A 144,179-nucleotide genomic window follows, 5' to 3' on the forward strand; every position below is an offset into this window, starting at 1 on the left:
TGTGTTTTTTTTTTTTTTTTTATTAGTAATGTTGGCAATCTGCAATTTTTTGCGGGACTGCGACATTGCGGCGGACAGATCGGACCCCTAACTGACATTTTTGAAACTTTTGGGGGGACCAGTGACATTAGTACAGTAATCAGTGCTAAAAATATGCACTGTCACTGTAATAATGACCCTGGTAGGGAAGGGGTTAACATTATGGGTGATTAAGGGGTTAAATGTGAGCCTAGGGGAGTGATTATAACTGTGGAGGGGCGTGGCTTCTGAAATGACCATAGGGACCTGTGATCCTATATAGAAGGATCACATGGGCTCTATGATCATCCTAAGGAGAAGAACGGTCGGCTGTGTTTGCAACATCCGACCGTCCTCCTCTCTCAGCGGGGAGCGATCGCAATGGGCGTCAATCGGAGCCACCTGCCCGCTGCATTGGCTTTCCTGCTGACGAGCGAGGACGGGAGTGCGCCGCCGGTGGCGCGAGCTCGCACCCTAGCCTTTTTATTTTTTGCACTATAAATGAAAAAAGACTGAAAATTTTGTAAACAAATGCATTTTTCTTCGTTTCGGTTTTAAAATTGCAAATTTAGTAATTTTTCTTCATAAATTTTGGCCAAAATTTATACTGCTATATATATTTGGTAAAAATAACCCAAATAAGTATACAGCATATTATTTGGTCTTTGCGAAGGTTATAGAGTCTACAAGCTATGGTGCCAATCATTGAAAATTGATCACAGCCGATGTACTGACGGCCGATCTCATTTATTAAGACATTACCAAGCCAGGACAGTACAAATACCCCCCAAATGACCCCTTTTTTGGAAAGTGGACATGCCAAGGTATTTAGTAAGAGGCATGGTAAGTTTATAGAAGCTGTAATTTTTTTCCCACAATTCTTTGCAAAATTAAGATTTTTTTTTTCACAAAATGTTCATATTACCAAGTTATTTCTCACACCCTGTATTGGCATACTTGCAACTACACCCCAAAATACATTCTGCTACTCCTCCTGAGTATGGCGATTCCACATGTGAGACTTTTACACTGCCTAGCCACATAAGGAGGCCCAACATCCAAGTAGCACCTCCAGGCAGGGCCGGCTCTCCCGCTAGGCGAACTAGGCAGCCGCCTAGGGTGCAGTCATGGCCACTATTTCTCTATCTTGCTGTGTGACAGTAGTAGTCCTTTCAGGGAGCAAGGTCCCATGCAGTCCTGTAGAGTAGGGGGAGGGGGAAGCACTGGGAGATTGTTAGAACCTCGATCCAACAGCTGTTAGATCAGTGGGTGGTTCCATGTGCTCCCCCCCCTTCTCCTTCGCTCTGCTGATCTCCTGCCATGTGCAGAGCCCAGATAATGGCCACTGGGGCTGAGCAGCTATCTGATCTCTCCAGCAGTGTTGCTCATCTTACTTTAAAAAAGTAATTAGTTACAGTTACAAATTACTTCTCCCAAAAAGTAATTGAGTTACTGACTCAGTTACCACATAGAAAAAGTAATTAGTTACTCAGAAAAGTAACTGCAACTTTTTTTTACTATTCTATAATGCAATTATGTTCTATGAGATCTTTAATAGTGGTGGCGGTGTGGCACAGTGTGGGGGTCTGTGTCCTCCTGACTGTGAGTAACTGTATTTTGTTTTGTTTTTTGGTACCTGCTGCCTGAAATGGTGGTAGCAGTGTGGTGGTGGTGTGGCACACTGGTGGTGGTGGCGGTGTGGAACACTGGTGTTGGCGGTGTGGCACACTGGTACTGGGACACTAGAGCAGGGTCCCCATAGATCCCACTTTAGAGCAGGCCAGGGTCATCATCAATCCCCCTTTAGAGCAGGGTCCCCATAGATCCCCCTTTAGAACAGACCAGGAACCCCATAGATCCCCCTTTAGAGCAGGGTCCCCAAAGATCCCCTTAAGAGCAGGCCATGCTCCCCATAGATCCCCCTTTAGGGAGGGGTCCCCATAGATCCCCCTTTAGAGCAGGGTCCCCATGGATCTATGGGGACCCTGCTCTAAAGGGGGATTTATGAGGACTCTTTTCTAAGGGTGGATCTATGGGAACCCTTCTCTAAAGTGGGATCTATGGGTTCCCTGCTCTAAAGGGGAATTTATGAGGACCCTGCTCTCAAGGGGGATCTATGAGGAACCCTTTCTAAGGGGGATTTATGAGGACCCTGCTCTAAAGGGGGATCTATAAGGACCCTGCTCCAAAGGGGGATCTATAGGGCCCCAGGGCCTGTTTTAAAGGGGATCTAGGGGGACCGAGTTCTAAAGGGGATCTATAAGGGACAGATCCCTCTTTAGAACAGGGTCGCCATAGATCAATCTTTAGAGCAGGCCAGCGTCCCCAAAGCTCCCCCATAGATTCCCCTTTAGAGCAGGCCAGGCAGGGTTCCCCATATATCCCACTTAATCATGGTATGGGGGGAGGGCACTGAGTCTGACTGCAGTGCAGAACATACATGGCATGGTGGGAGGGCAGGGCACTGTCTCTGACTGCAGCACATACATGATGTATGTGCTGCAGTCAGAGGCAGTCCCCATGCCATGTATGTGCTGGTGCTGCAGCCAGAGACAGTGCCCCCCCTCGCATGTCAAAGCCACCCCCCAAGCACACACCTGTTTTAAGCACTTGTTGCACGTCCTTCTCCTGTCTGGACTGCTGAACTGTCTGGAAAGCAGCTGCCTCCTCTCCTCTGAATAGCTGAGCCGGCTGTCAGCCTGTCACACTCACACAAGCAGCTTCATACTTGCAGTCTCTGTCTCTCATAGGATGAGTGGAGAGCAGAGCTGAGTGCCGGCCGTGGACGGAGGGAGGATAATAGATATTTTCGCCAGAGAAGGCATTCAAGGCAAAGTGCAGGCAGGTGGGCAGGACTTGAGCTGGACGGCGCCCTCAGTCGGCCCAGAAGAACGCGCTGCCGAAATAGAAAAAAATAGTCTCAGACACCGGTGTCCGTGTACGGACACATTGCCGATCGATCCCTGACCTTGTCCGAGTCTCCTCCTCTTCTCTTTCCTGTACCGCAGACAGCGGTCATAGAGGAGAGGGGGAATTACAATTACATCTACTGCCATCTAGTGGCGGTAGATGTAATTGCAGTAACGCAGCCGAAAGTAGCGGCAACAGCGTTACAGGGATAGAACGAGTAATCAAATAGATTACTCGTTACCCTCAAAAGTAACTACGTTAAGTAACGCTGTTTACTTAAACGCAGTTACTTACATCACTGCTCTCCAGGATGGACAGCCGTAGCAAAGGACCTGCCAGAGAAGGAGTAGCGATCATCAGGGAGACAGTCTGCCAGAGTCTCAAGGTACTGCATGATGGACCTTTTCCCCGACACTGACAGCATCCCATGATGTCACTCCATGACCGAGGGCGCCCTCACAGCCATGACAATATGTATGCCATCCAGCATATGATGCCATCTACTTTCCTCCTGTCATCATCATTATCCTCCTCATCATCCTCCTGTTCCTGGTATCCCACCACCCTACCTCTTGTCATCATACTTTTTATCTTCATCCCCCCTGTACCCCACTGTGAGCTTCCTACCATTCCACCCCCTGTCATCTTCATCTCCCCTGTCGGCTTTCTACCATCCCACCCCCTGTCACCTTCATTCCCCCTTGTCAGGTTCCTACCATCCCACCCCCTGTCGTCTTCACCATTCCACCCCCTGTCATCTTCATCCCCCCTGTACCCCACTGTGAGCTTCCTACCATCCCACCCCCTGTCATCTTCATAACCCTTGTCAGCTTTCTACCACCCCATCCCCTGTCATCTTCATGCCCCCTGTACCCCACTGTCAGCTTCCTACCATCCCACCCCCTGTCATCTTCATCCCCCCTGTACCCTACTGTCATCTTCCTACCATCCCACCCCCTGTCATCTTCATCCCCCCGTCATATTCCTACCATCCCACCACCTGTCATCCTCATCCCCCTGTCAGCTTCTTACCCTCCCACCCCCTGTCATCTTCATCACCCCTATCATCTTCCTACCATCCCAACCCCTATCATCTTCATCTCCCCTATACCCCACTGTCAGCTTCCCACCATCACACCCCCTGTCATCTTCATCACCCCTGTCAGCTTCCTACCATCCCACCCCCTGTCACCTTCATTCCCCCTGTCACCTTCATCACCCCTGTCACCTTCCTACCATCTTACCCCCTGTCATCTTCATTCCCTCTGTTACCTTCACCCCCCCCTCCCATCATCTGCATCCCCCCTGTCAGCTTCCTACCATCCCACCCCCTGTCATCCTCATCCCCCCTGTACCCCACTGCCAGCTTCCTACGACCCAAGCCCCTTAAATTTACTGGTGCACATCATATATGATGGATACAGAGACAATTTTTTTCTTCCAGTGACAACACGGACACAAGGACATTTCTCCTTCCAGTGAAACCACCAATGCAGGGAATTTTTTCTTTCAGTGACACCAAGGATGCAGGGACATGTTCTTTTTTCCAGTGACGCCACAGATGCAGGTGCATTTCTACCTAAGATCCTGCTCACCCATAGTGCAGCGACCGTGTTTTATAAATGTTGATGTTGTTTTTTTTTTGGGGGGGGGGGAGGGGTGCAAGCAGCTAGTCTTGCCTAGGACGCAAAATAATCTATTCCCCACCCTGCCTCCAGGTGTTCTAGGAGCAAAAATTACACATATAATTTCCAGACAACCTATCACAATTTTTAAGGCCCCAGAGCACCAGGACAATGGAAACGCCCATAAAATGACTCCATTTTGGAAAGAAAACACCCCAACACATAATCTAGGAGACATAATGAATCTTTTGAACCTGTCATTTTTTTCTCACAAGTTTTTGGAAAATGTGGAAAGAAAATGAAAACGCATTTTCTTTTTACACAAGGTTGTCCATTTATAAGATATTTCTAACACATAGCATGTACATAGCAAAAATGATGCCCCAAAATACATTCTTCTACTCCTCCTGAGTATGGCGATACCACATGTGTGAGACTTTTACACAGCCTAGCCACATACAGGGGCCCAACATGCAGGGAGCGCCGTCATTTCCTGACTTCCCATTACAATTTTGTGAGGCACTGTAGTGGCATGGCTGTGGCCCGGATGAGCACTGAGGTGGCATGGCTGTGGCCCGGATGAGCACTGAGGTGGCATGGCTGTGGCCCGGATGAGCACTGACGTGACATGGATGTGGCACGGATGAGCACTGATGTGGCATGGATGTGGCATGGATGAGCACTGACTTGGCATGGATGAGCACTGACTTGGCATGGATGAGCACTGATGTGGCACGGATGAGCACTGATGTGGCACGGATGAGCACTGATGTGGCACGGATGAGCACTGATGTGGCATGGGTGAGCACTGACATGGCATGGATGTGGCACGGATGAGCACTGACTTGGCATGGGTGGGCACAGATGAGGCATGGATGTGGCATGGATGAGCACTGACATGGTATGAATGTGGCTCGGATGAGCACTGATGTGGCATGGATGAGCACGGATGTGGCACGGGTGGGCCCGGATGAGCACTGACATGACATGGATGTGGCATGGATGAGCACTGACATGACATGGATGTGGCATGGATGAGCACTGACATGACATGGATGTGGCATGGATGAGCACTGAGTTGGCATGGGTGGGCACAGATGAGGCATGGATGAGGCATGGATGGGCATGACTGAGGTATGATTGAGGAATGGAGGAGGCAGGGGATGAGCGGTGCTGCAGCCTCCCTCCTCTCACGCTGTACCAATCGCTGTGTACAGCGTACGAGGAGAGGAGAGAACTGAACCGGACATGCGCTTGTTTGTTGACAACTGACTGCTTCATCATTGGACGGAGCGATCACGTGGTAAAGGGCCGCTGTCATTGGCCCTTTACCACGATCCGCGATGCTTGATGCACCATGATGAGGGGGCCCTCTGGGAAGTGCGATTCTGGGAGGACGTCATTGTACCATCATTTGACTAGGGCCCAGTCAGCAAGTGGGTAATTGCTGTGCATCCTCTTGCAGCAAGTGACTGACACTGTACTGAAATATCTCAGCTGACTCCTCCATGCCAATTTGTGGGGCAATGACAGGAGTATCTGTGGATGAGGAGGAAGAACATGGAGCTTTAGCAGCTACTGATGACTTCAAGCGTTTCTGCTTCTGGGAGACAGAGGAGGAGGAGGAGGATGAAGACTTGGTTAGACACTCCACCACCTTCTCTTCATCTCTGGGTGTATAACAGGCTTGCTGCTGGAAAAGAAAGGTCCATGTACCCTACATCTAGATGCTGCACCCCTGATGTGGTCTGTGGATATGAATGCTGGAAGAAAGGCATGTCATGCCACTCCACAATTAATTAAATTGATTTTTATCATTGTAAATGTACACAATCAAGGGGCTTGTCTTGTTCTGACATCAAAAGGTTTACTAACAAATCAACAGAGAGCTGAGCTCAGCCTCACCCTGTGCAGACGAGTTGTAACGAGTTCAATTGTATTTCTAGCTCCATACTTTCACTTTCATTTCTGCTGTCAGCGATGGCGTCTGCAGATCTGAGAGCTGAGCTGGAATGTTCCGTCTGTCTGAACATTTATACAGATCCTGTAACCCTGAGATGTGGACACAACTTCTGCCGGGTCTGTATTGATGGTGTGCTGGATACACAGGGGGGGTCTGGAGGATATTCCTGTCCTGAATGCAGAGAGAAGTTTGCAGATCGTCCTGCACTGCAGAAGAACATGAAACTACGTAACATAGCAGAGACTTTCCTGTCTGCTCAGCCAGATCAAGAGGAGTCTGGGGTCTTCTGTACTCATTGTGTGGACTCCCCTGTACCTGCTGTTAGATCCTGTCTACACTGTGAGGCCTATCTGTGTGAGAAACACCTAAGAGTCCACAAAAAGTCCCCAGAACATATCTTATGTGACCCCACCTTGTCCATGGAGAGCAGGAAATGCTCCGTCCATAAGAAGATCCTGGAGTATTACTGCACTGAGGATGAGACCTGTGTCTGTATATCTTGTTCTATGATTGGAGGACATAAAGGACATGAGATGGAGTCACTGGATGAGGCTTCTGAGAAGAAGAAGAAGACACTGAGGAATGTTCTGCAGAAACTTCTGACAAAGAGAGAGGAGACGGAGGAAAGAGTCCAGAGTCTGCAGGAACACCGGAGGAAAGTAGAAGAAGCAGCAGCTGGTGACACCGAGAGAGTCACTGCCCTGTTTAGAGATCTCAGGAGACGTCTGGAAGACCTGGAGAAGAGAGTCCTGAGGGAGATCTCCGGGAGGGCAGAGCGGATCTCCATCTCCATCCGGGATCTGGAAATAAAGAAGGAGGAGCTGTCCAGGAAGATGGTGGACATTGAGGAGCTGTGTAACATGACGGATCCACTGACTGTCTTACAGGAATCAGACACAGGTGACTTGTGTGATACTGAGGATGGAGATAATGAGGACAGAGAGAGACATGAGGAACTCCTCCATGATGGAGGGGGTCTGGGTGTGGCGGGGGTCTTACACACAGGTTTATCTGATATAATAAGAGAGGTAAATGTATACTTCTATATACAGGGAGCTGCAGACATATTACTGGATGGAAACACAGCTCATAATTATCTACAGATATCAGATGACAGGAAAACTGTATCCAGGTCAGATAGGAAGCAGAATCACCCAAAAACACCAGAGAGGTTCCAGGATTGTCCTCAGGTGATGAGCAGTCAGAGTTTCTCCTCAGGGAGACATTACTGGGATGTGGATGTCGGAGGGTCAAAGAGCTGGAGAGTCGGGATGTGTTACCCCAGTATAGACAGGAAAGGGGGGGAGTCACTGATTGGAATGAATAAGAAGTCCTGGGGATTGGACAGGTATAATAATCAGTATTGGGTGATGCATGACAGGAAAGTGACCCCCTTACCCACCAATTTCTCCAGTAACAGAGTCAGGATAGATCTGGATTATGAGGCCGGGCGGATCTCCTTTTATGATCTGTGTGACCCGATCCGACACCTCCACACCTTCAACACCACCTTCACTGAGCCCCTCCATGCTGGGTTATGTGTTTGGAGAAACTGTATAAAGATATGTGGGGGGAGGTGGGAGATGTGAGAACTCTGCCCACAGTCTGGTGACATCACAGGGATGGGTGGTGGGATTGGTTTATTGATCAGCCAATGGTTGAAGGAAGTGATGACTCCTGAGAGAAGCGTGAGGGTTGCCATTGCAGGCCTCCTTATGAAAATGCTAGTTCCCTGGCTGTGTGTAATGTAAGAACATATAAAGTGATAGTAAAGAGAAAATAAAAAAATGACAGATATGATGGCGTCTGTCACTGACATGAACACCGCAGTCTTTGTTTCTCGGAGTCCCCCTGTAACTTCCTTCTTTTACCTGTTGGTTATGCTGTTATTTCCCAACTTCCTATAACAGACCAGTCTGTCCAGCAGAAGTGTCAGTTAGAGGATTGAGACAAACCATTTACCACTGACAGGGGTGCTTACAATGATCAGCTTTTTATTCATTGATGGAAAACCTTTATCCCAAAAGGAGACACGAATGTTGGTGTAACGGCTAATAAAGTGTTGTCTGGAGTTCTCCTTTAATTTGTTAGTCACCCCCTCTCTCCAGACAATGCTGATGTCCAAGGGGGTCTCCACTGCCCCTCCATAGATAGAGGAGCCACCCTAAGACAGGAAGTGTGTTACTGGCAGGATCAACAGGGGAAAATAAAGGGGAAAAACAGAAGACTAATGCAGCCACCACATCTAAGGATTGGTAAGCTCCAATATATCTTATTTTTGTTTTTGTTTTTTTTTTTCCTCTTTGAGTCTCCAACCCAGAACAAGCATGCTGGGAATAAGAATCAGAGAAGTGTCAGAATTCCTTCTCTCTATACTTGTTCCGGGTCAGAGACTGAGACAGTATTAAAGGGAAAGCATCAGCATGACAGCCAGGGAACTAGCATTCTCACAAGGAGAGTTCATCAATGGCAGCCCCCATGATTCTCTCATGACGGATTCCCTTCAACCCTTTCTCTGCCAGAACCTTTTTTGCATTTTTTGCATTCATGTATAAAACATAATTTTAGTCTTGAAGATTAGATAAAACCCCCAAACATGATCTATTTTCTGAAAGCAGACACCCCAGAGAATAAAATAGTGTTAGTCCCAATTTTGTATGTCACACCATATTAGCACAACAATTTATTAAGCACTAAATTTCAGTAAATAAAACACTAAAAATAATTTTAGGGCACACCGACACAATAAATGACCCACATTTTTGGTAAAACATGAGGTTGTACCGAGTAAATAGATACCCAACATGGCAAACCTTAAAATTGTGTACGCCCGTGAAGTGGCAAAAAACGTTGGTGCCTTATATTTTCCATAGGAGACACTTTATAATCCCCTACAGGTCATCAGTTTAGAGATAACCGTGAGAAATGGGCGGAGAGTTATTGATCTGAGTCCGGTGTGTGTGGTGATATGTAATGTGTGGTGCAATCAATGGCCTTGTGTGTAGGTGTACCTGACATGCGCATTTACATTCATGCATGTATGGGGGGAGGGGCACCCAAAGATTTTTTTGGGGGCTGACTTTAGGTGCTTGGGTGTTTTTTACATTTCTCTTTGACTAAACTTTTTTTTTCATCACATGGGGACAATGTGATGCTTTTTGGGTGACAGGTTCTCTTTAATGAGACATCAGGGGTATAAAAGAGCCCTAATGTCCCACCTATCTTTCATTATAGCTTATGGAGCACAGATCGCACTCCGTTAGCTTCTTCCCTGCCGGCTGGTGAAAGTGACAGCGAGGATCAGAAGTGACATTTTATACATCACTTCCGGGTCATAAGCAGGAAGTGGAGATCAGAGAATGGACATTTGCTGATCTCCATTCCCTCTACTTGGTGGCCCCACCATGCCGGTCACAGGTCCACCGATGAGGCCAGGAAACATGGCAGGAGCACGCCCAGGGGGGAATGTGGAAGTGATTGGGCAGCTGTGCAGCCACCTGATTGCTTCCATCTGACAGTTGTACTATATATGGTGGTGGTGAAAGGATTAAATATAAGAAATGTAATTCAATAATTGACACAATGATAAGTGCCAGCTGTGTCTGCTTTCCAGGGACAGTCCCGGGATTTAGAGGTTTGTCCCTGGAAATGTTGCTGATTTGAATCCTATTTGTGTATATGTTTTCTATTATGATTTGTATTACAGAGTCAGTTCACCTTCGTGGTAATAATAATCGGTGACAGGTATTTTATTCCTCATTTTCCTGTTTCTATCATTATCGGCAGTTTTAAGTTCTAGAAATGCCCGTCTTCTTCATACAGGAGAGAATTCTGGAAAATCTCTGGAAGATAGATGAGGAATAATAAGGTCTTCTCACTTCCTGTTAAAGCTGAACTCCGGGCTGTTTTCATGTATACAGAGCTGCCTTCATTTCTCTCTTCTATCTCCCCGGAGTTCAGCTTTAAATCAGAGAAGACCCCCGACATTCTCCTCCTCATTGCTTTCCTGAGATTTTGTTACATTTTTTCTCTGAATGTTTTCTCCTAAAGTCTACAGAGAAATGTTCTTTTATCATATAGTGATAGGAAGTGATGAGGCATGGCACTGGTGTGAATGGCCTGCCCCCGAGGAGCCAACAGAATCTCAAGCTTAGTGTGACTCCCGCCCCCTAGGCATACTGGCTTAAATATTGTATGGCATTTTTTTTTTGTGTGTCATTGCATAGACTTTTGAAATGCTTTTCAAAGGACAGCTCACCTAAGGAAAGCATTGAGGAGGAAGAGATGAAGGTGACTGCACTGTTACCGTCATCAGCTGTAAGGATGCTGGGTGGCACAGTTACCTCCAATGGTGTGCCCCCATCTTGTATTCTTCCTGACTGCCAACAGAGTTATCCAGTGATCTGCGAACAATATATAGTGTCTCTGCCCATACTTGCTTTAGGTCATCCATATCCAACACATGCAAATGTGTAATAGTATCACTCCATGCACCTTACCAGATCGCTGCTCCTTAAATCACTTTCCACAAAAGTCATCCACTTCCAACTGTCCTCCTTCACTCCAGCATCTCTCCAGGGTTCCCATGCAAACATTATCATGCAGAGACCATAGTGCAGTACATCCTTATAATATAATTTATTTATTACAATCCATGCACTTTCAGTGAGACATTCAATGAAAAAACGCATTGTAACCACTTCTAAAATAGCCGCCGTGGCACTTCCAGTGGGCGTAATTGTGTCACTTCTAGTGTCTGACATCATTTCCAACCTGTTTTGTCATCAAAACTATTTATATCTCACTTCCACCCACAGTTGCCCTACATCCCTCCATTTAATTTAACCACTTGCTGACTGTGCTATAGAAGAATGATTGCTACAGCGTGGCCGGTAGTGATGAGCTTCGTGTTCGATTAGAACCTAAGTTCCACTCGAAAACTGCCTGTTCGCCCGTTAGCCGAATGGCGAACAAATGGGCTTCTTCATGAGAACTTTGAGTCCCCTCATCCATAATTAATTTAATAGGTTTTATTTAATATCCATAATCAATATCAATCATCCACTGGCCAGTGAATCAAACCCACAGCCTCTCATTTGCAAGCCTGTTATTCTAGCACCTACGCCACCGAGCCAGCTGTTTAACCCAAGACTCTCTCTGCCTAACTTCTATCTGAGTTTGACAGCTCTTTTATAGGGCTCTGATGTCAAGAGTGCCCCATAATCCACTGCTCAGGTGCAGTGAATAAATTACTGATGTCACGTCAGAAGGGGCGGGGACAATTAATAGGTTTCAATTAAAATCCATAATTAATATTGACCACCCCGCTGGACCAGCTACGCCACCGAGCCAGCTGATTAACCTAAGACTCTCTTTGCCTAACTAACTTCTATCTGAGTTTGACAGCTCTTTTATAGGGTTCTGATGTCACCAGTGCCCCATAATCAGTTGCTCAGGTACAGTGAGTAAATTACTGACGCCAGTAATTCACTGCATCTGAGAAGTGGATTATGGGGCACTGGTCATGTCAGAGCCCTATAAAAGAGCTGTCAAACTCAGTTAGAAGTTAGTTAGGCAGAGAGAGTCCTAAATTAATCAGCTGGTTCGATGGTGTAGCTGGTAGAATAAAGGGCTTGTAAGTGAGAGGCTGTGGGTTTGAATCTGGCCAGCGGGTGATTATTATTAATTATGGATTTTAATTAAAACCTATTAATTTTCCCCGCCCCTTCTGACGTGACATCAGTAATTTATTCACTGTACCTGAGCAGTGGATTATGGGGTGCTGGTGACGTCAGAGCCCTATAAAAGAGCTGTCAAACTCAGATAGAAGTTAGTTAAGCAGAGATAGTCTTAGGTTAATCAGCTGGCTTGGTGGCGTAGCTGGTAGAATAACGGGCTTACCAGTTAGAGGCTATGGATTTGAATCTCCCCTGGCCAGCGGGTGATTAATAGTCACTTACATTTAAGCCTTTAAAATGAGGACTTGTGATTGTTCATGTTCGTAAGTTCACTAGAACATTTCCTCTGTTTGAGATGTTCGGCTCATCACCAGTGGCCGGCTAGTTCTGGGATGCCACCATATGGTGATGTCCTGTAAATGCGTCTGCCGCACGTCCACAGCTGGGCGATGGTGGGGTGCTCTGCGATTGCAGTGTCCAGGGGACATTGCTGATCACAGATTGAGGTAAAGAGCCAATCAGTGGCTCATTACCATGTGATCAACAGTGTCCAATCACAGCTGATCACGGATGTAAACCGAAGCCGGTTATCGGCATTACTTTCCTCACACTGACAGTATGAGGAGAGGAGAAGAGAGCCGATACTGGCTTTTGTAAAAGGAACATCTACACTGAATTATCAGTGCAGTCCCACCAGTGCTACCAATAAGTGGCCACCAGTACTGCCAATCATTGCCTATCTGTGCTGTCTTATCAGTGCCACCTATTATTACCCATCAGTGCAGCCTAAACAGTGCATCCTATCAGTGCCCATTCATACCCACCAGTGTATCTCATCAGTGCCCTTCAATGCCCATCAGTGCTGCCTCATCATTGCCCAACAATTCCCATCAGTGCTGCCTCATTAGTGTTCATCAGTGCCGCCTCATCAGTGCCCATTAATGCCCATCAGTGCACCCTGAACAGTGCTTCCTCATCGGTGCCCACCAGTGCCATCTCATCAGTGCCCATCAGTGTCACCTCATCAGTGCCCATCAGTGCTGCCTCATCAGTACCTATCAATACCCATTAGTGCCCATCAATTCCCATCAGTGCTGCCTCATCAGTGCCCATCAATGCTCATCAGTGCTGCCTCATTCGTTCCCATCAATGCCATCTCATTAGTGCCCATCAGTGTACATTAATGCCCACCAGTGCTACCTCATCAGCACACATCAGTAAAGGAGAAAAATTACTTGTTTGCAAAATTTTGGAACAAACTTTTTCAAAATTTTTGGTCTTTATTCATTTATTTAGCAAAAATAAATAAATAAATAAAAACCCCAGTGGTAATTAAATACCACCAAATGAAAGCTCTATTTGTGTGCAAAAAATGATAAAAATGTCATATGGGTACAGTGTTACATGACCGTGTAAATGTCATTCAAAATGTTAGAGCGCTGAAAGCTGATAATTGGCCTGAGAGGTGAAAGTGTCCGGTATTGAAGGGGTTAAGGGAAAACATCCATTTCCTCTAAGAAGCTTGGATAATGCCAGTGGGCGGGATCAATTGTAGAGCTGCACCATTAGTTGATAAAAAATTGCAATCTCGATTCTACACCCCCCCCCCCCCCACAATCTTCCAACGGCATTTCCTCGATTCTTAGTGCCCATTCACACTAGGGCGACTTATGAGGCGACTTGTGTCGCCCCAGGTCGCTTGACATAACCAAAGCAATGTAACTCAATCAGTGCCGTCTTAATTGGCACTACTGAAGTTGCTCCGACTTCAGAAAAGGGTCCGGTACTACTTTGAGGTGACCAGTGATCCGACCTGTCCCATATACTTCAATGGGAGTCGCCTCCTTATCTTAATTGAAGCGACTTGTGATCTGACTTGTCATCCGACTTTTCATAAAAATAGTATTGAACAAGAAAAGAGCATAATTTTTATTAAAACATGAATATGTCTTCTGTCCACTTGGCCGTTTTTCTTGCAGGTATTTATCGGGCATTTTTGGAGGCAGGCATGACTTTTTTTGTATTTAGTGTCTGGGGGGGTCTAAAAAGTGTACCTGTCAAGTTTCAGCTCTGTAGCATGTCCAGAACCCCCCAAAAATAGAATTTTTCTTATAATTTTTAGTAGAAAACTAATGCGGTTTCTCTCCAGCTGGCTTTTTTTCTTGCAGGTATTTATCGAGCATTTTTGGAGGCAGGCATGACTTCTTTTGTATTTAGTGTCTGGGGCGTCTAAAAAGTGTACCTGTCAAGTTTCAGCTCTGTAGCATGTCCAGAACCCCCAAAAAATAGAATTTTTCTTATAATTTCAGGAATGCGGCTTCTCTCCAGCTGTCTTTTCTTCTTGCAGGCGTTTATCGGGCATTTTTGGAGGCAGGCATGACTTTTTTTGTATTTAATTTCTGGGGGGTCTAAAAAGTGTACCTGTCAAGTTTCAGCTCTGTAGCATGTCCAGAACCCCCCAAAAAATAGCATTTTTCTTATAATTTCAGGAATGCGGCTTCTCTCCAGCTGGCTTTTTTTCTTGCAGGCATTTATCGGGCATTTTTTGGGCGTCTTTGGAGGCATGTGCTTCTTAAAAATTATATGAAAAAAGCTCTTTTTTTTTTAAGTTTCTGGACAAACAGACAGACAAAAGATGTTTTTCCTTCAATGTGAGTCTCCTCAATTAGCATTCTTATCTACTTTCTAGCGTTGAGCTAGACATTCCAAAGTTCAGCCACTCCTACACCTCCCCCATAAAACGTTATCTGTACATTGATCTGCCATACTTTTTTTCTGATTCCACACTGGACTTGCAAGCTGTGAAATAATGTGCTCCACAAGACAGCATGATGTGGCTGCTAGGGAGTTGGTGGACAATGAAGTCCTGATCTGGCAGGTCAAGCTGCGGCCAGTTCTTAATGCCACGAACATCCCAACTACAAGGATCACAGCAAAAGAGATAAAGCGTGGCAGGAGATAGCCCCCGTTGTTATTGAGGACTGGGAGATGCTGTCCCATGAAGAGCATGTGGAAAAATGTAAGTTGAACTTCTTTTTTCATTTCTTCTTAAAATATGCACTTAATATGTACTTAATTGTCGGCACTGTAGGGCAGATAGGTTGCACTGGAAGTGACTGAAACTGATGTATAGTTGGCACTGGTAGTCACTAGCACTAAGATACACTGATAGGTTGCACTGGAAGTGACTGAAACTGATGGACACTTATAGTTGGCACTGGTAGTCACTAGCACTAAGATACACTGAAAGGTTGCACTGGAAGTGACTTAAACTGGTGGACACTGCTACGTGGCACTGCCACTAGTGGACACTTCAACGTGGCACTAGTGGACAATGCTACATGGCACTGGACAGCTATGTGGCACTGCCACTGCTGGACACTGCTACGTGGCACTGGACAGCTACGTGGCACTGCCACTGGTGGACACTGCTACGTGGCACTGGACTGCTACATGGCACTGCCACTAGTGGACACATCAACGTGGCACTAGTGGACAATGATATGTGGCACTGGACAGCTACTTGGCACTGCCACTATTGGACACTTCAACGTGGCACTAGTGGACAATGCTACGTGGCACTGGACAGCTATGTGGCACTGCCACTGGTGGACACTGCTACGTGGCACTGCCACTAGTGGACACTTCAACGTGGCACTGGACAGCTATGTGGCACTGCCACTGGTGGACACTGCTACCTGGCACTGGACTGCTACGTGGCACTGCCACTGGTGGACACTGCTATGTGGCACTGGACTGCTACGTGGCACTGCCACTAGTGGACACCTTAACGTGGCACTAGTGGACAATGCTATGTGGCACTGGACAGATATCTGGCACTGCCACTAGTGGACACTTCAACGTGGCACTAGTGGACAATGCTACGTGGCACTGGACAGCTACATGGCACTGCCACTAGTGGACACTTCAACGTGGCACTAGTGGACAATGCTACGTGGCACTGGACAGCTACGTGGCACTGCCACTGGTGGACACTGCTACGTGGCACTGGACTGCTACATGGCACTGCCACTAGTGGACACTTCAACGTGGCACTAGTGGACAATGCTACGTGGCACTGGACAGCTACATGGCACTGCCACTAGTGGACACTTCAACGTGGCACTAGTGGACAATGCTACGTGGCACTGGACAGCTACGTGGCACTGCCACTGGTGGACACTGCTACGCGGCACTGGACTGCTACGTGGCACTGCCACTAGTGGACACTTCAACGTGGCACTAGTGGACAATGCTACATGGCACTGGACAGCTACGTGGCACTGCCACTAGTGGACACTTCAACATGGCACTAGTGGACAATGCTACGTGGCACTGGACAGCTACGTGGCACTGCCACTGGTGGACACTGCTACGTGGCACTGGACTGCTACGTGGCACTGCCTCTAGTGGACACTTCAATGTGGCACTAGTGGACAATGCTACGTGGCACTGGACAGCTACGTGGCACTGCCACTAGTGGACACTTCAACGTGGCACTAGTGGACAATGCTACGTGGCACTGGACAGCTATGTGGCACTGAACACTACTGGACACTGCTACGTAGCACTAGTGGACACTGCTACGTGGCACTGGCACTAGTGGACACTGATACGTGGCACTTGCAGTGGTGGACACTGCTACGTGGTGCTGCCACTAGTGGACACTGTTATGTGGCACAGGATGACACTGTTACGTGGCCCTTTCACTGGTGGACACTGCTACGTGGCATTGCCACTGATGGACAATGATAGGAGATATATATAGACATTGATTTTATCAATCGGAATGGAATTTTTATTAAACAAAGAGAATAGCATAACATAAACAGTTATACACATGCAGTACAGGCCATATAACCTAAATCTATACACCCCAGCATCCAAAAATATTTTTACTTTAGGATCCAACAACCTCCATTTGCCATTCTACTGCACCAGCCGGTGACATGAAGAAAGAGGTAAATTTATTTCTAATTGTGGCACCATCAGTGGATCCATGAACAGGAGCTAATTGCGCAGTTTCCATATCATGTTCAAGAGAATCCTTAAAATTGTACCCATCTCCTTGTCTTACAAAATTGTGGAGCACGCAAGCTGCTTTCACTGCAGTTATTGCGCTCTCTACGTTTAAAGCAATAGGGGTGTGCAGAACGCGCCATTTATTGGCCAGAATGCCAAAAGTGCACTCCACCACCCTTCTTGCCCTGGATAGCCTATAATTGAAATTTTTTTTGGGTGTACTCAGATTACGGTTGGAATAAGGCCTCATTAGGTGTTCTCCTAAAGCAAACGCCTCATCTCCAACAAAGACAAAAGGTAGCGGGGGTTCATCAGTCCCAGGTAAGGGACAGTTACGAGGAATAAGTAGCTGATTTTCTTGTAGCATTTTTCCAAAAGTAGAATTGGCAAAAATACGGGAATCAGAGCTGCTTCCATCGGATCCAATGTCTATGTAGACGAAGCAATAGTTTGCGTCAGCCACTGCTAGCAAAACAAAGGAGAAAAACTTTTTGTAATTAAAGAAACGACTTCCACTACCAATTGGCTTAACAACCCGGATATGCTTCCCGTCTATAGCTCCAAGGCAATTTGGGAAATTGCACCGTTCCCAGAAACATTGGGCTATTTTCTTCCTGTCATCTTCATTTGGCTTTTTCATTACAATTCCATTCAGCACATCCCATAATACTTCACAGGTTTCACTGATAATGTAGCTGAGTGTCGACTTGCCCACCATGAATTGATAATGTAAACTCACAAGGGAATGTCCGGTTGCCAGGTACCTGCAAAGACAAAATACATTTATGTTTCTTGTTATGTTTTTCAGTGCACGTTATACAAACACGCTGGAAGGGGTTGAGGGATTGCTTCCAGCGATACCTAAGAAAATTAAGGGACCAGAGGAGTGGATCTGGAGCGAGGAAGGTGACCCCCCTATGTCCACGCGGAGGAATTGGATTTTTTGAGATGCTACATGGCATTGAGAGAGTGAGCTAACATCTGTAATGTTTGTAAGGTGTTGATTATAATTTGAATGGTGTGCCTGAAAGTATTCCATTTTTATTCAAGGACACAAGCCAGTTGGGAAGGTCCAAATCAGGAAGAGGGACAAAGAGAAGAAGCAGATACTGCAGCCAATGCACCTGCACCTCTTGGCGAAGTAGAGGGCAGCCAAGAGGTTGATGAAGAAGTGCCGCCCCCGCCCGAGGAGTCAGAGCTGATGGAGGAGCAAGCTGGGCAAAGCCAACTACCAACCACGGTGAGGAGGCGTGGAACCAGAAGAAGACCAGCAGGACCAAGTGGGGAGGAGTGCCTGAAAAGCTTCACTGAGGTAGTGGCTGGGCTGACGGACACTCTAAAAAAACTTCACACAGAGAATCAAGGATTTGGCATTATGGTCGGGGGTATGATTGACCGTGTCCCAGCGGAAAGAAGGCATCAGGCCAAAAAAGATATCATGGAGATATCATAGAATACCATGCCGCCCAGCATCCCCCAAATGCTCCCCAAAATGTAGCACCGTCTACCTCATATGGCCCACCACCACCATCTAGGCCATATTTTCAACATCCTACCCCTGCACCTCCTCGAAACAACTATCCCCCAATATACCAGCCCTACCGTGACGAATATGGAATGGTCACTCAAAGCCCACCCACGATTAGTTCACATGTAGGTACCCCAGTATCGGCCATGCCATATTTAAACCCATCCTTCTCTCCAATGCCACAAAATGAGGGCAGTGTGTCAGGCAGTGAGACCACCTATGTGTACCGCAATTTATAAAGTTCGAATTACCTTCTTCTTACAAAGTTAAAGTTATGTTTTTTCTTGTTATAAGTTATATTTCTTACTTTATTTAATAAACATTCTTTTTAAATGAAAAGGCCAGTATTGTGGTTCATTTATTAAATTAGTGTTTAGATGCTATATTGTGTTATATACGCTATTCTGAAATGGTAAAAAATGCATAGTCCATCTGGTGAAGCTAACTGGCCTGCACAGAGTCCTGACCTCAACCCAATAGGACACCTTTGGGTTAGGACACCTTTGGGTTTAATTTAGAGCTGAGACTGCTAGCCAGGCCTTCTCATCCAACATCAATTTTGCTTGAGAACCACTATTTTCAAACAAAAAGGTGTCATAACTTTTTCTTTTGTTGAGCAGCATTATTTTTACACCAAAAAAAAAAAAAAAAAATTATGTCACAATAGTTTACCTGAGTGTTATTATCAATCGATGAGTAGGTGAGATACTTCTACGAAAAGACGTGTTCTGCCGCTGCAAATGGATGCTAACCAGACCAAGTAATTCATCAAAACTAGGAAAATAAGGAAAAAAATAAATATGACACTTGCTAAAATAAAAATTGCAAATGTTAGACAATGTAAGCTGTACGCACATATACACATTAGACAATTTTACAAAGTTTAATTACCTTGCCATGGACATACGAGTAAAATTGAAAAACTTGTCCTCATGAGCACGCAAATTTGCATACATGGCCCAGAACTGCCCTCTGTTTTCCCGATTAGGAATTATAGGAGGGATCCAGTATCGCCTTCTTCTTCTTCTCATCCTCATCCTGCGTTTCCTCTCTGCGACTTCCAATAATACTGCCATACCGGCTGTTATAAAAGCTGAAATATGATATGCCAAGGCAAACATGGCTATCAAATAGTTGAGCTATGTGAGACACACACAGAGACAACACTGCACACATGGGAAAAAGGAAATATGTAAAAAAAAAAACAGGAAAAGGAAATTAGGTCACAACACATCATATTGTGATTGGCCAAATAAAAAGTCGCCTCGCGCTGAAGTCGCGCCAAAGTCGTGCTGGTAGTCGTCACTTCCGAGGCGACTTTAGTGGTCGCGGCAGAGTGAACCGGCACTTACAGAGCTTTTGCTGTCAGAAAAGAAAAAAGAGCCTCCAGTAAATGTTTCTCATCAATGTTGAGGCTGGGAGATAACTATAAACACAATGTGTTACAATGTATCATTTCCTTCTTTTACATCAAAGGAATGAACTTACCTCTGTAAGTGAGGGCAGTTTAACCTCTTAAAGACTAAACCTATTTCTGACAAGTTAAATCAGTATTTTTTGCTAGAAAATTACTCAGAACCCCCAAACATTATATATATATATATATTTAGCAGAGACCCTAGAGAATAAAATGGCGATCGTTGCAATCTTTTATGTCACACTGTATTTGCGCAGAAGTCTTTCAAACGCAGTTTTTTGAAAAAAATAAAAATACACTTTAATGAATTTAAAAAAACTAAACCGTAAAGTTAGCACAATTTTTGTATAATGTAAAAGATGATGTCACCCCGAGAATCGGGATCTTTATTCTAAGCAAAAAAATCCAGATTCTCATTTTTTTCCAGAATCGAGCAGCTCTAATCAATTGTATACACTCACTGCCCACCTTATTAAGTACACCTGTTCAATTGCTTGGTAACACAAATTGCTAATCAGCCAATCACATGGCAGCAACTTAATGCATTTGGGCATCTAGATGTGGGGAAGACAACTTGCTGAGGTTCAAACCGAGCATCAGAATGGGGAAGAAAGGGGATTGAAGTGACTGTGAACGTGGCATGGTTGTTAGTGGCAGACGGGCTGGTCTGAGTATCTCTGGGATTTTCACACACAACCATCTCTCGGGATTACTGAGAATGGCGGGAAAAAGAGAAAATATCCAGTGAGCGGCAGTTGTGTGGAGGAAAATGCCTTGTTGAGGTCCGAGGAGAATGGGCAGACTGGTTCCAGATGATAGAAAGGAAACAATAACTCAAATAACCACTCGTTACACCCAAGATATGCAGAATACCATCTCTAAATGCACAACGCATCTAACTTTGAAGCAGATGGGCTACAGCAGCAGAAGACCACACCGGGTGCCACTCCTGTCAGCTAAGAACAGGAAACTGAGGCTACAATTCACACAGAATCACCAAAATTGGGGAATAGAAGATTGGAAAAATGTTGCCTGGTCTGATGAGTCTGGAATTCAGCTGCGACATTCAGATGGTAGGGTCAGAATTTGGCGCATGAATCCATCCTGCCTTGTATCACCGGTTCAGGCCGGTGGTGGTGATGTAATGGTGTGGGGGAGGAGGGGGGATAATGGTTCAGGCTGGTGGTGTAATGGTGTGGGGGAGGAGGGGTAATGGTTCAGGCTGGTGGTGTAATGGTGTGGGGAAGGAGGGGGGATAATGGTTCAGGCTGGTGGTGTAATGGTGTGGGGGAGGAGGGGGGATAATGGTTCAGGCTGGTGGTGTAATGGTGTGGGGGAGGAGGGGGGGTAATGGTTCAGGCTGGTGGTGTAATGGTGTGGGGGAGGAGGGGGGATAATGGTTCAGGCTGGTGGTGTAATGGTGTGGGGAATGAGCATGACTTAAATGCAATGACCTACCTGAGTATTGTTGTTGACCATGTCCATCCCTTTATGACTACAGTGTCCCCATATTCTGATGGCTCCTTCCAGCAGGATAATGCACCATGTCACAAAGCTCCAATCATCTCACCACTGGTTTCTTCACCATGACAATGAGGTCACTGTCCTCCAATGGCCTCCACACTCACCACATCTCATCCAATACACAACCTTTGGGATGTGGTGGAACGGGAGATTGGCATCATGGATGTGCAGCCGGCAAATCTGCAGCATGCTATCATGTCACTATGGAGCAAAATCTCTGAGGAACGTTTCCAACACCGTGTTGTATCTATGTCACCAAGAATGAAGGCAAAAGGGGGTCCAACCCGCTACAAGCAAGGTGTACCTAATAAAGTGGCCGGTGAGTGTAGGGTAATCAACACATGGGCAAAATCAGGGGTCTTATGGCCCTCCAGTTGTTCTGGAACTACAATTCCCATCATGCCTAGTCCTGTCTGTGAATGTCAAGGTTTTACAATGCCTCATGGGATGTGTAGTTCTGCAACAGCTGGAGGGCCGTAGTTTAAGGATCCCTGGGTTAAATGGTCCAAGAGGGTAAAAAAAAGGGACACTCCCATATGCTAATCACTATACCGAGCTGGGGAAAGGATGCTGATGATTCCACAGTTATGAATACAATCCTCACATACAACTCTTATCTCCAAAGTACTATAAACTTGTATATTATATCCACCTATAATTCCTTACTATTCCCTCTAATAGGACATTTTCTATTACATTCCACCTTAAAGCGGAGTTCCGGCCACAAAATCGACATAATCAATTTTGTGGCCATCCGCTTGCTTTTCGTCACGTCAAAAGGAAATATATAGTTAGGATTTTTTTTTTTTTACTTACCTTGTTATTGTAGAAAGAAATACTCACCTTTCTTCCACTTCCTCCTTCGGCGGCCGCGGCCCGCGCCGTCACTTCCGGTTTGCAATGATTACTGGGAGCTGAACGTCATCGCTCCCAGGAATCAATGTGATGGCACCGGCCCCGCTCGTCACTACCGGTGCGACGCATTCCCCTCGCATCACCGGAAGTGACGAGCGGGGCGGTGCAGGCGCATTCTGGGAGAAGAAGACACGGAAGAGGACACAGAAGAGTATCGCGCTGGCTTCAGCTGCCCACAACAGAGATGGAAACGCTGGAGAAGAAATTTTAAAAGTAAGTATTTCTTCTTGCAGGTAAGTGCGAACCGGGACAGTTCAGAGGCTATCCATTATGGAATGTACTAGCCCTGACTGTCCCGGGGGTATGTTCATTGAATTTTTTTTTTTTGTGGCCGGAACTTCGCTTTAAACTTCTCTCAACTCCCTCATTATTCCTTATATAATGTCACCCCCTGGTGGTTGAAGCTAAAATTACCGTATCTTACAGCTAATAACCAAGTTCCCAACAACCATCCTCCCCCCTAGTGGTGAAAACGGAAAATTTATATCAAATACTTACCGTAATTTTCCTTTCCTGATGGACTCCATGGCAGCATACGTTTGGGTAGTCCCGCCTCCACTCCTACCCTATAGGACCCCACTCCCATAAATCCTTGCTCCCTTTCAGCATCCGTGTTCTGTAACTAGCCTACTCAGGAACTGGGAGGGGACTCCTGCTGCCATGGAGTCCATCAGGAAAGGAAAATTACGGTAAGTATTTGATATAAATTTTCCGTTTTCCTGACAGACTCCATGGCAGCATACGTTTGGGAAATAACTCGCCAAAACACAATTGGGTGGGCAGATGCTGATAAATTTAATTAACACCTGCAACAGATAATACTTGAGCACCAAAACCAACAGAAGAAAGAGCCGCCGGCTCAACACAATAATGTGACATAAATGTATGAATGGACGACCAAGACGCTGCTCTGCAGACCACATCCGGTGCGACGTGTCTTGAAGCTGCCCATGAAGTAGCAACACCACGTGTAGAATGTGCAGTCACCGCTTTAGGAGGAACCAGGCCCTTCTCTCTATAAGCCCACTGAATCGCCTCTACTATCCAGGAGGCCACTGATCTCGAAGAGGCACGCATACCTTTGTTCTTCCCAGACAATAGGACAAAGAGATAATCTGTCTTCCGGAAAGAGACTGTAGCTTCCAAGTACTGTCTGAGCGTGTTGCCCACATCCAGAGGATGGACTTCTGGAGGTTCGGCCGATGAATTGAAAGTAGGGAGAACAATTTCTTGGTTCTCATGGAAGACCGACGTGACTTTAGGCCTTGCTCCCAGCATTGGAATGAGGACAACTCTGTCCGGGAAAAACGTCAGAAAAGGTTCCTTACTTCCCAGACTTTGGATCTCTGACACCCTTTTAGCAGATGTGATGGCCACCAGAAAGACCGTTTTGAGGGTGAGATGTTTTATTGATATAGGATCTTCAAGACTTGAGCCAACCGATGATAAGAAATCAAGGACCAGAGGCATGTCCCACTTGGGGAATCTCAGCTTCTTCTGTGGCCTTAGCCTTACTGCCCCTTTGAAGAACTGCCTGATCAAAGGATGTGCAGCCCAGGAAATGCCTGTGAAAGCGGATATGGCTGAGACTTGGACTCGCAAGGCGCTCACTGAAAGAGGCAACTCCAATCCAGACTGAAGAAAAGAAAGAATATCTTGCACGGAAGGAGATGACCAGGACTTTCCTTTGGACTCTAGGAAAGAAGTAAACCTAGCCCAAATCCTTTCATAGGTCTTATTCGTGCTCTGTCTTCTAGCACTCAACAGAGTTGGTATGGCTACTTCCGGACATCCTAACGCTTCCAGCCTTCCCCTTTCAAAAACCAGACCCGAAGGTGCAGACGGGCTGGGCATGGGTGAAGGATGGAGCCCTGGGACAGCAGATCTGCCCTGAGAGGAAGAGGGACTGGATCGCGGTAGCTCAGCTGGAATAATAGGGGAAACCACGGTCTGTTGGGCCAGAACGGGATTACTGCAACCACTTTGACTGACTCCATCTGGACTCTTCGCAGAAATTGAAAGATGACTGGCACTGGGGGAAAGGCATAAGCCTTGTGAAACTTCCAGCAATCTGTCAGGGCATCCACCCCGAATGCTCTGGGATCTCTGTTCCTCGAGTAAAACTTCTGCAACTTCCTGTTGTTGAAGGAGGCAAATAGATCCACCTCTGGGATGAACTCCAAGGACAGGATCCAGTTGAACACATCCTCGTGGAGAGACCACTCGTTGTTGTTGAGTTGTGTTCTCGAGAGGAAATCCGCCTGTGTGTTCTGAGCCCCTGGTATGTAAACTGCCGACAGATTGACCAGGTTTTTCTGAGCCCAGGTCATTATTGGCTCTACTTCCCGAAGCAGGGATGCACTGCGAGTTCCACCTTGTCTCCTCACATAGGCTACTGCAGTCGTGTTGTCTAACCTCAGCATGACTGAGGTGCCCTGAATGAGGTGGCTGAAGGCTAGTAACACTTGAAAGGCCGCTCGTAGTTCTAAGATGTTGGACACAATCTGGCGAGACCGAAAGTCCCATTTCCCTTGGGCCATCTCTGTTCCGCAATGACCGCCCCAGCCGGTGTTGCTGGCGTCTGATGTCACTATCACCCAAGATATGGGGGCTATGGAGTGACAATTGTGCAAATTCTTCAGCTGTAGCCACCAAGGAAGCCAGCTCTTCATGGTTGCGGTTATTACTATTCTCTGAGAATTGCTGACTCCGTTCCATTGCTGAAGAAAACCCCTCTGAAAAGGCCTCATCTTCCAGAGAGCCCACTTCACCATAGGGGCTGTTGACACCATGGTGCCAATTACTCTTAGGCATTGTTTTGCTGTGAGACGGGATGCCGACAAAGCCATAGACACTCTGTCCCTGATTATCGGAATCTTTTCCTCTGGCAGCGAGATGGTACTGTTCTTGGTGTTGAACAGCGCGCCCAAAAAGACCAGGGACTGAGTGGGAATCAGATGGCTCTTTTCTCTGTTCAGGATCCAGCCGAACTTCTCCAGAGACGAGATGACCAGAGCTAGATGTTCCAGGATGACAGACTTGTCTTGGGCCAGAAGAAGGAGGTCGTCCAGATAATGAAAAAGACGGACCTCTCTCAGTCTTATCAAGGCTACCACCGCTAACAAGACCTTCGAAAAGGTACGAGGCGACGTGGAAAGCCCGAAGGGGAGACATACAAATTGCAGATGACGTTGGCCGACCGAGAACCTCAGATATTGCTGAAACTCTGTTGCCACTGGCACATGGAAGTATGCATCCTTCAGGTCTACTGAGACCATCCAATCTCCCGGTTGAACGGCTTGCTGAATGGAGAACAGAGTCTCCATCTTGAATTTTTCTCCTTTGATGAAGCGATTCAAGTGCGTCAGATCTATCACTGGTCTCCAGGCGCCGCTCTTTTTGCGCACCATGAAAAGAGGGGAGTACACTCCGAGTCTTCTTTCTGATTCTGGCACTGGAACCACTGCTCCTTGTGTGACTAGCGAGTCTACGTAGGATAAGAGAATCCCTCTCTTGTCTCCTGACCGCGGAAGGGAGGTAGGAACAAATCTGTCTCCGGGAATACTGATGAAGGTCCAAGAATGACCTGCAGAGACCGTGTTGACGACCCAAGCATCCCGGACTGAGGCCGCCCAGACCCGTCGAAAGTGAAAGAGACGACCCCCCACCTGACCGGCCTGAGCGGGCCCAATCTCAAAAGGACTTTGTGGTGTCTCTATCCCCAGATGTATTGCTCTTGGGGCCTTTCCGAAAGGAAGACTGCCTGGATTTCCAGTTTCTTCCAAACTCCCTTCCTGGCCTATAACTACGTGCCTCCCTGGCACGATCAGAATTTTGTCTTCTAAGAGGTGGCCTCTTCTGACCCAGAAGACGCCTATCCTGGGGGAGAAAGCCCGACTTACCGCCAGTAGCCTTGGAAATGGCGCTATCTAACTTATTCCCAAAGAGGGACGAACCCTCAAAGGGAATACGGCACCACACCTGCTTAGAAGCAGGATCAGCCAACCAAGGGCGTAACCAAAGTGCACGCTTCGCCGTCACGGACGATAGCATTCCCCGGGCTAACAGGCGAATAACATCAATAGACGCCTCCCCCAGAAAGGCTGAGGCCAGTTTCAACTCTTCGATAGGAGAGTCCTTAGCTGCATCTTCGGAGAAGCTTCTGAGGGAATCATCCACATTGTCCACCACACTTCCATGGCTTTGGACAAAGAAGCCAGGGCCAAAGCCGGTTTACAGGCAGCACCTACTGAAAGATAGACACGCTTCAAATCCGTGTCGATTTTCCTGTCAAGAGGATCCTTGAAGGAGACAGTATCCTCAAGAGGCAAAGTTACGTGCTTCACTAGCCTCATGACAGCCGCATCTACCAGAGGAGGAGTTTCCAGATGTCTGACTTCCTCTTCCTTGAATGGATAGAGCTTGGCCAATTTTGAGATCATAGAATTCTTTTTCTCCACCTTGCTCCATTCTTCCGTTATGATTTCTCCTAATTCAGGAATAAACGGGAAATTCAGCCGTTCCTTGCTCAGCTGTTTAAAGAGCTTTCTCTGCTTCGGGGCCGAAGCTACTGGATCTTCCCAGTTTAAAGTTTCTCTGACGGCCTTTACTAAAGGTGGAACCAAATTGAAAGAGAATCCTAAACTTGGTTCATCCTGATCCGAATCGCTACCAGACTCGAATACCGAGGGATGGCTAGGATCAGAGGATTCAAGGGCTCTTCCGCTAGTGGTCTCTCTAACTGGAGATACAGATGGCTCTGGCGCTGGAGATTGACGTTTATTAAAATCAGCCAGCGAATCCTTGACTATGCGTTTGACCATAGACTCAAGTTGTTGGTCAGATCTTCCCCTTTCATTCGATGCACGGGAATAACAGGAATCGCATAGTGATCCACCGTCCAGTAAACGGATACCACAGCCCCAGCACTTAGTCTCGCTGGATTGGCGTGAAGACCTGGGAGGTGACCGGTCTTTGCTACGGTATCTGGACTTGGATGAGCCATGTTTGGAGGAAGAGGAACGGAGATGCTGTGGATTAGCATGGCGGTCCTCCCGCGTGCCTTGCGGTTGTTCCGACCTAGAGGAGGAGCTGCAAAGGGAACACATAAAGCAATAAAGTAATGCGCCCACCCGTATGTCCCGCTCCCCCCTCACTGCAGCCCTGCACTTACCTAAGAGAGGGCTGGTCACAGGGGAGCGGTGACGGATCCATAGGGCAACAGAGATCACTAAAACAGACCAATGGGATGAAGCTAAGAACTAGCATAGAAATAGCATAATAAAGAACTGCCCAAAAAGGAGACCCACATACCTGAAGAATATGGAGTGTCAGCACTTGGGAACAGGAGCAGGGACTGGGCGCCGTGATATATAGTCAGTTCCACCGACTGTGGAACTGACAGCTGTTTAAATTTGGCGCCGGCCGTGACGTCACGGTCGCGGCGCACTGCGCATGCGCGAGTATCGGCACTCGCCGATACTGCGCATGTGCGAACCAAGCCTCGGTCTCGGTCAGTCGGCGCGCATGCGCAGAGCGACCGAGGACGCCGGGGATGGAACGCACAGCGTTCCACGGTGTCCACAGAGCCTCCCGGACCACCAGGAAGAATATGGACAGCGCGAGAAGTCCGTACACCGGACTACCAGGCAGCACTAGACCACCAGGTAAATAAGAGCAATAAAGAAATAAGGAAAAAAGCACTTACCCCTCCTCGCGCTAGACACCAGGGACACATTTAGAGCCAGACACCAGGACATCCAATCCAGCGTTGGGGCAATACAATGAGGCCCCCTACCGCAGCTGGGTCATCGGCCATGCCTTAATTAGCCTGCTTTGTCAGGCATTTTCTCGGCTCCTCTTCAACTTGCCCATCCCATACCCCGCAGCAGCAAGGGCTTATTGGGAAACCAGGTCCTGCCGACTCTCAATGACCCTGCGTCATTTAAAACGACCATACTTGTAGGAATTCGGCACCAAACAGGTGCATGGAGGAGGACAAAAAAAGAACACGGATGCTGAAAGGGAGCAAGGATTTATGGGAGTGGGGTCCTATAGGGTAGGAGTGGAGGCGGGACTACCCAAACGTATGCTGCCATGGAGTCTGTCAGGAAACTCAAAATACCATCAAACATCATTCTAAAATAAATATATTCAAAAATCAGCAATAAAACAATTTAGCCACTTGAAGATCCGACCTTTTATGGCACATTTTGTTTGCTAGTTTAAATCAATATTTTTTGCTAGAAAAGAACACAGAAACCCCAAACATTATATATATATATATATATATATATATATATATATATATATATATATATAATTTTTCTTTTTTTTTTTTTGGAGCAGAGACCCTAAAATGGGGATTGTTGGAAGTCACACAGTATTTGCACAGCGGCTTTTCAAACGCAAGTTTTTTTGGAACGGATACATTTTAATGAATTATATAAAAAAAAAAAAAAAAAAAAAAAAAATATATATATATATATATATATATATATATATATATATATATATAATATAAAAATATATATACCTACATTTTTTGATCAAATATGAAAGATGATGTTACATTGAGTAAATAGATACCTAGCATGTCACGCTTTAAAACTGCTCACACCCTTGGATAGGCGACAAACTACGGTATTTAGAAAATCTCATAGGTGGCGATTTAAACATCTTACAGGTTACCAGCTTAGAGTTACAGAGGAGGTCTAGCACTAGAATTATTGCTCTCGCTCTAAAGTTCGTGGCGATACCTCACATGGGTGGTACGAACACCTTTTACATATGCGTGCCCAAATTACGTATGCATTTGCTTCTGTACGTGAGCACAGGGGTGGGGCGCTTTCATTTTTTTTATTTATTTATTTTATTTTAGTTTTTTTACACTATCCCTTTATTTTTTTTTAATCACTTTAATCCTAATACAAGAAATGTAAACATCTATTGTAATAGAAATAAGGATGACAGATCCTCTTTATGGAGAGACCCCAAATCTCTTATTTACCTTTAAAAGCAAAAGATAAAAAAGAAATGTTTTTTTTTCGATTTTAAAAAAAAAAATTGTTTACTTCTGTCTTAGATTGGGAGTGATGTCATGATGTGGCTCCGGTCCTCCAAGGCCATAGAGGTGAGCAGAGATGATCCAGTCTCTCATTGCCTCTGTGAGCAGCCGGCCGCACCATTGGATTGTTTCTTGGGTGGGTCGGTGAAAATGGTGAGGCAAGCGGTGGGAAATAAAAACCTTTTATATCATTCCACTTTTCCTTTTGGGTGGAGACACTTCATTCTTTACAAGTTTAGTTTTCATTTTCCTAGCCTTACGATATATGAATTGTGGTTGGGAGGGAATGAGAGGTCCCAAATCCCTTTTACCACCTCCAGTCCCGGCCTTTTCTGCAACTTTTTGTTCACATATAAAAATCAGAATTTTTGCTTGAAAATTACTTAGACCCCCCAAAAATGTTATGTTTATTTTTAAAGCAGAGGCCCTAGAGAATAAATTGGCGTTTTTTGCAATTCTTTTTTTTTTGGGGGGGGACCACGCTGTTTTTTTTTTTTTTTAATTTATTTAATGCCATTCCAAACATACAACATAATGTTGAAGATATGAAACAAATTTTGGAATTAGTTTGGTATCTTCGACATTTATTTTGTATACTCACAAATTACAATAGATTGTTGTTAACGACCGGCCGGCCGGGGGGTTCTTAACAACCATGACTCACCTCCTGACAGCCGAATGTATACAAAACAATTGCTAACATTGAAAAAAAAAACTGCATAGGGGCCCCCCATTTTGGTTTTAAAATTTTAAAAAATATGGCATGGGGTCCCCCCAAAATCCATACCAGACCCTTATCTGAGCATGCAGGCCAGGAAAGGAGGGGTTGGGTGATTGCCCCCTCTCCTAAATTATACCAGGCCAACATGGGGGGATACTTTTGAGCAAGGGGGTTTCCCCCAAAGCAGCTTGTTCCCGTGTTTTTGGGGACAAGGGCCTCTTTCCCACAACCCTGGACCAGTGGTTGTGGGGGTCTGCAGGGGGGGGACTTATCAGAATCTGGAAGCCCCCTTTAACAAGGGGGGTAATGTGGCAGTAGGTCTCAGCTGCAGGAACATTTGTGCCAATTGGTTCATCTTGCCTTATTTTACCGCCCTATCAGCTCCCATTGCTCTCCTTCCCAACCTCTCAGTTCATTAACCACTTACCCACTGGGCACCTAAACCCCCTTCCTAACCAGACCAATTTTCAGCTTTCAGCGCTCTCACATTTTGAATGACAATTACTCAGTCATGTATCGCTGTACCCATATAAAATGTTTTTCCTTTTTTTCACACAAATAGAGCTTTCTTGTGGTGGTATTTAATCATCATTGGGTTTTTAATTTTTTGCACTATAAATGAAAAAAGACAGAAAATTTTGTAAAAAAAAAAATGCATTTTCTTTGTTTCAGTTTTAAAATTCTTCAAATTTAATAATTTTTATTCATAAATTTTGGCCAAAATTTATCCTGCTACATATCTTTGGTAAAAATAACCCAAATAAGTATATATTATTTGGTCTTTACGAAGGATATAGAGTCTACAAGCTATGGTGCCAATCATTGAAAATTGATCACACCTGATGTACTGACGGCCGATCTCATTTCTTGAGACCCTAACAAGCCAAGAAAGTACAAATACCCCCCACAAATCACCCCTTTTTGGAAAGTAGACATTCCAAGGTATTTAGTAGGAGGCATGGTGAGTTTTTTGAAGTTATAATTTTTTCCCAAAATTCTTTGCAAAATGAAGATTTTTTTCTTTTTTTTTTTTTTCACAAAATGGTCATATTACCAAGTTATTTCTCACACACTGTATAGGCATACTTGCAACTACACCCCAAAATACTTTCCGCTACTCCTTGGTATGGTTATACCACATGTGTGAGACTTTTACACAGCCTGGCCACATACAGAGGCCAAACATGCAGGGAGCACCGTCATTTCCTGATTACCCATTACAATTTTGTGAGGCACTGTGGGCAATGATAACCTCTGTAGTGGCACTGATGTGGTACAGATGAGCACTGATGTGGCATGGATGTGGCAGGGATGAGCACTGATGTGGCATGGATGTGGCACGGATGAGCACTGATGTGGCAAGGATGAGCACTGACGTGACATGGATGTGGCAAGGATGAGCACTGACGTGACATGGATGTGGCATGGATAAGCACTGACGTGGCATGGGTGTGGCATGAATAAGCACTGATGTGGCATGGATGTGGCACAGATGAGCACTGATGTGGCATGGATAAGCACTGACGTGGCATGGATGTGGCAAGGATGAGCACTGACGTGACATGGATGTGACATGGAGGAGCACTGATGTGGCATGGATGGGGCACAGATGAGCACTGACGTGGCATGGATAAGCACTGACGTGGCATGGATGTGGCAAGGATGAGCACTGACGTGACATGGATGTGGCATGGATAAGCACTGACGTGGCATGGGTGTGGCATGAATAAGCACTGATGTGGCATGGATGTGGCACAGACGAGCACTGATGTGGCATGGATAAGCACTGACGTGGCATGGATGTGGCAAGGATGAGCACTGACGTGACATGGATGTGGCATGGAGGAGCACTGATGTGGCACGGATGATTATTGATGTGGCATGGATGTGGAACAGATGAGCACTGATGGTGGCATGGATGAACATTGACATAGCATGGATGAGTCAACGAATGAGCACTGACGTGGCATGGATGTGGTACAGATGAGCACATACAGAGGCCCAACATCCAGGTAGCACCTCCAGGTGTTCTAGGAGCAAAAATTACACATATAATTTCCAGACAAACTATCACACTTTTGAAGGCCCTGGAGCACCAGGATAATGGAAACGTCTGCAAAATAACCCCATTTTGGAAAGAAAACACCCCAACACAAAATCTAGGAGGCATAATGAGTCATTTTTTCCAACAAGTTTTTGGAAAATGTGGATAGAAAATGAAAACGCATTTTCTTTTTACACAAAGTTGTCCATTTATAAGATATTTCAAACACATAGCATGTACATAGCAAAACATACACCCCAAAATACATTCTGCTACTCCTCCTGAGTATGGTGATACCACATATGTGACACCTTTCCACAGCCTGGCCACATACAGAGGCCCAACATTATTGAGGATGGGATAGGCATGTGTGAGGCATGGATGGGCATGACTGAGGTATGATTGAGGAGGCAGAGGTGTGGTTGGGGCATGGATGAGCACTGATGTGGCATGGAAGTGGCACGGATGAGCATGGATGTGGCACAGATGAGCACTGATGTGGCATGGATGTGGTAAGATTGAGCACTGATGTGGCATGGATATGGCACAGATGAGCACTGAGGTGGCATGGATGGGCATGACTGAGGTATGATTGAGGAATGGAGGAGGCAGGGGATGAGCGGTGCTGCAGCCTCCCCCTCTCCTCGCACGTTGTACCGATCGATGTGTACAATGTGCGAGAAGAGGAGAGAACTGAACTGGACATGCGCTGGTTTGTTGACAACTGAACACTCTGTCATTGGACGGAGTGATCACGTGGTAAAGGGCTGCTGTCATTGGCCCTTTACCACGATCCGTGATGCACTGTGATGTGTGATGCGCCAAGTTGCGGGGGTGCGCGGGAAGCGCGATTCTGGGAGGACGTCGTATGGCCTCCCAGAATAAGCTGACCGCACTGTCATTCGGCTATGGCCCGGTCAGCAAGTGGTTAATTGCTGTGCATCCTCATGCAGCAAGTGGCTGACACTGTGCTGAAATATCTCAGCTGACTCCTCTATGCCAATTGGTCGGGCAATGACAGGAGTATCTGTGGATGAGGAGGAAGAACATGGAGCTTTAGCAGCTACTGATGACTTCAATCATTTCTGCTTCTGGGAGACAGAGGAGGAGGAGGATGAAGACTTGGTTAGACACTCCACCACCTTCTCTTCATCTCTGGGTGTATAACAGGCTTGCTGCTGGAAAAGAAAGGTCCATGTACCCTACATCTAGATGCTGCACCCCTGATGTGGTCTGTGGATATGAATGTTGAAAGAAAGGCATGCCATGTCACTCCACAATTAATTAAATCGATTTTTATCATTGTAAATGAACGCAATCATGGGGCTTGTCTTATTCTGACATCAAAAGGTTAAATAACAAATCAACAGAGAGCTGAGCTCAGCCTCGCCCTGTGCAGAGGAGTTGTAACGAGTTCAATTGTATTTCTAGCTCCAGACTTTCACTTTCATTTCTGCTGTCAGCGATGGCGTCTGCTGGTCTGAGAGCTGAGCTGGAATGTTCCGTCTGTCTGAACATTTATACAGATCCTGTAACCCTGAGATGTGGTCACAACTTCTGCCGGGTCTGTATTGATGGTGTGCTGGATACACAGGGGGGGTCTGGAGGATATTCCTGTCCTGAATGCAGAAAGAAGTTTGCGAATCGTCCTGCACTGCAGAAGAACATGAAACTACGTAACATAGCAGAGACTTTCCTGTCTTCTCAGCCAGATAAGGAGGAGTCCGGGGTCTTCTGTACTTACTGTGTGGACTCTCCTGTACCTTCTGTTAGATCCTGTCTACACTGTGAGGTTTCTCTGTGTGAGAAACACCTGAAAGTCCACAAAAAGTCCCCAGAAAACATCTTATGTGACCCCACCTTGTCCATGGAGAGCAGGAAATGCTCCGTCCATAAGAAGATCCTGGAGTATTACTGCACTGAGGATGAGACCTGTGTCTGTAAGTTTTGTGTGACTGGAGAACATCGGGGACACCAGATGGATATAATGGATGAGGCTTCTGAGAAGAAGAAGAAGACACTGAGGAATGTTCTGCAGAAACTTCTGACAAAGAGAGAGGAGACGGAGGAAAGAGTCCAGAGTCTGGAGGAGCACAGGAGGAAAGTAGAAGAAGAAGCAGCTGGTGACACCGAGAGAGTCACTGCCCTGTTTATAGATCTCAGGAGACGTCTGGAAGACCTGGAGAAGAGAGTCCTGAGGGAGATCTCCGGGCGGGCAGAGCGGATCTCCATCTCCATCCGGGATCTGGAAATAAAGAAGGAGGAGCTGTCCAGGAAGATGGTGGACATTGAGGAGCTGTGTAACAAGACGGATCCACTGACTGTCTTACAGGAATCAGACACAGGTGACTTGTGTGATACTGAGGATGGAGATAATGAGGACAGAGAGAGACATGAGGAACTCCTCCATGATGGAGGGGGTCTGGATGTGGCGGGGGTCTTACACACAGGTTTATCTGATATAATAAGAGAGGTAAATGTATACTTCTATATACAGGAAGCTGCAGACATATTACTGGATGGAAACACAGCTAATAATTATCTACAGATATCAGATGACAGGAAAACTGTATCCGAGTCAGATATAAACCAGAATCACCCAGAAACACCAGAGAGATTCCGGAATTATTCTCAGGTGATGAGCAGTCAGAGTTTCTCCTCAGGGAGACATTACTGGGATGTGGATGTCGGGGGGTCAGATTGGTGGATGGTCGGGATGTGTTACCCCAGTATAGACAGAGAGGAGGAGTCAGGGATTGGAGATAATAAGAAGTCCTGGGGATTGGACAGGTATAGTATTCTGTGATGCATGACAGTGATTGGACCCTCTTACCCCCCAATCTCTCCAGTAACAGAGTCAGGATATATGTGGATTATGAGGCCGGGCGGATCTCCTTTTATGATCTGTGTGACCCGATCCAACACCTCCACACCTTCACCACGACCTTCACTGAGCCCCTCCATGCTGGGTTATGTGTATGGAGAGGTTGTATAAAGATATGTGGGGGGAGGCGGGAGATGTGAGAACTCCGCCCACAGTCTGGTGACATCACAGGGACGGGTGGTGGGATTGGTTCATTGATCAGCCAATGATTGGAGGAAGTGGTGACTCCTGGGAGAAGTTTGATGGCTGCCATTGCAGGCCTCCTTCTGAAAATGCTAGTTCCCTGGCTGTGTAATGTAAGAACTTATAAAGTGATAGTAAAGAGAAAATAAAAAATGACAGATATGATGGCGTCTGTCACTGACATGAACACCGCAGTCTTTGTTTTTCGGAGTCCCACTGTAACTTCCTTCTTTTACCTGTTGGTTCTGCTGTTATTTCCCAACTTCCTATAGCAGACCAATCTGTCCAGCAGAAGTGTCAGTTGGAGGATTGGGACAAACCATTTACCACTGACAGGGGTGCTTGCAATGATCAGATTTTTATTCATCGATGTAAAATCTTTATCCCAAAAGGAGACACGAATGTTGGTGTAACGGCTTATAAAGTGTTATCTGGAGTTCTGCTTTAATTTGTTAGTCACTTATGTAAAGTCCATCTAAATCTACTAATCCATCCAACACCCCCCTCTCCAGACAATGCTGATGTCCAAGGGGGTCTCCACTGCCCCTCCATAGATAGAGGAGCCACCCTTAGACAGGAGGTGTGTTACTGGCAGGATCACCAGGGGAAAATAAAGGGGAAAAACTGAAAACTAATGCAGCCACCACATCTAAACAATATATCCTATTTTTGTTTTTGGTTTTTATTCCACTTTGAGTCTCCAACCCGGAACAAGCATGCTGGGAATAAGAATCAGAGAAGTGTCAGAATTCCTTATCTCTATACTTGTTCCGGGTCAGAGACTGAGACAGTATTGAAGGGAATGTATCAGCATGACAGCCAGGGAACTAGCATTCTCACAAGAAGAGTTCATCAATGGCAGCCCCCATGACTCTCTCATGACAGATTCCCTTCAACCCTTTCTCTGCCAGAAACTTTTTTTTGTATTCTTTTACATTCATGTATAAAAAATCATTTTAGTCTTGAAGATTAGATAAAACCCCCAAACATGATCTATTTTCTGAAAGCAGACACCCCAGAGAATAAAATAGTGTTAGTCCCAATTTTGTATGTCACACCATATTAGCACAACAGTTTATTAAGCACTAAATTTCAGTAAATAAACACTAAAAATAATTTTAGGGCACACAGACACAATAAATGACCCACATTTTTGGTAAAAGAAAAAGATGAGGTTGTACCGAGTAAATAGATACCCAACATGGCAAACCTTAAAATTGTGTGCGCCCGTGAAATGGCGACCAACGTCGGTGCCTTATATTTTCCATAGGAGACACTTTATAATCCCCTACAGGTCATCAGTTTAGAGATAACCGTGAGAAATGGGCGGAGAGTTATTGATCTGAGTCCGGTGTGTGTGGTGATATGTAATCTGTGGTGCAATCAATGGCCTTGTGTGTAGGTGTCCCTGAAACGTGCATTTTCATTTATGCATGTATGGGGGAGGGGCACCCAAAGATTTCGGGGGGCTGACTTTAGGTGCTTAGGTGTAACTCATTTTTTACATTTCTCTTTTTCTAATTTTTTTTTTGTCATCACATTGGGACGATGTGATGTTTTTTAGGGTGACAGGTTCTCTTTAATGAGACATCAGGGGTATAAAAGAGCCCTAATGTCCCACCTATTTTCCATTATAGCTTATGGAGCACAGATCGCACTCCGTTAGCTTCTTCCCTGTCGGCTGGTGAAAGTGACAGCGGGGATCAGAAGTGACATTTTATACATCACTTCCGGGTCATTAGCAGGAAGCGGAGATCAGAGAATGGACATTTGCTGATCTCCATTCCCTCTACTTGGTGGCCCCACCATGCCGGTGTTCTAAAATTTTGTCGGACCCATGAAAATTCTAGACCTCGTCACTTCCGGTGACGTTACGTCATAACCCAGCATTGTATAGCAGATGACCAAGACGCTACCCTACAGCTGATAAAAATTTGGGGTCTCGAGGATGAAAGGGCACAGAGCAGTGACCCCGCCAAATTTTTATCAGCTGTAGGGGAGCGTCTTGGCTACCTACGATAATTTTTTGGGGTCTTCAGCACATATGGTTCGCCCTTGACAGCTCCCCAAAGGGACCGTGACCTAACCGCGAGGTGACCAGGTTTAACATTGGAGTCTATGGCGGGGGGAGGCCCGGTTCTCGGGGTCACTGCTTCGTGCCCTTTCATCCCCGAGACCCCAATTTTTTTTATCAGCCATAGGGAAGGGTCTTGGCCACCTGCTATACAATTTTGGGGTCTCCAGCACCTTTGGTTCGCCTGTGACAGCAATTTTCCCGCAGCGGTCTGTGCGTCCCACCTCAGCCCCTCCTCCTCTCAATCAGCTGTTAGCGAAGTCTTAGAATTTCATCGGACCTTGAAAATGTCTTGTGCGCATGCGCACCGGGGCTCGCACCAGCTGGGTTATGACATAGCGTCACCGGAAGTGACGAGGTCCGGAATTTTCACGGGTCTGACAAAATTTTAGAACACCGGTCACAGGTCCCACCGATGAGGCCAGGAAACATGGCGGGAGCACGCCCAGGGGGGAATGTGGAAGTGATTGGGCAGCTGTGCAGCCACCTGATTGCTTCCATCTGACAGTTGTACAATGTATGGTGGTGGTGAAAGGATTAAATATAAGAAATGTAATTCAAAAAGTGACACAATAAGTGCCAGCTGTGTCTGCATTCCAGGGACAGTCCCGGGATTTAGAGGTTTGTCCCTGGAAATGTTGCTGATTTGAATCATATTTGTGTATATGTTTTCTATTATGATTTGTATTACAGAGTCAGTTCACCTTCATGGTAATAATAATCGGTGACGGGTATTTTATTCCTCATTTTCCTTTTTCTATCAATGTCGGCAGTTTTCAGTCCTGGAAATACACGTCTCCTTCATACAGGAGAGAATTCTGGGAAATCTCTGGAAGCTAGATGAGGAATAATAAGGTCTTCTCACTTCCTGTTAAAGCTGAACTCCGGGCTGTATTCATGTATACAGAGCTGCCTTCATTTCTCTCTTCGATCTGCCCGGAGTTCAGCTTTAAATCAGAGAAGACCCCCGACATTCTCCTCCTCATTGCTTTCCTGAGATTTTCTTACATTTTTTCTCTGAATGTTTTCTCCTAAAGTCTCCATTTATTTAGAGAAATGTTCTTTTATCATATAGTGATAGGAAGTGATGAGGATTTAGGCCCCATTCACGCTTGTGCCACTTGTCATGCGACTTTGGACCCCAAGGTCGCATGACAAGTCGCACCCTATGTTTCCCTATGAGTACCGTTCATACCTGTGTGACTTCAAGTTGCAGCGACTTCAAAGTAGTTCCTGCACTACTTTGGTCCAACTTTCATGTGACTTGAGGTCCATAGATCTCAATGTAAACTCTAAAAAGTTGCATGGAAGTCACACCTGCATCATATGGATGCGATTTTAATGCAACTTTGGATGAGTGTGGCCGGTGCAGAACGGAAAATGTACTTAGGTTTCCTTATCCTCTAAAGACTTACAGATTTTCAGAATGATTGGAATTCAAATTCTGTGTGAAGAATAGCTGGTTGTTAAGGACCTGGCCTGCAAGTCAACCACTGCATCCTTAACAACTGATGACTCATCAGCTGTCAGCGGGTTTCACTACAGCTGAATGAAAAAAAAAGAATGCCAGCTGTAACAAAAAAAAACAGCTTGCGGTCCCCTCCCATGCATACCAGGCCCTTCAGATCTGGTATGGGTTTTAAGAGGAACCACATGCCAAAATGTTATTAAAAACGGCTTAGGGCCCCCCCAAAAATCCATACCAGACCCTTATCCGAGCACTCAGGCAGGTCAGGAAAAGAGGGGGATGACTAAGTGGCTGCTCCCCTCCTGCACCATACAAGGCTCTGCCCCATCCCCCTGCCCCAAAGCACCTTGTCTCCATGTTGATGTCAGTGGGGAAACCCGCTGACAGCTGATAAATCATCAGTTAAGGACGCCGCGGTTGGCTTCCCGACCCGCTCCTTAACAACCAGCTATTCTTCACTTTCTCATTGTTCTTAAACTCTATAATTCATTCGAAAATAAAGAAACCTAACACATTTTTCTGTTTGTCACACTCATCTAAAGTTGCATTAAAATCGATTTAAAGTCGCATCAATGTCTTATCAAGTGGCATAGTAAAGTCAAAATGGAAATGGAAGTTGCATAAGGGTGATTGGGGCCTTAGTGTTATAGGGGAACGGCTGGACTGAGGAGGTGATAGAACTAGTATTGTCCATGTCTAAAGGGGTCCTGGGGAATCTTTATTTCATAGAAAAGAATGCAGAAATAGATCTGCAGATCAGGATCTGGATTGTGCTTGGCAGAAGAGCTGACAATCCACATCAGATTTCCCCTATGATAACCCCAGAGACATCTATCATCTGTTATAGTCATCCTGCTGTCTGCCGTCCACCAGAGGACCTGATTAGGAATGTTCATGTTTCTATTGGTCATGTTCTATTTCTATCACTGGAGTCATGTGATCAGTTCTGTCAATCATATTTTGCATCTTTTATGTCCCAATCATGTCTGGTAATTAGAAGTGATTGTAAGGAATTGTATTGTATTGGAAGTGATTTCTTTATAATAAATGGAGATGAAGCATTTCCTCAGATTGGGTTGTGCTGTGCTCACTATGATATGAGAAGTTCTAGAACCCCAAAGACTCGTGACACCAGGCTTACTGTGTATATTCAGGACGAGCTCCGCCACTGCTCACTGCGTGATCTGAGCCAGAAGAAGCCCCGCCCACATCCACCAATGGGGATCAGTATAGAGGCTGTGGCCGGCAGCGGAACGTGGCGGACGGATGAGAGAGGAGCTCCGCCGATCGAAAACCTAATCCCTTGTAATCCTCCTCCATCCTGCGAGTTGGAAGACCATCTCTATCAGGATCGGCTTCCCGCAGCTGTGGGGGACCTTTCCCACCAACTATTGGGTGATTTTAAGCGCTGGGAGAGCATTCCGGATCGAGACCTAGGTAGGCCCAAAAGCCGCGGTCTCACCTGAAAAGCGGCATCCGACCGTGATCCGCGACCCGGACGCCGCAATCCTCCTCCATCCGGCTTTTAAACAGAACATCCACACCAGGCTCGGCTCCCAGCAGCTGTGGGGGACCCTCTCTACTAATTTTTTGCTGTTTTAAAGCGCCGGGAGAACGATCCAGATCGAGGCCGGGGTAGGCCCAAAAGCCGCGGTCTCGCCTGAAAAGCGGCATCCGGACATTGGTAAGACTACAGCCACAATTGCTTCTCCCATACTACCCTACCCTGCTGCACACATGAGGAAGTAAAACCCCTACAAAGCCATCCGACCCCCTTCTTATGTGAACAATCTGTGCCAAGTATTACCTCAGTAACAGATTCACATCAGCACTGTCTCCAGCTAAAAACATGAGTAAATCTGACCGGACCCCCTCCTCATCCTGCTCACGATCCCCGAGGGACCCAGGAGCTCACACTTCACCCCATGTACCTGAGATGTTCAAGAAGGGGTTAAATGACACAATCTCACAGGCTCACATGTCACCACAGGCTGCGTCATCTATAAAAGAAACCAGTGAACAGGCAAATCTAGCAGCACCCAGCCTACTAAGCTCTGACACCCCTCTCCAACCTCCTTCTGCTCCATCAGTGTCCTTAAAGGAATTAAAAGAAGTAGCGGATGATATAAAAAAAAACCCTGTCAGAGGCAATAGAGGATCTTAGAAAAGAAATGCACAGCGTGTCATCCAGGTTGGAGTAAGTTGAAGAGCTAACTGATAGGCATGACACTGAAATATTGGATGCCCAGAGAGAACTATCGTCTCACAATACCCAATTGAGAGACTTACAGAGACACGTGGAGGATCTTGAGAACAGAGGCCGCAGGCATAATATACGCATAAGAGGCCTGCCAGAATCTATTGAGCCGCCACAACTTACCCGATCCGCCCTAGCAATTTTTAATGATCTTTTGGGGCGACCCCTGGATACCCCAATTGAAATAGAGAGACTACACAGAGCATTGCGGCCGAAAGGCAGAGAGAATGATTCCCCCAGAGATATAATTGGATGCCTTGTAAACTTTAAACTGAAAGAAGAAATTTTACACAATGCAAGGATCAGGGGAAGAATTTTGTTTCAAGGTGTTGAGGTAAAGCTCTTCCAGGATCTCTCTCAAATAACATTGCAGAAACGGAAAGAACTTCGCCCATTACTATCAGTGCTAAGGGAGAGAGAGATCCCGTATAAATGGAAGTTCCCATTCTGTCTCTTTGCCGGCTCCAGGGGCCGTTTTGCCTCGCTTAGATACCCGGAAGACACAGCAGCGTTTTGTGATACCCTGGGCCTGCCGCCAATGGAAATCCCAGGCTGGTCTCACATTGATAGATCATCTCGTCCGCATCAAGTTGAAGAAATGGATGTACATCAATCAAGCAACTTTACGAGTCCAAAACGACGTAACTTATCTCCTTACTACCCCTCTACCTCACGTGAGGGACTTCCACCGAGACAAGGTAGTGCACCTACCTCCCCCGCTCACAGGAAACCCCGCATAGATTGAGATATAACGTCTAATATCTCATAAGACTGTGCTTTCCTATTGTTGTACCCTCCAAATAACGTTGACCTATCATAAGATCCACACGATACTTCTTACCACTATTCATCTCAAGAAAAGACAATTTATAGTACTCACTACATTGCATCCTATTAATCTGTATTTTTGCCCCTACTCTCCACAATTTCCATCTCAGATGGACGAGGAGTGATAGCATTCTAAGAGACAACTAGATGATTCATCTAGACATGATACATATATCAATGCTCTCTTGAATGGTGGTAAATTTAAGACGGAAGCCTTTCCACCACATCAGAATGAGGAAGACAACTGCCTGCGTTGAGCCACTCTTGATTTAAAACTTTGGCTAGATTACTTCTTATGGAAATAGGTTAGCTTTCCTCTGTTTAGCCACTAGATGGCGCTATATTCCTTCAAAGAGAGGAGGTGGAGAAAGGTAACAATTGAGAGAGTAGTGTGTTATAGAAAGTTCTGTTACAGATTTTCTTGTTATATAACAATTCCACATAAGTTTTTGATTGCTTACTCTTTTATATGTGGTTCCTCTGGTTCTGCGGCTTAGAGAAAAGTTGATATTATTCTTAAATGGTTTCTCTCTCATAAAGTTAGATATAAGACAGGCCTTACAGTCACATTTAATATACATTGGCCTGGTTGATTAGGTTTAATATATATTATAACTTGCACTTCATCTGAATATTCACGCATAGAGTTATTGCATGAGGTTCCTAATTAACTTTAGTGCATAGTAAGGGAGTGTCGGTTGGCGTTTTTCAATGACTCTAGTCATACCTTACTGTTTTTGTTCTACTATTCAGAACTAGGTTTTTTTTTTTTTTTACATTTTTGACCGCAGATACTTGCCACAAACCCACACAGTACAGTTCTTGTACTGACACTTACCAACGACTTCCCCCTAGATCAGTGGTGGCAGGTCCTTCACTGTAGTTGGTTACGCCTAACCTACCTATCCTCCCCCTCTTTTCTCCCCCTCCCCCCTCCTCCACTTATTACCCTAGTCAGAAAATAGATATATCTTAGAGAACAACACATACGGATTTTTTTTTTTTTTAGTGTCCCCAAAGAAATCACTCTCCTCAATATCACTACTGAGGGACATACTCTCACCATGCTACAAAACGCACAAATTTATGATTCCAAACGGTTAAAGATTGTCTCATTAAATGCCAAAGGTCTAAACCTACCCGAAAAGAGATCCAAACTAATATTGTATTTACACTCTCTCAAAGCAGATATTGCCTTTATACAGGAAACTCACTTCAAGACGGACCACGTTCCAACATGGAAAACCAAAGAATATCCAGTGATGTTCCACTCTTCCAACAGTCTGGCAAAAACAAAAGGTACCTCAATCCTTATCTCAAAACGCATTTCCCTTGACCTATCAGATTCTCTAACTGACGAAGATGGAAGGTTTGTGGCCCTCAAGGGTAAACTATGGAACACACCTTTCACATTCATTAACATTTATAGTCCAAACTCTGCCCAAGTCACTTTTTTCAGACACATTGCCTCAAAACTAGCAGCATTTCAAGAGGGTTGTACCATTTGTGGTGGAGACTTCAACGTCGCACTTAATCCCTTGGAGGACACCTCAACTGGTCATTCTTCTATGCCCTTTAAGGCATTAAAACAAATAAAAATCCAACTACAAGACCTATCATTACATGACACTTGGCGCCTCCTGCATCCAGACACGAGAGATTACACCTTTTTCTCAACACCACACAACCGCTACTCCAGAATAGATTATCTATTCATATCACAAAAAGATATCCCACTTCTAGAATCTGCCACAATTGAGCCGATGTGCTTATCTGATCACAATGCAATCTCATTATCTTTAAGTATCCCACACGAGGGCACACATGAAAAAATCTGGCGGTTGGATTTGTCATTGATTATGAACACTCAGAATGCGAAACAGCTAGACCAAGAACTTAAAGATTATTTCATGCTAAATAATACCCCAGAAATAGGACTTACCTCTATATGGGAAGCGCATAAATGAGTGATCAGGGGTTCATTGCTCAAGATGGCTGCTACCAGAAAACGACTAACCCAAAAAACCATTGCCGACCTTTACTCACGAGCCAAAAAATTGGAGCTCACTCACAAATCACCCCTTGCCCAAACACATTTAGCAGAGTTGGAGGAAATAAGAAGTGAAATTCGGGATATAATCGGTAAAAAAATTAAACGATATGTGCTTTCCAAAAAACTATTTTACGAGTTCAGTAATAAGAGCGGGAAGTTTCTGGCCAGAGCCCTTGCTACTCAAAAAAGTCAAAATACTATCCATAACATTACTGACTCAACTGGGAAAAAAAAACAGTCATATTCGGACATTGCTCATGAATTCACTACATATTATGAAAAATTATACAATCTCCCCCCTGAGCAGAACCCGTTCCCCAAATCCAGCTCTAGATCCAAAATTGTTGAAGATTATATCAGAAACAATGGTTTCAAACCCTTATCAAAACAACAATCAGACAAAATAGACAGCCCGCTTACAAAAGAAGAATTCCTCACTGCATTACAACAAATGAAACCCGGGAAAAGTCCAGGACCTGATGGTTTCTCACTAGCATACTACAGATTGTTCTCTACCATTTTGACGGAACCATTCTTACGAACATTTAACAATTTAAATAATAGCGATTCGTATCATGCAAGTCTATTGGAGGCTCACATTTCGGTGATACCGAAACCAGGGAAAGATCCCTCACTAGTACAAAATTATCACCCAATATCCTTACTTAATGTTGACCTGAAGATATTTGCTAAAATGTTGGCCAACAGAATAATTGACTTTATACCTTCCTTAATTAACAAGGACCAGGTGGGTTTTGTTCCGGGGCGGGAGGCCAGGGACAACACAATTAAAGCCTTGAACATACACCACCTTATCACATCGACAAAGCAGAAAGGCTTCATGCTCTCTCTTGATGCTGAAAAAGCCTTTGACAGGCTAGCCTGGGATTATTTAGGAGCAATCCTCGAGTCCATAGGCTTGGGACCCAGACTGGTTGGCCTTGTGTTGTCCCTGTACTCCCGCCCTTCTGCTAGGGTTAATGGTTCACTCTCTAAACCTTTCACAATCGGCAATGGAACTCGCCAGGGTTGCCCCCTCTCTCCCCTATTATTCATCCTCACACTAGAGCCACTTCTAAATTCTATAAGGAAAAACCCTGACATATCGGGCATCAAAACCCCTTCTCAGCACTTCAAATTAGCGGCATACGCTGATGATATTCTGGTATTTCTCTCCAGTCCGGCTATATCCCTCCCAAATTTACAAAAAGAACTTCAAATCTTCCAATATATTGCTAACTTCAAGATTAATAAATCGAAATGTGAAGCTCTGAATATTTCTCTTACTGACTCACAAGTTACCCAGTGCAAAAAGTCATTTCCCTTCACATGGAAACCAAATTCCATCACCTATTTAGGGATAGAAATCCCACACAAACGACAAGACCTGTATAAACTGAATCACTTAATCAAATCACAATTAATTCTTCAAGATCTCAAAAAGTGGCATCAAGCACATTTTTCTTGGTTTGGCAGGGCTGCCATAGTTAAAATGAATATTCTACCTCGCATACTTTATCTGTTCCAAACCATTCCCATCCAACTCCCCGCTAGTTTCTTCTTGTCCATCAAAAAAGCAACTAGAGCATTCATTTGGCAACATAAATCCCCACGCATAAAATATACCACTCTAACGAGACCCAAATCAAAAGGAGGTATGGGAATACCTGATTTCCTTCTTTACTACAGAGCATCGCACCTCCTTCGTGTAGTTGACTGGCACACACAAATACAAAACAAAGACTGGGTAGCATTAGAGAACTCCTTTTCTGACCTTCCGATACAGTGTCTACCGTGGATCCCATACCCCGATTTGACAAACTCATTAAAACGACACCCTCTCATCGGCCCTACCCTACGCTGCTTCCATTCCTCCAACTCTGACCAATCTCTAACTAGACAACTTGGTCCCTTGACCCCGATTTTACATAACCCTCTATTTCCTCCAGGCCAGACACGTCATTCTCTTTGCAATACTCCTTGTGAAATGGGTTTAAGGATATTTCATCTGTTACAAAATGGGAAATTGTTATCACACCCTGAGCTAAAAGAAAATCTCCACAATAACTCCTTATCATTCTGGGAATACGCCCAATTACATCACTTCATCACCCCCCCTTATCAACAAATCAAAATCCCTCCCATCAATCTTCACGAAGTTTGAAAAGTTGTGCACTGCAGCCTCTCCGCAACAGCACCTACTTTCCAAAATTCACGCCCTTTTGTGGGACTCGTGTCCTGCACACCTTGACAAGCTGAGTGATGATTGGAATAAAACATTAAACATAGAAATCCAAGAACACCATTGGGAAAAAATATACAGAAACGTCCTCAGAGGCTCAATTAATGTGTCCATTCAGGAAAATAATTACAAAATTCTCACAAAGTGGTACCGCACCCCCCATCTATTGAATAAGTTTGATAGCAAGGTGCCTGATTCTTGCTGGCGCTGTAAAACACATTTTGCAGATATGATCCACATTTGGTGGGAATGTCCGTCCATCAAACCATTCTGGAACGTGGTCCGTCAACACATTGAAAAAATTACGAAGCAAACAATAGATCTACTACCCGCTCATTTCCTCCTGCATCATTTTGCTACTCCGCCACCTAAATACTTTAGATCATTACCTATGATAATGATTAATGCAGCAAAGATGTGTATCCCAAGACTTTGGGGTACCTCTAAAATTCCCTCTTTGCAAAATTGGTTGCTCCAAATCGAGCGGATTTCTGAAATGGAAGAATTGATTGCCACCACCCATGATAATCCTACCCGCTATTCGAATATCTGGAAAGATTGGATCTCTTTTCGTAATTCTCCTGATTTTCAAAAATTGATTGAGGTATCTCTGCATTGATTAATCTTCTACTAAATGGATACTGTACTAACATAAATTGACTGCTTACCCTTATCAGTGTCTCATCATTTGAAATATTCAACTTTAGGAATATCAGATTTTGCACTGTTTTCCACCAACCTTCCCCCCCTCCCCCCCCCCCCTTGTGCTGGACACAAGGGAGTAACTTTGTTCCCCTCTACCCCCCCATCTTTACTTTATCTTAGTTTGGAAGCTGTAATCTGCAACTTTATTATTACCCTTTGACATGTTTCAAGTGTTTTTACCTGTACCTCCATGAACAATACCTACTGTACCTACTACAATGCTCACACTGTAATGTTTTAATATTGTTGTACCATGTTCCTTCAATAAACTTTTTTGAAAAAAAAAAAAAAAAAAGTATAGAGGCTGATAGGGGGAGGGGCTGGAGGGTGACACTTCTACATAGGGACCTCTGCATATCACAGATGGACATGACCTGAAACGATGGAGGTCTTCTGATGCCTTCATTATTTCAGGAAAGCAAAAAAATCTAGATATTGGAATGTAGTCATTCTGCTATGATGAAGCTGAAGTAATTTCCCATGATGCTCCGAGAGAGTATTACAGGAGATAGGTCAGGTACTCCGCTCCAGCAGAAATGATTACACCATGTTGGTCAGAATCTCCCAGTCACTGACCAAACCAGAACTAGGACATGAGAGCTGTAATATGATTGGTTACTAAGGGCTACAATCGATATCTATACAGGTAGAGTGCCCACTGGGTGGTACCATGACCAATCACAATCTTAATCAGTGCCAAATCCCAAAATTGTGCATAATTTAGAGAAATCAAAAGGATGGGCTTCAAAGGAACATACACCAATCAGCTCCTTAAAAAATCCATATTTTACTTTCAGACAATAATAAAAAAACCCATACAAAATATCCATTAGAATGACTATATATACTGTGTGTGTGTGTATATATATAACACCGTTAAAGCACTACTAAGCACTATATAATACACTATATAATACACTATATATTAATATTTTCTTACACCAGTGTGGTTAACTCTACATGTTTCGTGACATGGTCGCTTCTTCAGGAGCCAATAGTGTGTCTATTTAGAAAAAAATGTAAACTTAATAAATACAGACATATTAAATGCAAAATCATCACAAATACCTTATAATCGATACAATTTAAAGGAGAAGTATGGGATGGGTTAAATAACTAGCACAAATTACCATCATCCCAAATCAGCCGTTCTTTCCTTTTGTTTTTCTAGCATGTGTACTTCATCTTTCCTGTAGCTCCCAGTAACGGTCCATTTGGTGTTTGAAAGTTCAGAGGGGGTGTATACAACCTCAGCAACCCACCCCCTGTCTCTGTCCCTCCTCCCCTGGGAGATGTGGCCGTGCTTCCTGCACAGGCACACATACAAGCATCAAGCTAGGGCGAGCACGTTGGTCACATGGCTCTGTTATAAAAAAACAGAGTTGCGCTAGCAATGATGGTTAACCACTTAAGCCCCGGAAGATTTTACCCCCTTCCTGACCAGGGCCTATTTTGCGATTCGGCACTGCGTGAATTTAACGGACAATTGCGCGGTCGTGCGACACTGTACCCAAACAAATTTGACGTCCTTTTTTTTTCCCACAAACAGAGCTTTCTTTTAGTGGTATTTGATCACCTGTGTGATTTTTTTTTTTTTTTTTTTGATCATGCGGTATAACCAAAAAAAGAGCGACAATTTTGCAAAAATAACAATATTTTTCACATTTTTTTATATGAAATTCCCCCAAAAAAATGTAAAAATCGAAATTTTTTAACATTTTAGGCCAATTTGTTTTCTGCTACATATGTTTGGTAAAAAAAATCGCAAAAAGCGAAAAGAATTTTGATTGGTTTGCACAAAAGTTATTGTGTTTACTAACTAAGGGAAAGATTTTTGTCATTTTTATTGTTTTTTTTTTAACGAGTAATGGCGGCGATCTGCGTTTTTTTTTTTGCGGGACTGCGACATTTCAGCAGACAGATCGGACCCTTGACTGACATTTTTGACACTTTTGGGGGTACCAGTGACATTACTACAGTAATCAGTGCTATACATATGCACTGTTACTGTAAAAATGACACTGGGAGGGAAGGGGTTAACTTTATTGGAGAGGGAGGGGTTAAGTGTGTCCCTAGGGGCGTGCTTCTTACTGTGATTGGATGTGGCTGTGTGTGTAACAGCAGAGATCAACGGTCCTACATAGCAGGACCGTATGATCTGTGCTTTTACACAGGGGAGAATGACAGTCGGCTGTGTTTACATTAGCCGCCTGCCTTTCTCCCTCTCCACCGACGATCGCGAGTGACCGGCGGACATCGGGTCCACCGGCGGACATCGAGTCCACCGGTCACACGCGCGGGCTGCATAGGGAACGAGCGGGGTCGGGAGCGCGCCTCCGGCGGCACATGCTCGCCCCCTATTGGCTCCCAGGCTAGTGACGTACCGGTACGTCACTTTGCCTGGGAGGGGCTGACCGTCAGGTGGCGGTTGGCAAGTGGTTAAACATGCTGGATAATTAACCACTTTAAGACCGGAAGATTTGACCCCCTTCCTGACCAGGCCCTAATTTGCTATTCGGCACTGCGTTATTTTAACGGACAATTGTGCAGTCGTGCAACGCTGTATCCAAACAAAATTTACGTCCTTTTTTTTCCCACAAATAGAGCTTTCTTTTGGTGGTATTTGATCACCTGTTCGATTTTAAATTTTTGCGCTATAAACAAAAAAAGAGCCACAATTTTGAAAAAGAAAACAATATTTTTCGCATTCTGCTATATAACATTCCCAAAAAAAAAATTTAAAAATCTGATTTTTTTTTTAACATTTTAGGCCAATTTGTTTTCTGCTACATATTCGCAATAAGTGTATTTTGATTGGTTTGCGAAAAAGTTATCGTGTTTACTAACTACGGGAAAGATTTGTCATTTTTATTGTTTTTTTTTTTTACTATTAATGGCGGCGATCTGGGATTTTTTTTTTATTTTTTTTTATTTTGCGGGACTGCGACATTGTGGCGGACAGATAGGACCCCAAACTGACATTTTTTACACTTTTGGGGGGACCAGTGACCTTAATACAGTAATCAGTGCTATAAATATGCATTGTTACTGCAATAATGACACTGGCAGGGAAGGGGTTAACCCTATGGTTGATAAATGTATGCCTCATGCTTACTGACGTGTGTGGGGGGAGGGGGTTCTGTGACACAGACAGAGATCGCAGGTTCAGCTATGCTGAATCCTGTGATCTCTCCCTGTCTGTCACTGAGAAGATCCGCCTGCTTTGTTTACATAAGCAGGCGGGTCTTCTCACACTTTTCCCTGACGATCGGGGTAGAGAGGCGGCGATAGCCCCCTCTCCTCCTCCGGCCCGACTCCCGCTGTGTCTAAGTCTACGTCGCTGGACCCAGGGGAGCCGAACTGCCGCAGTAGAATTACTGTGAGTGGTCAGCAAGTGGTTAAAATATAAACATACAAATTATACATATAAAGGCCAAAGACTATCCCATGAATAAAAGTTCCCAATGGGTGTTGTGACAGAAAGTGAGAATTGAGCTGGAAGACACTTTGTCACATATGGTTCCCAGTCAGAATATCATGCAGCCTACATCTGTCACCGTGTGCAACTGACCACCAGAGACACCGACACCTTAGATGTAAAAAATGCCTGCTTACCAGCAGTACTGGACCTCTTTTTTACAGGAGGCCAGTAACGCTTTTCAACTTATACGGCTAAAATATGTTGATGAATGTCTGGGAACTAGATGAATTTTGATAATTTACTGTCCACTCATAGGTATCGTACCAGAGTACCACTAATCTAACTAACCTAGCCGACAACTAGGTCCACATTTTTCAGAGGTCACCTTTGCTTCTTCTGCAGCAGAACGAAGAGGTTCAGTCTATCTACAGGCTGTGTTTATACAGCTAAGAATGAATTACTGAATCCCAAGGTGTTATAATACCATTCATTGAATATATTAAAATTTAGTACAAAGAGGATATATACATACACACACATATATATATATATATATATATATATATATATACACACACACACACACATATGAATTTCTTTCAGAAGTAAGATGGAATTTTCAAAGTAAGGATAACATTATATTATACCCAGGAAGTTTTTGAAGCTAAGATAGGGCCCCTACATCCGGTAGGAACTTCAAAAAGGTAAATTGAGAATCTAAGACCGAGAGAGTGAGCTTTATGAAAAAGTATGGTGGATGTGATAAAGATGAATATGAAGCCCCCTTTTCTCTCTGAATTTTCAATTTTATTCCCAAAAATCCTATTAATTTGGGATCTGCCCAGAAGGTATAGTTTGGAATATTTACTTACCTCTGATTGTAAGTAAAACTACTGATTAACTAAGGGCTCTTTCACACGGGCGGTCCGATCAGATCCGCCTGTCAGTTTTTTTAGGCGGATCTGATCGGATCCTCCATGCAGCTCTATGGGGCAGCGGGTGTCAGCGGAGGTCACCTCCGCTGCCATCCGCATCCGATCCTGTGCTGAAATCTGGACGGATGGAAACCCTATTTTTCCATCCGTTCAGTAATGGGAGCGGAGCGGATCTGATGAGAGCGGACAAGCGGTCCGCTCTCCTCCGATCCCCCATAGAGGGCAGAGGGGGCTGAGACACCTCCCTCTCCGCTCTGCAAGCGGAGACGGAGCTGTCATCCGCCCGGCTCAGCGGGGATCGCGGATCGATTCCCCGCTGAGCAACACGGATCCGCCTGCGGAGGCGAACCGTGTGAAAGAAGCCTAAATGTTTTCACAGCCAATGGGTTAACATGTCCACCAGATGGCACTCTAAGACTAGAAATCCATTTATTAGGTCTCCTGGGAATAAAATTGGATTCATTTGATTCAATCTTATAGCATATAAAATATTTTTTATCCCTAGATTAATTATAATGGTATTTTGCTTAAGGGTATATAGTTATATTCTTGGGGTGTGTGGCATTATTTGTGATAGTAATCTTTTGGTGTATTGTCATCTTAATCATGTACAGTAACACTGGCTAAAGAAGTATTATTTTATCCAGTGATCCATATTAATGTATTAATTATTACTTCTTCAGAATCTTTAGATACATCTTGCATCATTTCCATCTTACTTCAGAAAACATAGATTATGAAACACACTTCTTATTATAAGGATTACAATAAAACATAGACATGGTAATATTCTTCTTATCATGACTGAGTCCTTTTAGATAGTATGATGTCTTGTATATACTGTACATACTTTAAAAAAGTGATTTAACCTTTTATAGTCTTTTCCAAAAGTTTCCCAAAAGTAGAAACTGTTGTGTCTTATGAAAATATGGAAATATATAAAATCACTTTTTTTCCCGGATTAACTTTCTTTAGAACACAGTCCCAGAATATTTGCCCGTTAAATGTCTCTTGTGTGTAATCTTCTCATTTTGTTACCATTATTGTCTTCAAGGAAACCTTACACAAAACTTGGACTATAGAAGAAGTCTTCAGAAAAAACCTTGATTACCCTGAAGCTCAAACAAACTTTCCTTTCATAGCCAATTCTCAGATTCTTTTGGTTTGCAAATTTGTATAAATGTGGAGATGGTGGGTTCATCAGAAGGTTATCTTGCCAACCCATTGAGAAAAATGTTATCTGCACAACTTTTATTTCATAATTTAAAATCAGAGCAACTCTGATAATTATAAGTGACTTCTTTATAATAAATGGAGATAAAGCATTTCCTCCAATTGGGTTGTGCTGTGCTCACTATGATATGAGAACTGAAGTTCTAGAACCCCAAAGACCCGTGACACCAGGGTTACTGTGTATATTCAGGATGAGCCCCGCCTCTGCACACTGCATGATCTGAGCAAGAAGAAGCCCCGCCCACGACCACCAATGGGGATCAGTATAGAGGCTGATGGAGGAGGGGCTTAAAGATGACATTTTTACATAGGGACCTCTGCAGCTCACATATGGACATGATCTGCAGTGATGGAGGTCTACTGATACCTTTATTATTTTAGGAAAGATATCTAGATACTGGAATGGAGAAATTCTGCTATGAGGGGCTGAAGTCATTTCCCATGATCCTCAGAGAGAGCATTATTTGAGATAGGTCAGATAGTTTGCTCCAGCATAAATGATTACACCATATTGGTCAGTAGGGATGGGCGAACGGTTCGGCCCAAGAAGGAGTTCAGGCTGAACATTTGCCTGTTCGGCCATTTGCGAAACACCTGAATTTGCAGGGTGTTCCCCCGGGTGTTCGCCCCAACGAACACCCTGTAATGCACAGTGCATGCAAAGGTTTGCCCAACCAAGGTGCAGTGTAAGCTGGTTGTTAAGGAGCGGAGCCAGGAAGCCGGCAGAGGTGACCTTAACAACCGATGAGTCATCAGCTGTCAATGGCTTCCCCGTTGACAGCTGAAAAAAATATAAAAAAAACGGTACGGGGTCCCCCCAGTCCATACCAGGCACTGTGGGTCTGGTATGGATTTGAGGAGGAACCCCATGCCAAAAAAAAAAAAAAAAGGCCCCTAAAATCCATACTAGACCATTGTCTGAGCATGCAGCCGGGCATGTCAGGAAAAGAGAGGGGACGAGTGAGCGCCCCCCTTCCTTAACCATACCATGGGGTGCTGGGTGCTTTGGGGCAGAGGGGGATTTGCTTCCACTTCGAAGCACCTTGTCTCCATGTTGATGTGGACAAGGGCATCTTCTTGACAACCCTGGGCTGTGGTTGTTGGGGTCTTATCTTTAACAAGGGGGCTCCCAGATCCCCCCCGCCTATGTGAATGGGTATCGGGTGAAAATGTCAAAAAGTAATAACCACAAGAAACAGTTTTTGATAAATCCTTTAATAACAAATAAAAAAAAAATAGTGCCCTTCGATGTAAATCCATAGTCAATCACGATACCCGATGGACCCCAAAAAAAAAAAAAAAATGCTCTCGCCTCCCGTTGGCCCCGCCTCATTCTGTTTCTATTGTTCTTTTACTTTTTGACACGTTTTTGGTGAATGGGTAGGGGTACGATGTACCCGATACCCATTCACAAAGGGTGGGGGGGGGAAGGAACAGGGGGCACCCCTGTTAAAGTGGGCTTCCAGATTTTAATAAGCCCCTGCCCACCGACCCCGACAACAACAGCCCAAGGTTGTTGGGAAGAGGCCTTTGTCCCCATCAACGTGAGGACAAGGGGTAGGGGGGCAGGGCCCCACTCCCCCATGTTATTGACTGGGGGGACCCCATGCCATTTTTTTCTTTATTTTTTCAATAGCCAGGTGCCAATAATTGTAACTGCGAGTCATTTTAATTGGCATTTGGCTCGTTCTTTTTTTTCTTTAGAAATGTCATTTTTGCTGTAGAATGTTTTTTTTTTTTTTGCGCTACTTTACAGGGACATTAAGGGGACCCCCCAGCACTATATTTTATGGAATTTTTAATTTTTATTGTTTTACTTTAAGCATAATTAGAATCACTGCTCCTGAAAAAACTATTGCTTTTTTTTTTTAATGATTTTTGATACATGTCCCCCAGGGCAGTACCCAGACCCCCATATTGCATATACTGTAAACCTTCAAAATTAGCACTTTTAATTTGTCCTGTTCAAATCCTATAGATTTCAATGAAATTTGCCATTTGGGTTAGAACATTTCCCCTGTTCGGAAGTTCTGCTGCGTACCAAACAGGAGGGTGTTCAGCCCATTCCTATTGGTCAGAATCTCCTGGTCATTGTCCAACCAGCACTAGGGCATATGAGCTGTAATATGATTGGTTACTAAGGGTGACACAGAAACTTTCCTGTGAGGACACATTTTAAGATTCAGTAATAATTTATATCAGTTTTGTTTGTAAAAAATGGAGTTCAGTAGATGATCTGCAATTGTTTACAGAACTGTTATCAAATCCCCAATTGTCTAATGAATGCTGCACTTCAAAGCCTGAACTGTTACTGAATGGAGTGGAATTGTGTTCTCTGTCCATGTGATAGGGTTATTTTTATTGTTCACCCCCTGTCATTTTCACCCCCCCCCCCATGTCATCTTCCTACCATCCCACTCCCTGTCATCTTCATCCCCCCTGTCAACTTCCTACCATCACATCCTTGTCATTTTCATCCCTCCCTGTCTGCTTTCTACCATCCCACCCCCTGTCAACTTCATCCCCCCTGTCATCTTCATCCCCCCTGTACCCCACTGTCAGCTTCTTACCATCCCACCCCCTGTCATCTTCATCCCCCCTGTACCCCACTGTCAGCTTCCCACCATCTCACCCCTGTCATCTTCATCCCCCCTGTACCCCACTGTCAGCTTTCTACCATCCCACCCCCTGTCATCTTCATCCCCCCTGTACCCCACTGTCAGCTTCCCACCATCCCACCCCCTGTCATCTTCATCCCCCCTGTACCCCACTGTCAGCTTCCCACCATCCCACCCCCTGTCATCTTCATCAGCCTGTACCCCACTGTCAGCTTCCCACAATCCCACCCCTTGTCATCTTCATCCCCCCCCTGTACCCCACTGTCAGCTTCCTACCATCCCACCCCTTGTCATCTTCATCCCCCCTGTCACCTTCATCCCCCCTGTCATCTTCATCCCCCCTGTCACCTTCACCCCTTGTCATCTTGTACCCCTGTACCCCCACTGGCAGCTTCCTACCACCCAAGCCCCTTAAATTTACTGGTGCACATCATATATGATGAACGCAGGGACAATTTTTTTCTTCCAGTGACAACATGGACACAAGGACATTTCTCCTTCCAGTGAAACCACCAATGCAGGGAATTTTTTCTTTCAGTGACACCAAGGATGCAGGGACATATTCTTTTTTCCAGTGAAGCCACAGATGCAGGTGCATTTCTACCTAAGACCCTGCTCACCCATAGTGCAGTGACTGGGCTTTACAAATGTTTATGTTTTTTTTTTTTTGGGGGGTGCAAGCAGCTGGTCTTGCCTAGGGCGCAAAATAGCTTACACATATAATTTTCAGACAACCTATCACTCTTTTGGAAAATGTGGAAAGAATTTCCCATTACAATTTTTTGAGGCACTGTAGGGCAATGATGAGCACTGACGTGGCATGGATGTGGCACGAATGAGCACTGAGGTGGCATGGGTGAGCACAGATGAGGCATGGATGTGGCACGGATGAGGCATGGATGAGCACTGATGTGGCATGAATGAGCACTGATGTGGCACGGATGAGCACTGACATGGCATGGATGTGGCACGGATGGGCACTGAGGTAGCATGGGTGGGCACATATGAGCCATGGATGAGGCATGATTGAGGAATGGAGGAGGCAGGTGGTGAACAGTGCTACAGGCTCCCTCCTCTCCTCGCTCGCTGTACCGATCGCAGTGTACAGAGTGCGAGGAGAGAACTGAACTGGACATGCGCCGATTTGCTGACAACTGATAACTCCGTCATTGAACGGAGCGATAACGTTGTAGAGAGCAGCTGTCATTGGCCCTTTTTCATGATCTGTGGTGCATAATGCCCCATGAGGCAGGGGTGCGTCAGGAAACGCAATTCTGGGAGGACGTAATTTTACGCCTTCCCAGAATAAGCCGACCGCGCTATCATTCGGCTATGTGTCGGCAAGTGGATAATTGCTGTGCATCCTCTTGCAGCAAGTGACTGACGCTGTCCTGAAATATCTCAGCTGACTCCTCCATGCCAATTGGTGGGGCAATGACAGGAGTATCTGTGGATGAGGAGGAAGAACATGGAGCTTTAGCAGCTACTGATGACTTCAAGCGTTTCTGCTTCTGGGAGACAGAGGAGGAGGAGGATGAAGACTTGGTTAGACACTCCACCACCTTCTCTTCATCTCTGGGTGTATAACAGGCTTGCTGCTGGAAAAGAAAGGCCCATGTACCCTACATCTAGATGCTGCACCCCTGATGTGGTCTGTGGATATGAATGCTGGAAGAAAGGCATGCCATGCCACTCCACAATTAATTAAATAGATTTTTATCATTGTAAATGTACACAATCATGGGGCTTGTCTTATTCTGACATCATTTAATAACAAATCAACAGAGAGCTGAGCTCAGCCTCGCCCTGTGCAGATGAGTTGTAACGAGTTCAATTGTATTTTTAGCTCCAGACTTTCACTTTCATTTCTGCTGTCAGCGATGGCGTCTGCTGATCTGAGAGCTGAGCTGGAATGTTCCGTCTGTCTGAACATTTATACAGATCCTGTAACCCTGAGATGTGGACACAACTTCTGCCGGGTCTGTATTGATGGTGTGCTGGATACACAGGAGGGGTCTGGAGGATATTGCTGTCCTGAATGCAGAAAGAAGTTTGCGAATCGTCCTGCACTGCAAAAGAACATGAAACTGCGTAACATAGCAGAGACTTTCCTGTCTGCTCAGCCAGGTCAGGAGCAGTCCGGGGTCTTCTGTACTCACTGTGTGGACTCTCCTGTATCTGCTGTTAGATCCTGTCTACACTGTGAGGTTTCTTTGTGTGAGAAACACCTGAGAGTCCACAAAAAGTCCCCAGAACACATCTTATGTGACCCCACCTTGTCCATGGAGAGCAGGAAATGCTCCGTCCATAAGAAGATCCTGGAGTATTACTGCACTGAGGATGAGACCTGTGTCTGTAAGTTTTGTGTGACTGGAGAACATCGGGGACACCAGATGGATATGATGGATGAGGCTTCTGAGAAGAAGAAGGAGACACTGAGGAATGTTCTGCAGAAACTTCTGACAAAGAGAGAGGAGACGGAGGAAAGAGTCCAGAGTCTGCAGGAACACAGGAGGAAAGTAGAAGAAGAAGCAGCTGGTGACACCGAGAGAGTCACTGCCCTGTTTAGAGATCTCAGGAGACGTCTGGAAGACCTGGAGAAGAGAGTCCTGAGGGAGATCTCCGGGCGGGCAGAGCGGATCTCCATCTCCATCCGGGATCTGGAAATAAAGAAGGAGGAGCTGTCCAGGAAGATGGTGGACATTGAGGAGCTGTGTAACATGACGGATCCACTGACTGTCTTACAGGAATCAGACACAGGTGACTTGTGTGATACTGAGGATGGAGATAATGAGGACAGAGAGAGACATGAGGAAGTCCTCCATGATGGAGGGGGTCTGGGTGTGGCGGGGATCTTACACACAGGTTTATCTGATATAATAAGAGAGGTAAATGTATACTTCTATATACAGGGAGCTGCAGACATATTACTGGATGGAAACACAGCTCATAGCATTCTACAGATATCAGATGACAGGAAAACTGTATCCAGGTCAGATATAGACCAGAATCACCCAGAAACACCAGAGAGATTTCAGGATTGGTCTCAGGTGATGAGCAGTCAGAGTTTCTCCTCAGGGAGACATTACTGGGAAGTGGATGTCGGGGGGTCAGATGAATGGATAGTCGGGATGTGTTACCCCAGTATAGACAGGAAAGGGGTGCAGTCAGAGATTGGATGTAATAAGAAGTCCTGGGGATTGCACAGGTATAATAATCAGTATTCGGTGACACATGACAGTAAAGTGACCCCCTTACCCATCAATCTGTCCAGTAACAGAGTCAGGATAGATCTGGATTATGAGGCCGGGCGGATCTCCTTTTATGATCTGTGTGACCCGATCCGACACCTCCACACCTTCACCACCACCTTCACTGAGCCCCTCCATGCTGGGTTAGGTGTATGGGGAGGTTGTATAAAGATATGTGGGGGGAGGCGGAAGATGTGAGAACTCTGCCCACAGTCTGGTGACATCACAGGGATGGGTGGTGGGATTGGTTAATTGATCAGCCAATGGCTGATGGAAGTGGTGACTCCTGGGAGAAGTATGAGGATTGCCATTGCAGGCCTCCTTCTGAAAATGCTAGTTCCCTGGCTGTGTGTAATGTAAGAACATATAAAGTGATAGTAAAGAGAAAATAAAAAATGACAGATATGATGGTGTCTGTCACTGACATGAACACCGCAGTCTTTGTTTTTCGGAGTTCCCCTGTAACTTCCTTCTTTTACCTGTTGGTTCTGCTGTTATTTCCCAACTTCCTATAACAGACCAATCTGTCCAGCAGAAGTGGCAGTTAGAGGGTTGGGACAAACCATTTACCACTGACAGGGGTGCTTACAATGGTCAGCTTTTATTCATTAATGGAAAACCTTTTTTCCCCAAAAGGAGACACGAATGTTGGTGTAACGGCTAATAAAGTGTTATCTGGAGTTCTCCTTTAATTTGTTAGTCACCCCGCCCCCCCTCTCCAGACAATGCTGATGTCCAAGGGGGTCTCCACTGCCACTCCATAGATAGAGGAGCCACCCTAAGACAGGAAGTGTGTTACTGGAAGGATCAACAGGGGAAAATAAAGGGGAAAAACAGAAGACTAATGCAGCCACCGCATCTAAGGATTGGTAAGCTCCAATATATCTTATTTTTGTTTTTGGGTTTTATTCCACTTTGAGTCTCCAACCCGGAACAAGCATGCTGGGAATAAGAATCAGAGAAGTGTCAGAATTCCTTCTCTCTATACTTGTTCCGGGTCAGAGACTGAGACAGTATTGAAGGGAAAGCATCAGCATGACAGCCAGGGAACTAGCATTCTCACAAGGAGAGTTCATCAATGGCCGCCCCCATGATTCTCTCTTGACAGATTCCCTTCAACCCTTTCTCTGCCAGAACATTTTTTGCATTTTTTGCATTCATGTATAAAACATCATTTTAGTCTTGAAGATTAGATAAAACCCCCAAACATGATCTATTTTCTGAAAGTAGACACCCCAGAGAATAAAATAGTGTTAGTCCCAATTTTGTATGTCACACCATATTAGCACAACAGTTTATTAAGCACTAAATTCCAGTAAATAAAACCCTAAAATAATTTTAGGGCACACAGACACAATAAATGACCCACATTTTTGGTAAAAGATAAAAGATGAGGTTGTACCGAGTAAATAGATACCCAACATGGCAAACCTTAAAATTGTGTGCGCCCGTGAAATGGCGACAAACTTCGGTGCCTTATATTTTCCATAGGAGACACTTTATAATCCCCTACAGGTCATCAGTTTAGAGATAACCATGAGAAATGGGCTGAAAGTTATTGATCTGAGTCCGGTGTGTGTGCTGATATGTAATGTGTGGTGCAATCAATGGCCTTGGGTGTAGGTGTCCCTGACATGTGTATTTACATTCATGCATGTATGGGGTGTGGGGTACCCAAAGATTTTGGGGAGCTAACTTTAGGTGCTTGGGTGTAACTTAATTTTTTCTACATTTCTCTTAGAGTAAACTTTTTTTTTTCATCCCATGAGGACAATGTGATGTTTTTTTGGGTGACAGGTTCTCTTTAATGAGACATCAGGGGTATAAAAGTCCCCTAATGTCCCACCTATCTTCCATTATAGCTTATGGAGCACAGATCGCACTCCGTTAGCTTCTTCCCTGCCGGCTGGTGAAAGTGACAGCGAGGATCAGAAGTGACATTTTTTTTTTTTTACTTGCAATAAATTTTTATTGAGATTTATACAATACAACAGAGATAGTCGTGCATAGACATTGTTCCAAGCAGTGAAATTCAACAACTTCAACAGGTACAATGAGCAGTAAACTGTAACAATCAAAAGTGTAACAAAGAAACATGGGTTCATCATATGGAGATTAGGACATATTGATAGCCAACCACCCACAAGGGCTAAATATGTGTCAAGGAAGAGCAGGGCTGGTTGACAAGCGCTGCCAGGTTAGCCACGGTTGCCACAAGGAGAGGGATTTTTGGTAGTTCCCTCTACTGGAGGCAAACATCAACTCATATGAGCTGTGCGTGTGCACCATGTCCAGGACATCTTGCAGTTTGGGGGGATGTAAACTTTTCCAGTGTCTTGTGATATTCAGCCTGGCTGCCAAGAGGATATGGGTAATGATGTGCCTAGATTCAGGAGGGTATGTCTCAATCATGAGGTTCAGTAAGGCCAGGGCCGGAGATGGCACCACGGTAAAGTTAGCGATTTCCCCTAGTTTGGCAAATACGGCCGACCAGTAGCTGCGTAGAAATGGGCAATCCCAAAGGATATGGTATATGTCACCTATGTGCCCGCATTGTCTCCAGCAAAGTGGAGGAGAGGATTTGTAGAATGTAGCTAGCTTGGAGGGCGTGAGATGCCAACGGAGGGTAATCTTAATCGTTTGTTCCCAAAGCGCTGAGCATTTGGTGTGTTTGTAGGCATGACGGAGTGCCGCCTGCCATTGGCCCGGAGTGTACGAGCTTTGGATGTCCGCCTCCCATTGGAGGAGAGGGCGAGATTTGGAGAGTGTGGACTTGTCCTGCAGGAGCGAGTATATCAGCGAAATGCCTCTTGAGGAGGTGGCAGGGGAGTTCAAGAAATTCCAGAGACGGGATGGAAGGCCATAGAGTGGAGAGGAAAGAGTAGAAAGAAGATGTTTAATCCTGAGATATGTAAAGAGTGTTGAGGGGGAGAGGCCGTAATCCAGCTGTAGGGAAGGAAAAGGTCTCAGGGCATCGCCTTGAAGCAGATGTTGGAGCGTCAGGACGCCGTGTGACGTCCAGTCTGTGATGGAAATGTCAGGGATCAACAAGGTGATGGATTCCAACGGAATTGGTAGCGGAGTTACATTGGGTGAGAAATTTGTGAGGGGTATGAGTTTACACCAGGCAGCAAGTGAAGCCACCATAGGGGGAGAGAAGGATGACGGAATTGTGGGACCATGAGGGGCACTGAGTAACCAAGTTCGTAAGGACAGTTTGGGTATTAGGGTAGATTCAATCTGACCCCAACTAGTGGAGGGTGAGGAACGAAACCAGTCCTTCAGTTGAGTCGTCAGGGTAGCTAAGTAGTAGTCTCGGAAGTCAACATAGCCCGTTCCCCCCGCAAGGCAGTGTTTAGTCAGGAACGAATGGGCGCAACGCGGTTTCTTATGTTGCCACATATATGCTCTCAGGATGGATTGTAGGGATGTGAAATAGGAGTTGGGGATGGGCATAGGTAGCGTGCGGAACAAATATAGAAGTTGGGGAAGAATCATCATTTTCAATGCCGCAAGTCTGCCCGACCATGACAATTCATGGCGCTGTAGTGATTGTAGTTCAGATTGCATTTTAGAAAGGAAGGGGGCATAGTTTGTTTTGAAAAGGGATTTTACCGACGCAGTTAGGTGGATACCGAGATAAGGAATGGAGTGTTCCGCCCATGAGAATGGAAAACGTTGTTGGAGGATGGATTTAGTCGCCAAGTCAAGATGTAGATCAAGGATCGTAGATTTGGTCACGTTAACTTTATAGTACGATACGTCGCTAAACCATTGGAGGATACGATACGTTTCCGGGAGGGACTGGAGAGGGTCAGACAGCATCACTATTACGTCGTCCGCAAATAGGCTGATTTTGTGGTTAACTGATCCAAACTGAAACCCCGAGATAAGGGGATTAGAACGGATATGAGCCGCTAGTGGTTCCATGAGGAGGTTGAAAATTAAGGGGGATAGGGGGCACCCCTGACGAGTGCCATTCGTAATATCAAAGGGCCGGGATAGCATGTTGGAAGTGTAAACTCTCGCCGGGGGGGTGGAATACAGTGCAAGAACCGCCGACAGGATAGTACCTTGGAAACCAAATTTAGTCAGTACAGCTCTGAGATAGTCCCAATGGACCCTGTCGAACGCCTTCTCTGCATCCAAGGAGAGAAGCAGAGAAGGCGTTCGAGAGGTCTCAGCATGATAGATAATGTTGAGGAGACGCCTGGTGGCATCTGATGCCTGGCGAAAAGGCGTAAAGCCCGTCTGGTCCAAGTGAACCAGGGAGGGAAGGACAGCTTGGATCCTGTTGGCAAGCAATTTAGCGTAAATCTTGGCATCTATATTTAAGAGGGATATTGGCCTAAAGTTTTGAGGGGAGGTAGGGGCCTTCCCAGGTTTTGGAAGGGTGATTACCAAAGCTTGAAGCATCTCCGGAGGGAATGTAGAGGAAGAGGCAGCTTGAAGAAAGACAGGTAACAGATGGGGTGAGAGGATGGACTGGAAGTGCTTAAAGTACTCGCCCGACAGACCATCAGGTCCAGGCGCTTTGTTAGATGGTAGGGCTGAAATAACCTTCATAATGTCTTGTGTCGTGAACGGGGCATTCAGGAGTGTTAATTGTTCCGTGGTGAGGGTGGGGAGTGAGACCGCCGCCAGGAATGCATCAACCTCTGCTTTGGAGGGCTGGTGCGTGTCCGGTTCTCGATTTATGTTATATAGGGCCTCGTAGTAGAGACTAAATGCGTTAGCAATGTCTTGTGGGTTGTATTCCTTTTTGGAAGAGATGGGGTTGTGTACATACTCTATTCTGGATTTAACTCTTTGTCCCTTAATTTTTTGAGCCATGCTCTTCCCTGCTTTATTGGAGGTGGAGTAGGAGACTGCCCTACATCTGCGATGGAAACGTTCAAAGTCCACCAACAATAGAGACCTCAACTCATGTCTCAGAGCAGTAAGTTTCAGTTTGTGGTTGTGATCAGGGTGCTTCTTGTTCGACTCATCCAGGGTAGCTATAGAGGAGAGAAGAGAGTCCACACGGGCGGATCTCCTCTTCTTCTCCCTAGAGCCCGCCTGGATGAGCAGACCTCTAACAAACGCTTTATGTGCGTTCCACACCACAGCTGGGTCGGATACAGAATGTTGGTTATGGGCAAAGAATTGTTCGAGTTGAGTGGAGATGTGATTGACCACATGGGGCTGCTGGAGGAGAAAATTGTTGGTACGCCAGATGAAGTGGGATTGTTGGGACGATTTGTCTGACAGGGTGAGTGTCAGTGGGGCGTGATCCGACCAAGCTATCGTGTGGATCTCAGAAGACAAAACATTTTGTAATAACCACTTGTCCAGTAGGAAGAGGTCGATCCTGGAATAAGTATTATGACTTGGGGAAAAGTACGTATAGTCACGCTCTTCGGAGTGCTGACAGCGCCACGCATCATGTAGGTCATAAGAATGGAGCAGCTGTTTCAGCCTGGAATCGTGGCGTTTGGAAGGGGCAGTAGAATCAAGAGTCACATCGGGGACTGTGTTGAAATCGCCACAGACAATTAAATGTCCTTTTTGGACTTTGGCAGTGGCTTTAAGAGCCTTGGAGAGAAAAGGAATCTGTCGTTGGTTAGGCGCGTAGATATTGAGGATAGTATACGCCACATTATTGATAGAGCAAACTAGGATGAGATAGCTGCCATGAACATCTGTCGTCAGGTGGTGTTGTTGGAAGGATACTGAGTCCCTGACTGCGATCATCACCCCCCTTTTCTTGGCCGAGTAGCAGGAGTGGAAGATGTGGGGGAAATTTTTGTGCCGGCAGTACAGTAAAGGTGAATGAGAGAAGTGAGTCTCTTGTACACAAAGAACGTCACTGTGATGAGTGGTGGCGGTCGCCCACAGTGATTTCCGTTTGGCTGGGTGATTTAATCCCCGGGCATTCAGAGACAGTATTGTGATTGGCATGGTGATGATAGGGGTGTGTATGCAAAAGTTGGAATTACTCACACTTGGATGAAGAGTCACAGATAGGTGGAGTGGGTGGCCGAGTCCTGTAGATCACGTAGAGCCTGGTTGGTCGGAGGGTCGTCGCCTAACACGGAGCTTGGACAATATGAGCGGGAACCAGCAGCTGCGGATTAACTCAAAAGAAAAGAGAAAAAAAAAAAGAAAAAAAAACGATAACAGTAACAACAAGAAGAGTCACACTGCTGTGCTTCGTACGGAGTACGGTTGTGGTAGTGCCCTAAGGCGGGTGGAGTAGTGCACTGGCAGGTGGCACAACTGTGTAACTACCAGTGATACGGGGGGAAGAGTTTTCAGAAGAGCTCCGAGTTGGTGACAAAGAAGAGAACTGGTGAACGTCGAGATCGATCGTGTGTGAGGGTCACGGGTGTTGGCGGTTGTTTCCATCAGGATGGTTCCTGGGCTGGCGTGGACCAGTTGCCGAGGTTTGCATAGGTTCCTCCTGCGGTGGAGTAGGGATGATACCCCAGGAATGGAGCAGTCGCATGCCGTTGTGCATGGAGGAGATGGTATGCGGGATCCCATTTTTGGTGACGAGGATGGTCGCCGGGTGACGCCATTTGTAGGGAGTGTTATTGTTCATCAAAGCCTTAGTGATGGAGCTAAGCTGTCTCCGCATTTGGAGTGTATACTTGGAGAGATCTGCAAACAGCTGTATGTTTTCATACGGGGCCGGGAGTGTACGCTGGAGGCGGGAAGCAGCCAGCAGGTGGTCCTTAGTATGATAGAAATGAACCCGCATAAGAGTATCTCGTGGGACTGAGTCAGCGAGATGGGACGCCTTAGGTAGGCGGTGAATACGGTCAATCGTAAAGGTCCATAGCAGTGCAATCAGGAAGCATGGCGGCCATGAGGGAGCTGTCGTAGGCATGTAGTTCACTTTGGGGTACAGACTCAGGAATGCCACGCAATTTGACATTGTTGCGTCTTGATCTGTCCTCTAAATCAGCCAATTTAGCCTTAATCCAGTGCTGTTCATCTCTTGTGTCATCACATGTGTCAAAAATTTCATTGATGGTGTCAGTGCATTCAGCCATCCGTGTCTCCACAGAGTGGATCCTGCGATCCATCCCCTGAACATCAGAGGCAACTTTGCAAAATAAAGTAGTCAGGTTCTGAAACAGGGACGTTTGGAATGACATCAGCATATCTTTAAGCGTTGTATCCAGGACAGGCTGACCTGTGGTGGGGAAGTCAGCTATGGATGCCTGGAGAGCTGGGGCTGAGAAAGAGCAGGAGGCCTGGCTGGTAAAGGGGGGACAGGATGGTCCCATTTCTAGTCTCATGCGGGCCTTGGCGGGACTAGAGGAAGCAGGGGAATATTCTCCCGGCCTGGGTGGGGATGAAGGTGATGAGAACGGCGGCAGTACCTCATGTGCAGTCCCGGAATCCGCCGCTGACTGCGTGTGGAGGAAGGCTGCTGCGGCGCCGGCGCCATCTTGCTTCTCCGGATCCCGTGGCGGGGTCCGAGTGAAGAAGGCCGTCAGCTTCTGCGGCCGGTGGTTGTCCTTCCTCTTGCGGGACATCGTGTGGTAGGGCTCGGCAGGGGTCCGTGGAGCTAGGTAGGAGGCTGGTGGGGACACGAGCGGGCTGTAGTCGTTGGCGGTTCTCCTCTGTCACTCGGAGTAAAAGGCTTAAGCGGCCATCTCTGGTGCCGGCAAGCCACGCCCCCTTTCCCCAGAAGTGACATTTTATACATCACTTCCGGGTCATTAGCAGGAAGCGGAGATCAGAGAATGGACATTTGCAGATCTCCATTCCCTCTACTTGGTGGCCTCACCATGTCGGTCACAGGTCCACCGATGAGGCCAGGAAACATGGCGGGAGCACGCCCAGGGGGGAATGTGGAAGTGATTGGACGGCTGTGCAGCCACCTGATTGCTTCCATCTGACAGTTGTACTATGTATGGTGGTGGTGAAAGCATTAAATATAAGAAATGTAATTCAATAAGTGACACGATGATAAGTGCCAGCTGTGTCTGCATTCCAGGGACAGTCCCGGGATTTAGAGGTTTGTCCCTGGAAATGTTGCTGATTTGAATCATATTTGTGTATATGTTTTCTATTATGATTTGTATTACAGAGTCAGTTCACCTTCATGGTAATAATAATCGGTGAGGGTATTTTATTCCTCATTTTCCTGTTTCTATCAATGTCGGCAGTTTTCAGTCCTTGAAATACACGTCTCCTTCATACAGGAGAGAATTCTGGGAAATCTCTGGAAGATATATGAAGAATAATAAGGTCTTCTCACTTCCTTTTAAAGCTGAACTCCGGGCTGTATTCATGTATACAGAGCTGCCTTCATTTCTCTCTTCTATCTGCCCGGAGTTCAGCTTTAAATCAGAGAAGACCCCCAGACATTCTCCTCCTCATTGCTTTCCTGAGATTTTCTTACATTTGTTCTCTGAATGTTTTGTCCTAAAGTCTCCATTTATTTAGAGAAATGTTCTTTTATCATATAGTGATAGGAAGTGATGAGGCACGGCACTAGTGTGAATGGCCTGCCCCTGAGGGGCCAACAGAATATCAAGCTTAGTGTGACTCTGCCCCCTAAGCATACTGGCTGAAATATTTTATGGCATTTTTTTTGTTGTGTGTGGGTCATTGCATAGACTTTTGAATTGCTTTTCAAAGGACAGCTCACCTAAGGAAAGCATTGAGGAGGAAGAGATGAAGGTGACTGCACAGAGACCATAGTGCAGTATATCCTTATAATATTATTTATTAAAATCCATGCACTTTCAGTGAGACATTCAGTGAAAAAACGCATTGTAACCACTTCCAAAATAGCCGACGTGGCACTTCCAGTGGGCGTAATTGTGTCACTTCTGGTGTCTGACATCACTTCCAATCTGTTTTTTCATCAAAACTATTTATATCTCACTTCCACCCATATTTGCCCTACATCCTTCCATTTAATTGAACCACTTGCTGACTGTGCTATAGATGAATGATGGCTACAGCGTGGCCGGTAGTGATGAGCTTCGTGTTCGAGTCAAACCTAAGTTTGACACGAACAATTGGGCTTCTTCATGGGAACTTTGAGTCCTCGCATCCATATTTAATTTAATAGGTTTTATTTCATATCCATAATCAATATCAATCATCCGCTGGCCAGGGATTCAAACCCACAATCATGATTAAGCACACATACTAGTGTGTGAAACGTGTCTACCTTGCCACATTTGTCACATTGGGATGTTCAGTTAATAAACCTGGATTTTGATCACACCTGGAGTGCAGCCATTTCTTCTACATTTGATTATCCACGGAGGCAAGCCGGGGCGTGCACTGGTGTGTCGTTAGGCTTCTGGAATCACCTAGAGCAGTGAGTTCTCTTCCTTTCCTCTCATTTGCAAGCCTGTTATTCTAGCACCTACACCAGCTGTTTATCCTAAAACCCCGTACACACATACCGATCGTCGGCCGAACGATCGGCCGTCTTTTGTCCAGGGCTGTCGGTGTCTGTTGAAAAGTGCAAAAGACTGCACAAGAATTTTGTCCGCCGACTACAGCCGACTGCAGAAGTGATGTCATGTAATGGTTAACTTTCCCTGTGTTTTTCCTTTTCTGAGCATGCCCAGTCTTGCAAATCTGCTGTCTGTCGGCCGAATTCTGTACTGACTGGCGAGCAATCGGCCGCTCTGGTGTCGGCATACAAAAATTTTAATGCTTGCATAACAGATTATTTTCGCTCAAATGTGCGCTGTCGGAAGCATCATACTAACAAGCCGACAATCGGCCGATCGTTCGGCGGCCGAACATTTTCGGCCGACAATCGGTACGTGTGTACGGGCTTTTAGACCCTCTCTGCCTAACTAACTTCTCTCTGAGTTTGACAGCTCTTTTATAGGGCTCTGACATCACCAGCACCCCATAATCCATTGCTTAGGTGCAGTGCATAAATTACTGATGTCAGTAATTTATTCACTGTACCTGAGCAGTGGATTATGGGGCACTTGCGATGTCAGAGCCCTATAAAAGAGCTGTCAAACTCAGAGTTAGGCAGAGAGAGTCTTGGGTTAATCAGCTGGTTCGATGGCGTAGCTGGTTGAATAAAGGGCTTGTAAGTGAGAGGCTGCGGGTTTGAATCTGGCCAGCGTATGATTACTAATTATGGATTTTAATTAAAACCTATTAATTTTCCCCGCCCCTTCTGACATGACATCAGTTATTTATTCACTGCACCTGAGCAGTGGATTATGGGGCGCTGGTGACGTCGGAGCCCTATAAAAGAGCTGTCAAACTCAGATAGAAGTTAGTTAAGCAGAGAGAGTCTTAGGTTAATCAGCTGGCTCAGTGGTGTAGCTGGTATAATAACGGGCTTACAAGTTAGAGGCTATGGATTTGAATCTCTCCTGGCCAGCCGGTGATTAATAGTCACTTACATTTAAGCCTTTAAAATGAGGACTTGTGATTGTTCATGTTTGTATGTTTGCTAGACCATTTCCCCTGTTTGAGATGTTCTGGTGCAAACCGAACAGGGGGGTGTTCGGCTAATCACCAGTGGCTGGCTAGTTCTGGGATGCCATCATATGGTAAATGTAAATGCGCCTGCCGCACATCCACAGCTGGGCGCTGGCGGGGTGCTCTGTGATTGCAGTGTCCAGGGGACATTGCTGATCACAGATTGAGGTAAAGAGCCAATCAGTGGCTCATTACCATGTGATCAACAGTGTCCAATCACAGCTGATCATGGATATAAATAGAAGCCGGTTATCAGCATTGCTTTCCTCAAGCTGACAGTATGAGGAGAGGAGAGGAGAAGAGAGCCAATACTGGCTTTTGTAAAAGGAACATCTACACTGATTATCAGTGCAGTCCAAACAGTGGCCACCAGTGCTACCAATAAGTGGCCACCAGTACTGCCTATCTGTGCTGTCTATCAGTGCCGCCTATTAGTACCCAAAAGTGCTTCCTCATTGGTGCCATCCTATCAGTGCCCATCAATGCCCACCAATGCATCTCATCAATGCCCATCAGTGCTGCCTCATCAGTGCCCATGAGTGGCTATCAATTCCCATCAGTGCCACCTCATCAGTGCCCATCAGTGCAGCCTCAACAGTGCTTCTTCATCACTTCCCAGCAGTGCCATATCATCAGTGTGCATCAATGCCCAGCAGTGTCGCCTCATCAGTGCCCATCAATGCCCACCAGTGCTGCCTCGTCAGTACCTATCAATTCCCATTAGTGCCAATCAATGCCCATCAGTGCTGCCTCATCAGTGCGCATCAATGCCCATCAGTGTCCATTAATTCCCATCAGTGCTGCCTCATCGGTGTCCATCAGTGCTGCCTCATTATTGCCCATTGTGACGGTGGCGGGTATCAGACCCCTGGCCTTCTCATCCAACTCGTGACCAAAGACCAGGCAATCTCACACCCTGCCGTCACTTGCGTAATAATGCCACTCTCAGCTGCACACAGATTGTCCAGCTTGCAGGACCACAATCTAGATGCCAGCAGGCTGAGAGCGATTGTTACGGGCTAATTAAGCAATTAACCCTTTCTCTGCCACCACCGCTACGTTAGGATGAGCCCAGCGGACGCTTGTAATTTTAGAAATACCAATTATGACTTTAGAATAATCATCTGTAACACACACTGTCACCTCAGACAAGAATGTTCAGAGGGTTATTCTATACAGTAGTGCTCTTCCAAGAGGCAGGTTCTTTGGTTAGCTTGCGTTAAGAGCTTAGAGAAAAAATTAACACTTTTCAAAATAAGGTTTAATTATAAAAAAGGTTCAAATTGGTGCAAATAAAAATATTTACAGAAAAATGGGTTACAAAGAAATAGAGACACAATTCAGCAATTTAGAAGAATAGATAAAGAATTAGAAATGGAAATACTTGCATTCAAAAGTCCTTGTATTATCAGAGGTTCAGAGCTGAGCCTTGTGATCGGTTCTTCCCTTGAGCGATTTTACGGCTCGATGTTAAAAATGAGAACTGAGAGCTCCATCAGTCTCTCTCTTTTTCTCTGACCCGCAGGGGGTGTCACCAGAGGTCCTTGACCAATAAACACAGGGGCCATGGGTGGCTCATAAACTGCTAAGGGACCTCCCGTTTAGACAGATTTTATAACAGAATTCATATCTTGAAATATATAATGGTTACATTCTTGAAACTGATATTTTATTGTACGGCATTGAATTTCACATCCATGGACACCAAACACAGGTTATCTCGTAATAACCTCTGACCCGTAAGGCATCTGACCACTAGCTGGTCTTCCCTTGAGCGAACGTGATCATGTTTGACCCTAATTTGATCGGTATTTTATTTGAGATTCAAATATATACTTTCTAGAGGCATATCTTGTATGGGTAAAAAGTTATGAATTTGTGTGTGAATGTATTACAGTTCTAATGACCATCTGGGCGGTGTGTTATTTACGACCCAGCCTGGTCAGTCTTAATGCTTGCTCGTTTATGCTTTACAACCTAGCCTGCCATCTGCCAGGCATGCTGATAAGGTTCTCTTTGAAGCTCTGAGCCCAAACTTCCTGCATTCCAGGAGGTAATTAACACTGAAAAAGGGGGCTGGGGAGTTGGGGGCTGGTGAAGGAGTGTTTTTTTCAAACTGCAGAGCTCGGAAACTAAAATTGCAGATGTGTAAGACAAAATGGTGTCCCAGCGCAGGATACCATCACACCTCCCCCCTTTTGTGGGTGCATAGGAGGGGACTGCAATTTCCCTCCTGATGCAACTGTCTCCTGCGGCTCGGCTGGTCATGGGTGCTGCCTTCCTTCTGCTCAAGGATGGCATATGCTACTTCCCTGGGGAGCAGCTTCTGGCTCAGATAGAGGATGAGCTTTTCCTCTCCTTTCGCATCCCTCTGGCCTAGGGCTGCATCTGGCCCAAAGGTAATGGCATAGGGTTGTGCCGGGACTGGGCGTTTAAATTCCAGGCCCCATGTCCCAGGTGCATGGGCCAGTACCTCAGTCAGGGCCGGACGGTCCTTCGGACACACTGGCGTCAAGGATGCCAGTTTAACCAGGGTACTATTGAGTTGGTCAGTCACAGGTTCAGCTGAGCCACTATAGTCGCACCCCAGCATCCTCCTGTGGCCAGCTGTACCCCGGAATGACGTAACCAAAGTTGTGGTTTGAGGAGTAGGCCAGGTCCTGGTAGCCTCAGTTCCAGATCTTTAGGTGCCTACTCCTTCCTGCTGTTCCAAGTACAAAACCGCTGACAAGTCCGTCTGACAGTTACTGGGCAGAACTGTCAAACTAGGCCATGCCAGATTGTTTGGGACTGCGGACAGGAGCCCTGAGTGTTCCACCCAGACAGGGCCAAACACTACCAGGCCCCTAAAGCAGGCCACTGCACAAGGTTCGACCTCTCCCCGTAGATCACACATGACCCTTAGGGAGGTGTCTGATGCGTTCTTAACCCCATTTAGCATTGCCGTAGATGCAGTTAAGCCACATGGGGTGGGGAAGGCTGGCTTGTCCTGAGCCTTCCAGGTTAGAGGGTTTGGTCCATGCCTCCTGCTCAGGTTCAAGGTGGTTGGACAGCGGGCACCAGCCAGCTGCTTTGACACCTCATGGTTCCTGGGCACGGGGTAGGCCACAATCGCGGGGCTGGCATTCAGCCTGCTAGAGGCTCCACAAAGCCTTCTCTCGGTCTCCTGTTCCCCATCGGCCTGCGCCTCCTGTGGGACAGGGGAGGTTGCAGGTATGGGGGAAGCAGACACCCAGGCACCCACCTCGTGGACATCAGGGTGTGCCCTCCCAGAGTCTCCAATATCTCTGACACTGCATGCTGTATGCACTGCCAGCAGCATAGATACCTGGAGGGAGAAGGGTGGTTTCAGCTGAAGGCCCAAACCCACTCCCTGAGTGTCAGCTACCGCTAATAGGACACCTGTCTTTCCCAGTTCAGGGGTACTACCTTTGCCCCTGCCATGTGCTGTGATAGGATGCTGTGTGAGAATCAGGTTAAGCCACAAACCCTTGTGCTTCACTCCAGGCCTGGTCCTCCTGATCTCACAGAGATCCTTACAAAACAGATCAAGTGACACCTTCAATACATGCCTTTGAGGTTGACTGGACACAATGAACAGCGGTTTAACCTCTTCAGTCTCCAGGCCTCCTGCCTGTTGGCCTGTCACCCCTATCTGCTCATTGTCCCAGTCAAGCTGTTGTGTACTCTTCTCAGCAGGGGGCCAATCAGCTCCACTCCTAAGTGGATTGAGAGCCTGGTCGATCTGCAGTGCTGACTGACAGGCAGAATTACAAGTCCCAGCCAGCCGTCCTGTGGCAAACAAAGACAGCTGCTGAGGCTTAACAGAGGAGGAATCCACTGGGTCAGAACAGGGAGGGGGCACAGAAACCTCCTCCTGCTGCTCTGCGACCAGGGCCTGCATCTCCGCTGCCTTCGCAGCACTGTGAGTGACCACCAACATTGGCAAAACATCATCAGCATTATCATCATTAGCATCATCATTTCCATCATCATTTCCATCATCATTTCCATCATCATTAGTATCATCAGTATCGTCATCAACATTATTAAAGCATACCCCTGGTAACTTCACAGGCAAGGGGGCCTCTTCTCCTTCAGAAGATGGAGGACCTTGTACTTCAACGCTACCCTTCCCCTCCCCCTCCCTCTGTCCATCCATAGGTTGCCCAGACATTAACCCAATATCTGCACACAGTACCTTGTCAAGTCCAGAGAGTTCCGTTGAGGCATCCAGGGTGCACTTAGCAGGGGTGTAGTAAGAAACAAGGGTACCTAAGTCGGCACCCAACAAAACAGCTGTGGGGATTTCCTCATAGACTCCCACCTCCCTCATCCCACTCCCAGCACCCCAATCAATGAAAACACGGGCACGGGGTACTTGTGAGCGGGTCCCCCCAACTCCAGTGAAGGTAAAAAACTTTCCAGGGATGATGTCCCTTCTTCTTATCACTTCTGGTCTGACCATGGTGACTTCAGCTCCTGTGTCCCGGAAACCAGTTACAGTCCAGTTGCCCACGGTGACAGGCTGCAAGTTGGCGGCGGTCACCCAGGATCTCCTGCGGACAAACAGCACGGAGGAAGAGTTGCTGGCCGGCTGACCAGGTGATGCCATCTGCTTCTGCTCCGGGCACTGTGTCCTGAGATGTCCAGCTTTCCCACAGGTGTAGCATCTGCCGGTGTCAGTTATAGTGGAGGTGACACCAGAGACTGCAGGTGCTGGCCGCTGGGGAACTTGACTCATAGGTGCAGGAGGTGTTTCCATGTGCGATTTTCCCTCCTTTCGCGCCATACAGAGGAGCCTTGCGATGGTCAGATACCCGAGTGTGGATGTAGGTATCTGCTAGTTCTGCTGCTGCTTGGGCAGAGGCTTGCTTCCGTTCCAACACAAACTGTCTGACGTCTGTAGGACAGATGTGCAAGAGTTGATCCCCAATCATGAGATCTTCCAGGGACTCAAAAGAAATGGCGTTCAAGCCTTTAGTCCACTGCCGGAATGTGGTGCTTAAGCGACTTACCACATCCATATGAGTCCCCAGGTCCCTTTTGCAGGGACCTTAATTGCTTCCGGTACACTTCCGGGGTCAGCTGGTACTTTTGGATGATTGCAGCCTTTATGGCCTCATAATCACCATCCTGTGCTGTTGGCAATTCAACGTAAGCGTCCAGGGCCTTGCCTCGCAGCCCTGGCATCAGGTACCGGGCCCACTGTGCTTGGGGCAGCTGGTACTGACGGCAAGTCTTTTCAAACGACAGGAGGTACACATCAATGTCACTGTCCTTTTCCATACTTGGAAATTTGGCTGCCTGGCTCACAAGCAGAGAGGTGTCCCTGTGCTCTAGGGATGCGAGGCTCTGATTCTGTCGCTGTGGCTGGAGCTTAGCCATCTCCCGTTCGTGCCGATGATTAGTCTCCCTCTGTGCATCCTCTCTCTCAGCCTGGCTTTCCCTAGCCTCTCTCTCAGCCTGGCGTTCCCTAGCCTCTCTCTCAGCCTGGCGTTTCAGAAACTGCAGGTATGCCATAGGATCCACCGTCTTGATATGTTGTAGTGTTTCCTGCATTTGAGGAGAGTCTATGCTGGTTGCAAGCAAGCTGGGGCTGGTCTGCTCATGCTGTGGCGTGGAGGTGACATCCAGTGGTACTCCACTGTCAGTCTCTGCTGGCCCATCCTGCGCGGCCTTTCCTGAATCCCTGGGCTCTGAAGAAACGGAAGCCTCTTCCTCTGGTTCCACCAGATTTTGGATTGCCTGGATATCATGCTCCTGTAGGGCATGAATCATTCCTTCACGAGTTTTGCCACTGACGTCAAGTCCTCTTGATGTGCACTCCATAATCAGATCATTTTTGCTCAGTTTCTTATATTCCGATAAACCAGGCATGTTTGCAAGCAGAAAAGATAGAACAGAAAGCAGAGATAGGAAAGAGCTGTAGAAAGTAGAGATTGCTGTATGTCTCTTTTTAAAAGACAAAAAATATGCACCAGTTTGTCTCTTGAGGACTGCTTTCCACAACCATTACAATCCTTCAGTGCAGAGCTAATTCCTAACAGTGCACTGAATGTCCTTAAATGCAAGACTATCCCATGTACGCTGCCAGCCAATATGTGATGGTGGCGGGTATCAGACCCCTGGCCTTCTCATCCAACTTGTGACCAAAGACCAGGCAATCTCACACCCTGCCGTCACTTGTGTAACAATGCCACTCTCAGCTGCACCCGACACACAGATTGTCCAGCTTGCGGGACCACAATCTAGATGCCAGCAGGCTGAGAGCGATTGTCACCAGGCTAATTAAGCAATTAACCCTTTCTCTGCCACCACCGCTACGTTAGGATGAGCCCAGCGGACGCTCGTAATTTTAGAAATACCAATTATGACTTTAGAATAATCATCTGTAACACACACTGTCACCTCAGACAGGAATGTTCAGAGGGTTATTCTATGCAGTTGCGCTCTTTCAAGAGGCAGGTTCTTTGGTTAGCTTGCGTTAAGAGCTTAGAGAAAAAATTAACACTTTTCAAAATAAGGTTTAATTATAAAAAAGGTTAAAATTGGTGGAAATAGAAATATTTACAGAAAAATGGGTTACAAAGAAATAGAGACACAATTCAGCAATTTAGAAGAATAGATAAAGAATTAGAAATGGAAATACTTGCATTCAAAAGCCCTTGTATTATCAGAGGTTCAGAGCTGAGCCTTGTGATCAGTTCTTCCCTTGAGCGATTTTACGGCTCGATGTTAAAAATGAGAACTGAGAGCTCCATCAGTCTCTCTCTTTTTCTCTGACCCGCAGGGGGTGTCACCAGAGGTCCTTGACCAATAAACACAGGGGCCATGGGTGGCTCATAAACTGCTAAGGGACCTCCCGTTTAGACAGATTTTATAACAGAATTCATATCTTGAAATATAGAATGGTTACATTCTTGAAACTGATATTTTATTTTACGACATTGAATTTCACATCCATGGACACCAAACACAGGTTATCTCATAATAACCTCTGACCCGTAAGGCATCTGACCGCTAGCTTGTCTTCCCTTGAGCGAACGTGATCATGTTTGACCCTAATTCGATCGGTATTTTATTTGACATTCAAATATATACTTTCTAGAGACATATCTTGTATGGGTAAAAAGTTATGAATTTGTGTGTGAATGTATTACAGTTCTAATGACCATCTGGGTGGTGTGTTATTTACGACCCAGCCTGGTCAGTCTTAATGCTTGCTCGTTTATGCTTTACAACCTAGCCTGCCATCTGCCAGGCGTGCTGATAAGGTTCTCTTTGAAGCTCTGAGCCCAAACTTCCTGCATTCCAGGAGGTAATTAACACTGAAAAAGGGGGCTGGGGAGTTGGGGGCTGGTGAAGGAGTGTTTTTTCAAACTGCAGAGCTCGGAAACTAAAATTGCAGATGTGTAAGACAAAATGGTGTCCCAGCGCAGGATACCATCACACCTCCCCCTTTTGTGGGTGCATAGGAGGGGACTGCAATTTCCCTCCTGATGCAACTGTCTCCTGCGGCTCGGCTGGTCATGGGTGCTGCCTTCCTTCTGCTCAAGGATGGCATATGCTACTTCCCTGGGGAGCAGCTTCTGGCTCAGATGGAGGAGGAGCTTTTCCTCTCCTTTCGTATCCCTCTGGCCTAGGGCTGCATCTGGCCCAAAGGTAATGGCATAGGGTTGTGCCGGGACTGGGCGTTTAAATTCCAGGCCCCATGTCCCAGGTGCATGGGCCAGTACCTCAGTCAGGGCCGGACGGTCCTTCGGACACACTGGCGTCAAGGATGCCAGTTTAACCAGGGTACCATTGAGTTGGTCATTCACAGGTTCAGCTGAGCCACTATAGTCGCACCCCAGCATCCTCCTGTGGCCAGCTGTACCCAGGAATGACGTAACCAAGGTTGTCGTTTCAGGAGTAGGCCAGGTCCTGGTAGCCTCATTTCCTGATCTTTAGGTGCCTACTCCTCCCTGCTGTTCCAAGTACAAAACTGCTGACAGGTCCATCTGACAGTTACTGGGCAGAACTATCAAACTAGGCCGTGCCAGATTGTTTGGGACTGCGGACAGGAGCCCTGAGTGTTCCACCCAGACAGGGCCAAACACTACCAGGCCCCTAAAGCAGGCCACTGCACAAGGTTCGACCTCTCCCCATAGATCACACATGACCCTTAGGGAGGTGTCTGATGCGTTCTTAACCCCATTTAGCATTGCCGTAGATGCAGTTAAGCCACATGGGGTGGGGAAGGCTGGCTTGTCCTGAGCCTTCCAGGTTAGAGGGTTTGGTCCACGCCTCCTGCTCAGGTTCAAGGTGGTTGGACAGCGGGCACCAGCCAGCTGCTTTGACACCTCATGGTTCCTGGGCACGGGGTAGGCCACAATCGCGGGGCTGGCATTCAGCCTGCTAAAGGCTCCACACAGCCTTCTCTCGGTCTCCTGTTCCCCATCAGCCCGCGCCTCCTGTGGGACAGGGGAGGTCGCAGGTATGGGGAAAGCAGACACCCAGGCGCCCACCTCGTGGGCGTCAGGGTGTGCCCTCCCAGTCTCCCCAATATCTCTGATGCTGTATGCACTGCCAGCAGCATAGATACCTGGAGGGAGAAGGGTGGTTTCAGCTGAAGGCCCAAACCCACTCCCTGAGTGTCAGCTCCCGCTAACAGGACACCTGTCTTTCCCAGTTCAGGGGTACTACCTTTGCCCCTGCCATGTGCTGTGATAGGATGCTGTGTGAGAATCAGGTTAAGCCACAAACCCTTGTGCTTCACTCCAGGCCTGGTCCTCCTGATCTCACAGAGATCCTTACAAAACAGATCAAGTGACACCTTCAATACATGCCTTTGAGGTTGACTAGACACAATGAACAGCGGTTTAACCCCTTCAGTCTCCAGGCCTCCTGCCTGTTGGCCTGTCACCCCTATCTGCTCATTGTCCCAGTCAAGCTGTTGTGTACTCTTCTCAGCAGGGGGCCAATCAGCTCCACTCCTGAGTGGTTTGAGAGCCTGGTCGATCTGCAGTGCTGACTGACAGGCAGAATTACAAGTCCCAGCCAGCCGTCCTGTGGCAAACAAAGACAGCTGCTGAGGCTTAACAGAGGTGGAGTCCACTGGGTCAGAACAGGGAGGGGGCACAGAAACCTCCTCCTGCTGCTCTGCGACCAGGTCCTGCATCTCCGCTGCCTTCGCAGCACTGTGAGTGACCACCAACTTTGAAAAAACATCATCAGCATTATCATCATTAGCATCATCATTTCCATCATCATTTCCATCATCATTTCCATCATCATTAGTATCATCAGTATCATCATCAACATTATTAAAGCATACCCCTGGTAACTTCACAGGCAAGGGGGCCTCTTCTCCTTCAGAAGATGGAGGACCTTGTACTTCAACGCTACCCTTCCCCTCCCCCTCCCTCTGTCCATCCATAGGTTGCCCAGACATTAACCCAATATCTTCACACAGTACCTTGTCAAGTCCAGAGAGTTCCGTGGAGGCATCCAGGGTGCACTTAGCAGGGGTGTAGTAAGAAACAAGGGTACCTAAGTCGGCACCCAACAAAACAGCTGTGGGGATTTCCTCAGAGACTCCCACCTCCCTCATCCCACTCCCAGCACCCCAATCAATGAAAACACGGGCACGGGGTACTTGTGAGCGGGTCCCCCCAACTCCAGTGAAGGTAAAAAACTTTCCAGGGATGATGTCCCTTCTTCTGATCACTTCTGGTCTGACCATGGTGACTTCAGCTCCTGTGTCCCGGAAACCAGTTACAGTCCGGTTGCCCACGGTGACAGGCTGCAAGTTGGCAGCGGTCACCCGGGATCTCCTGCGGACAAACAGCACGGAGGAAGAGTTGCTGGCCGGCTGACCAGGTGATGCCATCTGCTTCTGCTCTGGGCACTGTGTCCTGAGATGTCCAGCTTTCCCACAGGTGTAGCATCTGCCGGTGTCAGTTATAGTGGCGGTGACACCAGAGACTGCAGGTGCTGGCCGCTGGGGAACTTGACTCATAGGTGCAGGAGGTGTTTCCATGTGCGATTTTCCCTCCTTTCGCGCCATACAGAGGAGCCTTGCGATGGTCAGATACCCGAGTGTGGATGTAGGTATCTGCCAGTTCTGCTGCTGCTTGGGCAGAGGCTTGCTTCCGTTCCAACACAAACTGTCTGACGTCTGTAGGACAGATGTGCAAGAGTTGATCCCCAATCATGAGATCTTCCAGGGACTCAAAAGAAATGGCGTTCAAGCCTTTAGTCCACTGCCAGAATGTGGTGCGTAAGCGACTTACCACATCCATATATGAGTCCCCAGGTCCCTTTTGCAGGGACCTAAATTGCTTCCGGTACACTTCCGGGGTCAGCTGGTACTTTTGGATGATTGCAGCCTTTATGGCCTCATAATCACCATCCTGTGCTGTTGGCAATTCGACGTAAGCGTCCAGGGCCTTGCATCGCAGCCCTGGCATCAGGTACCGGGCCCACTGTGCTTGGGGCAGCTGGTACTGACGGCAAGTCTTTTCATCGTCACTGTCCTTTTCCATATATATATATATATATATATATATATATTTAGCAGAGACCCTGGAGAGCAAAATGGCGATCGTTGCAGTCTTTTATGTCACACTGTATTTGCGCAGAAGTCTTTCAAACGCGTTTTTTTTTTTATTTAAAGAAAAAAATACACTTTAATGAATTAAAAAAACTAAACAGTAAAGTTATCCCAATGTTTTTGTATAATGTAAAAGATGATGTCACCCCGAGAATCTGAATCTTTATTCTAAGCAAAAAAATCCAGATTCTCATTTTATCCAGAATCGTGCAGCTCTAATCCATTGTATACACTCACCGGCCACTTTATTAAGTACACCTGTTCAATTGCTTGGTAACACAAATTGCTAATCAGCCAATCACATCACAGCATTTAGGCATCTAGACTTGGGGAAGACGACTTGCTGAGGTTCAAACCGAGGATCAGAATGGGGAAGAAAGGGGATTGAAGTGACTGTGAACGTGGCATGGTTGTTGGTGGTAGACGGGCTGGTCTGAGTATTTCTGGGATTTTCACACACAACCATCTCTCAGGATTACAGAGAATGGTGGGAAAAAGAGAAAATATCCAGTGAGTGGCAGTTGTGTGGAGGAAAATGCCTTGTTGAGGTCAGAGGAGAATGGGCAGACTGGTTCCAGATGATAGAAAGGCAACACTAACTCAAATAACCACTGTTTACACCCAAGGTATGCAGAATACCATCTCTGAATGCACAACGCATCCAACCTTGAATCAGATGGGCTACAGCAGCAGAAGACCACACCGGGTGCCACTCCTTTCAGCTAAGAACAGGAAACTGAGGCTACAATTCACACAGGATCACCAAAATTGGGGAATAGAAGATTGGAAAAACGTTGCCTGGTCTGATGAGTCTGGAATTCAGCTGTAACATTCAGATTGCGGGGTCAGAATTTGATGCATGGATCCATCCTGCCTTATATCACTATTTCAGGCTGGTGGTGGTGGTGTAATGATGTGGGGGATGAGCATGGCTTAAATGCCACAGCCTACCTGAGTATTGTTGCTGACCATGTCCATCCCTTCATGACTACAGTGTCCCCATCTTCTGATGGCTCCTTCCAGCAGGATAATGCACCATGTCACAAAGCTCCAATCCTCTCACCACTGGTTTCTTCACCATGACAATGAGGTCACTGTCCTCCAATGGCCTCCACCCTCACCACATCTCATCCAGTAGATCACCTTTGGGATGTGGTGGAAAGGGAGATTGGCATCATGGATGTGCAGCCGACAAATCTGCAGCAACTGCGTGATGCTATCATGTCACTATGGAGCAAAATCTCTGAGGAATGTTTCCAACACCTTGTTGTATCTATGCCATGAAGAATGAAGGCAAAAGGGGGTCCAACCTGCTACAAGCAAGGTGTACCTAATAATAAAGTGGCCGGTGAGTGTAGGGTAATCAACACATGGGTTAAATGGTCCAAGATGTTAAAAAAGGGACACTCCTATATGCTAATCACTATACTAAGCTGGGGAAAGGACGCTGATGATTCCACAGTTATGAATACAATCCTCACATACAACTCTAATCTCCAAAGTACTATAAACTCGTATATTATATCCACCTATAATTCCTTACTATTCCCTCTAATATGACATTTTCTATTACATTCCACCTTAAACTTCTCTCAGGTCCCTCATTATTCCTTATATAATGTCACCCCCTGGTGGTGAAAGCTAAAATTCCCTTATCTTACAACTAATAACCAAGTTCCCAACAACCATCACCCCCCTAGTGGTGAAACTCAAAACACCATCAAACATCATTCTAAAATGAATATATTCAAAAATCTGCAATAAAACATTTTAGCCGCTTGAAGAACCAACCTTTTCTGGCTCTTTTCATTTACTAGTTTAAATCAATATTTTTTTGCTAGAAAAATTACTCATAAACCCAAACATTATATATATATATATAATTTTTTTTTTCTTGGAGCAGAGACCCTAAAATGCTGATTGTTCGAATTTTTTATGTCGCACAGTATTTGTACAGCGGTTCTTCAAACACGGGGTTTTTTTTGGGAACAGATACATTTTAATGAATTAAAAAAAAAAATATATATATATATATATACACACATATTTATTTGTATATGTGTGTGTGTGTGTGTGTGTGTGTATGTATGTATGTGTATATATATATATATATTTATGTATGTATATGTATATATCACACACATGTTTATTTTTATATGTGTGTGTGTGTGTATATATATATATATATATATATATATATATATATATATATATATATATATATATATATATCTATATTAGTTTTCTGGTTAAATATAAGAGATGATGTTACAAATAGACACCTAACATGTCACGCTTTAAAACTGCTCACACTCTTGGATAGCCGACAAACTACGGTATTTAAAAATCTCCATAGGTGACGATTTAAAAATGTTACTGGTTACCAGTTTAGAGTTACAGAGGAGGTCTAGCACTAGAATTATTGCTCTCACTCTAATGTTTGTGGCGATACCTCACATGTGTGTTGCGAACACCTTTTACGTATGCGTTCCCATCTTATGTATACATTTGCTTCTGTGCGTGTGCACAGGGGGGTGGGGGGCGCTTTAATTTTTTTTTTTTTTTTTTTTACACTGTCCCTTTATTTTTTTTAATCACTTTTATTCCTATTACAAGAAATGTAAACATCTATTGTAATATAAATAAGGATGACAGATCCTCTTTAAGGAGAGACCCCAAATCTCTTCTTTAACTATAAAAGTAAACTATAAAAAAAAATAATAATAAATAATTGTTTTTTTCACTTTAAAAAAAAAATGTGTTTACTTCCGCCTTAGATCGGACGTGATGTCAGGATGTGACTCCGGTCCTCCATGGCCATAGAGGTGAGCAGAGATGATCCAGTCTCTCATAGAAAGTTTGGGCAGTTTTGGGACTTTAGATGAGACATCGGCGAGCACTGCTCAGCGTCTCCATCCCTGTATATAACAAAACTGAAGAGAAAAAGGGGATTAAAGAAGGTGTGTGTGTGTGTGTGTGTGTGTGTAAACCAACCAGCCCTTAGTTTGCTATACTTACCCACCAGTCTGCTGACAAACCAAATAAACCTGTCTAACATAATAGGTTAAAAACAGGGGTTTAGTTAACACACATTTGCAAACGCATGTATAAGCTGCAGGCCACTCCACGGCACCCTGTGTATCCTGCAGTCCTAACACTACCTAACACTACTCAAACTGAGTGTCTCAAACATGGAAGTACATGAATGCTAATGAATGGATGGGAAACAGGTGAGCTTGGAGATGGCCCAATCCTCCCCCAACCTGCTCCCCTCCATGACTGGTATTGTCCAGTCTCTCATTGCCTCTGTAAGCAGCCGACCGCACCATTGGATTGTTTTTTGGGTGCGCCAGGGAAAATGGTAAGGCAAGCGGCAGGACGGGGGGCACATAAAAAACCTTTTATATCATTCCACTTTTCCTTTTGAGTGGAGAAACTTCATTCTTTACAAGTTTCGTTTTCATTTTCCTACCCTTACGATATATGAATTGTGGTTGGGAGGGAATGAGAGGTCCCAAATCCCTTTCACCACCTCCAGTCCCGGCCTTTTCTGGAACTTTTTGTTCACAGATAAAAATCTGAATTTTTTTGCTAGAAAATTACTTAGAACCCCCAAACATTTTATATTTGTTTTTAAAGCAGAGGCCCTATAGAATATATTGGGTTTTACAATTTGGGGGGGGGGGAGAGGGGGATTCAAGCTGTTTTTTTTTTTTTTTTTTTGTATTTAATGCCATTCCAAACATACAAAATTAATGCTGAAGATATAAAACAAATTTTGGAATTAATTTTGTATCTTCGACAAAAAAACTGCATAGGGGCCCCCCCATTTTGGTTTTGAGGGGAAGCCCATGCCAAAATTAAACAAAATATGGCATGGGGTCCCCCCCAAAATCCATACCAGTCCCTTATCTGACATGCAGGATGCAAGAAAAGAGGAGTGATCGACCCTCTCCTAAATTATACCAGGCCAACATGGGGGGATACTTTTGAGCAAGGGGGTTCCCCGCAAAGCACCATGTCCCCATGTTGATGGGGACAAGGGCCTCTTTCCCACAACCTGTAACCACTTACTCACTGGGCACCTAAACCCCCTTCCTAACCAGACCAATTTTCAGCTTTCAGTGCTCACACAATTTGAATGACAATTACTCAGTCATGCAACGCTGTACCCACATTAAATTTTTGTCCTTTTTTTCACACAAACTGAGCTTTCTTTTGGGGGTATTTAATCATCATTGGGTTTTTTTATTTTTTGCGTTATAAATGAAAAAAGACCAAAATTTTTTTAAACAAATGCATTTTTCTTTGTTTCGGTTTTAAAATTTTGCAAATTTAGTCATTTTTATTCATAAATGTAGGCCAAAAGTTATACTGCTACATATCGATGGTAAAATAACCCAAATATCTATATATTATTTGGTCTTTGTGAAGGTTATAGAGTCTACAAGCTATGGTGCCAACCATTGAAAATTAATCACACCTGATGTACTGACGGGCTCATTTCTTGGGGTCTTAACAAGCCAGGAAAATACAAATACCCCCCAAATTACCCCTTTTTGGAAGGTAGACATTCCACGGTATTTAGTAAGAGGCATGGTGAGTTTTTTTGAAGTTGTAATTTTTTCCCACAATTCTTTGCAAAATGAAGAGTGTTTTTTTTTTTCACAAAATTTTACAAAGTTATTTCTCACACACTGTACAGGCATACTTGCAACTACACCCCAAAATACATTCTGCTACTCCTCCTGAGTATGGCAATACCAAATGTGTGAGACTTTTCCACAGCCTGGCCACATACAGAGGCCCAACATCCAAGTAGCACCTGCTGGCGTTCTAGGAGCAAAAATTACACATATAATTTCCAGACAACCCATCACACTTTTGAAGGCCCTGGAGCACCATGACAATGGAAACGCCCACAAAATGACCCCATTTTGGAAAGAAAACACCCCAACACATAATCTAGGAGGCATAATGCATCTTTTGAACATGTCATTTTTTTCCACAAGTTTTTGGAAAATGTGTAAAGAAAATGAAAACGCAATTTATTTTTACACAAAGTTGTCCATTTAAAAGATATTTCTAACACATAGCATGTACATGGCAAAAATGAAACCCCAAAATACATTCTGGAACTCCTCCTGAGTATGGCGATACCACATGTGTGAGACTTTTACACAGCCTGGCCACATACGGAGGCCCAACATGCAAGGAGCACCGTCATTTCCTGATTACCCATTACAATTTTGTGAGATACTGTAGGGCAATGATAAGCACTGTAGTGGCACTGATGTGGCACGGATGAGCATTAATGTGGCACAGATAAGTACTGATGTGGTATGGATGAGCACTGTGGTTGCATAGATGTGGCATGGATGAGCACTGATGTGGCATAGATGTGGCACGGATGAGCACTGAGGTTGCATAGATGTGGCATGGATGAGCACTGATGTGGCATGGATGTGGCACGGATAAACACTAACGTGGCATGGATGAGCACTGACTTGGCATGGATGTGGCCCGGGTGAGCACTGATGTGGCATGGATGTGGCATGGATGAGAACTGATGTGGCACGAATATGGCATGGATGAGCACTGATGTGACATGGATGTGGCATGGATGAGCATGGATATAGTACTGATCAGCACTGATGTGGCACAGATGTGGCACAGATGAGCATTGATGTGGTACGAATGAGCACTGACGTGGCATGGGTGGGCACAGATGAAGCATGAATGTGGCACGGAGGAGCACTGATGTGGCATGGATGAGCACGGATGTGGCACAAGTGAGCATGGATGTGGCACGGATGAGCACTGATGTGGCACGGATGAGCACTGACGTGGCATGGATGTGGCACAGATGAGCACTGATGTGGTACAAGTGAGCATGGATGTGGCACGGATGAGCACTGATGTGGCACGGATGAGCACTGACGTGGCATGGATGTGGCACAGATGAGCACTGATGTGGTACAGATGAGCACTGAGGTGGCATAGATGAGGCATGATTGAGGAATGGATGGGCATGACTGAGGTATGATTGAAGCATGACTAAGGTATGATTGAGGAATGTAGGAGGCAGAGGATGAGTGGTGCTGCAGCCTCCCTCCTCTCCTCACACATTGTAGCGATCGCTGTGTACAGGGTCAAGGAGAGGAGAGACATGAACCGGACATGCGCTGGTTTGTTGACAACTGATCGCTCCATCATTGGACAGAGCCATCATGTGGTAAAGGTTCGCTGTCATTGGCCCTTTACCACAATTTGTGATGCGCCGTGATGAAAGATGCGTCGTGTTGCGGGGGGACACGCGGAAAGTGTGATTCTGGGAGGACGTGATTGTACCATCATTCAGCTATGGCCCGGCGGCAAGTGGGTAATTGTTGTGTATCCTCTTGCAGCCAATGACTGACACTGTGCTGAAATAGCTCAGCTGACTCCTCCATGCCTATTGGTGGGGCAATGACAGGAGCATCTGTAGATGAGGAGGAAGAACATGGAGCTTTAGCAGCTACTGATGACTTCAAACGTTTTTGCTTCTGGGAGACAGAGGAGGAGGAGGAGCAGTGGTGGCCTGTGCATAGGGGGCGCCAGTGCGCCGCTCCCCCTAAAAAAAAGGAAAAAAAAAAAGATTACAAAAAGAATAATAAAGTTAAAAAAAAAAAAATTCCCGGTCGCCGGTCTATGTGGTGGCTATGGGGGGGTGGGGTTTACGACCCAGCAGAGGCCCCGATTGGCTGCCTTCTGGGGCATAACCTGGGCGCAGGTCATAGCGCTAGGACATCCCCACTTTTGTGATATCCTGGCTGTGATTGGTCCAGTCTCCAGCCTGGACCAATCATCATCCAGGACATCCGATTGCTGACCCCGCTGACGTCGCAATGGGGGCGGTGCCGGTGCGTGCGTCAGTCACGCACCGTCACCGCCCGATCTCCTTCCCGCCAGACGGATCTGAAGAGGAAGACAGAAGAAGAGGACGAGAGGAGCAGCGCTGTGGACTGTTCCCGGAATCCCGCCGCCATCAGAAGAAGAGGACTCGAGGAGAGGAGCAGCGCCGTGGACGTCTCGCAGGCAGCCCAGGAGGAGAGCAAATAAGTGATTGAAGCCGACCTGTGACCTCACCTGTGCCATGCCTGTACCATCACCTGTGCCATGCCTATACCATCACCTGTGCCATGCCTGTACCATCACCTGTGCCATGCCTGTACCATCACCTGTGCCATGCTGCCCTGTACCATCACGTGTGCCATGCCTATACCATCACCTGTGCCATGCCTGTACCATCACCTGTGCCATGCCTATACCATCACCTGTGCCATGCCTATACCATCACCTGTGCCATGCCTATACCATCACCTGTGCCATGCCTGTACCATCACCTGTGCCATGCCTATACCATCACCTGTGCCATGCCTGTACCATCACCTGTGCCATGCCTATACCATCGCCTTTGCCATGCCTATACCATCACCTGTGCCATGCCTGTACCATGCCTATACCATCACATGTGACATGCCTGTACCATCACCTGTGCCATGCCTGTACCATGACCTCAAAGTCACGCAATTTTTTTAAAGCGTTTTTTGCCGCAAAGCAATAACTATTACATTTTTCTTTTTGCGCCCCCCCCCCAAACATTTTGAGCACCAGCCGCCACTGAGGGGGAGGATGAGGAAGACTTGGTTAGACACTCCACCACCTTCTCTTCATCTCTGGGTGTATAACAGGCTTGCTGCTGGAAAAGAAAGGCCCATGTACCCTACATCTAGATGCTACACCCCTGATGTGGTCTGTGGATATGAATGCTGGAAGAAAGGCATGCCATGCCACTCCACAATTAATTAAATCGATTTTTATCATTGTAAATGTACACAATCATGGGGCTTGTCTTATTCTGACATCAAAAGGTTTATTAACAAATCAACAGAGAGCTGAGCTCAGCCTCGCCCTGTGCAGACGAGTTTTAACCGAGTCCAGAGACTTTCACTTTCATTTCTCTTCTGCTGTCAGCGATGGCCTTTGTTGATCTGAGAGCTGAGCTGGAATGTTCCGTCTGTCTGAACATTTATACAGATCCTGTAACCCTGAGATGTGGTCACAACTTCTGCCGGGTCTGTATTGATGGTGTGCTGGATACACAGGAGGGGTCTGTAGGATATTCCTGTCCTGAATGCATAGAGAAGTTTCCGGATCGTCCTGCACTGCACAGGAACATAACACTACGTAACATAGCAGAGACTTTCCTGTCTGCTCAGCCAGGTCAGGAGGAGTTTGGGGTCTTCTGTACTTACTGTGTGGACTCTCCTGTACCTGCTGTTAGATCTTGTCTACACTGTGAGGCCTATATGTGTGAGAAACACTTAAGAGTCCACAAAAAGTCCCCAGAACACATCTTATGTGACCCCACCTTGTCCATGGAGAGCAGGAAATGCTCCGTCCATAAGAAGATCCTGGAGTATTACTGCACTGAGGATGAGACCTGTGTCTGTATATCTTGTTCTATGATTGGAGGACATAAAGGACATGAGATGGAGTCACTAGATGAGGCTTCTGAGAAGAAGAAGGAGACACTGAGGAATGTTCTGCAGAAACTTCTGACAAAGAGAGAGGCGATGGAGGAAAGAGTCCAGAGTCTGCTGGAACACAGGAGGAAAGTAGAAGAAGAAGCAGCTGGTGACACCGAGAGAGTCACTGCCCTGTTTAGAGATCTCAGGAGACATCTGGAAGACCTGGAGAAGAGAGTCCTGAGGGAGATCTCCGGGCGGGCAGAGCGGATCTCCATCTCCATCCGGGATCTGGAAATAAAGAAGGAGGAGCTGTCCAGGAAGATGGAGGACATTGAAGAGCTGTGTAACATGACGGATCCACTGACTGTCTTACAGGAATCAGACACAGGTGACTTGTGTGATACTGAGGATGGAGATAATGAGGACAGAGAGAGACATGAGGAACTCCTCCATGATGGAGGGGGTCTGGGTGTGGCGGGGGTCTTACACACAGGTTTATCTGATATAATAACAGAGGTAAATGTATATTTCTATATGCAGGGAGCTGCAGACATATTACTGGATGGAAACACAGCTCATAATAATCTACAGATATCAGATGACAGGAAAACTGTATCCAGGTCAGATATAGACCAGAATCACCCAGAAACACCAGAGAGATTTGAGGATATTCCTCAGGTGATGAGCAGTCAAAGTTTCTCCTCAGGGAGACATTACTGGGAAGTGGATGTTAGTGGGTCAGAGAACAGGATAGTTGGGATGTGTTACCCCAGTATAGACAGGAGAGGGGGGAGGGGGGAGTCAGTGATTGGATGGAATAAGAAGTCCTGGGGATTGGACAGGTATAATAATCAGTATTCGGTGAGACATGACAGGAAAGAGACCCCCTTACCCATCAATATCTCCAGTAACAGAGTCAGGATAGATCTGGATTATGAGGCCGGGCGGATCTCCTTTTATGATCTGTGTGACCCGATCCGACACATCCACACCTTCACCACCACCTTCACTGAGCCCCTCCATGCTGGGTTATATGTAGGGGGAGGTTGTATAAAGATATGTGGGGGGAGGCGGGAGATGTGAGAACTCCACCCACAGTCTGGTGACATCACAGGGACGGGTGGTGGGATTGGTTTATTGATCAGCCAATGATTTGAGGAAGTTATGACTCCTGGGAGAGTTATGAGGGCTGCCATTGCAGGCCTCCTTCTGAAAATGCTAGTTACCTGGCTGTGTGTAATGTAAGAACATATAAGGTGATAGTAAAGAGAAAATAAAAAATGGCAGATATGATGGGGTCTGTCACTGACAGGAACACCACAGTCTTTGTTTTTCGGAGTCCCCCTGTAACTTCCTTCTTAAACCTGTTGGTTCTGCTGTTATTTCCCAACTTCCTATAACAGACAAATCTGTCCAGCAGAAGTGGCAGTTAGAGAGTTGGGACAACAGGGGTGCTTACAATGATCAGCTTTATTCATTTATGTAAAACCTTTATCCTAAAAGGAGACAGAAATGTTGGTGTAATGGCTTATAAAGTGTTATCTGGAGTTCTCCTTTAATTTGTTAGTCACTTATGTAAAGTCCATCTAAATCTACTAATCCATCTAACATCCCCCTCTCCAGACAATGCTGCTGTCCAAGGGGGTCTCCACTGCCCCTCCATAGATAGTGGAGCCACCCTAAGACAGGAAGTGTGTTTCTGGCAGGATCACCATGGGGAAAATAAAGGGGAAAAACAGAAGACTAATGCAGCCACCACATCTAAGGATTGGTAAATGGGCAGGCGGAGCCTGCAGTTGTGGGAGGGGAGGAGCCCGCCTATTTAAGGTCTGACCGCCCTCCTCGCGGGGCTGACGTCGCAGAGTACGTACGTCATCGGTCACGCCCACTCCCACGATCAGCCGTATCTTTGAACACCCGGATCTCCCGGCTGCATGTTCTGGACTCCCGGGTATCGTGAGTAGGAGGGGGGGGGGGGCAGGATCAGTCCTGGTCAAACGCAGGCGGTCTGAACTTGGAAGGACACGCAACCGCTGAGTGGGGGGGAGGCAGGGTACATGCCGTGTCGTTCTCCACACCATCACATCGCTGCCCTGCCGTCCCACCTCCACCCCGGTGATCTCCACGTGGCCCTGTCTGCTTCCACTTCCAGTCCCTTCCCGGCTTTCCTTTCCTGTCACCGTCCCGAGTGCCAGACAGCTCGGGCGGTGCAGTGCACAGCCTGCTGAGTTTTTTTTTTTTCTTCTCCTCCCTCTTCACACTCTTCTCTCTCTTTGGCTAAACCCATCCTCAGGACATCCCAGGGAGGGAGGGGTGAGGAAGGCTCCGGGTTTACCCTCCTCCTCCTTCGGCCGGAGGCTGCTTGCAAAAAAAAAAAATCCCCAAGCTGTCACTAACAGAGAGGGACATGTTCAGGCAGCCCCACACACTCAGGCAGTGACAGGTCATCCCCCCTCACTCATGCTGCTTGCCTGTCTGGAGGGGGTCCTGTCTCTCGGCCTGGGGGGGTGGGGGGTCCAAAAAAAAGATGCATTACTAAATTATCTGAGAGCAATAAACAGGAAGGGGGCTAACACTGCCACCCAGGCCAGTTGTGGTACTGCACATGGCCAATCTCTGAAACCAGCTGTCAGGCCAGATGAGCTGACATACCAGGATTGTCACCCATGCCTGGTTCCGTGGGGGGTGGTTAGGTCTCAGCCAGCGGGAGGGGGGGAATTGGAAATCATTCATACATATATCAAACTAGAGGGGGGTTTGCAGGACACACGCACAAGCTCTCCACCTTCCCTTGGGCCACCTCTCCATCATGCACCCATGCAGTTCACTCGCATGATCCGTAGACCACCCCGCACCCCCCCCCCTCTGCTGTTCCCTTCATTCCTTCATGTCTCCACGCCATGGGTTCTTCCCATTCATGAGACCCACTTTTCATACACATCTATGGTTAAGACTGGCATACGCTGCTTCCAAGGTCACACCGTCTCCGGGTTCATACCTCAGTCCTGGCTTTTCGTCCCGCTTAGTCATAGGTCCAGGGGGGCACTCACGCAGTTCAGCCACCCTTCCACATAGGGTTGGTGCTCGTAGGGCTTATTACTTTGTTGAGTCAGTTTCTTATGTCATTTCACGTCCATAGCATCAATCACAGTTTTGCTTACCCGCAGGTAGTTGGCTTTAACATTACCAGACATTCAACCAAAGCCTAAGACCCCTCAAGAGTTATTAAGGTATGCTGTTCCATCTTGATGAGTACCTCCTCTTCGCTAACTGGCGCAGGGGGTGGGGGTTAAGAGCTTAGGCAGGTCACTTCATAGTTCTCGCGAGACCAACACCCATCCTCACATGGAGTTATTTTCGCCCATTGGCCCAAATCATAGCTAGCGTCTCGATGTTTCGGCCAGGGTAGTCAGGGCGTCACCTTCCCAGAGGCCTACACCCCGCCATCGCTCAGGGCACAGCTTAGGTCCAAATCATAGATAGCACCTCTACCAGCCGCTGGGTTTTAGCAGGGCCTCACGTCTCCCGTTTTCTCCAAGTTGTCTCCCGGGTTAAAGGGGAAAAAAAGCGCCAGTTAACGCTTTGTCGTATGAGTTTTTCATTCCTTTTTTCCTTCAATACCATCCCAGCGTCAGATCAAGGAGTCGACTTCTCCCTGCCCAGCACACCAGCCAGGTCACCCACTCTAGATTCTGTTCCCGCCGCAGGAGGTAGCCAAGTTCCTTCAAGTCCCGCTTCCATGAGGTCATGGACTATCCCAAAGATTGCCACCGAGTTAAGACGAAGGGGAATTCCATTTCCGGCCACAGCCAGGAAGGCAGAGTTGTACAGGATCTTGGTGTCAAACACAGTTGACCCGAAATCGAGGTCTGACACACAGGACAGTGTCAATGACGCTTTATCTGGAATCCAGGCCACTATGGCATCCATTCTGGCATCTGTCAGTAGCTTGAGTCAAAGGTTGGAGAAATTAGAATCCCCAGCACTGGTCTCTGCAGCTTCCCCAGTTCCCCCCCCCCCCCTCTCAGGTCATCGCCCTGTCGGGATTATTTGGGGTGATTGAAATAATAATAGGTAAAAAAAAATGATTTTAAAAGCCATGTATATTCATATCTTATGATGCTGAACAGTACAGCATGGCTTCCATTTTGTTTTGAAGGTGAAGGAAAGTTCATATATGTCTTCTTGCAAAATGTCTTACAAAGGGTCTATGGTTTCAACAGAGATCTTTGTATTTCTTTTAAAATCATAAATAAGAGGCCTTTAGACATCTCTATCAGATAAGACATAATAGTAATCCCAGTCTGTCTGGAATTATTTAACAATGGACAATACCCCAGTATACTCTATCAGACATATGAACTATAAGTTTTTAAAGATACATTATTATGTGTGTGAAGATATTAGTCATAATTATGTCATTATATTATGTAAGGCATATACATATATATTTAGGAATGTTATATTACCTTTTGGGTTTATATTCTTACAGTAGTAATCTTACTTAGAATACATTACTTTTAAGTGTAAGGACATGTGTATCTCGTCACTAATTACCTCATTTCAGAGAAGTTTGTGTGTAGGTCTAGTGTAAGTTTTTATGACACTATAGATCTTCCAAACCTAGACTAGATGTCTGACAGTTATGTCAGAATCCAAATAATTAATGGATCTTCACTAGCCAACAGGTCAGAGGTCATCAGATAAGGATATAGTGGTGATTATGTTAAATACAAAATTTAATGAACGGTACGTTTTGGGATTATTCAGATATTCCCATATAGAAATATCATATTGTATTAAAAATAATTATTATTGAAATGGTTTACCAGATCCAATAATTGCCAGAGAATGATGGAGATACAGATGGACATTTATGTATATACTGGGAGTATGGACAAACTTTTATGTTGTGTTATATGATTACTATTACATATAGAGAAATCATCCTTTAATTTTATTATACGAACATTGAATTATCAGGAGGGGTGTGTCTATGATCTCACCAGTTTAGGTATAGAATATCCCAACCAATGGGGATAATGTTTCATCCCTCTGGGTTTAACTTATAGTAATTTTAATAGCCCTTTGTTCTTACCATATAAAAGTACAACCCAGATGACAGACACACATCATCACACATATACTGACAACATACATTACACATACAACACACACACTACTACATTCCTCGATATACTCATCTAGACATACTCCATCTGACTCCATCATTCATCTGAAACTTTGAGGGACGCCAAACGAAACTCCTCCCTCACAGGCATCCATTTAAGACTCTGGTAACGACCATTTGAAGCTAGCCGCCATCTTAAGTGTGGTAAATATGCCTTGCTATATTATTTGATTTTATTTAATATTGTTTATTTCCTTCCTTATATGTTTTATATTGCATATTTAAGGGTAATAAGATTACAATCCCAGCCGTATAAACCATAGTAGATTTTTCTCTAAATAGCTGATTTTTGTTTTTATACATTTTTGTTAATAGCAGATTTAGCGCATTATTTGCGATTTTAAGTCTTCCGTTTTGCATGGCTTATTCTCACTCCATCTGCAGTGGAATGACTTTCGGCTATGTGATTCACAGACAATTATGGTCTGTTTATATAGAACAGTTACCTATGGTTCATGCCATACCTGGGGAAATGATAATCTTACTTTCGTTTCACTTTCATTTTGTTTTACTTTCACTTTCATTATTGAGCTAAACATCACATTGCATTGATTGTTTGAAGTTAGTATTTCATGTAAGAGTTATGTTTTGTGATTACATGTCTTGTGAATAAATATTTTTATATATATTCCATACTGTAGACTGTACTCACTAAGATTGGTATATGCTTTTAAAAAGAAATTAATCAATTAAAAAGAATTCACTACATATTTATTTGTGGAATAGGTGAAGACTCTCCTTTCTCATAGATCTTTGCTTATTAACCTTAAATAGACACTGCTATATCAGAGCAGTATAAATATTCTGACATAATGAAGTACGAGCGCAAGATATTATTATTAAATATTCTTACACACCTGTAAGCCTCCCAGGGCGTCATCCAGGTATTCCAACTCCTTCAGGCTCCGTGTCACACCAGCGCACATAGTCCCTCCCAACATCAGGAAAGATATTTTTCCTGAGTATGGCGATACCACACGTGTGAGACTTTTACACAGCCTAGCCACATAAAGAGGCCCAACATCCAAGTAGCACCTCCAGGCAGGGCCGGCGCTCCCGCTAGGTGAACTAAGCAGCCACCTATGATGCAGCCACGGCCACTAGTTCTCTATCTTGCTGTGTGGCAGTAGTAGTCCTTTTAGGGAGCAAGGTCCCATGCAGTCCTGAGGAGGAGGATGAGGCACTGGGAGATTGTCAGAACCTCGATCCAACAGCTGTTGGATCAGTGGGTGGTTCCATGTGCTCCCCTCCCCCGGCCCCTCCCCTTCTCCCATGCTCTGCTGATCTCCTGCCATGTGCAAAGCCCAGATAATGGCCACCATGGCTGAGCAGCTCCCTGAGCTCCTCAGGATGGACGGCCGTAGCAAAGGACCTGCCAGAAAAGGAGTAGCGATCATCAGGGAGACAGTATGCCGGAGTCTTAAGGTACTGCATGATGGTCCTGCTCCCCGACACTGACAGCATCCCATGATGTCACTCCATGACCGAGGGCGCCCTCACAGCCCTGACAATATGTATGCCATCCAGCAGGTGATGCCACCTACTGTCCCCCTGTCATCATTATCCTCCTCATAGTTACATAGTAGGTGAGGTTGAATAAAGACAATAGTCCATTCGGTTCAACCCGTGTAGGTGTGTGTGGCTGTAATCATCTCACATAGCCCTTAATGTTCTGATCCTTGAGATGTAAGTCTAAGAGTCTTTTGAAAGCCACCATACTACCCGCAGAAACCACCTCTTGTGGTAGAGAATTCCACAATCTTGTAGCCCTAACAGTAAAGAACCCCCCTCGTTGCCTGAGGTTAAAACGCTTCTCCTCTAATCGCATTGTATGTCCTCGAGTCCTCATGCAATCCCTTCGAATGAACAGCTTTTTTTTTAAGCTGGGATCCCCATTAAGATATTTATAAATTGCTGTCATGTCCCCCCTCAGACGTCTCTTCTCCAGGGTGAATAAATCAAGCGATTGCAGACGCTCTTCATAGTCAAGGTCCTCCAATCCCCTAATCAGTTTAGTTGCCCTTCTCTGGACTCTCTCCAGCTCCAACACATCCCTCCTGAGGACTGGCGACCAGAACTGGACAGAATACTCCAGATGCGGTCGGACCAGAGTTTTATAAAGTGGAAGGATTATAGTCTTATCTATGGAATACATCCCTTTCTTTATGCATGCTAATAATCTGCTGGCTTTGGCAGCTGCCGCTTGACATTGCATGCTGTTGCCTAATCTATCATCAACCAAGACTCCCACATCCTTCTCCATTTTTGATTCCCCCAAGGGTTCCCCTCCTAACGTGTATTGTGTTTTTATGTTTTTAGTCCCCAAGTGCAAAACCTTACACTTCTCCACGTTAAACCTCATTTGCCATGTCGTTGCCCACTCCGTTATTTTGTCCAGGTCATTCTGTAGGATATCTGCTTCATGCTGTGCAGTTATTGCCCTGGCCAATTTTGTGTCATCTGCAAAAACTGATAACAAACTACTGATCCCGTCCTCAATGTTGTTTATGAATAAACTGAACAAGGTTGGTCCCAGGACTGAGCCCTGGGGCACCCCGCTTACTACCTCAGACCAGTCTGAGTATGCGCTGTTTATTACCACCCTTTGGACATGGCCTTTTAGCCAGTTCCGTATCCAAGAGCAAACCCTGCTGTCGATACCTGCAGACCTTATTTTATAAATTAAGCGTTTGTGGGGAACTGTATCAAACGCCTTAGCGAAATCCAAGTACATCACATCCACTGGTCTGCCCCTATCTAGCTCACAGCTCACCTCCTCGTAGAATGCTAAGAGATTGGTTTGACAAGAACGCCCATTTGTAAACCCGTGCTGATTACCGCTGATGATGTTGTTGTCATTAGCAAACTCTACGATATAGTCCCTTATCATCCCCTCCAGTAGTTTACATACTACTGATGTCAAACTGACAGGCCTATAATTTTCCCGGGAAATGCCTCTGGCCCTTTTTGAATATCGGAATCACGTTAGCTTTCTTCCAATGCCCTCATCATACTTCCAATCCCCTACCATCCCCTGATCATACTCCTGTTTCTGGCATCCCACCACCCTACCTCTTGTCATCATACTTTTTATCTTCATCCCCCTGTATCCCACTGTCAGCTTCCTAATATCCCACCCCCTGTCATCTTCATTCCTCTTTGTCAGCTTTCTACCACCCCACCCCTGTCATCTTCATCCCCCCTGTACCCCACTGTCAGCTTCCTACCATCCCACCCCCTGTCCCCTTCATCCCCCCTGTCACCATCATCCCCCTGTCACCTTCATCCCCCCTTTCACCTTCATCCCCCCTGTCATCTTCCTACCATCCCACCCCCTATCATCTTCATCCCCACTGTCAGCATCCCAACATTCTCACCCCCCAACATTCTCACCCCCTTTGTCACCTTTAACCCCCCTGTCATCTTCCTACCATCCCACCCCTATCCTCTCTATCCCCACTGTCAGCTTCCTACCACCCCCCCCCATCACCTTCACCCCCCTGTCATTTTCATCCCCCCCTGTCAGCTTTCTACCATCTCACCCCCTGTCATTTTCACCCCCCCCCGTCAGCTTCCTACCATCCCACTGTAACGGAACAGGGCACCCCAGACGGGTTACCTCCGTTGACAGGTGCTCCTAGTGCTTCCCGAGGGGCTCCAAGCACTCCACCAGACACCGTATCCACTTCAGACCCCACGAATCGCCGCAGCTTGGTTAGGGTCTTGCAGTCTCCTACCCCCCTTGACCTCCAACAAGGCTCCAGGTTCCTGTGGGTGAACTTCTCTTTCCCCAGAGAGTGCAGCAGAACAAGCTCTTACAAGAGCTTAGTGATTATCCAAGGGAGTATGGAGACAATAGCAATCCCTTTCAGCAGATTCCCCCAATAAGAGACAGAACTCTAGATTGAGGGTGAAGGAACTTTAGAACAACTTTATTGAACAAGACTTATATACAGAATTTGGAACATCCCGCCCCCAACAACCGCTTTCCTATTGGTCAATTATAAAGTACCTGTAGTCCTCCTTCAGGTCCTCCTTAGCCATGCAAATGAGGACTTGAAAATGAGTCAGCAGGGATTGGTCCGATAGCTTGACCAGAAGGACTGTTATGTGTAATGAGACAGAAGCCCCCAGGGAGCAATCAATGTACACAATAGTCAGACACAGAACAATGGGAGGTCATTAGCACTTAACAATGAGACAGGGCAATCCACATTCCCTCCCAACACACAACAAAAGGAATACCTGTCTGACATTGAAAGATATGTAATATACACAGCATTTAGGAATTACAGATTTCATGGCAAATGGGAATAAATCTTTATATTCCTATATGGAGATATTGCTGACAAATATGAAACAATCCAAACCATTACTTATCTGTCTTTAAATTCCAGTGATGGTGAATACTGTCACACCCACCCCTTTTTATTTTCATCCCTCCCTGTCCCTTTTTTTTGGGGGGGGGAGGAGGGAGGGGTGCAAGCAGCTGGTCTTGCCTAGGGCGCAAAATAGTCTAGGTCCGGCCCTGTCTCCAGGCGTTCTAGGAGCAAAAATTACACATACAATTTTCAGACAACCTATCACACTTTCGAAGGCCCTGGAGCACCAGGACAATGGAAACGCCCACAAAATGACCCAATTTTGGAAAGAAAACACCCCAACACATAATCTAGGAGGCATTATGCGTCTTTTGAACATGTCATTTTGTTTCAAAGTTTTTGGAAAATGTGGAAAGAAAATGAAAACGCATTTTCTTTTTACACAAAGTTGTCAATTTATAAGATATTTCTAACACACAGCATATACATAGCAAAAATTACACCCCAAAATACATTCTGCTACTGCTCCTGAGTATGGCGATACCACATGTGTGAGACTTTTACACAGCCTGGCCACATACAGAGGCCCAACATGCAGGGAGCACCATCATTTCCTGACTTCCCATTACAATTTTTTGAGGCACTGTAGAGCAATGATAAGCACTGTAGTGGCTCTGATGTGGCACGGATGAGCACTGATGTGGCACGGATGAGCACTGATGTGGCACGGATGAGCACTGATGTGGCACGGGTGAGCACTGACATGGCATGGATGTGGCAGAGATGAGCACTGAGGTGGAATGGATGTGGCCTGAATGAGCACTGATGTGGCATGGATGTGACATAGATGAGCACTGATGTGGCACGGATGAGCACTGAGGTGGAATGGACGTGACATGGATGAGCAATGAGGTGGCATGGATGTGGCACATATGAGCACTGATGTGGCATGGATGAGCACTGACGTGGCATGGATGTGGCCCGGATGAGCACTGATGTGCCATGGATGTGGCCCGGATGAGCACTGATGTGGCCCGGATGAGCACTGATCTGGCACGGATAAGCACTGATGTGGCACGGATAAGCACTGACATGGCATGGATTTGGCATGGATGAGCACTGACATGGCATGGATGTGGCACGGGTGAGCACTGAGGTGGCATGGGGGGGCACAGATGAAGCATGGATATGCCATGGATGAGGCATGATTGAGGCATGGATGGGCATGACTGAGGTAGGATTGAGTAATAGAGATGGCAGGGGGTAAGCAGTGCTGCAGCCTCCCTCCTCTCCTCGCACGCTGTACCAATCGCTGTGTACAGCGTGCGAGGAGAGGAAAGATCTGAACCAGACATGCGCAGGTTTGTTGACAACTGATCGCTCCGTCATTGGACGGAGCGATCACATGGTAAAAGGCCGATGCCGTTGGTCCTTTACCGCGATCTGTGATGTGCCGTGATGAAAGATGCGTCGTCTTGCGGGGGCGCGCGGGAAGTGCAATTCTGGGAGGACGTCATTGTACCATCATTCGGCTATGGCCAGTAGGCAAGTGGGTAATTGCTGTGCATCCTCTTGCAGCAAGTGGCTGACACTGTGCTGAAATAGCTCAGCTGACTCCTCCATGCCAATTGGTGGGGCAATGACAGGAGTATCTGTGGATGAGGAGGAAAAACATTGAGCTTTAGCAGCTACTGATGACTTCAAGCGTTTCTGCTTCTGGGAGACAGAGGAGGAGGAGGATGAAGACTCAGTTAGACACTCCACCACCTTCTCTTCATCTCTGGGTGTATAACAGGCTTGCTGCTGGAAAAGAAAGGCCCATGTACCCTACATCTAGATGCTGCACCCCTGATGTGGTCTGTGGATATGAATGCTGGAAGAAAGGCATGCCATGCCACTCCACAATTAATTAAATACATTTTTATCATTGTAAATGTACACAATCATGGGGCTTGTCTTATTCTGACATCAAAAGGTTAAATAACAAATCAACAGAGAGCTGAGCTCAGCCTCGCCCTGTGCAGACGAGTTTTAACGAGCTCAGTTGTATTTCTAGCTCCAGACTTTCACTTTCATTTCTGCTGTCAGCGATGGCGTCTGCAGATCTGAGAGCTGAGCTGGAATGTTCCGTCTGTCTGAACATTTATACAGATCCTGTAACCCTGAGATGTGGTCACAACTTCTGCCGGGTCTGTTTTGATGGTGTGCTGGATACACAGGAGGGGTCTGGAGGATATTGCTGTCCTGAATGCAGAAAGAAGTTTGCGGATCGTCCTGCACTGCAAAAGAACATGAAACTACGTAACATAGCAGAGACTTTCCTATCTACTCAGTCAGGTCAGGAGGAGTTTGGGGTCTTCTGTACTTACTGTGTGGACTCTCCTGTACATGCTGTTGGATCCTGTCTACACTGTGAGGCCTATCTGTGTGAGAAACACCTCAAAGTCCACACAAAGTCCCCAGAACACATCTTATGTGACCCCACCTTGTCCATGGAGAGCAGGAAATGCTCCGTCCATAAGAAGATCCTGGAGTATTACTGCACTGAGGATGAGACCTGTGTCTGTAAGTTTTGTGTGACTGGAGAACATCGGGGACACCAGATGGATATGATGGATGAGGCTTCTGAGAAGAAGAAGAAGACACTGAGGAATGTTCTGCAGAAACTTCTGACAAAGAGAGAGGAGACGGAGGAAAGAGTCCAGAGTCTGCAGGAACACAGGAGGAAAGTAGAAGAAGAAGCAGCTGGTGACACCGAGAGAGTCACTGTCCTGTTTAGAGATCTCAGGAGACGTCTGGAAGACCTGGAGAAGAGAATCCTGAGGGAGATCTCCGGGCGGGCAGAGCGGATCTCCATCTTCATCCGGGATCTGGAAATAAAGAAGGAGGAGCTGTCCAGGAAGATGGTGGACATTGAAAAGCTGTGTAACATGACGGATCCACTGACTGTCTTACAGGAATCAGACACAGGTGACTTGTGTGATACTGAGGATGGAGATAATGAGGACAGAGAGAGACATGAGGAACTCCTCCATGATGGAGGGGGTCTGGGTGTGGCGGGGGTCTTACACACAGGTTTATCTGATATAATAACAGTGATAAATGTATACCTCTATATACCGGGAGCTGCATACATATTACTGGATGGAAACACAGCCCATAATAAGCTAAAGATATCAGATGACAGGAAAACTGTATCCAGGTCAGATATAGACCAGAATCACCCAGAAACACCAGAGAGATTTCAGTGGCATCCTCAGGTGATGAGCAGTCAGAGTTTCTCCTCAGGGAGACATTACTGGGATGTGGATGTCGGGGGATCGAGGAATTGGATGGTCGGGATGTGTTACCCCAGTATAGACAGGAGAGGGGTGCAGTCAGAGATTGGATGTAATAAGAAGTCCTGGGGATTGCACAGGTTAGGCAATCAGTATTCGGTGACACATGACCGTGAATTGACCCCCTTACCCACCAATCTCTCCAGTAACAGAGTCAGGATATATCTGGATTATGAGGCCGGGCGGATCTACTTTTATGATCTGTGTGACCCGATCCGACACCTCCACACCTTCACCACCACCTTCACTGAGCCCCTCCATGCTGGGTTATGTGTATGGAGAGGTTGTATAAAGATATGTGGGGGGAGGCGGGAGATGTGAGAACTCCACCCACAGTCTGGTGACATCACAGGGATGGGTGGTGGGATTGGTTTATTGATTAGCCAATGATTGAAGGAAGTGGTTTCTCCTGGGAGAAGTATGATGACTGCCATTTCAGGCCTCCTTCTGAAAATGCTAGTTCCCTGGCTATGTGTAATTTAGGAACATATAAAGTGATAGTAAAGAGAAAATAAAAAATGACAGATATAATGGCATCTGTCACTGACATGAACACCGCAGTCTTTGTTTTTCGGAGTCCCCCTGTAACTTCCTTCTTTTACCTGTTGGTTCTGCTGTTATTTCCCAACTTCCTATAACAGACCAATCTGTCCAGCAGAAGTGGCAGTTAGAGGATTGGGACAAAACATTTTCCACTGACAGGGATGCTTACAATGATCAGATTTTATTCATGGATGGAAAACCTTTATCCCAAAAGGAGACACAAATGTTGGTGTAACGGCTCCTTTAATTTGTTTGTCACCCCCCTCTCCAGACAATGCTGCTGTCCAAGGGGGTCTCCACTGCCCCTCCATAGATAGAGGAGCCACCCTAAGACAGGAAGTGTGTTACTGGCAGGATCAACAGGGGAAAATAAAGGGGTAAAAAAAAGAAGATTAATGCAGCTACCACATCTAAGGATTGGTAAGCTCCAATATATCTTATTTTTCGAGTGATTGGTCTGAAGGACCAAATACAGTGCTTGCTGTGATAAATAGTGTGTATAATAAAATCACTTAAACTGTGATAAATTATATAAATTAGAGCAAAATGTACGGAATCTATAAAACGTTAGTGTTCAGTTGATATAAAGTGCATCAGTGTTAGATTATAGGGTTGAGCGGACACCTAGATGTCCGTGTTCGACGGGTTCGGCCGAACTTTAAAAAAAAGTCCGGGTCCGTGTCCCGGACTTTTACCGAACTTTTCCCGGACACCGAACCCCATTGAAGTCAATGGGGACCCGAACTTTAAGGCACTAAAATGGCTCTAAAACACCAAAGGAAAGGGCTAGAGTGCTGCAAATGGCAGCAAAACGTAATTAAGAGCATGGCAAGTGCTCTGCAAACAAATGTGGATAGGGAAATAACTTAAAACAACAAAAAAAAACAGAAAAATAAAACAATGTTCTTCTTCATCTCTGAAGGACGAGGCCCATATGGAGTAGGAGGGAGGTTGAGGTGGTGGTGGATGTGGCGGTGACATAGGCGTGCGCACAGGGTGTGCTGGGTGTGCCTGGGCACACCCTAATCACCTAGGGCACATAGCATTGCCAGTGAGGAGATGGGAAAGATCTCCCTGGGACCTGCTCTGCTCTATTTCTCCTTGCCTACAGGTACATGGCCCCGATACATTACTCTCCCTGCTGGCAAACACATGCATGTGTATTTCAACTTTGGGGTGCACACCTTAATGCAATAGGCTGCGCACACCTATGGGCGGTGTAGGTGGAAGCGGCGGTGGAGGAGGACCAGGGCCGGATTAACAGCATCATGGGCTTGGTGCTGAGGATTTTGAAGGGCCTTAGGGCCGTGCCTTGCCATGCACCCAGAGGAGGAAGGGTGCAGCCATGCATGCCTAATTCAACATGGGATGCTGTCTCTGAAGCCCATAAACACATCCATGCATCGCCAACTGTCCCTCCTTGTCCGGCCTTCACGCTGTGTGGGGAGGTTCTGAGGGTGCTGCCTGGGGAAGCGAGCATAGAAGCCAGACTTCTGTGTTTACAAGTGACAGAAGAGCGGTAACAGTGAATATGGCCAACCCGGGGCCTATATAAAAGGTAGGGGCCTGGAGCTGCAGCTCCAATAGCCCCTACATTAATCTGGCCCTGAGGAGGAGGACGAGGTAGCCAACACTGCTTCTTTTCACAAATTTTAAATGAGGGTACACCCCAAAAGAGTGAGAAAGAGCAAAAATGGAACAATGGGTGGGTAAGGTCGGTATCCATTGCTATTCTGCATAAGGTACGGAAAAGTCCCGTGGGATCCATGCCTGGTTCATTTTAATGAACGTGAGCTTGTCCACATTGTCTCTGGACAGGCGGCTGCGCTTGTCTGTTATAACGCCCCCAGCCGTGCTAAATACCCGTTCAGATAATACACTGGCTGCAGGGCACGCCAGCACCTCCAAGGCGTAAAGGGCAAGCTCAGGCCATGTGCCCAATTTGGAGACCCAGAAGTTGAAGGGGGCAGACCCGTCATTCACTACATGTAGGCGTGTGCACACATACTGCTCCACCATGTTGGTAAAATGCTGCCTCCTGCTAAGACGTTCCATCTGAGCTGCTGGTGCTGCTGTTTGTTGTGGCGTGCTGACAAAGCTTTTCCACATTTCGGCCATGCTAACCCTGCCTTCTGAGGTGCTGGCGGTGCCCTGGTTGCGTTGGCGACCTCCTCCTCCTCCTCCTCTGCCTTGTGCTTCCACTGTGGCCCCGCTGTCAGATGGGAATGCCAGCAGCATGGCGTCTACCAGCGTGCGCTTGTACTCGCCCATCTTGCGATCGCGCTCCAGTGAGTGAATTAAGGACGGTACGTTGTCCTTGTAACGGGGATCCAGCAGCGTGGCCACCCAGTAATCAGCACAAGTTAGAATGTGGGCAACTCGGCGGTCGTTGTGGAGACACTGCAGCATGTAATCGCTCATGTGTGCCAGGCTGCCCAGAGGCAACGAAAGGCTGTCCTCTGTGGGAGGTGTATGGTCCGTGTCCTCTGTATCCCCCCAGCCACGCACCAGTGATGGCCATGAGCTGGCCTGGGTGCCACCCTGCTGTGAACATGGTTCCATCTCCTCCTCCAGCTCCTCCTCCTCCTCATCCTCCTCATCCTCCAGAACTGTGCCCCTGCTGGACAATTGCGTCCCTGGCGTTTGCGTGTGCAGGAACCCACCCTCGGAGCCCCTTGCGAATGACTGCCCTGAAAGCCTTGGAAATGTTACCTCTTCATCCTCCTCCTCCTCCTCATCCTGTGCCACATCCTCTTCCATCATCGCCCGAATTGTTTTTTCAAGGAGGCATAGAAGTGGGATAGTTAAGCTGAGAACGGCGTCATTGCCACTGGCCATGTTGGTGGAGTACTCAAAACAGCGCAACAAGGCACACAGGTCTCGCATGGAGGCCCAGTTAAATTAAATAGCGGAATAGAAAATATGATCCAAAAAAAGTGTATGTATATCACACGTACACAACCACACTAGGCCCCAATTACTATTGTTTGTACCCCTAAAAGGCTAGATGAGGAGTAGGGGGAGTATGGAACAGGCAGCACCCTCAAACCTTCAGAAGTATGAGATGAACCCCAACAACTTGGAAAGGTGGATCTCTCTCACACGTACCGACACAGACTATCCCGCAATTCAATTGATCCTCAAAGGTTTTTATTGAATAGCGGAATAGGAAATATGATCAAAAAAAGTGTATGTATCTCGCACGTACACAACCACACTAGGCCCCAATTACTATTGTTTGTACCCCTAAAAGGCTAGATGAGGAGTAGGGGGGGTATGGAACAGGCAGCACCCTCAAACCTTCAGAAGTATGAGATGAACCCCAACAACTTGGAAAGGTGGATCTCTCTCACACGTACCGACACAGACTATCCCGCAATTCAATTGATCCTCAAAGGTTTTTATTGAATAGCGGAATAGGAAATATGATCAAAAAAAGTGTATGTATCTCGCACGTACACAACCACACTAGGCCCCAATTACTATTGTTTGTACCCCTAAAAGGCTAGATGAGGAGTAGGGGGGGTATGGAACAGGCAGCACCCTCAAACCTTCAGAAGTATGAGATGAACCCCAACAACTTGGAAAGGTGGATCTCTCTCACACGTACCGACACAGACTATCCCGCAATTCAATTGATCCTCAAAGGTTTTTATTGAATAGCGGAATAGGAAATATGATCAAAAAAAGTGTATGTATCTCGCACGTACACAACCACACTAGGCCCCAATTACTATTGTTTGTACCCCTAAAAGGCTAGATGAGGAGTAGGGGGGGTATGGAACAGGCAGCACCCTCAAACCTTCAGAAGTATGAGATGAACCCCAACAACTTGGAAAGGTGGATCTCTCTCACACGTACCGACACAGACTATCCCGCAATTCAATTGATCCTCAAAGGTTTTTATTGAATAGCGGAATAGGAAATATGATCAAAAAAAGTGTATGTATCTCGCACGTACACAACCACACTAGGCCCCAATTACTATTGTTTGTACCCCTAAAAGGCTAGATGAGGAGTAGGGGGGGTATGGAACAGGCAGCACCCTCAAACCTTCAGAAGTATGAGATGAACCCCAACAACTTGGAAAGGTGGATCTCTCTCACACGTACCGACACAGACTATCCCGCAATTCAATTGATCCTCAAAGGTTTTTATTGAATAGCGGAATAGGAAATATGATCAAAAAAAGTGTATGTATCTCGCACGTACACAACCACACTAGGCCCCAATTACTATTGTTTGTACCCCTAAAAGGCTAGATGAGGAGTAGGGGGGGTATGGAACAGGCAGCACCCTCAAACCTTCAGAAGTATGAGATGAACCCCAACAACTTGGAAAGGTGGATCTCTCTCACACGTACCGACACAGACTATCCCGCAATTCAATTGATCCTCAAAGGTTTTTATTGAATAGCGGAATAGGAAATATGATCAAAAAAAGTGTATGTATCTCGCACGTACACAACCACACTAGGCCCCAATTACTATTGTTTGTACCCCTAAAAGGCTAGATGAGGAGTAGGGGGGGTATGGAACAGGCAGCACCCTCAAACCTTCAGAAGTATGAGATGAACCCCAACAACTTGGAAAGGTGGATCTCTCTCACACGTACCGACACAGACTATCCCGCAATTCAATTGATCCTCAAAGGTTTTTATTGAATAGCGGAATAGGAAATATGATCAAAAAAAGTGTATGTATCTCGCACGTACACAACCACACTAGGCCCCAATTACTATTGTTTGTACCCCTAAAAGGCTAGATGAGGAGTAGGGGGGGTATGGAACAGGCAGCACCCTCAAACCTTCAGAAGTATGAGATGAACCCCAACAACTTGGAAAGGTGGATCTCTCTCACACGTACCGACACAGACTATCCCGCAATTCAATTGATCCTCAAAGGTTTTTATTGAATAGCGGAATAGGAAATATGATCAAAAAAAGTGTATGTATCTCGCACGTACACAACCACACTAGGCCCCAATTACTATTGTTTGTACCCCTAAAAGGCTAGATGAGGAGTAGGGGGGGTATGGAACAGGCAGCACCCTCAAACCTTCAGAAGTATGAGATGAACCCCAACAACTTGGAAAGGTGGATCTCTCTCACACGTACCGACACAGACTATCCCCCAATTTAACTGATCCCCAAAGGTTTTTGATTAAATAGCGGAATAGAAAATATGATCAAAAAAAGTGTATGTATCTCACAAGTACACAACCACACTAGGCCCCTATTACTATTGTTTGTACCCCTAAAAGGCTAGGAGTAGGGGGAGTATGGAACAGGCAGCACCCTCAAACCTTCAGAAGTATGAGATGAACCCCAACAACTTGGAAAGGTGGATCTCTCTCACACGTACCAACACAGACTATCCCCCAATTTAACTGATCCCCAAAGGTTTTTGATTAAATAGCGGAATAGAAAATATGATCCCAAAAAAGTGTATGTATATCACACGTACACAACCACACTAGGCCCCAATTACTATTGTTTGTACCCCTAAAAGGCTAGGAGTAGGGGGAGTATGGAACAGGCAGCACCCTCAAACCTTCAGAAGTATGAGATGAACCCCAACAACTTGGAAAGGTGGATCTCTCTCACACGTACCAACACAGACTATCCCCCAATTTAACTGATCCCCAAAGGTTTTTGATTAAATAGCGGAATAGAAAATATGATCCCAAAAAAGTGTATGTATATCACACGTACACAACCACACTAGGCCCCAATTACTATTGTTTGTACCCCTAAAAGGCTAGGAGTAGGGGGAGTATGGAACAGGCAGCACCCTCAAACCTTCAGAAGTATGAGATGAACCTCAACAACTTGGAAAGGTGGATCTCTCTCACACGTACCAACACAGACTATCCCCCAATTTAACTGATCCCCAAAGGTTTTTGATTAAATAGCGGAATAGAAAATATGATCCCAAAAAAGTGTATGTATATCACACGTACACAACCACACTAGGCCCCAATTACTATTGTTTGTACCCCTAAAAGGCTAGGAGTAGGGGGAGTATGGAACAGGCAGCACCCTCAAACCTTCAGAAGTATGAGATGAACCCCAACAACTTGGAAAGGTGGATCTCTCTCACACGTACCAACACAGACTATCCCCCAATTTAACTGATCCCCAAAGGTTTTTGATTAAATAGCGGAATAGAAAATATGATCCCAAAAAAGTGTATGTATATCACACGTACACAACCACACTAGGCCCCAATTACTATTGTTTGTACCCCTAAAAGGCTAGGAGTAGGGGGAGTATGGAACAGGCAGCACCCTCAAACCTTCAGAAGTATGAGATGAACCCCAACAACTTGGAAAGGTGGATCTCTCTCACACGTACCAACACAGACTATCCCCCAATTTAACTGATCCCCAAAGGTTTTTGATTAAATAGCGGAATAGAAAATATGATCCCAAAAAAGTGTATGTATATCACACGTACACAACCACACTAGGCCCCAATTACTATTGTTTGTACCCCTAAAAGGCTAGGAGTAGGGGGAGTATGGAACAGGCAGCACCCTCAAACCTTCAGAAGTATGAGATGAACCCCAACAACTTGGAAAGGTGGATCTCTCTCACACGTACCAACACAGACTATCCCCCAATTTAACTGATCCCCAAAGGTTTTTGATTAAATAGCGGAATAGAAAATATGATCCCAAAAAAGTGTATGTATATCACACGTACACAACCACACTAGGCCCCAATTACTATTGTTTGTACCCCTAAAAGGCTAGGAGTAGGGGGAGTATGGAACAGGCAGCACCCTCAAACCTTCAGAAGTATGAGATGAACCCCAACAACTTGGAAAGGTGGATCTCTCTCACACGTACCAACACAGACTATCCCCCAATTTAACTGATCCCCAAAGGTTTTTGATTAAATAGCGGAATAGAAAATATGATCCCAAAAAAGTGTATGTATATCACACGTACACAACCACACTAGGCCCCAATTACTATTGTTTGTACCCCTAAAAGGCTAGATGAGGAGTAGGGGGAGTATGGAACAGGCAGCACCCTCAAACCTTCAGTATGAGATTGTGTTCACTGTACCCCACAAAGATTGAGTTCACTGCACCCCACAATGATTGTGTTCACTGCACCCCACAAAGATTGTGTTCACTGCACCTCACAAAGATTGTGTTCACTGTACCCCCCAAAGATTGTGTTCACTGCACCCCACAAAGATTCTGTTCACTGTACCCCACAAAGATTGTGTTCACTGCACCCCAAAAAGATTGTGTTCACTGCACCCCAAAAAGGATGTTGTTCACTGCACCCCAAAAAGGATGTTGTTCACTCCACCCCAAAAAGATTGTGTTCACTGCACCCCACAAAGATTGTGTTCACTGCACCCCAAAAAGATTGTGTTCACTGCACCCCAAAAATGATTTTGTTCACTGCACCCCAAAAAGGATTTTGTTCACTGCACCCCAAAAAGGATGTTGTTCACTCCACCCCAAAAAGATTGTGTTCACTGCACCCCAAAAAGATTGTGTTCACTGCACCCCACAAAGGATTTTGTTCACTGCACCCCAAAAAGATTGTGTTCACTGCACCCCAAAAAGGATGTTGTTCACTGCACCCCAAAAAGGATTTTGTTCACTGCACCCCAAAAAGATTGTGTTCACTGCACCCCACAAAGGATTTTGTTCACTGCACCCCACAAAGATTGTGTTCACTGCACACCAAAAAGGATTGTGTTCACTGCACCCCAAAAAGATTTTGTTCACTGCACCCCAAAAAGATTGTGTTCACTGCAGCCCAAAAAGATTGTGTTCACTGCAGCCCAAAAAGATTGTGTTCACTGCAGCCCAAAAAGATTGTGTTCACTGCAGCCCAAAAAGATTGTGTTCACTGCAGCCCAAAAAGATTGTGTTCACTGCAGCTCACACACAGAAAAATGGATGTGGATCACTGACACCTGCCTATCTCCAATCCCACACCACACAGCAATATCGATTGTAGTTTGTAGAACACAGTTTCCCTAAAATTCAGCAGACTCTGTCCCTAACAGGATTGAGAAGAGATCGTAGATCAGGATTGAGTGCAGACCCCACCCCCCACACAGCAATATCGATTGTAGTTTGTAGAAGACACTGACCCTATATAATTCAGCAGACTCTATCCCTAAAATGCCTACAACTCGCCCTGCCTAAACACTCCGACCTGTCCCTCAATTCTATCCGGACACAAATGGTTTTTTCCTGCCTATCTTTCCCTAATCAGCAGCCAGCACGTTGATGTGTGCTCTGTCCCTGAATCTAAGCAGCATAATGACGCCGCTGCGGCTGCCTCGAACTTATAAAGACTTGGTCACATGCTTCAGACGGCCAATCACAGCTACTGAGACATTTGCAGGCATGGCTGGGATGGCTTAAGGCACACCAGTTAAACGATTGTTGATTGGCTGTTGAAAGCCCGCCATGAAAAGAGCGCCAAAGCATGCAAAACCCGGAAATAAAACGACCGAACACGGATTTTTACCCGAACATACAGTAAAGTGTCCGTGTCCGTGTTCGGGTACAAAAAATCCAATTATTCGGTACGAACACGAATAATACAGTCCGTGTTCGCTCAACACTATTAGATTACAATTAATAAATAAATCACAAGCAGTATTGAAGATTAAGAAATTCAAAATAAGCAGTGACTTGTGCTCAAATATACTGTATATGTGCAAATGTCCTTAGTGAAGGTGATTCTTCAAAGTTCAAACAAAAGTGCTCGTGCTCAGGCTTGATTGATATAATCTCAGCTTTTTCTGATCCCAAGTGGGTAATAGGTTGGGTCACTTACCAAATGTAGTGGGTCCTGAATGCCATACGGCACCAGCACCAAACAAACTTTGTAAGCCCCCTAGGCTCAGTGGATCCAGGGCCGGTGCTAGACTATTTTGCGCCCTAGGCAAGACCAGCTACTTGCGCCCCCCAAAAAAAAAAAAAAACGTTTTAAAACATTTTAAAAACAGGGTCACTGCACTATGGGTGAGCAGGGTTTTGGGTAGAGATGCATCTGTGGTGTCACTGGAAAAAAGATTGTCCCTGCATCCTTGGTGTCACTGAAATAAAAAATTCCCTGCATTGGTGGTTTCACTGGAAGGAGAAATGTCCGTGTTCTCACTGGAAGAAAAAAATGTTCCCTGCTTCCATCATATATGATGTGCACCAGTAAATTTAAGGGGCTTGGGTGGTAGGAAGCTGGTAGTGGGGTACAGGGGGGGTGAAAATGACAGGGGGTGGGATGGTGGGAAGCTAACAGGGACAGGGGGGATGAAGATGACAGGGGGGAAGAAGCTGACAAGGGGGATGAAGATGACAGGGGGTGGGATGGGAGGAAGCTGACAGTGGGGTACATGGGGGATGAAGATGACAGGGGGTGGGATGATGGGAAGCTGACAGGGACAGGGGGGATGAAGATGACAGGGGGTGGGATGGGAGGAAGCTGACGGGGTACAGGGGAGATGAAGATGACAGGGGGTGGGATGGTGGGAAGCTGACAGGGACAGGGGGGGTGAAGATGACAGGGGATGGGATGGGAGGAAGCTGACAGTGGGGTACAGGGAGGATGAAGATGACAGGGGTGGGATGGTGGGAAGCCGACAGGGGGATGAAGATGACAGGGGGATGAAGATGACAGTGGGGATGAAGATGACAGTGGGGATGAAGATGACAGGGGGTGGGATGGTGGGAAGCTGATGGGGGATGAAGATGACAGGGGGTGGGGTGGTGGGAAGATGACAGGGGGGATGAAGATGACAGGGGGATGAAGATGACAGGGGGGATGAAGATGACAGGGGGGATGAAGATGACAGGGGGGATGAAGATGACAGGGGGTGGGATGGTGGGAAGCTGATGGGGGATGAAGATGACAGGGGGTGGGGTGGTGGGAAGATGACAGGGGGATTAAGATTACAGGGGGTGGGATGGTAGGAAGCTGACAGGGGGGGATGAAGATGACAGGGGGTGGGATGGTGGGAAGCTGACAGGGGGGTGAAGATGACAGGGAGGATGAAGATGACAGGGGGGATGAAGATGACAGGGGGATGAAGATGACAGGGGGATGAAGATGACAGGGGTGGGATGGTAGGAAGAGGACAGGGGGATGAAGATGACAGGGGGTGGGATGGTAGGAAGAGGACAGGGGGATGAAGATGACAGGGGGGATGAAGATGACAGGGGGTGGGACGGTAGGAAGAGGACAGGGGGGTCAAGATGAATGGGGTGGAATGGTAGGAAGAGGACAGGAGGATGAAGATGACAGGGAGGATGAAGATGACAGGGGGGATGAAGATGACGGGGTGGGATGAAGATGACAGGGGTGGGTTGGTAGGAATAGGACAGGGGGATGAAGATGACAGGGGGTGGGATGGTAGGAAGAGGACAGGGGGGAATGAAGATGACAGGGGGTGGGGTGGTGGGAAGATGACAGGGGGGATGAAGATGACAGGGGGGATGAAGATGACAGGGGGGATGAAGATGACAGGGGGGGGTGAAGATTACAGGGGGATGAAGATGACAGGGGGTGGGATGGTAGGAAGATGACAGGGGGTGGGTTGGTAGGAAGAGGACAGGGGGGGATGAAGATGACAGGGGGGATGAAGATGACAGGGGGTGGGATGGTGGGAAGATGACAGGGGGGATGAAGATTACAGGGGGATGAAGATGACAGGGAGTGGGGTGGTAGGAAGATGACAGGGGGATAAAGATGACAGGGGATGGGGTGGTAGGAAGATGACAGGGGCGATGAAGATGACAGGGGCGATGAAGATGACAGGGGCGATGAAGATGACAGGGGGATGAAGATGACAGGGGGATGAAGATGACAAGGGGGATGAAGCTGACAGGGGGTGGAATGGGAGGAAGCTGACAGTGGGAATGAAGATGACAGGGGGTAGGATGGTAGGAAGATGACAGGGGGGATGAAGATGACAGGGGGGATGAAGATGACAAGGGGATGAAGATGACAGGGGGGATGAAGATGACAGGGGGGATGAAGATGACAGGGGGGATGAAGCTGACAGGGGGGATGAAGCTGACAGGGGGTGGGATGGGAGAAAGCTGACAGTGGGGATGAAGATGACAGGGGGTGGGATGGTAGGAAGATGACAGGGGGGATGAAGATGACAGGGGGGATGAAGATGACAGGGGGTGGGATGGTAGGAAGATGACAGGGGGTGGGTTGGTAGGAAGAGGACAGGGGGATGAAGATGACAGGGGGATGAAGATGACGGGGTGGGATGAAGATGACAGGGGTGGGTTGGTAGGAAGAGGACAGGGGGATGAAGATGACAGGGGGTGGGATGGTAGGAAGAGGACAGGGGTGAATGAAGATGACAGGGGGTGGGGTGGTGGGAAGATGACAGGGGGGATGAAGATGACAGGGAGGATGAAGATGACAGGGGGGATGAAGATTACAGGGGGGATGAAGATGACAGGGGGGATGAAGATGACAGAGGGTGGGATGGTAGGAAGATGACAGGGGGTGGGTTGGTAGGAAGAGGACAGGGGGGGATGAAGATGACAGGGAGGATGAAGATGACAGGGGGTGGGATGGTGGGAAGATGACAGGGGGGATGAAGATTACAGGGGGGATGAAGATGACAGGGAGTGGGGTGGTAGGAAGATGACAGGGGGATGAAGATGACAGGGGTGGGATGGTAGGAAGATGACAGGAGGGATGAAGATGACAGGGGGGATGAAGATGACAGGGGGGATGAAGATGACAGGGGGGATGAAGATGACAGGGGGTGGGATGGGAGTAAGCTGACAGTGGGGATGAAGATGACAGGGGGTTGGATGGTAGGAAGATGACAGGAGGGATGAAGATGACAGGGGGGATGAAGATGACAGGGGGATGAAGATTACAGGGGGATGAAGATGACAGGGGGTGGGATGGGAGGAAGCTGACAGTGGGGATGAAGATGACAGGGGTGGGATGGTAGGAAGATGACAGGGGGGATGAAGATGACAGGGGGTGGGATGGTAGGAAGATGACAGGGGGTGGGTTGGTAGGAAGAGGACAGGGGGGGATGAAGATGACAGGGAGGATAAAGATGACAGGAGGGATGAAGATGACAGGGGATGGGGTGGTAGGAAGATGAAAGGGGGGATGAAGATGACAGGGGGGATGAAGATGACAGGGGGGATGAAGATGACAGGGGGGATGAAGATGACAGGGGGTGGGATGGTGGGAAGATGACAGGGGGGATGAAGATGACAGGGGGTGGGATGGTGGGAAGATGACAGGGGGGATGAAGATGACGGGGTGGGATGAAGATGACAGGGGTGGGTTGGTAGGAAGAGGACAGGGGGATGAAGATGACAGGGGGTGGGATGGTAGGAAGAGGACAGGGGTGAATGAAGATGACAGGGGGTGGGGTGGTGGGAAGATGACAGGGGGGATGAAGATGACAGGGAGGATGAAGATGACAGGGGGGATGAAGATTACAGGGGGGATGAAGATGACAGGGGGGATGAAGATGACAGAGGGTGGGATGGTAGGAAGATGACAGGGGGTGGGTTGGTAGGAAGAGGACAGGGGGGGATGAAGATGACAGGGAGGATGAAGATGACAGGGGGTGGGATGGTGGGAAGATGACAGGGGGGATGAAGATTACAGGGGGGATGAAGATGACAGGGAGTGGGGTGGTAGGAAGATGACAGGGGGATGAAGATGACAGGGGTGGGATGGTAGGAAGATGACAGGAGGGATGAAGATGACAGGGGGGATGAAGATGACAGGGGGGATGAAGATGACAGGGGGGATGAAGATGACAGGGGGTGGGATGGGAGTAAGCTGACAGTGGGGATGAAGATGACAGGGGGTTGGATGGTAGGAAGATGACAGGAGGGATGAAGATGACAGGGGGGATGAAGATGACAGGGGGATGAAGATTACAGGGGGATGAAGATGACAGGGGGTGGGATGGGAGGAAGCTGACAGTGGGGATGAAGATGACAGGGGTGGGATGGTAGGAAGATGACAGGGGGGATGAAGATGACAGGGGGTGGGATGGTAGGAAGATGACAGGGGGTGGGTTGGTAGGAAGAGGACAGGGGGGGATGAAGATGACAGGGAGGATAAAGATGACAGGAGGGATGAAGATGACAGGGGATGGGGTGGTAGGAAGATGAAAGGGGGGATGAAGATGACAGGGGGGATGAAGATGACAGGGGGGATGAAGATGACAGGGGGGATGAAGATGACAGGGGGGATGAAGATGACAGGGGGTGGGATGGTGGGAAGATGACAGGGGGGATGAAGATGACAGGGGGTGGGATGGTGGGAAGATGACAGGGGGGATGAAGATGACAGGGGGGATGAAGATGACAGGGGGGATGAAGATGACAGGGGGGATGAAGATGACAGGGGGTGGGGTGGGAGGAAGATGACATACACCCCCCCAGCTTCACACACCCCTCCACCTTCATACCCCCCCTGCTACACACACCCCTCCATCTCAACCCCCCCGGCTACACACACCCCTCCATCTCCATACCCCCCCCAGCTACACACACCCCTCCATCTCCATACCCCCCCAGCTACACACACCCCTCCATCTCCACCCCCCCCAGCTACACACACCCCTCCATCTCCATCCCCCCAGCTACACACATCCCTCCATCTCCATTCCCCCCCCAGCTACACACACCCCTCCATCTCCATACCCCCCCAGCTACACACACCCCTCCATCTTCATACCCCCCCCAGCTACACACACCCCTCCATCTCCACCCCCCCACCAGCTACACACACCCCTCCACCTCCATCCCCCCAGCTACACACACCCCTCCATCTCCATTCCCCCCCCAGCTACACACACCCCTCCATCTCCATTCCCCCCCAGCTACACATACCCCTCCATCTCCATTCCGGGGATGATCCCGGCGAATCAGGGACGCTTGGGAGCAGGAGGTATGGCTGCGCCCTAGGCGGCAGTGCGCCCCCAAGCGGCTGCCTTGTTCGCCTAGTGGTAGCGCCGGCCCTGAGTGGATCCCCTCTGAACGTTGTCCCCTGGGCTGGCAATGGTGATCAGTACATGTCATGTACTGATCACCACGGATCTTTATTCAGCTCTGCACTGAGGCTTTACATTCCTAGGGAGCCGTTGCCAGCCCAGGGGACAACGTTCAGAGGCTTAAAAAGTTTGTTTGGTGCTGGTGCCGTATGGCATTCAGGACCCACTACATTTGGTAACTGACCCAACCTATTACCCACTTGGGATCAGAAAAAGCTGAGATGATATCAATCAAGCCTGAGCACGAGCACTTTTGTTTGAACTTTGAAGAATCACCTTCACTAAGGACATTTGCACATATTTATTTGAGCACAAGTCACTGCTTATTTTGAATTTCTTAATCTTCAATACTGCTTGTGATTTATTTATTTATTAATTGTAATCTAACACTGATGCACTTTATATCCACTGAACACTGAAGTTTTATAGAATCCGTACATTTTGCTCTAATTTTTATAATTTATCACAGTTTAATTGATTTTATTATACACACTATTTATCACAACAAGCGCTGTATTTGGTCCTTCAGACCAATCACTCAAAACTACCTCATCATTTTTACAGCAGCTGCTACCTCACATATTTATTTATTTATTTATTTATTTATTTATATTTATTTTTAACTATATAAATAGATTGCACATTTTACCACATTTACCCTTTTCCAGTGGTGCGTGGAAATATATTACATATATATTTTTCTACATCAATATCTTATTTTTGTTTTTGGTTTTTATTCCTCTTTTTGTCTCCAACAAGCATGCTGGGAATAAGAATCAGAGAAGTGTCAGAATTTCTTCTCTCTATACTTGTTCCGGGTCAGAGACCGAGACAGTACTGAAGGGAAACCATCAGCATGACAGCCAGGGAACTAGCATTCTCACAAGGAGAGTTCATCAATGGCAGCCAGGGAACTAGCATTCATTGAGGGAACATAGAGTTCATCAATGGCCGCCCCCATGATTCTCTCATGACAGATTCTCTTCAACTCTTTCTCTGCCAGAACCTTTTTTGTATTTTTTTGCATTCATGTATAAAAAATAATTTAAGTCTTGAAGATTAGATAAAACCCCCAAACATGATCTATTTTCTGAAAGCAGACACCCCAGAGAATAAAATAGTGTTAGTCCCAATTTTGTATGTCACACCATATTAGCACAACAGTTTATTAAGCACTAAATTTCAGTAAATAAAACACTAAAAATAATTTTAGGGCACACAGACACAACATTTTTGGTAAAAGATAAAAGATGAGGTTGTACCGAATAAATAGATACCTAACATGGCAAACCTTAAAATTGTGTACGCCCGTGAAGTGGCGACAAACTTCAGTGCCTTATATTTTCCATAGGAGACACTTTATAATCCCCTACAGGTCATCAGTTTAGAGATAACCGTGAGAAATGGGCGGAGAGTTATTGATCTGAGTCCAGTGTGTGTGGTGATATGTAATGTGTGGTGCAATCAATGGCCTTGTATGTAGGTGTCCCTGACACGTGCATTTACATGTATGCATGTATGGGGGAAGGGGCACTCAAAGATTTTTTTTTTTCATCACATGGGGACAATGTGATGTTTTTTTGGGTGACAGGTTCTCTTTAATGAGACATCAGGGGTATAAAAGACCCCTAATGTCCCACTTATCTTGCATTATAACTTATGGAGCACAGATCGCACTCAGTTAGCTTCTTCCCTGGCGGCTGGTGAAAGTGACAGCGAGGATCAGAAGTGACATTTTATACATCACTTCCGGGTCATTAGCAGGAAGCGGAGATCAGAGAATGGACATTTGCTGATCTCCATTCCCTCTACTTGGTGGCCCCACCATGCCGGTCACAGGTCCACCGATGAGGCCAGGAAACATGGCGGGAGCACGCCCAGGGGGGAATGTGGAAGTGATTGGGCGGCTGTGCAGCCACCTAATTGCTTCCATCTGACAGTTGTACTATGTATGGTGGTGGTGAAAGGATTAAATATAAGGAATGTAATTCAATAACTGACACAATAAGTGGCAGCTGTGTCTGCATTCCAGGGACAGTCCCGGGATTTAGAGGTTTGTCCCTGGAAATGTTGCTGATTTGAATCATATTTGTGTATATGTTTTCTATTATGATTTGTATTACAGAGTCAGTTCACCTTCATGGTAATAATAATCGGTGATGGGTATTTTATTCCTCATTTTCCTGTTTCTATCAATGCCGGCCATCTGAGGTGAACCAAAGGACACGCTTTGCCTTCCTGGGTTAGTTTTAGACTTGGCCTTCGGGCCCTGCTGGAGTAATGAGAAAACATGAGCGTCCCTGGGTGGGCTCGAACCACCAACCTTTCGGTTAACAGCCGAACGCGCTAACCGATTGCGCCACAGAGACCACATGCTGAGTGCACCCGCAGCAGCCCAATGGAGACATGAAAGATAAATGCAAGGTGCCTAAAGGGCTTCCCCCCAAAAAAGGTCATCCTTCGAGCCGGAATTGAACCAGCGACCTAAGGATTGCTATTTTGGTCCTACAGTCCTCCGCTCTACCAACTGAGCTATCGAAGGCAACACTGGTGAAATCATAGCATGTGACTCCTTGCATGCAATGCCAGTGTTAGCAAAAAGTGTTTGGAGACAGTTGGCTGTAAGAGGCCATTCTCATATCGGCTACCAGCCTATCTGATTCTCACATCGGTTACCAGCCTATCTGATTCTCGCATCAGTTACCAACCTACCTCCACACACCTACAAAGAGACTAACATACTTGTGATATCCATTGTAACTATTACTTCTACCTATCATCATCTACTGTCACTCCTGTAACATCACTATCTGAGTGCTTATCATCATCTACTATCACTCCTCAAAGCCTATACCTTCAGTGTATCATTTCATTGCTACTTGCATAATTACTATCACTCCTGCAACATCATTATCTGAGTGTTTGTATATGTGCATACTGAATCAGGCTGAACCACTATGATGAGTCAAGAGAGTTGGATCAGGTGATTTAACAAGATCTCTACAAGACTACTGAGTGGAATTCTGCAGCTGCAAATCCATTATCCTTGAGCTAAAACCCAGAGCGTTACACTCTGAATGTTTTCTCCTAAAGTCTCCATTTATATAGAGAAATGTTCTTTGATCATATAGTGATAGGAAGTGATGAGGATTGTGGCCCCATTCACGCTTCTGCAACTTGTCATGCGACTTTAGACCCCAAAATTGTTTCCCTATGAGTACCTTTTTATATCTGTGAGACTTCAAGTCACAGCGACTTCAAAGTAGTTTTTCCGATTTTCGGAACGATTAGATATCAAATTCTGTGTGAAGAATAGCTGGATGTTAAGGACCGGGCCTGGAAGCCGGCCACCACGTTCTTAACAACTGATGACTCACCGAGTGAAAAAAAAAAAGAATGCCAGCAATAACAAAAAAAATGTAAAAAATAAAAAACGGCTTGGGCCCCCCTCCCCCCATGCTTACCAGGCCCTTCGGATCTGGTATAGGTTTTAAGAGGAATCACACACAAAAATGTCATAAACGTTGTGGGGTCCCCCCTAACATCCATACCAGACCCTTATCCGAGCACTCTGCCTGACAGATCAGGAAAGGAGTGAGATGACCAAGTGGCCCCTCCCCTCCTGCACCATACCAGGCTCTGCCCCCCCCCCCTGCCTCAAAGCACCTTGTCTCCATGTTGATGACAGTGGGGAAACACGCTGACAGCTGATAAATCATCAGTTAAGGACGCCGCAGCCGACTTCCCGGCCGGCTCCTTAACAATCAGCTATTCTTCACATTCTGATTGTTCTTAAATGCTGTAACTCATTAGAAAATAAAGAAACCAAACACATTTTTCTATTCTGCACAAGTCACACTCATCTAAAGTTGCATCAAAATCAATTTAAAGTCACATCAATGTCACATCAAGTAGCACAGTAAAGTCACAATGGAAATTGAACGATTTTGAAGTTGTATAAGGGTGAATGGGGCCTTAGTGTTATAGGGGAACAGCTGGACTAAGGAGGTGATAGAACTAGTATTGTCCATGTCTAAAGGAGTCTCGGGGAAATCTTTATTTCACAGAAAAGAATGCAGAAATAGATCTGCAGATCAGGGTCTGGATTGTGCTTGGCAGAAGAGATGACATTCCACATCAGATTTCCCCTATGATAACCCCAGAGACATCTGTCATCTGTTATAGTTATCCTGCCGTCTGCCGTCCACCAGAGGACCTGATTAGGAATGTTCATGTTTCTATTGGTCATGTTCTATTTCTATCACTGGAGTCATGTGATCAGTTCTGTCAATCATTTTTCGGATTTTTTATGTCCCAATCATGTCTAGTAATTAGAAGTGATTGTAAGGAATCGTATTGTATTGGAAGTGATTTCTTTATAATAAATGGAGATGAAGCATTTCCTCAGATTGGGTTGTGCTGTCCTCACTATGATATGAGAAGTTCTAGAACCCCAAAGACCCGTGACACCAGGGTTACTGTGTATATTCAGGATGAGCCCCGCCACTGCACACTGCGTGATCTGAGCCAGAAGAAGCCCTGCCCACATCCACCAATGGAGATCAGTATAGAGGCTGATAGGGGAGGGGCTAGAGGGTGACACTTCTACATAGGGACCTCTGCATATCACAGATGGGACATGACCTGAAACGATGGAGGTCTTCTGATGCCTTCATTATTTCAGGAAAGCAAAAAAATCGAGATATTGGAATGGAGTCATTCTGCTATGATGGGGCTGAAGTAATTTCCCATGATCCTCGGAGAGAGTATTACAGGAGATAGGTCAGGTACTCCGCTCCAGCAGAAATAATTACACCATGTTGGTCAGAATCTCCCAGTCACTGACCAAACCAGCACTAGGAAATGAGAGCTGTAATATGATTGGTTACTAAGGACTACAATCGATATCTATACAGGTAGAGTGCCCACTGGGTGGTACCATGAGCAATAGTAATCTTAATCAGTGCCACGTCCCAAAATTGGGCATAATTTAGAGAAATCAAAAGGATGGGCTTCAAAGGAACATACACCAATCAGCTCCTTAAAAAAATCCATATTTTACTTTCAGACAATAATAAAAAAACCCATACAAAATATCCATTAGAATGACTATATATACTATATATATATAAACACCGTTAAAGCACTACTGAGCACTATATAATACAAACAAGGTGTAATGCTCGTATTCCGCACACCAGGAGGCTTGTCAAGATGTAAGCTACGTGCTTCAAGTCTCTCCAGGTGCTCGGATTTTCCTACACCAGTGTGGTTAACTCTACATGTTTCGTGACATGGTCGCTTCTTCAGGAGCCAATAGTGTGTCTATTTAGAAAAAAATGTAAACTTAATAAATACAGACATATTAAATGCAAAATCATCACAAATACGTTATAATCGATACAATTTAAAGGAGAAGTATGGGATGGGTTAAATGACTAGCACATATTACCATCATCCCAAATCAGCCGTTCTTTCCTTTTGTATTTCTAGCATGTGCACTTCATCTTTCCTGTAGCTCCCAGTAATGTTTAAAAGTTCAGAGGGGGTGTATACAAACTCAGCAACCCACTCCCCCTGTCTCTGTCCCCTCCCCTGGGAGATTTGGCCGTGCCTACTGCACAGGCACACATACAAGCATCAAGCTAGAGCGAGCACGTTGGCCACATGGCTCTGTTATAAAACAAAACAGAGTTGCACTAGCAATGATGATTAAACATGCTGGATAATTAACCACTTTAAGACCGGAAGATTTGACCCCCTTCCTGACCAGGCCCTAATTTGCGATTCGGCACTGCGTTATTTTAACGGACAATTGAGCAGTCTGCTATATAACATACCAAAAAAAAAAAAATGTAAAAATCTAAATTTTTTAACATTTTAGGCCAATTTGTTTTCTGCTACATATTTTTGGTAAAAAAAAATTGCAATAAGCGTATTTTGATTGGTTTGCGCAAAAGTTATTGTGTTTACTAACTACAGGGAAAGATTTATGTCATTTTTATTGTTTTTTTTTTACTAGTAATCGCGGCGATCTGCAATTTTTTTTTTATTTTGCGGGACTGCGACGTTGTGGCGAACAGATAGGACCCCTAACTGACACTTTTGGGGGGACCAGTGACATTACTACAGTAATCAGAGCTATAAATATGCACTGTTACTGTAATAATGACAATGGCAGGGAAGGGGTTAACCCTATGGTTGATAAATGTATGTCTCATGCTTACTGACGTGTGTGGGGGGAGGGGGTTCTGTGACACAGACAGAGATCGCAGGTTCAGCTATGCTGAATCCTGTGATCTCTCCCTGTCTGTCACTGAGAAGATCCGCCTGCTTTGTTTACATAAGCAGGCGGGTCTTCTCACACTTTTCCCTGACGATCGGGGGAAGGGAGGCGGCGATAGCCGCCTCTCCTCCTCCGGCCCGACTCCCGCTGTGTCTAAGTCTACGTCGCTGGACCCAGGGGAGCCGACCTGCCGCAGTAGAATTACTGTGAGCGGTCAGCAAGTGGTTAAAATATAAACATACAAACTATACATATAAAGGCCAAAGACTATCACATGAATAAAAATTCCCAATGAGTGTTGTGACAGAAAGTGAGAATTGAGCTGGAAGACACTTTGTCACATATGGTTCCCAGTCAGAATATCATGCAGCCTACATCTGTCACCGTGTGCAACTGACCACCAGAGACACCGACACCTTAGATGTAAAAAATGCCTGCTTACCAGCAGTACTGGACCTCTTTTTTACAGGAGGCCAGTATATGTCTGGTAACTAGATGAATTTTGATAATTTACTGTCCACTCATAGGTATCATACCAGAGTACCACTAATCTAACTAACCTAGCCGACAACTAGGTCCACATTTTTCAGAGGTCACCTTTGCTTCTTCTGCAGCAGAACGAAGAGGTTCAGTCTATCTACAGGCTGTTTTTATACAGCTAAGAATGAATTACTGAATCCCAAGGTGTTATAATACCATTAATTGAATATATTAAAATTTAGTACAAAGAGGATGTATATATATATATATATATATATATATATATATATATATATATATATATATACAGTACACACACACACACACACATATATGAATTTCTTTCAGAAGGAAGATGGAATGTTTAAAGTAAGGATAACATTATACCCAGGAATTTTTTGAAGCTAAGATAGGGGCCACATCCGGTAGGAACTTCAAAAAAGTAAATTGAAAATCTAAGACCGAGAGAGGGAGCTTTATGAAAAAGTACTAATGAAGATGATGATGATGGCTATGGTGGATGTGATAAAGATGAATATGAAGCCCCGTTTTCTTGCTGAATTTTCCATTTTATTCCCAAAAATCCTATTAATTTGGGATGTGCCTAGAGGGTATAGTTTGGAATATTTTCTTACCTCTGATTGTAAGTAAAACTACTGATTAACTAAATGTTTTCACAGCCAATGGGCTAACTTGTCCACCAGATGGCACTCTAAGACTAGAAATCCATTTATTAGGTCTCCTGGGAATAAAATTGGATTCATTTGATTCAATCTTATATCATATAAAATATTTTTTATCCTTAGATTAATTTAATGGTATTTTGCTTAAGGGTATATAGTTATATTCTTGGGGTGTGTGGCATTATTTGTGATAGTAATCATTTGGTGATTTGTCATCTTAATCATGTACAGTAACACTGGCTAAAGAAGTATTATTTTATCCAGTGATCCATATTAATGTATTAATTATTACTTCTTCAAAATCTTTAGATACATCTTGCACCATCTCCATCTTACTTCAGAAAACGTAGATTATGAAACACACTTCTTATTTTAAGGATTATAATAAAACATAGATATGGTAATAGTCTTCTTATCATGACTGAGTCCTTTTAGATAGTATGATGTCTTGTCTATAATGTACACTTTAAAAAGTGATTTAACCTTTTATAGTCTTTTCCAAAAGTTTCCCAAAAGTAGAAACTGTTGTGTCTTATGAAAATATGGAAATATATAAAATCACTTTTTTTCCCGGATTAACTTTCTTTAGAACACAGTCCCAGAATATTTGCCCGTTACATAGTTACATAGTAGGTGAGGTTGAATAAAGACAATAGTCCATCCAGTTCAACCTGTGTAGGTGTGTGTGGCTATAATCATCTCGCATACCCCTGAATGTTCTGATCCTTGAGATGTACGTCTAGTAGTCTTTTGAAAGCCACCATACTACCCGCAGACACCACCTCTTGTGGTAGAGAATTCCACAATCTTGTAGCCCTAACAGTAAAGAACCCCCCACGTTGCCTGAGGTTAAAACGCTTCTCCTCTAATCGCATTGTATGCCCCCGAGTCCTCATGCAATCCCTTCGACTGAACAGCTTTTTTTCTAAGCCTAGATCCCCATTGAGATATTTTTCTAAGCCTAGATCCCCATTGAGATATTTAAAAATTGCTATCATGTCCCCCCTCAGGCGTCTCTTCTCCAGGGAGAATAAATCAAGCGATTGCAGACGCTCTTCATAATTAAGGTCCTCCAATCCCCTAATTAGTTTAGTTGCCCTTCTCTGGACCCTCTCCAGCTCCAACACATCCCTTCTGAGGACAGGTGACCAGAACTGGACAGCATACTCCAGATGAGGTCGGACCAGAGTTTTATAAAGTGGAAGGATTATAGTCTTATCTCTGGAATACATCCCTTTCTTTATGCATGCTAATATCCTGCTAGCCTTGGCAGCTGCCGCTTGACATTGCATGCTGTTGCCTAGTCTATCATCAACCAAGACTCCCAGATCCTTCTCCATTTTTGATTCTCCCAAGGTTTCCCCACCTAACATGTATTGTGCTTTTATGTTTCTAGTCCCCAAGTGCAAAACCTTACATTTCTCCACGTTAAACCTCATTTGCCATGTCGTTGCCCACTCCGTTATTATGTCCAGGTCATTCTGTAGGATATCTGCTTCATGCTGTGCTGTTATTGCCCTGCCCAATTTTGGGTCATCTGCAAAAACTGATATTGAACTACTGATCCCGTCCTCAATGCTGTTTATGAATAAATTGAACAAGGTTGGTCCTAGGACTGAGCCTTGGGGGACCCCGCTTGCTACCTCAGACCAGTCTGAGTATGCGCTGTTTATTACCACCCTTTGGACCCGCCCTTTAAGCCTGTTCCGTATCCAAGAGCAAACCCTGCTGTCGATACCTGCAGACCTTATTTTATAAATTAAGCGCTTATGGGGAACTTTATCAAACGCCTTAGCAAAATCTAGGTACACCACATCCACTGGTCTGCCCCTATCTAGCTCACAGCTCACCTCCTCGTAGAATGTTAAGAGATTGGTTTGACAAGAAGGCCCAGTTGTAAACCCGTGCTGGTTACTACTGATGATGCGGTTGTCCTTAGCAAACTCTACAATATAGTCCCTTATCATCCCCTCCAGAAGTTTACATACTACTGATGTCAGACTGACAGGCCTATAATTTCCCGGTATATGCCTCTGACCCTTTTTGAATATCGGAATCACGTTTGCTTTCCTCCACTCCCCTGGTACATCTCCTGTCCTAATACTGTCTGCAAAGATCAGGAACAGTGGTCTGGATATAACCTTACTGAGTTCTTTAAAGAGGTTGTAAACTCGTTAAAAAAAATGTTCTTTCTTTTACAACCTGCAAGAGAAAGACATAATGAGCTAGTATGCATCGCATACTAGCTCATTATGAAATACTTACCTTAGAACGAGCCCCCGCCGTGCCGCTCTCTTACCTGTATGACGAGCGACATGTTCAGTCGCCCGTCTTCCGGGATCGAAAAAGGGGGTTTGGAAAGGGCGTCTGTTAGGGACTTTTACGTCTTCCGGGATCGCGGCATCCGGCCATCGGATTGGCCGGAGCCGCGGTGACGTCACTCCTGCGCACGCGCGCAGGAGCCGACGGTCACGGCACGGGGCTCTGAAGGAACGGCACGATCAGCCGTTCCTTCAGAGCGCATGCGCCAGTGACGTCACTGGCTGCATTAAAGGTAAATATCTCCTAAACCGTACATGTTTAGGAGATATTTACAGTACCTATAGGTAAGCCTTATCATAGGCTTACCTATAGGTACAACTTCCTGAGGAGGGTTTACTTCCTCTTTAAGTACTCTCGGGTGTACGCCATCCGGGCCTGGTGATTTGTTTGTGTTAAGTTTATCCAGCCTTTCCCTGATTTCACCCTCTGTTAGCCATAGTGGCAAGTCCTGTGCACTACTACTAACCATACAGTCATGGTCAGTGTACCCCTCCATTTCCTGAGTAAAGACTGACGAGAAAAAAGCATTCAGTACGGTTGCTTTTTCAGTGTCCTCTGTAACCATCCTCCCATCACCGTTAATTATGTGTGCAATATGCTCTGCCCTAGTTTTTTTGCTGTTGATATACTTAAAGAATTTCTTTGGGTTTTTTTTACTATCCTCCGCTATTTGTCTCTCAAAGTCTATTTTAGCCATCTTGATTTCGTGTTTACACTTCCTATTTGCCTCCTTGTATTGGTCGAAAGCCAATACTGTGCCCTCTGATTTATATTTCCTGAAGGCCAATTTTTTTTCCCTAATAAGTTTTTTAACGCTACGGTTTAGCCATCCAGGTTTGGCCTTGTCTCTTCTAAATTTATTTCCCATAGGAATGCACTGCAAGATGCCTTTGCTTAATATGTTCCTAAAGCATTCCCATTTTTCCTCTGTGGTCAGGGATCCCAGGGTTTGGTCCCAGTTTACCCTTTCCATCAATGAGTACAATTTTGGAAAGTCTGCCCTTCTGAAGTTAAGGGTTCTTATATTCCCCACTTGCCTTGCTATATTGTTATTTATGCTAAATGTGATCATCCTGTGATCGCTAGAGCCCAGGTTGTCCTGGACTCCTACCTCCGAGATTAGGTCTGGGTCACTAGTGATCAATAGATCCAGGATTGCATTATCTCTAGTCGGAGAATCCACCAACTGTGACATGTAATTATCCTGTAAGGTTTCCGTGAATTGACGGGCCTTATGTGAGTGTGTAGTCCCCTCTTCCCAGTTAATGTCGGGATAATTGAAGTCCCCCAATATGATGACTGATCCTAGCTTTGCCACTTTACCCAAAAGTGCTAAAAATTCCTGCTCTACCTCCTCCCCTTGTTTAGGTGGCCTATAGCAAACCCCCACAATTACTTTTCCCTTTTCTCCTTCCCTATGGAGTTCTACCCACATGGATTCTAACTCCATACTCATCCCTTCCGTAATGTCACTCCTCTCAATCACCTTTACATTATTCTTGACGTAGAGACAAACTCCTCCCCCTCTTTTTCCTACCCTGTCCTTCCGGTACACCGAATACCCTTGGATATTGGCCAGCCAGTCATGTGAGGGGTCGAACCAAGTCTCCGTTATTCCCACAAGGTCTATGTCCTCCTCATGTACTAACATTTCCAACTCATCCATTTTATTAGCTAGGCTCCTGGCATTAGCATATACCCCTCTTAGTTGTACGGAAGTTAAACGTGATTGGTGGTTATGTTTATTCCTGTTTGGTCTGCGGTTCTCCCGCACAGACCTACCGATTGACGCTGTGGACCTACTGTCGCTGCTGACCCTACAACTGTCTTCAGTCCTTTGCTCCCTCCTGACTGATTCTACTTCTGAGCCCTCCCCCCGTCTCCTAGTTTAAAAGCTCCTCCAACTTGGTGGCCATCTTTCTCCCCAAAAGAGCTGTACCGCCCCCATTAAGGTGCAGCCCATCCTTACTAAAGAGCTGGTAGCCGACTGAGAAGTCGGCCCAGTTCTCCAGGAACCCAAACCCCTCCTTCCTACACCAGTTCCTCAGCCACTTGTTAAGTTCCCTAATCTCCTTCTGCCTCTCCTGTGTGGCTCGAGGTACAGGCAGTATTTCAGAGAAAACCACCTTGGAGGTCCTTTTCCTCAATCTATTACCTAAGTCCCTGAAATCGTTCTTTAGGATCTTCCACCTACCTTTAACTTTGTCATTAGTGCCCACATGCACCATGACCGCTGGGTCATCCCCAGCCCCCCACATCAATCTGTCTGCCAGATCTGCGATGTGCCAAACTCGGGCGCCCGGTAAACAACATACTGTTCGGTTCACGAGATCTTTTTTACAGATTGCCCTCTCTGTCCTCTTGATAATTGAGTCCCCAACTACCACAACCTTTCTAACCTTTCCTGAGTTACAGCCCCCCTTCTTCCTGGAGCCGTCCCTCCCCTGGCAGCTGGGGGAGGGCGCATGCTCCAGCCCTGCCACCCCTGAGCTGATATCCCCCTCAACCTGCAACTCGGCAAACATGTTGGGGTCTATCAACTCAGGACTGGCCTCCCTGACTCTCCTCCCACTAACATTCCTAACAGTCACCCAGCTGCGTACCTCTGATGCCTGCGTCTCTTCTACTCCTCCCTCCTCTATGCTGGCCCCTGCCAGCGCCTGATGGGTAAAGTCCAAGCTCCTTTCCAGGTTGTAGATGCCACGCAGTCTTGTCACTGTGTTCTCTAGATCCACGATGTGGGCTTCCAGAGCAACAAGTCGCTCACATCTTGCACAGCAGTATTCGTCCTTGATTGGTTCATCAAGGAACGCATACATGGCGCAAGAAGTGCACTGAGTGGCATCCGCAATCCTGTCGGACATTATTACCCACTACTCTATGGGGATATATTAACGACCTGCTCTTCCTTACCTACACTACCTCTAACTTCCCTGGTACTAAACCTGGGGTACCCACCAGTCGCTAATACCCTCACCAGTCACTAGATACTCACCAGTCGCAAGGATCCTCACCAGTCGCAAAGATACTCACCAGTCGCAAAGATACTCACCAGTCGCAAGATACTCACCAGTCGCAAGATACTCACCAGTCGCAAAGATACTCACCAGTCGCAAAGTTAAATGTCTCTTGTGTGTAATCTTCTCATTTTGTTACCATTATTGTCTTCAAGGAAACCTTACACTAAACTTGGACTATAGAAGAAGTCTTCAGAAAAAACCTTGATTACCCTGTACCCTGAAGCTCAAACAAACTTTCCTTTCGTAGCCAATTATCAGAGTCTTATGGTTTGCAAATTTGTATAAATGTGGAGATGGTGGGTTCATCAGAAGGTTATCTGGCCAACCCATTGAGAAAAATGTTATCTGCACAACTTTTATTTCATAATTTAAAATCAGAGCAACTCTGATAATTATAAGTGACTTCTTTATAATAAATGGAGATAAAGCATTTCCTCAGATTGGGTTGTGCTGTGCTCACTATGATATGAGAACTGAAGTTCTAGAACCCCAAAGACCCGTGACACCAGGGTTACTGTGTATATTCAGGATGAGCCCCGCCTCTGCACACTGCATGATCTGAGCCAGAAGAAGCCCCACCCACGACCACCAATGGGGATCAGTATAGAGGCTGATGGAGGAGGGGCTTAAAGATGACATTTTTACATAGGGACCTCTGCAGCTCACATATGGACATGATCTGCAGTGATGGAGGTCTACTGATACCTTTATTATTTTAGGAAAGATATCTAGATACTGGAGTGGAGAAATTCTGCTATGAGGGGCTGAAGTCATTTCCCATGATCCTAAGAGAGATCATTATTTGAGATAGGTCAGATAGTTTGCTCCAGCATAAATGATTACACCATATTGGTCAGTAGGGATGGGCGAACGGTTCGGCCCAAGAAGGAGTTCAGGCTGAACATTTGCCTGTTCGGCCGTTTGCCAAACACCTGAATTTGCAGGGTGTTCCCCGGGTGTTCGCCCCAACAAACACCCTGTAATGCACAGTGCATGCAAAGGTTTGCCCAACCAAGGTGCAGTGTAAGCTGGTTGTTAAGGATTGGAGCCAGGAAGCCGGCAGAGGTGACCCTAACAACCGATGAGTCATCAGCTGTAAATGGCTTCCCCGTTGACAGCTGAAAAAAATATAAAATAAACAAAAAAACGGTACGGGGTCCCCCCAGTCCATACCAGGCACCGTGGGTCTGGTATGGATTTGAGGAGGAACCCCATGCCAAAAAAAAAAAAGGCCCCTAAAATCCATACTAGACCATTGTCTGAGCATGCAGCCAGGCATGTCAGGAAAAGAGAGGGGACGAGTGAGCGCCCCCCTTCCTGAACCATACAATGGGGTGCTGGGTGCTTTGGGGCAGAGGGGGATTTGCTCCCACTTCGACGCACCTTGTCTCCATGTTGATGTGGACAAGGGCATCTTCTTGACAACCCTGGGCTGTGGTTGTTGGGGTCTTATCTTTAGCAAGGGGGCTCCCAGATCCCCCCGCCTATGTGAATGGGTATCGGGTGAAAATGTCAAAAAGTAATAAGCACAAGAAACAGTTTTTGATAAATCCTTTAATAACAAATAAAAAAATAGTGCCCTTCCATGTAAATCCATAGTCAGTCACGATGCCCGATGGACCCAAAAAAATAAAACGCTCTCGCCTCCCGTTGGCCCCGCCTCATTCTGTTTCTATTGTTCTTTTACTTTTTGACACTTTTTTGGTGAATGGGTAGGGGTACAATGTACCCGATGCCCATCCACAAAGGGTGGGGGGGGGGTAGGAACAGGGGGCACCCCTGTTAAAGTGGGCTTCCAGATTTTAATAAGGTTGTTGGGAAGAGGCCTTTGTCCCCATCAACGTGAGGACAAGGTGCTTTGGGGTAGGGGGGCAGGGCCCAACTCCCCCATGTTATTGACTGGGGGGACCCCATGCCATTTTTTTCTTTATTTTTTCAATAGCCGGGTGCCAATAATTTTAACTGCGAGTCACTTTAATTGGCATTTGGCTCGTTCTTTTTTTCTTTAGAAATTTCATTTTTGCTGTAGCATGTTTTTTTTTTTTTTTTTGCGCTACTTTACAGGGACATTAAGGGGACCCCCCAGCACTATATTTTATGGAATTTTTAATATTTATTGTTTTACTTTAAGCATAATTAGAATCACTGCTCCTGAAAAAACTATTGTTTGTTTTTAAAATGATTTTTGATACATGTCCCCCAGGGCAGTACCCAGACCCCCATATTGCATATACTGTAAACCTTCAAAATTAGCACTTTTAATTTGTCCTGTTCAAATCCTATAGATTTCAATGAAATTTGCCATTTGGGTTAGAACATTTCCCCTGTTCGGAAGTTCTGCTGCGTACCAAACAGGAGGGTGTTCAGCCCATTCCTATTGGTCAGAATCTCCTGGTCATTGTGCAACCAGCACTAGGGCATATGAGCTGTAATATGATTGGTTACTAAGGGTGACACAGAAACTTTCCTGTGAGGACACATTTTAAGATTCAGTAATAATTTATATCAGTTTTGTTTGTAAAAAATGGAGTTCAGTAGATGATCTGCAATTGTTTACAGAACTGTTATCAAATCCCCAATTGTCTAATGAATGCTGCACTTCAAAGCCTGAACTGTGACTGAATGGAGTGGAATTGTGTTCTCTGTCCATGTGATAGGGTTATTTTTATTGTTCACCCCCTGTCATTTTCACCCCCCCCCCCCATGTCATCTTCCTACCATCCCACTCCCTGTCATCTTCATCCCCCCCTGTCAACTTCCTACCATCACATCCTTGTCATTTTCATCCCTCCCTGTCTGCTTTCTACCATCCCACCCCCTGTCATCTTCATCCCCCCTGTCATCTTCATCCCCCCTGTACCCCACTGTCAGCTTCCTACCATCCCACCCCCTGTCATCTTCATCCCCCCTGTACCCCACTGTCAGCTTCCCACCATCTCACCCCCTGTCATCTTCATCCCCCCTGTACCCCACTGTCAGCTTTCTACCATCCCACCCCCTGTCATCTTCATCCCCCCTGTACCCCACTGTCAGCTTCCCACCATCCCACCCCCTGTCATCTTCATCCCCCCCTGTGCCCCACTGTCAGCTTCCCACCATCCCACCCCTTGTCATCTTCATCCCCCCTGTACCCCACTGTCAGCTTCCCACCCCCTGTCATCTTCATCAGCCTGTACCCCACTGTCAGCTTCCCACAATCCCACCCCTTGTCATCTTCATCCCCCCCCTGTACCCCACTGTCAGCTTCCTACCATCCCACCCCTTGTCATCTTTATCCCCCCTGTCACCTTCATCCCCCCCTGTCATCTTCATTCCCCCCTGTCACCTTCACCCCTTGTCATCTTGTACCCCTGTATCCCCACTGGCAGCTTCCTACCACCCAAGCCCCTTAAATTTACTGGTGCACATCATATATGATGAACGCAGGGACAATTTTTTTCTTCCAGTGACAACATGGACACAAGGACATTTCTCCTTCCAGTGAAACCACCAATGCAGGGAATTTTTTCTTTCAGTGACACCAAGGATGCAGGGACATATTATTTTTTCCAGTGAAGCCACAGATGCAGGTGCATTTCTACCTAAGACCCTGCTCACCCATAGTGCAGTGACCGGGCTTTACAAATGTTTATGTTTTTTTTTTCGGGGGGTGCAAGCAGCTGGTCTTGCCTAGGGCGCAAAATAGTCTAGCACCGGCCCTGCCTCCAGGCTTTCTAGGAGCAAAACGTACACATATAATTTTCAGACAACCTATCACACTTTTGAAGGCCCTGGAGCACCAGGACAATGGAAACACCCACAAAATGTCCCCATTTTGGAAAGCAATCACCCCAACACATAATCTAGGAGGCATAACGCTTCTTTTGAACATGTAATTTTTTTCCACAAGTTTTTGGAAAATGTGGAAAGAATTTCCCATTACAATTTTTTGAGGCACTGTAGGGCAATGATAAGCACTGACGTGGCATGGATGTGGCACGAATGAGCACTGAGGTGGCATGGGTGAGCACAGATGAGGCATGGATGTGGCACGGATGAGGCATGGATGAGCACTGATGTGGCACGGATGAGCACTGACATGGCATGGATGTGGCACGGATGAGCACTGAGGTAGCATGGGTGGGCACATATGAGCCATGAATGTGGCATGGATGAGGCATGATTGAGGAATGGAGGAGGCAGGTGGTGAACAGTGCTACAGGCTCCCTCCTCTCCTCGCTCGCTGTACCGATCGCTGTGTACAGAGTGCGAGGAGAGAATTGAACTGGACATGCGCCGATTTGCTGACAACTGATAACTCCGTCATTGAACGGAGCGATAACGTTGTAGAGAGCAGCTGTCATTGGCCCTTTTTCATGATCTGTGGTGCATAATGCCCCATGAGGCATGATCCGCCGTGAAGCAGGGGCGCGTCGGGAAGCGCAATTCTGGGAGGACGTCATTTTACGCCTTCCCAGAATAAGCCGACCGCGCTATCATTCGGCTATGTGTCGGCAAGTGGATAATTGCTGTGCATCCTCTTGCAGCAAGTGACTGACGCTGTCCTGAAATATCTCAGCTGACTCCTCCATGCCAATTGGTGGGGCAATGACAGGAGTATCTGTTGATGAGGAGGTAGAACATGGAGCTTTAGCAGCTACTGATGACTTCAATCATTTCTGCTTCTGGGAGACAGAGGAGGAGGAGGAGGAGGAGGATGAAGACTTGGTTAGACACTCCACCACCTTCTCTTCATATCTGGGTGTAAAAGAAAGGCCCATGTACCCTACATCTAGATGCTGCACCCCTGATGTGGTCTGTGGATATGAATGCTGGAAGAAAGGCATGCCATGCCACTCCACAATTAATTAAATAGATTTTTATCATTGTAAATGTACACAATCATGGGGCTTGTCTTATTCTGACATCAAAAGGTTAAATAACAAATCAACAGAGAGCTGAGCTCAGCCTCGCCCTGTGCAGACGAGTTGTAACGAGCTCAGTTGTATTTCTAGCTCCAGACTTTCACTTTCTCTTCTGTCAGCGATGGCGTCTGCTGATCTGAGAGCTGAGCTGGAATGTTCCGTCTGTCTGAACATTTATACAGATCCTGTAACCTTGAGATGTGGACCCAACTTCTGCCGGGTCTGTATTGATGGTGTGCTGGATACACAGGGGGGGTCTGGAGGATATTCCTGTCCTGAATGCAGAGAGAAGTTTCCGGATCGTCCTGCACTGCACAGGAACATGAAACTACGTAACATAGCAGAGACTTTCCTGTCTGCTCAGCCAGATAAGGAGGAGCTTGGGGTCTTCTGTACTTACTGTGTGGACTCTCCTGTACCTGCTGTTAGATCCTGTCTGCTCTGTGAGGCCTATCTGTGTGAGAAACACCTGAGAGTCCACAAAAAGTCCCCAGAACACATCTTATGTGACCCCACCTTGTCCATGGAGAGCAGGAAATGCTCCGTCCATAAGAAGATCCTGGAGTATTACTGCACTGAGGATGAGACCTGTGTCTGTAAGTTTTGTGTGACTGGAGAACATCGGGGACACCAGATGGATATGATGGATGAGGCTTCTGATAAGAAGAAGAAGACACTGAGGAATGTTCTGCAGAAACTTCTGACAAAGAGAGAAGAGATAGAGGAAAGAGTCCAAAATCTGCAGGAACACAGGAGGAAAGTAGAAGAAGAAGCAGCTGGTGACACCGAGAGAGTCACTGCCCTGTTTAGAGATCTCAGGAGACGTCTGGAAGACCTGGAGAAGAGAGTCCTGAGGGAGATCTCCGGGCGGGCAGAGCGGATCTCCATCTCCATCCGGGATCTGGAAATAAAGAAGGAGGAGCTGTCCAGGAAGATGGTGGACATTGAGGAGCTGTGTAACATGACGGATCCACTGACTGTCTTACAGGAATCAGACACAGGTGACTTGTGTGATACTGAGGATGGAGATAATGAGGACAGAGAGAGACATGAGGAACTCCTCCATGATGGAGGGGGTCTGGGTGTGGCGGGGATCTTACACACCGGTTTATCTGATATAATAACAGAGGTAAATGTATACTTCTATATACAGGGAGCTGCAGACATATTACTGGATGGAAACACAGCTAATAATTATCTACAGATATCAGATGACAGGAAAACTGTATCCAGGTCAGATATAGACCAAAATCACCCCAAAATACCAGAGAGATTCCAGTGTTATCAGGTGATGAGCAGTCAGAGTTTCTCCTCAGGGAGACATTACTGGGATGTGGATGTCAGGGGATCGAGGAATTGGATAATTGGGATGTGTTACCCCAGTATAGACAGGAGAGGGGTGCAGTCAGAGATTGGAATGAATAAGAAGTCCTGGGGATTGGACAGGGAAGATGATGAGTATTCGGTGATACATGACAGTAAACTGACCTGCTTACCCACCAATCTCTCCAGTAACAGAGTCAGGATAGATCTGGATTATGAGGCCGGGCAGATCTCCTTTTATGATCTGTGTGACCCAATCCGACACCTCCACACCTTCACCACCACCTTCACTGAGCCCCTCCATGCTGGGTTATATGTAGGGGGAGGTTGTATAAAGATATGTGGGGGGAGGCGGGAGATGTGAGAATTCTGCCCACAGTCTGGTGACATCACAGGGACGGGTGGTGGGATTGGTTCATTGATCAGCCAATGATTGGAGGAAGTGGTTTCTCCTGGGAGAAGTATGAGGGCTGCCATTGCAGGCCTCCTTCTGAAAATGCTAGTTCCCTGGCTGTGTGTAATGTAAGAACTTATAAAGTGATAGTAAAGGTAAAATAAAAAATGACAGATATGATGGCGTCTGTCACTGACATGAACATCGCAGTCTTTGTTTTTCGGAGTCCCCCTGTAACTTCCTTCTTTTACCTGTTGGTTCTGCTGTTATTTCCCAACTTCCTATAACAGGCCAATCTGTCCTACAGAAGTGGCAGTTAGAGGATTGAGACAAACCATTTACCACTGACAAGGGTGCTTACAATGATCAGCTTTTTATTCATTGATGGAAAACCTTTATTCCAAAAGGAGACACAAATGTTGGTGTAACGGCTTATAAAGTGTTATCTGGAGTTCTCCTTTAATTTGTTAGTCACTTAAACATAGAAACATAGAATGTGTCGGCAGATAAGAACCATTTGGCCCATCTAGTCTGCCCAATATATCTGAATCCTATGAATAGTCCCTGGCCCTATCTTATATGAAGGATAGCCTTATGCCTATCCCATGCATGCTTAAACTCCTTCACTGTATTTGCAGCTACCACTTCTGCAGGAAGGTTATTCCATGCATCCACTACTCTCTCAGTAAAGTAATACTTCCTCATATTACTTTTAAACCTTTGCCCCTCTAATTTTAAAACTGTGTCCTCTTGTGGTAGTTTTTCTTCTTTTAAATATGCTCTCCTCCTTTACCAAGTTGATTCCCTTTATGTATTTAAAAGTTTCTATCATATCCCCTCTGTCTCTTCTTTCTTCCAAGCTATACATGTTAAGGTCCTTTATCCTTTCCTGGTAAGTTTTTTCCTGCAATCCATGTACTAGTTTAGTAGCTCTTCTCTGAACTCTCTCTAGAGTATCTATATCCTTCTGGAAATATGGCCTCCAGTACTGCGCACAATACTCCAAGTGAGGTCTCACCAGTGTTCTGTACAGCGGCATAAGCACTTCTCTCTTTCTACTGCTTATTAGAGATGTATAGAACTGTTCGCCGGCGAACAGTTCCCGGCGAACTTAGCATGTTCGCGTTCGCCGCTGCCGGCGAACATATGCGATGTTCGGTCCGCCCCCCATAAGACATCATTGAGGCAAACTTTGACCCTGAACTTTACAGTCAGCAGGCACATTTCCAGCCAATCAGCATACCTCCCTCCCACACCCTCCCACCTCCTATAAATAAGCCAGGGCAGCATCCATCTTAGATCATTCTGAAGCAGTGTGTGTAGTGAGAGTAGGGAGAGAGCTGCTGCTGCTGCTGCTGCTGCTGCTGTTAAGCTAGGGACAGTTAGTCAGTGTTCCTGGTCTTGCAGTGTTCTTGGTCCACAACTGCTGTAAGGACAGCACCCCAAAAAGCCCTTCTAAGGGCTGGTATTTGTGTAATTTTTTTTTTTTATATATATATATATATATCTATCTATCTAGTGTCCCCAAAAGCCCTTTTAAGGGCTGGTAATTGAGGTTTTTTTTTTTTATTTATATATATACATATATATATATATATAGCGTCCCCAAAAGCCCTTTTAAGGGCTGGTAAGGTAATAGAGTTTTTTCTATATATATATATATATATATATATATATATATATATATATATATATTGTACACTGTGACTGCAGTTGCCTGCCCGCTGTGTGTGAGAGGCCACAGACCTACCACAGACTGTACTGTGTGCACACCACACTAATTTCAGGTGGCACAGGCACAGTACCTGGCATTTTAAAAAATATTTTTTTTTTCCTCTGTCATAATTGCAGTGAGTGCTGTGTCAGGTCCACAGAGTGTACTGTACCCACTGCAGTGCACTGCCCACCACTGATATATATACGGTGGCACAGCATCTTGTTGCAATAAATTGAAAAAAAAAAAATATTTTTTATTATTGCAGTTGCCTGGGCTGCCAGTGACTGTCAGGTCCACAGAGTGTACTTTGCCCACTGCAGTGCCACTGTGTGCCCACCCACCACTGATATATAAGGTGGCACAGCAGCTTGCAAAGTAAAAAAAAAAATATATATTTTTTTTAAATTGCAGTTGCCTGGGTGCCAGTGACTGCTGTCAGGTCCAAAGAGAGTGTACTGTGCCACTGCCCACCCACCACTGATATATAAGGTGGCACAGCAGCTTGCAAAGTAAAAAAAGAAAAAGCCAGCCGCAGAGAAGCCATATTCCTGAAAATATAAGAAAAATGCTGTTTTTTAGGGGTTCTGGACATGCTACAGAGCTGAAACTTGACAGGTACACTTTTTAGACCCCCCAGACACTAAATACAAAAAATGACATGCCTGCCTTAAAAAATGCCCGCTAAATGCCTGCAAGAGAAAAAGCCAGCCGCAGAGAAGCCGTATTCCTGAAAATATAAGAAAAATGCTGTTTTTTAGGGGTTCTGGACATGCTACAGAGCAGAAACTTGACAGGTACACTTTTTAGACCCCCCAGACACTAAATACAAAAAATGACATGCCTGCCTAAAAAAATGCCCGCTAAATGCCTGCAAGAGAAAAAGCCAGCCGCAGAGAAGCCGTATTCCTGAAAATATAAGAAAAATGCTGTTTTTTAGGGGTTCTGGACATGCTACAGAGCTGAAACTTGACTGGTACACTTTTTAGACCCCCCAGACACTAAATACAAAAAATGACATGCCTGCCTAAAAAAATGCCCGCTAAATGCCTGCAAGAAAAAAAGCCAGCCGCAGAGAAGCCATATTTCTGAAAATATAAGAAAAATGCTGTTTTTTAGGGGTTCTGGACATGCTACAGAGCTGAAACTTGACAGGTACACTTTTTAGACCCTCCAGACACTAAATACAAAAAATGACATGCCTGCCTAAAAAAAATGCCAGCTAAATGCCTGCAAGAGAAAAAGCCAGCCGCAGAGAAGCCATATTCCTGAAAATATAAGAAAAATGCTGTTTTTTAGGGGTTCTGGACATGCTACAGAGCTGAAACTTGACAGGTACACTTTTTAGACCCTCCAGACACTAAATACAAAAAATGACATGCCTGCCTAAAAAAATGCCTGCTAAATGCCTGCAAGAGAAAAAGCCAGCCGCAGAGAAGCCGTATTCCTGAAAATATAAGAAAAATGCTGTTTTTTAGGGGTTCTGGACATGCTACAGAGCTGAAACTTGACAGGTACACTTTTTAGACCCCCCAGACACTAAATACAAAAAATGACATGCCTGCCTAAAAAAATGCCCGCTAAATGCCTGCAAGAGAAAAAGCCAGCCGCAGAGAAGCCGTATTCCTGAAAATATAAGAAAAATGCTGTTTTTTAGGGGTTCTGGACATGCTACAGAGCTGAAACTTGACAGGTACACTTTTTAGACCCCCCAGATGCTAAATCCAAAGAAATTTTTTATTTTTATTTTTTTTTAATTTTTCCAATAATTGGCTCTCTATCAAAAAATTATAATTTTTAAGAACTTTTTTTTGCGTGATCCCTCTCCGGCATGCCACAGTCCAGGTGTTAGTCCCCTTGAAACAACTTTTCCATCACTATTGTGGCCAGAAAGAGTCCCTGTGTGTTTTAAAATTCGCCTGCCTATTGAAGTCTATGGCGGTTCGCCCGGTTCGCCGGTTCGCGAACATTTGCCAATGTTCGCGTTCGCCGTTCGCGAACGGCGAATTTTAGGTTCGCGACATCACTACTGCTTATACCTCTCCCTATACATCCAAGCATTCTGCTGACATTTCGTGCTGCTCTATTACATTGTCTTCCCACCTTTAAGTCTTCTGACTTATGTAAAGTCCATCTAAATCTACTAATCCAACACCCCCCTCTCCAGACAATGCTGCTGTCCAAGGGGGTCTCCACTGCCCCTCCTCCATAGATAGAGGAGCCACCCTAAGACAGGAAGTGTGTTACTGGAAGGATCACCAGGGGAAAATAAAGGAGAAAAACAGAAAACGAATGCAGCCACCACATCTAAGGATTGGTAAGCTCCAATATATCTTATTTTTGTTTTTGAGTTTTATTCCACTTTGAGTCTCCAACCCGGAACAAGTATGCTGGGAAAAAGAATCACAGAAGTGTCAGAATTCCTTACCTCTATACTTGTTCCGGGTCAGAGACTGAGACAGTATTGAAGGGAAAGCATAACAGCCAGGAAACTAGCATTCTCACAAGGAGAGTTCATCAATAGCTGCCCCATGATTCTCTCATGACAGATTCCCTTCAACCCTTTCTCTGCCAGAACCTTTTTTGCATTTTTTGCATTCATGTATAAAACATAATTTTAGTCTTGAAGATTAGATAAAACCCCCAAACATGATCTATTTTCTGAAAGCAGACACCCCAGAGAATAAAATAGTGTTAGTCCCAATTTTGTATCTCACACGATATTAGCACAACAGTTTATTAAGCACTAAATTTCAGTAAATAAAACACAAAAAATAATTTTAGGGCACACAGACACAATAAATGACCCACATTTTTGGTAAAAGATAAAAGATGAGTTTGTACCGAGTAAATAGATACCCAACATGGCAAACCTTAAAATTGTGTGCGCCCGTGAAATGGGGACAAACTTCGGTGCCTTATAGGAGACACTTTATAATCCCCTACAGGTCATCAGTTTAGAGATAACTGTGAGAAATGGGCAGAGAGTTATTGATCTGAGTCCGGTGTGTGTGGTGATATGTAATGTGTGGTGCAATCAATGGCCTTGTGTGTAGGTGTCCCTGACACGTGCATTTACATTCATGCATGTATGGGGGGAGTGGCACCCAAAGATTTCGGGGGGCTGACTTTAGGTGCTTAGCTGTAACTTTCATTTTTTACATTTCTCTTTTACTAAACTTTTTTTTTTCATCACATGGGGACAATGTGATGCCTTTTTGGGTGACAGATTCTCTTTAATGAGACATCAGGGGTATAAAAGGCCCCTAATGTCCCACCTATCTTCCATTATAGCTTATGGAGCACAGATCGCACTCCGTTAGCTTTTTCCCTGCTAGCTGGTGAAAGTGACAGCGAGGATCAGAAGTGACATTTTATACATTACTTCCGGGTCATTAGCAGGAAGCGGAGATCAGAGAACGGACATTTGCTGATCTCCATTCCCTCTACTTGGTGGCCCCACCAATGCGGTCACAGGTCCATCAATGAGGCCAGGAAACATGGCGGGAGCACGCGATCTGTGAACAAAATATAGTGTCTCTGCCCATACTTGCTTGACTTGCTTTAGGCGATCCATATCCAACACATGCAAATGTGTAATAGTATCACTCCATGCACCTTACCAGATCGCTGCTCTTTAAATCACTTTCCACAAAAGTCATCCACTTCCAGCAGTCCTTCTTCACTCCAGCATCTCTCCAGGGTTCCCATGCAAACAATATCATGCAGAGACCATAGTGCAGTACATACTTATTATATAATTTTATTTATTACAATCCATGCACTTTCAGTGAGACATTCAATGAAAAAACGCATTGTAACCACTTCTAAAATAACCACCGTGGCACTTCCAGTGGGCGTAATTGTGTCACTTCTGGTGTCTGACATCACTTCCAACCTGTTTTGTCATCAAAACTATTTATATCTCACTTCCACCCATAGTTGCCCTACATCCCTCCATTTAATTGAACCACTTGCTGACTGTGCTATAGAAGAATGATGGCTACAGCGTGGCCGGTAGTGATGAGCTTCGTGTTCGACTCGAACACTGCCTGTTCGCCCGTTCGCCGAATGGCGGACAAATGGACTTCTTCGTGGGAACTTAGAGTCCCCGCATCCATAATTAATTTAATAGGTTTTATTTAATATCCATAATCAATATCGATCATCCACTGGCCAGGGAATCAAACCCACAGCCTCTCATTTGCAAGCCGGTTATTCTAGCACCTACGCCACCGAGCCAGCTGTTTAACCCAAGACTCTCTCTGCCTAACTTCTATCTGAGTTTGACAGCTCTTTTATAGTGCTCTGATGTCAACAGCGCCCCATAATCCACTGCTCAGGTGCAGTGAATAAATTACTGATGTCACGTCAGAAGGGGCGGGGACAATTAATAGGTTTTAATTAAAATCCATAATTAATATTGACCGCCCGCTGGACCAGCTACGCCACTGAGCCAGCTGATTAACCTAAGACTCCCTTTGCCTAACTAACTTCTATCTGAGTTTGACAGCTCTTTTACAGGGCTGTGATGCCCCCAGTGCCCCATAATCCATTGTTTAGGTGCAGTGAATAAATTATTGACATCAGTAATTCACTGCATCTGAGCAATGGATTATGGGGCCCTGGTGATGTCAGAGCCCTATAAAAGAGCTGTCAAACTCAGATAGAAGTTAGTTAGGCAGAGAGAATGTTAAAGTGGAGTTCCACCCATTTTTGCAAGTTGAGCCCTCTGTAATCCCCTTTAAATATACTAATGCCAATGTGAACAATTTTTTTTTAAGGAAATACCTTTAATCTTCTGTATTCATCTGCACTTCCGGGTCCTGATGCTTGCGGCGATTACGCCACTCGGCGATTCTCAAGGGCTCCTGGAACATGTATCCCAGCAGCCCTTGCAATTTGCCTAGTGACGAAATCTCGTGTGATTTCCAGTGCTCAGGAATGTATTGCGTTCAGTCCGTGCTCCGCCCCGCCTCTTCTCAATGACTGAAAGCATTACATCCCGTAGAACTCACTGAGAGGAGGCAGGGCGGAGGCGGGGTGGGGCGGGGCAGTGTATCGGATGCATTATCCAACGATAGTCAGAGAGCAGAGGGGAGAGAATGTAATGTCAGATTCTCCCTCGCTCTCTGCACTATCTATGGGGACGGAACGGTTTATGCTTCTGTGATTTTCATAGTGAGAAATGGAGGAATATTATCTGATTACAGAACAGTCACACAGCTCGGGGCACATTAAAGGGGCACTCTCACTGCACAGGGGGCACATTAAAAGGGGCACTCTCACCGCACAGGGGACACATTAAAGGGGCACTCTCACCGCACGGGGGCACATTAAAGGGGCACTCTCACCACACCGGGGCACATTAAAGGGGCACTCTCACCGCACAGGGGGGACATTAAAGGGGCACTCTCACCGCACAGGGGGGACATTAAAGGGGCACTCTCACCGCACAGGGGGCACATTAAAGGGGCACTCTCACCACACGGGGACACGATGTAAGGGGGCACTCTCACCACACGGGGACACGATGTAAGGGGGCACTCTCACCGCACAGGGACACGATGTAAGGGGGCACTCTCACCGCACGGGGACACAATGTAAAGGGGCACTCTCATGGGGACACGATGTAATAAATAAATAATAAAGGGGAACTCTGACTGAAATATTAAAGGGGAACTCTGACTGGACACATAAAGGGGAACTCTGGCCGGAAAAAATAAAGGGGAACTCTGAGTGGGACACTGGATGTAAAGGGGCACTCTGATGGGGACACTGATGTAAAGGAGGACTCCTTTATATCCAGTGTGTCCCCGTCAGAGTCCTCCTTTACATCCATGTCCCCATCAGAGTCCTCCTTTACATCCAGTGTCCCAGTCAGAGTTCCCCTTTATTATTCCAGTCAGAGTTCCCCTTTATTATTCCAGTCAGAGTTCCCCTTTATGTGTCCAGTCAGAGTTCCCCTTTATGTGTCCAGTCAGTCAGAGTTCCCCTTTAAGATTCCAGTCAGAGCTCCCCTTTAATATTCCAGATGGAGAAAACAGTGCAGTATTTCAGGATAACATGTTTAATAGACCAACGAAAAGGTACTCACAAACGGTTATGTAAAACCAGCATAACAGTATTATGAAGGGGAATGAGAATGGTGATCCCAGTGTCCGAATTCAGGATGGCACAAGCGGTCTCAGAGCGATGGGTTGTAACGAGTGGAAGATCGGTACTTCCCATCTACTGGGGACACAGCACTAGCCGTTCTGACGTCACTTTCGGGATGCGTATTGGCGCCGGCGACGCGTTGTCGGAGCTTGCGCTCCTTCCTCAGGCCGATAATGCGCCATTTTGGACAAGGGCTTAAAGCGGAGTTCCGGGCACAAAAACAATATTTTTTTTGTGCCCCTCCGCTAGGTAGACCTCACCTGAAAAGGAATTGGATAGTTATTTTATTTTTTTTTGTTTACTTACCTTGTAATTGAAGATCGAAAATACTCACCTCAGAGTACTTCCTCCCTCGAAGCCGCGGCTCCCCCCTTTCACTTCCTGTCTCGCTATGATTCCTGGGAGCTGAACGTCATAGCTCCCAGGAATCAATGCGACGGCACCGGCCCCGCTCGTCATTTCCGGGCGACGCCGCATTCCCCTGCTAAACAGCTTCTGGGCATGCCCAGAAGCTGTGGAGGAATGCGGCGCCGCACCGGAAGTGACGAGAGGGGCCGGTGCAGGCGCATTCTGGGACAAGAAGACGCGGAAGAAGACACAGAAGAGGACCGCTGCCGGCTTCAGCTGCCCACAAGAGAGATGGAAACGCTGTGGAAGAAATTTTATAAGTAAGTATTTCTTCTAAAAGGTAAGTGCGAACTGGGACAGATCAGAGGCTAGCCATTGTGGAATGTGCTAGCCCTGACTGTCCCGGGGGTATGTTTAGTAAAAAATGACTTCTGTGCCTGGAACTCCGCTTTAAGTAGACAGGGAGGCAGGGCCAACTGGGTACTAAAGAATGCCGTTATTCTTACTCGGGAGGAACCCGCTGTGACACTGAACTGGGACAATGTGTATTATGTGGAAAACCCAAGCAGTAGTCAAAAATACAGTAATCGACATGGATTTAATTACACTTAGCAAAAAATCGATTCAAATTAATTTGCAAACATGACTGTGCAGAAAATAAAAATAATAATACAAATAAATTTAAAAGGAAAAATTGGAATTAATAAAAATAAACATAAAAATGGAAAATAAAAATAAGAATAGTAATAATATTAAACAAAATAATGAATATAGTGAATAAAAATAAAAATAATAAAAATAAACATAAATAAATGGATGAATAAATATGATGATAGTACATTACAATAGTACATTAAATCATAAATCAGAACATTTAAAAGTTTAAAAATACACATTATATATATATATATATATATATATATATATATATATATATATATATATATAT

At 45.9% G+C, this 144,179-nt stretch overlaps 3 protein-coding genes across 3 annotated transcripts; all 3 read left to right on the forward strand.

The window, feature by feature from the left end:
- Nucleotides 1–6,533: 6,533 nt before the first annotated feature.
- Nucleotides 6,534–58,809, forward strand: LOC309553101 (uncharacterized protein; the record flags this gene model as incomplete). The annotated part of the gene is given in 11 exon segments (XM_082253998.1): nt 6,534–8,084; nt 8,086–8,124; nt 10,223–10,260; nt 18,267–18,601; nt 33,417–33,556; nt 34,980–35,066; nt 38,266–38,283; nt 43,331–43,511; nt 56,738–56,877; nt 57,179–57,198; nt 57,200–58,809. Coding segments are annotated over 11 exon segments (4,131 nt in total). The 3' UTR covers nt 58,782–58,809.
- Nucleotides 58,810–87,668: 28,859 nt separating this feature from the next.
- LOC309554205 (E3 ubiquitin/ISG15 ligase TRIM25-like) lies at nt 87,669–89,271 on the forward strand (the record flags this gene model as incomplete). The annotated part of the gene is made up of 1 exon (XM_082255839.1): nt 87,669–89,271. One exon carries the CDS (start codon nt 87,669–87,671, stop codon nt 89,244–89,246), a length of 1,578 nt encoding a protein of 525 aa, XP_082111965.1. The 3' UTR covers nt 89,247–89,271.
- A 10,495-nt stretch (nt 89,272–99,766) lies between these two features.
- Nucleotides 99,767–135,158, forward strand: LOC309553102 (uncharacterized protein; the record flags this gene model as incomplete). Its single annotated transcript, XM_082253999.1, has 2 exons — nt 99,767–101,331; nt 133,383–135,158. 2 exons carry the CDS (start codon nt 99,767–99,769, stop codon nt 134,977–134,979), a joined length of 3,162 nt encoding a protein of 1,053 aa, XP_082110125.1. The 3' UTR covers nt 134,980–135,158.
- Nucleotides 135,159–144,179: the final 9,021 nt, after the last annotated feature.

Source organism: Pelophylax lessonae (assembly GCF_965119305.1).
Source record: "Pelophylax lessonae genome assembly, chromosome: 4".
NCBI lineage: Eukaryota > Metazoa > Chordata > Amphibia > Anura > Ranidae > Pelophylax > Pelophylax lessonae.